The sequence below is a fragment of the Centrocercus urophasianus genome, unplaced genomic scaffold (assembly GCF_019232065.1).
Source record: "Centrocercus urophasianus isolate 14NV4802_14NV808 unplaced genomic scaffold, USGS_Curo_1.0 seq_14, whole genome shotgun sequence".
In the NCBI taxonomy this organism is placed as follows: domain Eukaryota; kingdom Metazoa; phylum Chordata; class Aves; order Galliformes; family Phasianidae; genus Centrocercus; species Centrocercus urophasianus.
Genome location: NW_024884586.1, coordinates 27,827,585 through 27,971,401, shown reverse-complemented (window position 1 = coordinate 27,971,401; position 143,817 = coordinate 27,827,585). Strand labels below are relative to the sequence as shown.

Sequence of the window (143,817 nt, the reverse complement as noted above, 5' to 3'; positions counted from 1 at the left end):
TTTTTTTGTGCAAGCCCATCAGGTTTGCAGAGGCATCTCAATTTCATCTTTGTTCTTTCCATGCAGTGTCAGCAAACTTGTTTGCTTGTACTATCCCCCACTTGTACTATCAGATAGCCAAACCTATGTGTATTTCACTGAAATACATTAACAGGTTTGGGGTACAAACTTTTAAAAGTATCCTTTACTGGATTTTGAATTTTCATTTTAAAGCAGACACTGTCTCCAAAGTAATTTAGTGCAGTATAAGAATAGCTTCTGTTTATACCAGTGGGACTATATATCTATAGAGATATTGCCCTACATCTGAGAAAATTTAACAGGGCATTTAACAAGATTATCCTCACAGAAGAACACCACACATTTTAAGTGCTTCTGTACCACATAAGAAAAATAGAAATCTTATTCATGACCTAAGCTGGAAAACAAAGGTGATTTTACAGCTGAAATTCAGGAAACAGAGATTGTCATCCTGATGGTTCACAGATTCTTCATAGGGCCTGAGGTCAGTTGTGTTTGTATGCTGGAGCTCTCACTGGGGAATCAGGGGTGGCAGTGTATCAAATCCACTTTATTTGTTCCTTCCTTAAAATGTCTTCTCTTTAAGATAGGACCACAAGCTGAGGCCTTGTTTTTTTCATAATGGAAGATGACTGATAAGGCATACATTCATAAAATGGCTGTCTATGCTCACACTAAGATATTCACTGTGCTACAGAAGAGAGAGGAAACAAAAGCATGTTAGGACCTACACAGTCCTTTTAATGGGGGAGTTTCTGATACTCTACTTTTGCCCTGATCTTTGAGAAAGTTGCTGTAAAAACTAACTGAGAAGGATGTCAAGGTAGGGCCAACATCCTCTATCCATGAAAATGCCATCTCCAGATCGTGTTGGGTCTACTCAGGAGTCTAGCCAAGCAGGGTCAGTACTGACTCCCCTTGACTGTGTTGCAAATCCATTACAACTATCAGCTTTTACACTTTCACACTGCTGGAACATAGGGCATGTAGAAATGATGAGAAGGAAGCAGTATACCTGCTGAATTCTTTTTGCTGAGATCTTGCATAGTCTTCTAAAGCGCCAGGGCTTCAGTGCTAAATACCTAGTTCCTCAAAATACAGTTCTTTTCCTCCCCCAGATGAATGAGCTGAAGGAAACTCTGTGAATAGTTCTCAGATTCCAACAAGAGGGTTTTAATTATACAGGGATAATCTCTGCAAAGTTACCTGTTATAGTTAATGGGCATCAAGGTGGTACGGGGAAAATTAAAACTAAATGGGCTTCAGTAAAATTAAGATAAGTTACTTGAGCACTACACAAAAGGAAGGCCAAGTTAAAACACCTCAGATCTGACTCAGCCATTACTGATCATGTACATGTAGCCACAGCTACCTTGTCCACTCTCTGCAGAAGGGAAGATAGCTTTACACACTCCATCTCTATTACCTAACAGCTATTATTTAGTGTCATACCTAGATAAATAGTATACAGTCCTAAGATCAATGCAGTAAAGAACCACCTTCACAGATGTTTTTTTTCTGTGCCTTCTTCACAGATGATTTATCCCAAATTAACCTGTTTAACTAAGCGTGACAGGGACAGCATGGCTACATCTTTCTTATCCTCATAAAGATTATCTGAAGTGCAATTAATTTTCAACTCTTTTTTTAAAAAAGTCCAACTCCATCACAAAATGTGACTAAAAAACCATTTATATATATATATTTTTAAATAGGAATGCATTTATAACACAGCATATTTTCTGGGAATGCTGGAAGGAAAATGAAAAAAATAATGCAAGGAGGAATTTTGCAAATTCTATAAAATCATACAGAAGAAAAATTGCTCAGCATCAAATCCTTACTCAGTTAAGCTCTAATTGCACTGTAGTTTAAGATGGAAATGCCTTACAGAGCTCATCAAATTTATGTCACTCCAAGGGCTGTCACGGAAGATGTAACAGATAGTAAGCCAAGGATACATTTGTTCTTAGCAAAAAGGCCAAGAAAATATCTATCTTCTTTCTACATCCATCAGCTGAGGCAAAAACACATAACTGGTTTAGAAGATAAGGCAATAACTAATTCAGTCATCTGGAAAGAGCTGCCATGAAATCCCTCCCACCACCCACAACATTTTTCCACCCACATTGTTTGTGCTGCAGCACAATCCCCACCTAAACTTTCAGAAACTGAAATTCATCTCTTGGCAATCCTAATGCTTTGTTATTTCAACCCACGATTCTTTACTTCGTTGGCGGCATAATACATTAGCTACAATGAAATCACTACAAGCCTAATTCAAGACCTTCAGATGTCCACAGCAGCAGTCACTTGAAAGGGAATCTATCCTTATTAGAGGAGAGAGGATTTTCAATCAATAACTGTCAGCTGCATGTTTTCTTAAACATGCTGTCAATGGGATTTCTTTCTTTCCTTATATCAGTCAAATGCTTTTCATACTCACAAATGTGAGAGCCATTTAATCGCTCCATGCATCTGTTTAGATTTCAGCTTCTCCAGTTGCGAGTACCAACAAGGAGGCAATTCTGACTGCATTTTTTCTGCTGTCTGTGTACACATGTAGTAGAAATTGTATTGAGACCACAAACTCATTTCACATTCTGTAGGTCACCGAATAGCTGCTGGTAATGATTTTTGCTCACTAATGACCTAGGTTATATTTGAATCAGTGCCCTAGAGGTGAAAAACTGTATTCCATTACTGATTCCCTGAGTCATAAAATCCCTTGATAATTTTTTTCTAGGTGGTTTTTGCAGTATTATCTTATAAAAATTACATGTTCATCAAGCTTCTGTAAAATGAATACAAACAAGCTGCATGTATAAGAGACAGAATCACATCAAATGACCCTCAAAACGCAGCAGTACAATAGGACCAACACTATTTGACAGCCAAAGGCAAAGAAAGTAAAAGACATGCTTTCTATTGAAAGGAAATATTCTGTCAGGAGAGTATAACTGTATAACCAAACATATGAAAAAAAGATATATCTGGCACAGTTAAAAAAAAAAAAAAAGGCATTAGTAAATTCATTACAACCTTGGCTTTTAGTCACATCCTTAGGCAATACTCCCATGTATTTCACTCATATATTTAAGTTAACATGTCCGTCTCTACTGGGGAAGTATACTTCTTTTATTAACATATTATACATATCACATGACCTATCATGCGCTACATATACTAAGAATTCTCCCACTCCCAGTAAGGAATTAATTAAGAGAAGTATCCAGGTTCTTAAGAGAAAGAAGTACTCTATTGTGAGTCTTAAAAAAACAGGCTTGTGTAAGAAACGTAGCAAGGAGTTAAAAAGACAGACATAAAGTGTTTTGATGTCTAGATGTACCAGAATTTTTCAAATATTACACTCTTCCTACCTGCTGTGCTTAGCTTCAAAATTTGACACTGGCACAGGAAAAATATATATCTGTTTGTTTTTCATCCATGTACCACATGGCTTTCACTTTCATCAAAACACAGCCAAAGTGCCACAGGGGAATTATTCCCTTGGCTGCCTTAGCACTTATGATCTTTGACCTCTGGTGGAAATGGATTCCAGGCACACTTGTGCCTGGCAGGTGAACCATGTAAAATCTTGATGAGGTGTGTGTTTTGTTTTGTTTGATTAGCAAGCCCTAAAATCAAGGCAAAGCTTTGTCTTAAAAAGAAAAGCTCACTTTCTTTATCCAGGCTTTGCTTTTGCAAATTTACTGATCTAGAATGGCAAACACTGTTTTCTACACAGGTAAAAAGCACCGCTGTACATGAAAGCAGCATTTTAGTGAGTCACGATGGGTAACAGCTCTGAGTGCAGACCTTGTAGCAGAAGAGGAAGGCTTAGAGCCATGACGTCATAAATCCCAGCAACTCCTGCAATGCACTGAGCACGTACCCACAGCATAATGAATCTGCTCCCTGGAGGAAAAAGCTTAGGAGCAGGAGGAAAGAAAAGATTATTTTTAGCTAAGGGAACCCTTTGTCTATAAAATTAAAAATCCTTGAGTTGGTTTCTCACAATAGCAGCCTTGTGTAGTGCTCTACTTTTAACTCACAGTGTGCTGTAAAATGTAAAAATTATAGCACAAATCATAACCTTCTGAACTTGCTTATTTGCTTTTTACTTTATGTCCTTTTGGCTTCAGTTAAAATTTTGCCCCTGTCAAAGCTTCGAATTTTAGCTGCAGAATTCTAAGATCTTGTTTTTATCCACCACCACCACCAAGTTGCACTTTTTCAAGTGTTATACAGACTTCAGCAATAGAAGCAATAAACATCATTTATTAGCTTGACAGATTTAAAATGCAATACCTAAAATTAAACTGAAGGCCCATTCCCATTTGAACATTTTATCTAGTGAGACACAGATCACCCTTTTCCTCTAATGCCAAAGAAATTTGATTCTACATCCATTAATAATCCCAGATGTCAGCCATAGACAAAATTTTCATCAATCATTGCATTAAAGCACTGACCAAAAGATATACTTATAAAAGAAGAAAATACACTTCCCACTACTTTAATGTCTTTGATGTGTTTTCAAGATTTTAAGCTATTTTGCCAAAGGCTACTTCTAATAAAAGTGAAGAGACAACTATATATCTATCTCAGCTGCAAAAATGTTGATTTTGTTTAGTAAAGAAAAAGAAGTATCAGAATCTATTTTAGCTAGATACTCCCAAGTAACACATTATGCTTTGTAATGCACCTCACTCTTTGCTAGCATTACATTTGGCTGATCTAGATCAAGTTTGACCTGAACTCTAATGCACATGGAATAGCTATAACCAGCTGTTCTTGCTCCATGTCCAGGATGGCCTGGCACAGCACTGTTAAACGGGGCATCAGGGGTATGTCTACATCATGCAAATCAAATCTAAGAGGAACTACCAAACTGCCTCCGAAAGCATTAATTCAAGTATCAAAACTAGACATCAGTGCAGTATTAGTCTGCCTATCAAGTGAGGCTGATTAGTCTATATAGCAGCTTGCAGAAATGAATTTCAATGAAAATGGGTTAAATCTAATTCCCTAACAGCTTTTCTGCATAAGAGCACATTCACAAAGTTTTACTTTGAATTTGCTGGTGCACAGAAACTGTCCAAACATTTAACCTTTCACTCTTGTATATATCAGTTTCATTCCCCAGACATATGAATTGAGTGAGCCTTATGGCTGATGCATGCAACAGAAGGAAGGCCCCCCTGGAAGGGTAAGTTATGCTTGATGATGGCCATTGCCGTACAAGGTAATGACCTGGCTTTGAACACAAACTTCTTTAGCTCCCCCTAGGTACCTGTAGAACCTATACCAAATATGATGTAGTCATTCATCACGTTTTCCACTTAATACATCAAGATTTATTTGCTTCTGATCAAGGGTGTTAACTCAGCATCTCCAGCCATGGCCAACTTATGCTACCGCTTCAATTTGTCTGCCTTTGTTACTGAAAAATTGAGTAACACTTTCTAATGTTTTGAAGTAGCCTGGCAATTGAAGACACATTTCAATATCTATAAGGCTCCTAAATCAATAGCAGAAGTAGGATTAATGGCTAATTATATTTCATATTCAGACTTGTAAAGACAGGCGCTTTAGTAGATCCAATTAAATGCACAGGTGAATGGAATACTTAAATTTCCATTGAAAAATTCTGCTAACCTTTTAAAGACATTTTTATTAATTCCAAGTCCCTATCTGTCTTATGGATGCCTGTATAAATCCATGTATAAATCTTAGGCTCCTAAATCATGTAAGTTCTTTTGAATTTCCTTCCTGTTTATTGCCTCTGTCAAACATTTCCAATGCTGTTCTCTCACCAGCTTAATTTCATAAGAAATTCAGGCTGATACTTTTCACAGGACATATCTTTATTCTATTCCAAGTTACTATATCAGAGTGGAGTTTACCTTCCGAAAGTGATTCAGCAGAAGATGAATTGAAAACACACAGGCTTCATAGTAACTAGTTCCATCCACAAGTGTCACTTCCAAGTCCCTGTTTGAGAAAAGCCTCCCAGGTTCCAGAGTGAACACAAACTGTACAGTCTTTGTGGGCATCTCTAGAAATTATTGGAACAGGTGCTGATGACTCATTGCCCCAGGAATGACAAGCACACTTTGCAGAGGCCCTCTGACTGTGTGCAAGACTCAATGCATTCCCAAGTCAGCCTTGAAATTGTGATACAAAGCGCAATGAGTAAGTGGTTCTTGCAGATGCTGTTTTGATTGTCTAAAACCCCATAACTTCAGAATATATAAATGCTGAATTCACAACGTACTGATTAAAATAATTAGCATTACTGATGTTATCACACCATTTATGTAGCTGCCTAGCAGAACAAGACTATCATAGAGAACTCGGGGTAAAGGCGCTGGAAGGAAGCCTTTTATGGTCTTGCTAAGATTAAGTTGTTGATCAAACTGTTTGGAAATGTCAGGTCCAAAGAGGTCAGAATTTTAATTTGGATACATACAGCTTACAGGGTTACATGTAATACTGCAGAAGGTGAGTGTGATAGAATGTAGTAAGTAAGAGATAAAAGCAGGGTAAAGGTAGGGAAGGAGGAAGAGAAGATGAAGGGGAACAAAGTACTGGGTTCCCAGCACAGTGCAGGTTCCTCAGCCAGTTAGAAGGGAGAGTAGAACAGGAACCCAGATAACGCAACTTGGGATACTGGAGAAGGAAAAGGGAAAAAGGCTTATTTTTGTTTAGGCAAAATCTCACTCATTTTTATGCACTTTCACCAGAGAACAGGCCACAAGTACAGGTGTCACACAGGATTTAACTATATCTCCAGAGAAGGAGACTCCACAACCTCCCTGGGCAGCCTGTTCCAGTGCCCTATCACCCTCACCGTAAACAAGTTCTTGCACACATATATGCAGAACTTCCTATGCTGCAGTTTCCGGCCGTTTCCCCTTGTCCTGTCTCCACACACTGCAGAAAAGAGTCTGGCCTTGTCACTTTGCCCCTGACACCTTAGATATTTATAGGCCTGGACCAGGTCCCCTCTCAGTCTTCTTTTCTCAAGGCTAAAATAGATTCAGTTCACTCAGCCTTTCCTCATAGGGGAGATGCTCCAGGCCCTTCACCATTTTTTTATGGCCCTCCGCTGGACTCTTTCCAAGAGATCCCTGTCTTTTTTGTACTCGGGAGCCCAGAACTGGAAACAGTACTCCAGATGAGGCCTTACCAGGGCAGAGTAGAGGGGGAGGATCACCTCCCTCGACCTGCTGGACACGCTCTTCTAATGCACCCCAGAATGCCATTGATGCTCTTGGCCACAAGGGCACACTGCCACAGGGCCAACCTGTCATCCACCAGGACACCGAGGTCCCTCCCCACAGAGCTCCTTTCCAGCAGGTCATCCCCCAGCCTGTGCTGGTGCATGCAATTATTCCTCCCTAGAGGCAAGACTCTACACTTGCTTTTGTTAAACCTCATCCAGTTTCTTGCTGCCCAGCTCTCCAGCCTGTCCAGGTCTTGCTGAATGGCAGCACAGCCTTCAGGCATGTCAGCCAATCCTCCCAACTTCGTATCATCAGCACACTTGCTGAGGGTGGCCACTATCCCCTCATCAAGGTCATTGATGAAAATATTGAACAAGACCGGACCCAGCACCGACCCCTGAGGAACACCGCTGGTTACAGGTCTCCAACCGGACTCTGCACCGCCAACGACGACCCTCTGCGCTCTGCCAGTCAGCCAGTTCTCAACCCACCTCACTGTCCACTCATCTATCCCACACTTCCTCAGCTTTGTTATAAGGATGTCGTGGGAGAGAGTATCAAATGCCTTGCTGAAATCAAGGTAGACTATATCCACTGCTCTCCCCTCATCCACCCACCCAGTGACAACATTGTAGAAGGCTACCATGTTGGTCAAGCATGACCTCCCCCTGGTGAGACCATGCTGACTGCTCCTGATAACCTTCTTCCAGTTGTCTGGAGATGGCATCAAGCACAAGCTGTTCCATCACCTTTCCAGGCACAGAGGCTGACTGGCCTAATAGGTAGGATCTAGTGTATCTAGACAGATTTTAGAGTGCAACTGAGTACAGAGAGTTAAGAAGTGACAAGTGAACTTCTCTCAACATCAAAACATTCTCAAGGAAAAACTTCAGTTTTGTAAAAATTTTAGGCAGTAAAAAACAAAACATCCTTATTATTTTAAAACATCCTGCAAAGCAAGGTAAAATAAGCTAATCTATTACTGAAGATTACAAAGGAAAATGTCCTCTAAAAAGCAGGCACACAGCAAAGCAGTAATCCTTAATGGGACAGTTATTGAAATGTTGTCCAGTCAAATAGGAAAAGATAAAGGTGTTTGACAGCCTTTAATGACGTGCTAGATATAAAAGAAAGAAGAAAATAAAGCCCCAGTATAAGCCCAGAGGTGAATAGACAGCACTGAAATTCACTGAAAAAATAATTACCAGAAGTTGTCTCATAACTGACAAGGATTGTAATTGTACTCACACCTCTGAAGATCTGTTTATCACTGGATGGCACAGTTGCCTTTACAGACTACCAAATAGTCACTTCTCTCAGTAAGAGAAAGGAGACCGATCAAAGAAAATGATTTTAAACTAAACAACCATGAGTTTATTCAAAACACTGAATATAATTCACGAACTACCAGTGTTTGAAATATTCTGATTTCACAGGGCACATATAGGACATACTTAGGTAAACTTACTGGGCAAGGAATTTTATGGGCTTAAATAAATGTGACACTTGCTATTTTTCTATATCAAAGACGAGGGTGGTTCCCACATGCTGTGTATGAGTCAAGGGAAAGAAAAATCTTCTGTGGGATTAAGCATATCAAATCCAGCTACCTGAAGTGACTATTGCTAGGTTGGGAAGGAAAGAGAGGCCTGGGAAAAATGATGGCCAGTATGTCAGTCTCCAATACTTTGTCAATATAGTTCAGAAAGCAAAATTGACAGGAACCTTGCCAGTAAATAACATGGAGGCAAATTTTCATTTTCAGGGTGCTTCAAATTGAGGTTTTGTCTGAAAAACTCCTGCCAGTAAGATTTCATGTGATGGAATTTTCTTTTCTGCTCTTCTGTTTCCACCTTTGATCCTAAATCTGTTATTGAGCCCCTCTGCCACATCCTCCATATTGTTCATCAAAATAGTTGAATCAGTTACCATTTTATTTTATTAAGATAATTCAGTTTCTCTTTTTTTTTTTTTTTTCTCCTCTCTGTAGAGAATAATGGGAAGATATTTGCTTATCTCCTCCTGATTTTCTCTTTCAGACAGCTCCAGGCAATTTATCTTTTGTGTGCCATTCTGCTTTAAAGGACCTTGGAAAATGGAGTCCAGACCTCCTTGCATTATTTGAGGTGAATAATACAATGTTTGAATTTTGGAGAATTCCGGCATCAGTATCAAGTTACACACTGGGTCTAGTACATAATTGAGGACCAGCTAAAACCTGTTTATTGGAATGATCACCCTGGATATTTAGCAGCAAGGATGAAGAATGGTACTCCATTCTACCTGGTACTCCAAATGAGCTTGCGGTGATTGTAGTTGATTCTCAGATGACTTCCAGTATGTGGTCAGTGATTACTTTGCAATTTCCCTCAACTGCAGCTCAGGGGAGGAAGACAATCTCTACTCATACAGAGAAAATGCTTTAATTTATGGATTCCTGAGGATTTCACAGGTACTGGTTCAAGACTATTGACAAACAGTGAATAATCCATACAACATTAAACATTAAAAATCTTCTCCTATTAAAAAAAAAAATCCTGTTATAACACATTATTTCCATTCAATATTTTTTCAACCCTAAAAGATCTCTATCTAAATAAATGCTAACATTGTCTAGCTAGAATTAATGAGCACTTCGACAGATCATGTAAAACTATCATAAATTTTGAAATACAAACTGATACTTTAGTTCATATTTTAAAAGTTCTGGCATCTCTGAAAAAAGAAAAAAAAGAGACAAGAAAAAAAAAAAACAAACCTGTTTAGTACTTCTATATGAAGAGAAATTCAGAAAAAGAATGAAGTACTCCTGAAAATCATATAATGAAACCATACACCAAAAAAAAAAAGTTAACATAAAGTTAAAACTTTTTCAAGAAGTAAGCAGTAACCTTCCATTAACTTCTGCTATTTTTCTTAGTTGTTACTGCTAAGAATTATTATGTGTACTCATAGACACGAGATAAATAACATTGACATTTCAGATGTCTGTTTAGATCTTATGATACAGCAAGTTGTAAAGCACAGCTACAAAAATGCAGGAAATATTAGTACTCATGTTTCAGGATAACCACTTCCATGCATCTAAAAGGTCAAAACGACATTTCCTGCACAGTACAGGATTGCTCCATTGATTAAAACAGAGATTTCCCCTTTAAAAATCCTTTGTGACAACTACATTCTTACAGTACAGAAAATCTAGATTTTCCTTTGGAAAATTAGAAGCCTCATATTTCTGAGAAATCTAGTTTAGTTTTTTTTTACTTACTTACTAAAAAGTTCTTTTAGTGAGTAAGTAAAGTAAGTAAGTAAAAAGTAAGTTTTTCTTTACTACTGCAGATTTTTTTTATTTTTTTTTCTAAGACTTACACAATCCTTTCTGGTTCAGAACAAATTTATCCAAAGATTCATTAATTTAATTAATTCAAATGTTTAAAAAAACACAAAGGTAGAAAAAAAAAAGGAGGAAAATATTGTGGCCTAGACAAGACTATACTCACTCAGCTTTCATGTGTGAAATATATCTACAGCAGGAAAAAAAAAGTTAATAAAATGGGGGCATTTCAATAGTCCCCCCCAAAAATGTTGCGAGTGTTCAGCAATGGAGATGGAAAATTAAACAGCCACACTCAGCAGTGGGCAAAAACAAAAACAAAGCAAAACATGAGGACAAAAAGATGTAAAGCTCCATTTTGTGGTTACACGAGAAGAAGAAATTTGTGAGCCTTGCATATTCAAATGACAAGGACAGCAGCAAAAGTATTCAAGCTCTTTTTCTATTTCTTTGAAATACTGTATGTGTCCCTTTCATTTAAACATCCTGGGCCCTTGTTAAAATGCACACAGAAACATAGTAACTCAGCGTGAATCTAGGAGTCTTCCTTGATTAGCATTTCTGACTGACTTCGGAAGTTCAGCTGCAACATCCTGTTCAGAAATGCAAAAATCTTATCTGTATGCTGATGGAATGAACAGACACCATATGGATGATGCTCAGAATAAAAATTCAGGCAAGGGTGAGACAGCCTTCCAGCTCATGTTTTCTGGAGAACAGGGACAGGTTACAAATGACCAGCAGATTATGCAAGGTATGTGAGCATTCAAGAGGAAAGCTGCTTTTGTGGATTGATCACAGTGGCTTCTTCTGGCCAAATTAGATCTGATCATTAAGTTTCATGCGCTTTGCTTTTGTGTTTTTTGATGTTTAACTTTCTCCTTCAATGGCAATATTAGATGTGATTGAATTTGATCACACATCAGATGTGTGATTAGGAAAGTCAGCCATCCATGTTAACTAGCAAGCTCAGAAAGGGTAGATTTAGGTTAGATATAAGGAAAAACTCTTTCACAGTGAGGGTGGTGAACCACTGGAAGAGGTTGCATAGTGATGTGGTGGATGCCCCATCCCTGGCAACTTTCAAGATGAAGTTGGATCTAGTAGCATCCCTATTAATTGCAGGGGAATTATACTAGGTCATCTTCAGAGGTTCCTTCCAACTCTAAGGATTCTATGATTCTAAAAAGTCATTCTGCCAAATTTTTCAGTATCATCATGGCAGACACTGTGAGACACTGTCCCAACGTTAGTAGTAGTGGTGGTAGTAGTAGTAGTATAAGCAACTTTTCTGCAAAAAGTCTTGCTGATTTCAGTGGATAAGTCAATTTTATTCTCACGGGCAGATCTGACTGCAATTTTTATCATAGCACAAATTGTTCTCCAGCTTCTGTTCACTATCATTACCCATCAACAAAAGATCTTTCTCTGAAAGCGGTTTCTGTTGCTGGCAATGCTATTCAGTGCTTACATCAGAAAGAAAGAGGTTCCCACAAGCACCTGTGCTATACTGTGGAACAGATCAGATCAGAAAGAATTTTAAAAGTGGTGAAAAATGGTCAGTTTCTCCAATAGTTGTTCTCTTTTGGAAACGAACATCTCCCCTGCCTTGTTACAGATGTGCAAGCAGTCTTGTAAACAAAGTAGAAACAGGATGCAGGATTGACTGTTTTGAGGTAATTTTCTAAATCTTTTTCAGGAAAAAAGCAATCTACTGGAATATTTAACTTACCGCATGTTCTTTCTAAAACGTGTTGCCAGGTTTTCAGCCTTTTAAAAAAATATATATGTACAAGTGAAGGAGGATTCACCAAGTTCTTTTGAAACTCACTTGAGTCATACCCATGTATTGAATGATGTTTCATGTGACATTTCAAGCTTAGAGGTTTTGCATTTCAATTGTAAGTGAGAAGATGCAGTAGCAAGAAAGTGAGAGTGATACCACCAGATTTGGACAGAATGAAAATAAGGCTTACAGCTGAAGTATAAGATAGGGGGCAAAGGTGGTCAAGGTTCTTATTGAGCTCAGTGCTCCTGGATCACGCTACACACAATATACCTGCAAGGCCACAGCACAGCTACCTGAAAGATTCCTTTCCTTATATTGACATAAAAGGCAAATGGAGGAATAATTACAGTTATATGGTAAGTGAGTTCAGAAGGATTACCTGAGTGTGAAGAAATTGCTCACAACATCAATTTTCATTTTTCTTCTAAACATTTGTTTCTCATTACATTAGAAGCACTTAATCACATTTCTTTCACTAAGTTTCAGTTGTTTGTTGCAGCATTTGCATTCTGCAAATCTTTATCATCCAATAGTGAAACAAATTAAGAATTCATCCTCTGACAAAGAAAAGTTTAAGCCTTCTCAGGAGCCTAAGCCTGACTTCAAGCCATAATCTTGCAAACAAAAGTCTAGCCCAAGGGCAAGGATCACGTGTTCAGAGGACATTTTCCTTATCATTTTCTTGAAACCACTCATTTACGATCTACAATCCAAAGAAAGCAGATGCACCAAGTGTCAAAGTCTTTACTCAGGCAGAAGACAAGAGGTGATTCGGCTGCAATGACAGAGCTGCCTGTGATGCACTCCTAGCATTCACTGCTTTGGGAGCACTGCACTTCTCTGTGCCCCTCCAGCCACACAACTGGAGAGCAGGGCAGACAGAAAAGCCAAGCCCCAAGAAAGAGCCTGAGAGAAGCTGCAATTAAAATGGGCCTGGCCAAATGCCAGCCCTGAATACCTCTAGATACAATGGGTCCTAAACCTAAGTTAGGCCAACTGCCAGACTTGGGGATGCATGCACAACCATAATCTCCCAAGAACAGACAGAGGAAGCAAAGTGCAATTAAGTATTCTCAGTTCAACAGTCAGCCACAGCAACACTTGACTAACATTCTGTATACAACACGAATAACAAAAATAAAAGATTTTTATCCTATCACTTTTGGGAAAAAGGAGAAAATCTGAAATCCAGGAAGGGAAATAATAAAGCAGAGCTAGGTAAAAAACTTGTATCATAAAAGGAGGATTTTAAAGCTTTTTTTTTTTTTTTTTTCTTTTTTTTTCTTTTTTTGCCATGGACACATAACCACACATGAATTGCATTGCTTTACCTTCAGTACTGAGGACAGTTGCAAAAATGTTGGCAAACAGGCAACATGAAACAAGTTGAGTAAGAAAACCATCCAGCAATATACTTTGGCTGCAATTTATGTTTGTTGCATTCTCAGCTTATACAAGACAGACTTCCAGTAATCCCCCTTCGACATTACCACCATGCTCCAACTTATTCCCCTCATTAGGCTCAGTTATTCACCATCTGTCTGTGCAAAAAAAAAAAAAAAAGTCAGTCTGAATATTTTTTCTTCATTGTGATGCAGAAGCAATAATGAAACACATTACACAAACATCAAGCTGGATTAGGATACTTAGCAGTCCAAAAGAAAAAGAGCTGGAGCCCAAACTCCAGCCACCGGAGTCCAAGTCCTGCCACAGCCTGGTGCTGGGAGCCAAGCGCAGGAGCTGCCAGCAAGAGGGAAAACACTAACACACAGCCAGACCTGGCTGGGGACTGGAGTCAGAGGAAAAGAGAGGTTTAATTATGAATAATGCCACTGCAAGAAAACAAATCCTGCAAACATACACACAGGCAAAAACCAAAGCCAGAGATTATGCAGAGCTGAGATCTTTCTCTCTTTTACATTCAGCAGAGTCAAGATGCAATCTCAAGTTTTGAGTATTTTGAGTATATTTTACAAGAAGACTTTAATAAATAAACCTAAGGATATGGAATCTTACCACTTAATAGCTGATAAATTAATCATTATGCAAAGTTGTTCAGCTACAAATCACTAATCCCCTTAGGAAGTCATAGACACTAAAGAAAGCAAAAGATACTCAAAGATTTCCATGTACTCTTTCTTCCCATCCTGCTAAAGAGAGAATCACAAGGTATTCATTGTCTGTATTTTTCTTATGTGATTGGCAGGAGTGAAGAAAGTCTCCCAAAGGAGAACATAAATAATTTAAACGACACACACGGTGGTTGCCAGTACCCAGCAAAATTGATCCCGGCTGTAATTCAGCTTCGCTCTTTAGCACTCCTTCTCCAAAGCAGATAAACCAAAAGTATATAAGAAAATAAAGAAAGAATAAAAAAATACCAGCAGACCTCTGTAGCAGCAGTTAAATATGTCTTGCCATAGGATTAAAATCTAAACCTTATTTTCAGAAAGGTCACAAAGGAAGTTATGCACCAAATTGGTCTGGGATCTTTGGATGGAAACATTGTGTATATTCAAAATCATCATTAACACAACTTGCCTGTCATTGCTTTGAACACAGCCAGCCCAAAATATGTCTAAAAGATGTTATAGGAGTATTTTAAATCAGGGCACCAATCCAGAGCATATTAAAGTATATAACTGCCTTCTTGTCTCTAGAGCTTCTAATATGATGAATGCCTGAACTCCTGTCAGCCTGAGTTATGATACAGTGATTGTTCAGCTGAGCACCACCAGCTCATTGTAAACCTGAGGCAAAAGGATACTACTCTTCAGTGCAAATTAAGCCTCAGTTTTCCTGCATTTTTACATGGAGTGTTTTTTCCTTAAAAAAACATTTGAGTTAAAGTTTTTATTTCATCACGGCAAAGTTGAACAATCTTTGTAGACACTGCACACTACAGATTACTGTAGATATGTGAGAGTAAATTATTCAAGACGGCATGGTTTTTATACTATTAGGACTTAACTATAACTATAGTTAAGGGATTCTTTTTCCTGTAAATATTTTAGACAACTAAATATCTATACAGATAACTTTGAAAACTGAAATAAATTTATTTACTCTGTGAAAAACATGGCTTGCTATTGAAGCTGAAGGAAAATCTATTTTATTTATTTTTGCCTTTGAACATCATCATTGTACTATTTGAAATATCTCTGTGCTGAGGGAGGGGAGAACACACACAGCTTTGTCAAAATCAAGGCACAGAGCACATGATTAAACTTTTCAAAACTTTTGTCAGAGGTAGATATGTTCTCTATGCAGGGGAAAAAAAAACAAACAAAACTACTCCTGCTTAAATTTCTTCTATGGCATTTTACCTTTAAAGTCTTCTAAAGCTTCTTCCTAATTTACAAAGATATAGGCATTTCAAACAACAGAAGTCAAGAACTAAATGTTTTGTGACTCATTTTACACATGGAATCAGTTATTTAACAACAAAATCACTTTTGATATTAAGAAATTTTTGTATGGTTTCTTAGCACTAAACGGGTATCAAGAAACATACACTTTTCCAATGAAAAAATACTGCAGCTCATAGTACAGTCCACTGCAGCAGGTCTTACGAAGTTAGATTTAAATGTTGTTCCTGAACTTGAATTTTCTGTCCATAAAGAAATTAATGGGGCAGTCCGTAGCCATGTTATCTACAGGAGGAGAAAACAACCTTTCAGATTACTCCAAAGTATGCAGCTGCCTCTCAGTCACCCACTGCTAATGGTCCTGCTCCCTAGGGCTATTCGGGGAAAAGTGCCTTCTCACTCTGATACACCCGCATCACTCCATTAGAAATCATCTTCACTGGTTCTGCAGCTCAGCGAGACTAAGCTTACCCACATCTCAATTGTCACATTATTATTTCTGCCATGCATACTGCCTCAGAGTTCACTTGTTGCTCAAGCTCTTCCCATAAATGCATGTGTGTGCAAAAGAAAAGGGATCAAAGGAGTGACACTCACCTTCTTTAAATGCAGTATGGAACCAAACATGGGCCTGGTATGTGCATGTGGCAGAAGCTTACAGTTATGTACCCAACACTGCAAAAAGTCAAATCTAGCACTAATAGAAATCACCAAGTACTTCAGCAGGAATTGCAACACAGAAAACTCTACAGAACGTGCATCATCTGTAAACCTTATAAAACAAATACTAGATGAAACAAAAGTGATTTTTATAGAACACATAGAACCTGCTTTACAAGTATAAAGAATGTGTGTTCTTTATCTGCATATGAATGTAATTAAAATTCAAAACATTAAAGTGAATACTAAGAATAACAAGAACTTTAATGGGTCCCCATGGAGCACAGGCTAAGATGGTTTATTTGGCTAAACTCCCCTTCATAAATATAGCTGCAGTGGAACGGTGCACACAAGAACAATAAAGCAGAGCAATTATCTTAAAAAGAGAACCACATAAAGGTGAACAAAGTAAAAAAGTATGAATAAAGGTAAACCCAACGTACCAAATATAAATGAGAAATGAAGGCCATTGTATCAGCATGGTGAGGAAGGCAGCTAACCAAGTACTGCTGTCTCTGCCTCTACCTTTATCTCATGCTTCCTCCCTGTTTCATGTCACAAAACCAAGACAAAAGCAATAAAGTAACTTTTCAAAAAACATAAGATATGTACCACAATGTTGTACTGAAATGACAGCATGTACAACTAGCTTTTTCCAGATGACAACTAACTAGACAGTAGAAAGAAGTTTCCCTAAAGTCCATCTCTCCCATCACAGTAAACAGACCAGAGCTGGCTGCTGGCTGGACAATGGGTTGGCATCAAAGCAAGCAGTCCCACCTAAGAGGAGTACCTTTTCACAATTTATTTAACAGATGGTTTTCCAAAATGTTGCAAAAGGACATAAAAGCAGTCAGTCACTGCAACCCCTGTTTTAACACAAGGATTTGATTAATCATCCAGAAAGAATTACCTTGGGAAAAGATGAGGTCTATATCTTCACATGGATTTTCAAACGTGTATGAAATATCTCCCAAAGGGTTGTACCACAAGATGTGTTTAAAGCATATGGATATGAGTGACAGCTCTCTGTAAAATGCCACATTTTAACCTAAAGCATAAGCTCCTGAATTGTAAACAGCTCAGATATGTGGATGGAGCAGGTCAGGAAACGGCGAACTTACTACAAAAGCTTTTCCACTGTCTTTCTTGGTTATTTTCAGAGACTTGAAAATACCCTTTGTTAATGAGGTTGGCTTTTGAAGAACCTATTTTTAGTCTAGTACAACACAAAGCCACTAACTGGGATTTAAACATTCATTGTAATTTGAGGAAAAATTTGATAATTAAAAGTGCATCTACAAAAATCACAATCATCGTATGAGAGACATGGAAGAGTGAGGGATTGTGTCTACCAGGAACTGGGTCTCGAGCCTGCTCTGGGACATTGGTATCTACAAAAAGCATTGCCCATAAAACACAATCAAGAGACCATGTGGTGGTTTTACTTTTCATTCTGTGGTTAAATGGTTGCAACGCTCCTTTAAGACAGAGGAGATGTGATCAGATCCAGTCCCCTCTTGAAACATTCTGAATTACTTCGTATTACCTCCAGTGAGGATGTGGGCTACTTGAATTACTATTTTCATAACAAGGCTTTGTATCTTTGTTTCTATTAATATTTATGTACATAGCAGAGGAACAGGAGGGAAGAGTGGAAGTGACTTGGTATTTTTTAAAATATTAGATATTTTAACCTGTTGCAAATCAAAACAGTCAAATCTTTTCAACATACAGCAAAAGCCACACATACAGACAGAGCAGTAATAACAATGTCAGCACCACCAAAACACAATTCAATAATATTAATATAAATTATCCCTGGTGAATTGCACTTAGGCAACACTGGAAATCTTCTAAATGGAAACAGTGTGCTCAGGCATCAGTTTGTTTTCTTTATAAACATCTTCTTACAGTATTTACTATCTTCTGCCTGTCTCCTTAAACTTCTGAATCTCAGCAGGTTCCTGAAGTGTAGGAACCTTAAGAATAAGAAAACAAAAGGCTTTTCTACTCAAGAGATTAGCCTCTAGCACACACAACCATTTCTCTCACTATAATAGAATTCACAATTGGTTAGAAGAGCTGTAATGTACAGAGATGAGGTGTGTCCATCATGCAGACTGGATGCATTAAGTCTTTATATTTCTGATTGTATAAAAATTTGCTGTGCTCCAAAGTTCAAGTGAACTTGAATGTATTTCTCACAGCACTTACTTTTTTTTTTAGCAAGAAGGTCAAGCATCACACTGTATGAACTATAGAAAATAAAACCTCTTCTAAGAGTAACTTGTGGTGAAGATCATTAGTTTTTATGCACTCTAATAAACAGCAACAGTCAGTGTTCACATGAGTCGTTACTCAACATAGCATACAAAAAAGCCAGATATTTTACTGAAGAATTTGCCTCTTATATGTACTCATTTTCTCACTGTGAACAGACTCAAGCAAAGGCTTTTTTTTTTTTTTTTTAGACTATACATTAGAGGACCTGATTTAGAGACATGAAAATAATTAATTCTCTGGTTTTCCATCCAGCTTGAATCATATATGCACACCTAAGACAAACTACAGGGTAGAACTTGGGAGAGGATAAATCTGGATGATTTTCTGTGCACAATTTCAAGAAAACAGTATAGAAATGATACCATACTGAGAACTCAATGAACAGCACTGTCTTCTTTGTCTGAGAAATTATGCTATGCCTACTTATGTTAATGGAAAGAAAATTTATTTACCCATCCATCCATAAAACTGAATGAATTAAACTCTACATTCTAGGCAGTCTAGAGTAGCTAAATGGAACCTCACAAAAGCAAGAATCTCATTAAAAATGAAAATGTAACCGGTGAAATATGAGACTCAAAGAAATGAACACTCCACCAAAATGATTCATAAATTTCCATCTAATCAGTGTTTTACTGGGTTTGTTGGTGGTAGAAGGGGAAATCAGCACAACAGGGCTCTGCACACTAGGCTGAACAAAAATTGGCCTTACTGGAAAACAGTGTTGATCAACAGCAGTTCTGAGATGATTTGACATGTAACTATCTTCTGTGAAAATGAACATAACAGATTGAGAACACCATAAATATCCCCTATTTAAATTTTCATAAACTATTCAATATAGTTATTCTGCAGCCTCTGAGGGATGGTCTAGCTGTGCAAGTTTCAAAAATGAAATCTGAACAACTATAAACAAAGATGACGGCACATTGCATAACACCAAACTGAAACTTTTATCACCACATCGTATCCCAGAGTCATATTTAGCCTCATTCTCTTTAACAGCTACACTGATTGATTAAAACAGCATGCAAAGAAGAGATCAGTGTGTTGGTCAAATTCTGAGGCGATAATACATCTGCTGAACACCACCATTAGCTGAGAGAAGAGATTCAGAAAGGTTACAGTATTGGCAGAATAGAGATGTTTAGCCTGACAAAATAGAAGCTAATCCATCTGCAAGAGGAAAAACGTCAGAACACAGCGATAAAACATGAGTGAGCATTCAGGGGAGTGATGCAGTAAGGGGCGCTGTGGTAGAAAGTGAGGGAAGGAACAGCAGAGGCCAACTCCCAGGCGTTTACCAGGGGGCTTGAGCCATGATATCAAATGTTCAAGCCAGGCATCCTGTCCTTCTTCCTGCACAACAACTATGCACTGGGGCTGCATGACCTACTGGCCTCTGGCATCTTATTATGAACATGTCTGCTGCCTTACCACTGCACATTTCTCTGCTGCAGCACTGACTCAGGTGTATCTTGTCCCCCAGCAAATACTTCGTGGCTGGAGGCCAGTAGCCAATAGAAACCATTACTTCAAAAGAGTGCTGTTTGAGTACCAGAGAGAGAAGGAATTTGCATGGCACTACTCAACAGCTTCTCTGTGCAAAAGGTTTGCAAGAGTTCTCCTTAGTTTGTTGTCTGAGCTGCAAATTAGCATTGCTGAGTGGAAGAACCACACAGCACTTATTCCCTTCCCAAAACCAGAACCCAAAAAAGGGAAACAAAGGAGGTAGGCATTCAGATACTGAAGAGGTAACATGAGAATCACTCCAATGTATACTTCAGACTGAGGAGGCTGAAGCTGTTGGTAGGAAATGCTGTGCAAAAGATTTATATAAATGAGGAGAATCTGCAAACATAACAGCCTGTTCCATGCCCACCTCCCTCCAATGCAGAATCTCTCCCCCTGCCCTGCTACTGCCACCAGAGAGCAGAGCTCAGTGCTGCCCTCTGCTCCCCGTAAGGAACTGCAGGCCTCCAAGAGGCCTCCCCTCATCTTCTTTGCTCTGTGCTCAACAAACCAAGGAGCCTTAGCTGCTCTCCATTTGTGGACTTCCTTTGGGCACTCACTAATAGCTGTGTATACTTATATATATATCTTCACATACTATGGCTCTCAAGGCTGCACACAGTGCTTGAGGTGAGGCTGCACAGCACAGAGCAGGACACTTGCAGAGCAAGACCTCGCCCACTGGCAATGCTGGGCCTGATGCACCTCTGAGTACGGTTTGGGGCCCTTTCGGTTTTGAAAAGGAACACTCTTAGGGTAGATTTTTACTTGCCCAGGTGTTTGCCTTCTTTTGTCTTCATCATTATTGCAGAGACACTCATCCACTGAGCCGTGAAGCCCAGCTGTGAAGCTCAGCTGAAGTACCAGCTTACCTGTGGCCCACAGCTCTGGCTATTGGCGGGAAGCCCCAGGCTACAGCAACCCCCTACCCTGTCATCAGAGAGCACGTGAACACACGACAGCCCAACACAGATCTGCTGCTGAGAATAAAATAACTATTTGCTGGCCAAATGAATAATATTCTATCCTGCAAAGCACTGAAACAATCATGACAGAAGGGGGAGCCATTAAGAGTTTAGTTTATCCAAACTACACAGACAGCAAGGCTTTTGCAAGTCAGAAGTCAGCTGCTGTGATAAAGCATGCTTATTTGGGTGGCTATTCAAAGTGGTGTGATAAAAGGCCAGTGATGAGTGCACCAGTGAATCTTCTTTTCCACCCTTACCTCAGAAATAGTCTTTGATACACGATCAGCAGTCTAGCAAACCCTTTCTTGTTTCATGGACATACCTTAATAATGTTTCAGATGAATACTGATGGAATAATTGAGGTGGAGAAGAAACTCATCTTGTGTTAGTATCTCAAGAATAGACATACCTGCTAGATGGGGAAAAATTATAAATTTAATATAAATATACTTTATATAAATATAAAAATTATATACAGATACTTTATTGTACTTTATATATACGCACTATACTATATATTATATACTATATATATTATCAATTTCAGCAGTGGTTTCACAAACAATAGGTCATGTGGTTACCCCAGACTTCTGTAAATAAAGTCCTCACATTCACATAATGCATTTCTAGAATGACACACAATGCATTGTACAGCATGTATGCATAACTCTGTATCACCAAGAGCATTAGAGAAATATGGTTCCTAACAGAATTGCTTTAAGAAAAGTGTTCTATCACACTATTACCTTTCACAGATGTACTGTAAGTTAATTGCTTTGTCATTTAAGAAACTGCTGCTTCTGTATTTTGGAGTGCAGTGTCAACAGTAAAGGCTGAAGGCAGGGATATTGATACTGCAACACAAAACCAGCATAACCTGATTAATGGCCTCTGTTGCTAAGAATTGCAATGAGAAGTCACATAGCAGTGCTATGGATTTAGCTTCTTATGAATGTAAAGGAAGTGAGAAAATGAGAGGACAGCTGCATTCAAAAACACAAATCATAGACTTTGCTTTCAAAATTGAAGGGGGAAGAAGAAGAGGGCTTAGTTGTTTTTTTGTTGTTGTTCTTATCTAGCCTAGGAACTGACAAAGGGAGCCATAAATTTAATAGCCAACAAACCTTATAAAAACATGGCATTAAATCTTCAATTAGCATGTACTAAATGAGATCTCTATTATGAAATTCAGTGCCAAAGATATTTGCATTATTTATGCAACAGCACATTATGTCTTCGCAAACAAAGCTAAAAATGCTGCAAGAAAATTCTTATTCTAAAATTGAAAGAAGTGAAGAGTTATAATGTATTAACTAGATATGCTGAGGCACAGGAAACACTTTCACATTTTGACTACAGCAAAGTAATACATAAGTGAAGGCATCTAGCTTACATCACCTACTATATTTCTCTCAAATGTAAGTATTCTTTAAAGAAAAATCATTAATTCTAAAAACTTCAATGAGTGATTTTAATATTTTTAAAACGAGCCAGCTGTGATGATTGAAAACAGAACAGCTGAATTAAGTATATGTGCTACATCACATCTTCTGTTCCAGACCACTTAATTCAGCAGCCCATTTGAAAGTCTGCCTTTGCTTTTATCCAAGGATGACTGTCTCTTTTATGATTTCTGTCATCCTTCTCCATGACAGTGCTGGATCACAGAGTTGCAGCATAACTGAACAGCTATCTCAGGAGTGACAAATAATGAAAACTCCTGCCTCTTGACTTCTTGGAAAGGCAGAACTTCAGCAGCCCCACGGCAACACGTTCTCCCTGACACTCAGGCACATGCTGAGAAGGCACCTGCAGCCAAACAGCTCTCAGTTCAGAGCAGACAGAAACAAACTGAACAAGGCAAGAGAAGAACCCAGGCCTCACGAGTCTCAGCTAAAGACAATCCCTCTCCCTTTGCACAATACTATTTTAAAAGCATATGCTGACAACAAAATTTAGGGTTTGTAGAAAATAAACTCGGGGCTAAATAGCTGAATACATTGTTTGCAAGATGCAAGAGATACTATACTGCTGTGCTCAGAACTATGCGCAGTTTGGACCACCAACACAAAGTTATATAGCTGTTAAGAGGCCTCAAAAAGTAGCAAAAATACTACAAGGCTTATAAATATACCCTGTAAAAAAGCTTACAGGAATGTGTTGTTTAGAAAAAGAAAAAAAAAACAAACATGGAATGCAGTGGAAGTAGCAGTCTTTCAGCATCTAAAAGTCACCACAAAGCTGACAGTGATAAATATTCACTGCGTCCACTTGAATGAAGAAGAAATGAGTTTATCCTGCAGTAAAGAATATTTAGCTTGGCTACGGGAGTTTTTGAAACTACCCAGTACAATTTTAGTAGTTTAAAAACATCTTTAGTATGCCTTTAAGTGAAATATATTTACACAATGCCATAAAAAAACCCTCAGAAAATGGGAACACCAGTAGGAAACTAAAAACAGGGGGGTATCCCTTTCAACGTGGATACTTCATTGATATTTCCGGAGGAATACTTAGCTAATTCTAAACTTTTCTTTGAATACTGAATTCTCATTATTTGTTTTCTGTTGAGGAAAAGGTAAAATGTTTGCAATTCAACAAAAATGTGCATTAGGATTTTTCTTTTTTTTTTAATTAAACTTTGTAAATCGCAGATTTGGCTAAATCAAGTATATTTCTGAGAATCTTTGTCTGGGTAGGCAACTTACTTCTCTAACATGAAAACAGAAAAGACCAGCTATTTCTTTTAAAGCTCTTGGTTCTTACACTGAAAAGGCCAGATTGGTGCAAACTGTCTTCAGCACCAACTCGCTCCTCACCAAGCTTTACTTGGTGGCAACTATGACCACTGCAGTGTTAGAAAAAGCTGAAACATCCTCATAATAAAAAAATGCATTCAGAAGATACTGCAGACACTGGGAGAGAAAATATACCCACCATAAATATTTCCTCCAATTCAGTTTAAAATTTCAGCTCTCTTGAAATTCCCACTCCTCAGCTTCCCACTGATGAGCTAAACCAGTTGCATGGCCAGTTAGGTCACACTCAGCACATCCTCTAGTAGTCCTTCACTTCATTTAATAGCCATATCAATTAACTCCAAGAAAGCACTTACTTCTCCATCCCCTGTCTCTCAGGTTAATTCAGCACAAAGAGCCATTTACCCTCTAAACGAGTTCTGAACACACTTTTTTTTTTTTTTTTTCAGCTATCATTCAGTGCAAGAACTGCACAGAACCAAATAAGTGAAAAACTAGTTAAGCTAGTTAAGTTTCTTCAACTAGTATCTCAGAAGTGGAAGGAGGCAAATTCAGGCTCCTGGAGTCTACAAGTTATTTTTTTCTTTACATTTCTGAAGATCTGCCAGCCTAGGGCTCTGGGCACCCATCCCAAAGTTAATTATGAATAACTGCATGTAGACATTCCCCTCAGCCCACTCCTTCTCAGCAAATTTAGGGAGGAAAAAAATAGGTTTTGTAGCAAGCCCAGCAGTTTGCAAACCTACGCTCTTGTAGTGCAAAGGAGGAGAAGTAAGATATAACACCAAGCACACTCAGATGAAAATGCCCTGCAGCAGAACCTCTTCACTCACATGGAGGAAACTCCAGATCCCCAGATCTGCAGCTGCCCTGTTCTCTGGGGTGGGGGGTTGGGGAATAAAGAAAAAAAAAAAAAGGAGCATCTCAGGAAACCAAACTCAATCTACTTGTAGAGTAGTAGCTTACAAACACCCAGGAAAGTGTTTAGAGTGAAATACTAGAAGTGGGGCAGTGGTCAAAATTCAAACAGAGCTGCAAGACCCTGCTCTGCAGCATATGAGAAGCACTTTGTCTCAGAGAAAAACAGAAGAAACTGGATCCTCCCCATACTTTGAATACTAGGACAGGGACTTAGGTATCTGCAGTCTCCTAGGGTGTCTCTAATGCTCGTTTCCCCTCTGGGTCAGAGCTCAGCTTTGACAAACACATCGCACGCACACCAGTTCTCCTGCCTCTTAGAGAGGAAAAAAAGCCCCACAAAACATTAGCTTCCTTGAAAGAGGAAAAACAGCCATGATTGAGAGGATAATTTGTTCTACAAATCACTTTCTATTCCTTGTACAGTCTTCCAAATGATTCCAGCAGGATTCATGTCTTCATACACTACTTCCATGTCCTCATTCAATGATCGAGGTATTTAATGCACTGTGTCAATACCAAGCTACGAAAATACATCTCTGGCAGATAACAGCACAGCCCTCCCATTTCTCTTACAAACTGCCTTCTTTGAATAGAAGAGAAAAAAAAATAACGTTTGGCAGTGTCACATACAAGCTAAAGGAGAACTGAGTTTGATTTCTACTTCTCTGGAAGCATCTCAGCCCAGGGAAGCTTTACATTGTGGCACATAAATCTGGCCAGCTCCAAACAGGTGTAAAGGTGCTTTAGAACCACAGATCATAGCGGCATTACCAATCAACATTATTTTCTATTGAAAAAATATCAACAGAAGACTCTCATGCCAGTACGGTTCAGGAACGGGGATGCCAATGAACAAAGAAAAATTGCTATTTTAGTCCCCATTTCAGTTGTTTAGATTTTTGCTGATGGTCACCTGCTAATCAGTGACTTCCCATCAGATGCCGGGAACTCGGTGCCCCAAACTCTGCAACATAAACTGGCCTTTAAGCTTAATGAGAGTATAGGCAAGAGTTTTTCCATCTACTCCTCCCTTTACAATATCATTAAAGCTTGAAAGCACCCTCAAAACAAACCTGTAGCACAAAAAAGACACCCAGTGAAGGCAAGCATCTTTACCTTCCTGATAAGCTCAGAATTTGTAACATTTATCCTTTCCTCTTTAGGGGAATAGGATAGGGTCCCTATCTGTTTAAGCACTCTTTCATTAAGGACCTTTTCTACCTCCTAGCATGCAGAACCTCCAGACACAGCCAAGAGTCACACTGCCCTAGGTCTTGCATAGCAAAAATCATTCAAAATCAGAGGAGTGCATTGAAACAAATGGTCAGAAGGGTACATAAGAGTACTGATAGACTTTTATGTGGAACAAGGATGTTTTAGAGGAAACAAATACTATGATCATGTTACTAAAAAGGACTAACTTAATTAGTCTTAAGGTAAAAAAATACACGTATGACAAGAAGAAACAAAGTCACCTGTGATAAAGCTACTTTTCAGCTCTAGCACGGTTAAATAAAGGACATAAGATCAGGCTTATTTGTGTGACCACTGAGGATGACAAAGTTAAACTAGCTAGAGAATTACAGAGGATAACAAAATTAGACATAGAGCAGCCCAGACACAGTACTCCAGATGCGGCCTCATCAGGGCAGAGTAGAGGAGGACCACCTCCCTTGACCTGCTGGCCATGCTCTCTTTAATGCAACCCAGGATACAGTTGGCCTTCTTGGCCACAAGGGCACACTGCTGGCTCATGGCCAACCTGCTGTCCCCCAGAAAACCCAGGTCTTTCTCTGCAGAGCTCCTCTTCAGCAGGTCAGCACCTCTACTGATACATGCAGTTATTTCTTCCAGGTGTAGGATCCTACGTTTGCCCTTGTTGAACACCACCAGGTTTCCCTCTGTCCAACTCATGCCTGTTTACATTTGGTTTTCAAAACTTAATAGCAGAATTGTAACCAATAACTATCTGTAACAGACTGGCCATCTGTTACTATTTTAGAACTGCTGCTATCAACATCAACTTCATTACTAAGTTTTTTTTAAAAAAAGCATGTGTATACACATACATATTTCAGTAATGAACCACAGACATTTATGTCTTGATAATCTTTTTTGTTATGTTCTGTATTTAATATCTTCATCTAAGCATTTTAAGAAGCAGCTGTTCAAAACACAGGATATTTCAAGGGACTTTTCTTGATCTCTTCATCCCCCACTGTTGCATAGGGTCAATAGGACCAAGTGGACACTGCAAAGTCAGGTCACAGTGTCTAAAATTTAATAGCAGCTTGTATGGTGAAATGGTGAGCTGGTGAAGCATCTGTGGAAAAAAAAAAAGCATCTGTAAGATCTGTAAGAACAGGCAGACTGTGATACTGTGATGCAGGGGAAAACATAAACTGCAGCTACAGTACTTGGACCGGCTGGTCACATGAGCAGCTGGAGGTACTCTCCAATTAAGCCTGTCTGCCCCTGAAGCAGTGACAAGGCCCATCTTAGCAATGCTTCCCAACCATCTTGTTCACCCTTTGCTTGTCACAAGCCACCAATAAAGACAGGTAAAACATAGGTAAGATAAACCAGAACAAGCATTAACATGACAAGATTTGCAGAGATTTACATCTCAAAGATCTATGTGGAGCATTCTAGAGATCAAATACAGACTACTTTAAAATGTCATGCAGTCATAGCTGGAAATACCACCAGGAGATTGCCTTCCCTTCTCCTAATTCAAACGGTCTGAAACAACAGCCTTTCATTATCATACTCAGAGACTGAAAAAAGCAAAAGTTACTACACTGTAGGCTTTCAGGGAAAATATTTAATTCTCTGTATTTTCTAAATCACACCAAATGAAAGAGTAAGGGACAAATTATTATTAATGTTATCAGGTATATTAAACACTACTCCATAATATAAAAGCACCAGAATGTTGGCTGTGCACCAGTAACATTCAATTTAGCAACAGAAATACCAGGTACAAGTACATACACATTGTACCTTAAAAGAAAGATGAGAAACACATGGGTTACAGCCATAACATGCACCATCTACATACTTGGGGGAAAAATAAGTCAATTAAAGAAAAAGTGGTTATTTTTCATTAGTCATGATGACAGATCAAATTAATTCCTTCTGATTCCACAGAAATTCTGTAAAATAGTTGAAGGAAAAAAAATGAAACAAATACTAACTTTACACATTGGTTCTGTAGGACAGCCACGCTTCAGAAAACCGTGGTCTGTCTCAGAGCCTGAACACAGCGTTACGCTTCAGATTCCACAGAGATGATAATCTTCGATACAGCAATCTGAGATTTTCACACTGAGGTACAGAGAAGATGCATCCAATTTCAGATTAAAACACACCTGTATCTCGAAGTGTTAAAATTAAACAAACAAACAAAAATAACAAATAAAAAAACCCAGCCCTGAGCAGTGTTCAGATAGAAAGCTATAAAGCTATCAGGAAGTTTTTGCAGTTACTTCCAAATTAGCCACATTAGTCAAGATGCTTTAAAGAAACAGAGTAAGCAAGCATATATGTTGCACACACTAAGGGCTAAAAACAGTAATAGTAACAAGTTTTCAATTAAAAGGTGGATTTATGCTATACAGCTAGGAAAATTGTGGCAAATATGAAATTCAGAGAATTTAAAGTTGACTTGACAATGCAGTTTTTTATTGGTTTACTGGTTTAAAAAAGGAAAAGAGCAATTGTAAAATAGTGTTTTCATTTTTCAACCATTCATCTAGCTTGGTAGAAATCTGAAAAACTGATTTCCATAATCACAGCCTTTCTTGCTGAGCAGATCAATCAAGAGAAAAATGTGAAAGATCACACGAGCCACAGAATAAAACATGCATTACGCAGCTAAACAGAACATCTTCCATCATGTTTCTTTTGAGGTCTGCATGTATTCAGCATGAAAGAGGGGTACATTACCTACAGAAAGAGGCACAGCACATTAATCACTGGGTAAATAACTTGCAAAATTCTGCAGTTTAAAAGAAGAGACTCATAAAGGCAAACTCCTTCCCCATCCCACCTCCCTCCCTCAAGGAATTCCTTAAACATTTGATGCATTCAGTTTTGCACAATTTAATGCTACATTTCATCTCTGTGTATGTGAAGGAGATAATTGGGTGATTTGCCTTTAAAAATTTAGTAGGCAACTAAACTGAACATTATACACAGTAAGCATCTTAGTATTTTATTCATTGCATCTTTTATACAGAATAAGCTTCACTGATATTAAATCCACTGCAGTATTCTGTAGATGTAGCAACAAAAGATTACATTATAAACAAAGAACAAAATTTGTACTTAAAAAAATTTTTTTTTTCTTTTTCAGTTGACAAACATGAACACATTACTGAGGAAAACTGAGATAAGCATGGAAGGTAAGGCCAAATTTTTCTTTTTGGTCTCCAATTGATAACTTGTCTGTATTTACCATAAATATTAGAAGCTAACTGCCAGCAACTAAAAATAAGCGTATCTATAATTTCCTAGCAACCAGTACTCAAATAATGGAGAAAACATACAATAAAAGAAGTTTCTTTTCACTCAGATTGACATCTGCAATCTATGTACACTATGTTAAAATTCCACAATATTCTGGAGGGCAAGGAATTTTAAAATAACCTGCTAAACATTACTTAGAATGGCACTTTTTAAACTCACGTGTCGTACTTCAAAACTGCTAAAATATTGAAAAACAATACACTGCAAAATGCCTATGCCAAAGTTACATAAAAAAGACAAAATACTCCATAAAGTGTCACTGAGATGCTCAACAAAAAATAATATACATTTGTATTTTTTTCCAAGATAGATATTACTGTAAAAATGCTCACATTAAAAAATATAATTATTATTGTTTGTATTTCCATTAAAACTAGAAGGGACTACACAGAGCCAAAGTATGAGGAATTTGTATATAATGACATGCTTCCTCATTTTATAGCACTAACAAAAATAACAGAGAAAGCTCTATTTAGTATATTTAATCACGATGGTATTATTTTGTAGTATCTTCTCCAAACTTTGTTAAGACAGTGTATGTGCATGCAAGTCTGTGCACATGTCCTTGTGTACATAAACACACAAGCACATCAAAAATATCAGTGTATATATTATCCAGATACACGCACATCCACATTCCTGCATATGATACTTGTATAATGCAAATAATATGCAGGAACTCTGCCATGTGATAATCCAGAGTCACATGCCGTGCTCTTTTTTTCTCTTTTTTTTTTTTTAATAATGTTTTATCAAGAAAATGTAGGAGCACTTTCATATCTGGCCAAAAGTACATGTTAATTTTCAGGAAATTATGAAATAAGTGATTTATACGTAACTTCATATACAATAAAAATGATCAAGAATTTGGTGTGAAAGTCGATGGAAAGAAATGTAGACTACTCTAAAAATTAGTATTGAAAGATTAGATAAACAGTATGGCAAATACCTTGGAATTCGTAGAAAGTTTAAAATGCAATTCACATTACAAAGCCTGGAGATATTTTTATAGATTGAACTTTTAAATATGGATATGACTGCCATTTACTTTTAAGCTTACTTCTATTAGAAATAGACTTGTTTCCTGTACAGGTGATGCATTGTCTATACCATACATAGTAGAAAAATAAATTCTTTAGCAACTTAGAAATAGTTTATAAAACACTTGAAGTTGCATTTTCTCTGCTAAACATGCCAATGTTAGACTGACAACTATAAATAAAAGCAACAGATGTAATGTAGAACAAGTTAAGAATACTACACTTTACAGGACAGACTTTATTGTACTATTAATTCCTGTGTGCTTTGCAATAGGAATAAGGTTGACTTTTTTTTTTTTCTTAAAAAAGATAATTAATTGCAAGAATATAACACAATATGAAGATAATTTATAATATACATGTACTTGAAACAGCAGCCGAGTTTATGGTATCATAGTAATCTAGAATGATAATCCAAGTCATAATTAGAAGTACAATACCTAGGACATAAGTGGGAAAGGCAATTTTTATTTTATGCAAATGGAGCAAATCAAACTCTTAAGAACCTTAATACTCAAAATCAGCTATTTACTATAATACATACAAGACGATCTTAAATCTTGTCATAAGTGAAGATTACAGCAGTGACCATCATAAAGCTTCTTTTTTAAAACTACACAAAACATTCTAGCAGCTGAATGAGCCAAAACTGGTTTTTTCTTTGCAGATCTAAAAAGGTGTATTTTGAACATGAAAGAAAAAAAGCTGCTATGAAAAGTCTCACAAATAGTGATTACTTATGGTCTCCCCTTTGCTACAACTTGTAACCTTCTGAAATTTTTACCACTAACAAAATATTTAACCAGAAATTTAAATTAAGCAGCATTCTTTTACAGCAAAATCGGTACCAATGTAATGGAAAATAGACGAGGAAAAAAAAAAGAGAACATTTTTTTTTTAAATGGTGCAAAACCAAAAAAAAATCAGTCATTCAAATTTTAAGTACAACATACCACAGGAAAAAAAAATGAATACAAGTTTATGTGATTTTATATATACATACTCCAAAGAAGTTAATTGTCAGTACCCAAAGTATTTATTGCTATTTATTAGCAATGCATTTTTGTATATCTTTGAAGGGTCACATAAAAATAGATTTAAAGAATAGATTAATTGAAGTCCTAGATTAAAACATTGTTTGGTTTAGAGAATTTTACTACAACAAAGTTCATGTTTATGTATGAAAAGTTATATAACCTTGTATGAAAATGTCATGAACTATTTTCTAAACACTAAATGTATTCCCAAGTGGGAAAAATTAAAATATCTAAAATATATTAGATTAAGTTTACAAGACCATCAATGATCTTTTAAACATGCAGCTGTTTACAGAATTAACAGTTTTACAAAATGTTTAGTTAAGGAATGGAACATAAAGAAATAAGTAGGCAACATCAAAATTTTTGTACAATATTTGAAACTCACTTTTACAACAAGCATGTCCTTGGTATTGTGCTGTAAGAAATAATAAGCAAGTTCACCCACCCTTAACAAACTGTCCACAGGTTTACTTACAAATAAAGATGGAAGGTGAGGCATTGTAAAATTCTCAACAGTGCATTTTGCATTCTTCCATAAACCATCCTAAGCCTACAGTCACGTAAGTAGCCGGAGATTATAAAATAAACTATAGCTGGGCTTTAGTCGTTTATACAGAATGCTTGAATGTGAATAAAATTGCCAAAAATAGCATGTTAAATAACAAAAACAGCCATAAAGCAGGCTGTAAGCACTGAATGTTTCATAAATGTAATTTTTTTAATCATTAAATTTCTATAGAAAAATTTTATTCACAATATATTGTGACAAACTGTCACAGGAATGATATAGTGATTGCAATAAAGTATCATGCAGCAGCAGCTTTGTACTTTATAGCTATTTTTGCTTTTAAAAATTAAACCTCTCCAGTCATGCTTACCACATAGTTTTTATCTGCAGCGTGTACAAATGAGGAACACAGTACGGGATATAACAAAAAAAATGTCCAACCAGCTGGATGAGAATTATTTTTCATAAATATGAAGTACATTACTGTATCCTGAAACATGCATGTCTATAGCTTTTCTTTACTGTCCAGTGCCAGGCTGCCTGCAATCATCTTCTATTTATATAATACCAAGAGGGTCTGCTGGTAATTGCGGCTGTATCAGCTGAGGCTGCAGTGGTGGTGGTAACTGCAGAGGTACCATTGGCTCCACCATCTGCACTGTGTTGGAAGGCGGTGGCTGACATGCCCCTGGGTTCGGTGCTTCTACAATCTCTCCATTGTAAAAGAAAAACTGACACTGCTGAATGAAAGTCTCTATAATCGACTGGTGGATTTTGGTGGTAGAAAGGAACTCTCTGTTTTCAAAATCAGGTCTCATCAGAGTAGGCCAGAAACAAATTGATAAGTTATCAGCAGTCATAAAGTTGGTTTTATACTGCTGACTAACCCTGAAATGAGAATGACAGGCATAGAATGAATTAAAAATGGTACACAATCAACCAGAAGACTTTAAACACATGCCAACATTTTTAAGTGATAATAATAAACAGCCTTTAAATTCATCAACCAGACACAGAATTTCATGTGTTAGAAAATCGATTAAAATGTCTAGACAAATGACAGAACTGGCTTCTTACTGCAGTACAGTCAGACACTGAACAACATTTATGGTACTCAAATAAAAACGGAACAGATTAGATCATATGTTAAAAACAAACGAAAAATATCAAGTGTTGATTAAAGTACATCTCTGTGGGCTTTTTCATATTAGCCAGCAAAAGCATTTGGCTCTGCTGTAAAAATGGGGTGCTTTAATGGCTGTGGATATTCAAATGTTCAGCACATAAGAACAACTACTAAATAAGAATAATTGTATAAAATTGTTTATTGTATACCACCTATACAGCAAAATTTATACTGTATTTTAATAAATCACAACCTTGAGGAAGAAAATTTATTTTATCATTTGTATGGGAACTGCTGAGTCACGGCTTGAACCTCTGATTGATCACCTGAGGTGAGCCATGAGTCAGCCAGAGGAGCACAGCTGAAGGCAATTCACCTGTGCTGCAGGAAGGGCTGGAGCCTGGCTCCACCCCTCCTGGACCTATTTAAGAGCTGGCTACCAGAGGGGAAGGATCTCTTCTGGAGATCCCCTCTTTTGGTATCTTCTGGTGAGCTCAACCCAAGGGTAAGCTCTTCCACTTATTCTCTTTTGTGATTGTTGTCTGCTTTGCCTTACTCTCTTGATTATATTGCAATTATAACATCTTGGTTATACAAAATTATAACATCTTGGTTATACAATCATTTCATACTATTTTGTTACCATGTTATTTTTTCTCATGGTAGATGTGCAGTCAGAAGCGTCCTAAGGTTGTGCAAAAGAAGCAGAAGGAACAGGTGTATATCCAGCTTTATGCTTCAACCTCTGTACTAACTTGGAAATTCTTCGCCATTAGAGACTCCGATTTTGGAAAGAGACTTTTTCCTTCTGCTTCTATAATTCTCTTTCTCCTACCCTACTTCATTTGGAATTTAACACATATAAAACTATGAATTATCATGTCACACTGCTCCAAGATCCCTATTTTCCTTGGATGATCTAAGCAGATAACACTGCAACTCCAGCAATTACTGCAGTAATCTCCCAAAGCAATGCCTAATCAATGAGCTAGCTTTTATTTCTATGTTCATTTTCTTGTTGTAGGCACTTGCTGTATTTACAAGATGCTAAATTAGTATGAGATAGGTTATCTATCTAACATGCTAGCAGCAACTGCTGCAACTGTGACAAAACTCTGATCAGGAAAATTTTATGAATACCATATTTATTAACTGTGAGCAGCAAAGCAAAACAAGTCACCTGGAAATATTTTTTACATGTTATGATTGAGACTTTTAAGTATTAATATTAGCCCGTATGAATTTTGTTCTTCATATTCACGTAAGTTTTTAAACAAGGCTGGATTTGAGTTTTTAAAAGTAAAACACTTAAATATACAAACTACTGAACTCTTAGAAAATGTAAAGCAATTAAAAGACAGTAGTCCATCTACTTAAGATTAACCAACATAATTTTAATTTTAAAAAAAAAAATCATTTCCTATTAGAATGCTGATTTGCCAATACAAGACCTGGGGAACCATTCTGAAAAAAAAAAAAAAAAAAAACAAAACAAAATTAACTCAATTCTGTGCATCACCATCAAAAGGAGACATTCTTTTCCTATTCTCTCTCACCATCACATACAGAGAAGTTCATGCTTCTCTCCTTCTATTTGCTATGTTTGGCACTTGTCACACTCTTCTGCGAGCCAATCTGTTTAGTGAAACAGCAGAACACTATCCTACCAAAACAGGTGGAGCTTTTTTCTTTGTTTTCTTGATTTTACCATTTTAATACATTAAATGCATTCAACCTCAGTTCCAGATTTCCAGAACTTAACTGGACCAACTGAATGGGAGGGGGTGGAAATCAGACAATAAAAGAACTGGCAGGTTGTTACTGTGTCTCTATGCCAATTAATCCATGGGTTTATCCACTAGACTAGTATCATAAACACTGGAATTATAAAACAAAAAAAAACAAACAAAAAATATTATTGGATGTCAAGACAGTCTATATAAACTAAAAGAGTGTAAAATAAAAAACTTTTAAATAGGGTTCTATTCAACAGTGCCAAAGAAATCAGTTCCTGAGCGCATTACTAACAAATATGTCAAGAAAAAGAATTCAGCAAATAACATTTTGAGGGCAACCTGATTCTCTAGATTCCCTGGAATCAAGTCTAATTGTTTTATATCACACACACACAAGAAAAAAAAAAAAAGCCAATCAACTAATCAAAGTGACCACATAAATAAGTACAAAACCAAATAAAAGACCCAAATCCAAAAGCCTGGTAACAGTATGTTACCCTGTTATAGGATGGAGAACAGCTAACTTCGGAAAGAACTGACACCATTTGCAGAAGAGAAAATATAAGATCCCCAAAAGAAGATGCATCAAGCTAAAAGCCACACTGAGCCATAGAAACAAAGGAATTCTCGAGTTACAACACAGGTACGAGATTACTCTCATGAGCTATAGCTCCCAAATGAACATCTTGAAGGCTTTTTCTAACCTAACTGATTCTACAAACTTTGTAAGCATTATTTTCATAGGAAGACGTTCAGGAAAAAAAATGAGCCTAGCTTTGGAAATTCTATCTTTCTGCAAGGAATGGATTTGCTAAATGCATTTCTATAGGTCAGGACTGTATGAACAACAGGAATAAAACAACATCCGGTAAGTTTCATTTTTATCATTTCTTGCACCAAAACAAACGTGCAAAATACTTCAAACATCTTAAGAAGAGAATGCTTGTTTCATTTGTGGGCTATTGGAAAGAAAGTAGACAACTCAAAACATATGTTTTTAGTATTGCCAGTGTTATTAAACACAATGAAGTTATAAAAATAATGTGATACTAATGATTAATAAGACTACCTGCCTACTAGAACACAAATCCATCCATTCTCTCTAACCCAAAGAATATTTAAGTATCATATTCTGTGCAAGGAGCACAGAAACATATTTGTAAGCATGATGGCTTGACTGCTTTCAACATGAACTTTGCTCAGGCAGAAGACAGTAGTATAACAGGAGCTATGGAAACTTTGCAAAAGCTTCAGGTAAAAACTATCTGCAAGAAAGACATACCACTCCAAATGAAAACTTTGCTGCTTCAATAAAGTCATTAAACTTGAATGATATGCTGCAGAAGATATTCTCTTCAAAATTCTGTACATTCTCTGTTAAACATGAAATCAATCCATAGGATCATGACAATGATCCAGGTGATCATTTCCTATAACTGAATCTATGAACACTGCCAACATATTTAGCATAACTTCAAAACAGAACTATGTTTTCTTCGTTCTTTTTTCTTAAGAGTCATTGTGTGTGAACTCCTATGACTGTTATTAAAAATGCTGAACTTAAAAATGCTAAACTTTTCTACATGCATTTTTCCACAAATTAGTTTTCCATCAACATTCTACTTGTACCTGTGCTTCCTTATTCTCCCTATATAGTATCACAATGTAATTAAAGACAAGTAAATTTTTGTTTTAGTTTTCAATGTATTAAAAAAAAAAAAAAAGATTCCCAATTGGGTTCTTTTTTTTTCAAGTTTTCTGATTTAAGCAGGGACTGAAACAGGTTTTTCAGTTTCACTGCAAATTCATTATTACAACAGTATTGGCAAGAAAGAAAAAACCTTTTACTCAATATATCATCTACAACCAAATGTTTCCTCAGAAAAATGCAATCTTATTCATAATAAACCAGAATCAAGATATTCTGTTTTCAAAAAATATTCTTCATTCTAAAGTAACACTACAATTTTATCTAGCAGTAATTAGTGAGAGATCCATCAAAAACTCTGTGCTGATAAATCTAACACTTAAAATACTCAAGAATATGCAATTCCTATGATATAGTAGGAAGAACAAAGGTAACTGAGATACAGTTGTGCAGAAATAGAATGCAAAAAAAACTTGTGCAACTCATCAACTACTGTTCTGATGATCAGCACGAGCAGACTGCAAGAGTTTCTGATTACACTTCATAGATTCAAAACTTGTGAAAACCATAATAAGTCCTACAATTATTGCCAGAAGAAAATATTCTCACTCATTTATGATGTACAGTGTTAACTATAAAAGATTGACTTGCATTTTAGTATGTGTATTAGTAAGGGTACATAAATACTGCCTCTCTCAACCTGAATAAATTTTGTCCATGGGGTATTTGGACACTACTCCTGAATGAAGGTGATATTCATACTTTCCTAAAAGAGTAACATTTTAATTTCATTCAAGGAGAATAAAAAAAACTAAAAGCTTTCATTTGACTCAGCACTTTTATTCAACTTTTTCTTCCTATATAAATTCTTCTGTGTACCTGTAAAAGGATGAGAATGGACTTCAGAGCAACGGCCAACAAGCACTATTTCTGTTCTCCAGTAAGCTTTGTGAATTATGTATTTCATTTGTCTGTATACATACATGCATTAGGAATCTACTTAGGATCATTAAAAATTGTATTTAGCTCTTTTACTTGCAGCAATCCAGGTACTTGACACTGCAGTTAGATTTTTGTTACTCTCCTCTGCGTTATGCAAATGGATGGCCAGCTGAAGACTTCTGACAATTCTGAGATTGATACTCTTCTACTGAATTCAAGGAATCTAGTCCATTAAGAACTGCCAAAACATTAAAAGTGATTTACATGAAGTTTGTGATGTTTCATTTTACCTCAGTACATTGTTAGCCTGCAATATAGAAATGCAAGAAATAGTTCTATCCACTCACATGATTCTATTCTAGGGCTAGAAAATTGAATTTTACTTGGCAAACTGCACTAAAAAAAAAAAGAAAACTGATGCATTTCCCTGCAAAGGAAAATGCAAACTATATTTGTGATTGAGAGGAGTGTAAAAGTAAGTGCTTAAGTTTCAAAGCTTCCCATATATTTAATGAAAATAGAATCATTTATGTTGGAAAAGACCTTCAAGATCATCAAATACACCAATCCACCTAACACTACTAGTCTACTGCTAAACCATGTCCTTAAGTACCTCATCACAGATCTCTTACAACACCTCTAGGGATGCAGACTTCATCACTTCCCTGACCAGACCATTCCAATTCCTAACCACCTTTTCTGTGAAAACATTCTTACTGACATCCAATCTAAACCTCCTCTGGCCTAACTCGAGGCCTTTGCCCTGCATTCTACCTCTTATCACCTGAGAACAGAAACCAACAACTTCCTTGGTGCAATCTCAGTCCATTCACCAGCTTCAGTGTTTTCTTCTGAACATGCTCCAGCACCTTGATGTCATTCTCACAGCAAGGGGCCCCAAACCAAACACAATACCTGAGGTACAGTCTGACCAGTGCCAAACACAGAAGGACGATCACTTCTCTGGTCCTGCTGACCAAACAATTTTCATGGCCATTGGTCGCTCTGACCACCTGGGCTCACTGATGGCTCATTTTCAGCTGATTGTTAAACTCACACCTCTAGGTCCTTTTCTGCCAGGCAAATTTTCAGCTTCTCTTCCCCATTGATATTGCTGCATGGGGTTGTTATGACCCAGAATAAGAAGACTCCTTCCACACAGCAATGGAGAATGCATAAAAGAGAAGTCTGATTTTGCTGACTAAACAGGGAGTTTAAAAAGTCTCATTTCAACTCCCTATACTAGAAGCCCCAAATTAGACTGTTAAAAACACCTGCAGAGCAATTTGAAGATCATGAAAAGCCTACAGTATATATAGAAAATTATTCAGCTGGCTGAAAAACACCACTGTAGAGGAAGTGACAGTATGTCACTTGACAGTATACAACAAGATAGAAACTGAAACACATGAGATTCTGTCTGAACATAAAAAACACATTTTAAAACAAACAAAATAAGCTCCACTTTTTAAAAATGTATTTACTGTCAGGGTGATTGCACACTAGGAAGTTGCCTAGAGAGGTTGTGGAGTCTCCATTGTTAGAGATACTCAAAATCCAACTGCACATCATCCCAGGCAATCTGTTATTGCAGATCCTACCAAAGCAAGAGGGGTGCACTAAATCTTGAGAAGCCCCTTACAATCTCAACAATTCTGCTGTTCTGTCTTTAAAAAAAAGAAGAATTAATAAAAATATTTTTTTAAAAAAATAATGAGCTTATTTTTTATAGTCCAGTACTGTGAAACAAACATTTTTCTAGGAAAACTGTTATTTTAGCTGTGACTAAACGTTTATTATGTCTTTTAATTATGTTATTAGCCATCTTACTGAGTGGATTTCAGGGAATCCACTAGAGTTTTGCTGAGTAAGAAACATGAGCAAGCTAAACTTTTTATGAGCAAATATTGTACACTTGGACAAATAAAAGGTCAATAAATTAAACTTAAGAACACAAAAAATTACATTTCTATGCAAGAGGCAAGATTTAGGAAGCAAATTCACTGCTACACACAGTTTTATTCTACATTTTAATTATTCAGCAGAGGTTCTGTGTGCTACATTTTAGAGGAATGAAGCTGATCTTCCTTTAATAGGCAGGGAATAGGCCAAATAACCTCCATGTTCCCTTAAATCTGAATTAGACTACAACATTAACAGCTGCTTCCTTAGAAAAGAGGTCTGCAACTCTTGTACATACTGGCTCTGTGAAGTTATCTTGTTCTGTACAACAATCATTTTTACATCTCTACAGTAGCTATGATGGTAGATATCTATGCATCACTTAAATCAGGTATCGTAATATATCAACATCTAATTCATAATTTTTAATTTCCATTTTCAACATTTATACTAACAGAGGAGAAATGCAGCATGACATTTTCAATTCTAATAGGTTGGGTTTTTTTATGTTAAAAATTAAACAGAATTTTAGTAGAAAAGTACTGAACCTGTTCAGATGTGTTATCACATATTTGAAGACATCATAGTTCACTGGGTGGAACTTCTTCACAATTTCTTTTAACTCATGTAGCCGTTCTGTCTTGTCCAGGATCTCTATAGAAATAAGCGACATTTTCTCATACATTTAGAAAGAAATACTGAATAAAGTGTTGCTAAGTCTTTTTCCAACCATAAGAAGCACAGATATCTACACAGAAACAGAAGGCGAGAAAATACTCCATAAAATTCCTATTTACATGTATTATTACAAAGAATTACCTTTTCATAATAAAGTGGAAACTATCTAAATACAAAAAATGTTTTCCTGTTTTAAGATAGAATTATTTATTTCTATTTAACATCTTCTTAACAGACCATCTTGATCAACTTGTTGGCTTGTATACGGCTAACAACGAGACAGGGAAATCTGTAAGATTTTTCATTGCTTGCAAAATGTTCTTAACACAAGATTTATACATATTATAGTTTCAAAGTTTTGGGGGATGAAAGACATTTTCATGAGCTTATAAAATCTTAAGCTTACTAGTCAAATAATAAAAAATTATTGTAAGCCTGGTGCAGCTACTTTAACACAAATTTTCACAGGTTCAATGGATATTATTTATATTTTAAGAGGAAGTAAGCAATAGGAAAAGGACTAAGAAAAAAAAATAACAGATTATAGAAATGTATAACAAATTAGTGCTACTTGTGACATCAAATTACATACAGCAAGCAGCTGACACTGGCTTAAAATTTGAAATAAACTTGCAGTTGGGCTCAGTTGCCTCAGGATCTGTCAATATAAACGGAATTCCAGAATACAGTTTTACAGTGGAAAAGTTGGGGACAATGACCCTCTTGCAATAAAATTGCTAACACTGGTGTGAGAATTAGATGAAATCCATACTATACAAACAATTATTCAAGCATTAAAGAACTCTAGTTTCCACTCTCAACATCATTTTTCTTAAGCTGTTGTTACACGTATTCACATTTTTGCCATATTCTACTGTGTAGAAAGGTTTGTTTCAATAGAAAGACTTGAATTCTTATTAAGCCTAGTATGCTACAGCAATACATAGTTTATTAGTAATACCTAATCAAAAGCCTGTCCCACTTGTCCCACTCAGCTTGGAAAATCATAAATTGGTAAGAAAAAAACACACTATACAAGGGATTTGCCTGAAAATTAAAGTGAAAATATCAAAAAACATGTCTATAGATGTCATCCAAAAATACAAAATTTCTAGTGTAATATACACTAACCAAGCCTAGGTTGAAGCCTTAGGCTTTCAGCAATATTGACAAATTTTCAATTAAAAAAAAAAACATAGCAAAAAATGTGTAGTACTTTCCTAAAACAGTTTGCTGCCAGTCCAATTGCCCAAATTAATCCCAAGAAAGATATTCTTTAAAAGGGGAACAATGTAGTCACATTTCCAAGTTTGAAACATTTGTAAACACAATTAACCTTTTCATCCTGCACACAGTTCAAAAATAATTTGAAAAAAAATGTCAGATTCACCATAACACTCCAGAGAGATGCAACTTCTAAAGCCTATTCTGAATGTAAGACTTTATGAAATCAAGGTATGCTTTCTTCTACCCCTGTAAACAACTATGATACATTTCCAAGTGCTAATATTGCAGTGCTAATAACAGGAAAAAAAAGAGATTCCTCCAATTAAATTTCCTACATAGAGAAGTAATAGACTACAATTTATTTACAATAACTAATGTAATCATATAATTCTGTTGTCATCATATAATTGTTAATTTTAAAGAACATTTTAAAAAATGGCACACCTCAGCAATTAAAAAAATAAGCGCAGCAAGCCTTTTTAACTTACAGCGAATTAAAAACTCCTATAACGATAAACACTGTGAAAAAATACAATCAAGACAATATTCTTTTTACTTACTTGATGCTTCTAACAAATCTTGATGCAAAGAGTAAGGAATTAATGGATCTGGCAGATCTGCAAAAAATGCTTTAAGAGCCCCAGCCACAGCATTTACTGTCACTTCCATAGACTCTAGACTGATACTATGATCTGTAGGACAAAATTAAAAGCAGTTTACAGTTATGATTCTTCAAAATATTTTAATGAAATAATTTATTTATTTAAAACACTGAAAGTGAAAACCCTGCCTAGCAAAAAACAGAGTGAACCAGTGCGTAAACTGCCATCGCTTTGACATACATGAAATAAAATCTGACAATATTAAGAAAGCAGTAGATCAAAAAATAAAACTGTCTGACTCTCCATGCAGACTTAAATGCTTTTCTATTTGACACCAACCAGGTTCTGATAATTAATTCTGCCCACAAATGAGTTTTGAAATCCACATCCCAAATTTTGTTGAAAACTGGCACAGGGTACATCAATATGCAGAATTTGTGTGAAGCTGTCTTACGTGGCCATGAGGCCTCTTAAGTAAGGACAAGACCACATGCCAGTGATTGTACATGGCCATACAACCTACTGCTAGAATCCCAAACAACAGAAGCTTTATATATTATATTTAGAGATTTTAATTTATTTAACACAGATAAAAGTCATACTAGATGATTTTAAAATTCTTCCAAAGTTCACCCACTCGAAACATCATCTTATACAATGACAGAAGAAAATCTAGCATTATATTCAGATGAAATTCAGATAAGGCATTAAAAAATGTACTTTTATTCACTTTATCATGTAGGAGGAATTTTACTATTTCACAGACTCACTTTCATTACTAATACCAACGAGGACTTTTAACATGGTTGGGTTTGTTTTTTGTTTTTTTTTTCATTTATAAAGATCAGTTGATGTAATAAATTTAATGAGAAAGCAGGAAGAAAAATAATGCTGGCCCTCTCAACAATCCAAATGAACACTTATCTGCTAATCATATTTAGATACATTCCAGCACATGATAAAGGTGGTACTACAGATTCATTACTAAGATTTAATTGTTAATTCACATTAATCAAGAGAGTTTTAATAAAATAATTGTCAAGAAGTTCTGCATTTTGGGGAGGAGAAGTGTATGCTCAGTGTTGAGGACTTCATGCGCTACTATGCTAATATAAGGAGCACTTAGTACTGCATTTAAACACACTTATTCAACTAGAAAACCACCTAAAAATTTCACAGGAAGCACTCAAAATTATTTTTAACCAGCTACAAGGTTCTATCCCACCTTTGGTTTACACACAGCTTTGTTAGTTACATATAGCCGAGACTACATCAGTACAACCTACCAACGAGTAAAGCACTCAGTGCTATGGAGATCAGTTTAAATGTAAAACTCATTTACACTGACTGTACTATCTTATAAATCAATGGAGAGATCAAGTTCTTTTGGCTTTAAATAATGAAATCTGTCATTACCTTGATCAAACTGTTTCTGAATGTTGTCTTGATCTGTTTTATTCCCACTAACACGGTACAGGCCTTCAGTACATAATCCTTAGAAGGAGGAAAAAAATACATTCAAAAATAGCTTATGTACTACAGAGCAACACAGAGTCAGCCATAAGTACTTAATGAGTAACCACATGCAATGCCTAAAAAGTAACATTAACAATAACAGCGATACAGAACTTTCAAACTGAAATACCAGTTGCATTTTTGTGTTCAGTACTCCATTAATGTTAGTCAGGAGGGGAAAGATTGTTAGGAAATAGAGGATCTCCAGGATTCTCATTATTACCTTGTCTTACTACATGTTACGGAGTCATCGTAATTGCAGCAGGCATTCCAGGTAAATAACATTACAATAAGAATTCACATTTCTATTATGAACACACAAACACACATACACACTCATACTTGCTCGCTCCACTCCATTGATAATGCATTCTATCATAATGCAATCTGTTTTATCCACAGCTACTCACTAAACGGAAGGATCTGACCTGCTAATGGTGGTTACCCATCATCTTTTTCTTTGTTAATTTGGAAACCACTAAGGAAGACAACCAGTACATAGTGCCGTAGTTCTCTACCTTTACGGATGCAAAAATCTCCATATGGTACATCTCCATAGCAGTACATGGTTTAACAAAAAAGAATCAAGTTCTAAAGCTCTATGAAATTTCCTGACTCTCTACCGTTGCAGACGAGTACATGAATGCATTTTACAATATCAGGTCAATACAGCAACATTTCTGTCACATAAACTCTGAATGTTCACATTACTGAGAAACACTAGGAATCCTGCTAACACAGTCAAAATACAGAATGCACTTAACTGCTTCAAACCACTGATTATTACTCTCCTAATTCCATTTTTCCCTCTTAATTTCCTTCACAACTCCCATATCTCCTTACTAGCTCCATCAAAGCTACCTTAGTAAGTTTTGACTATTTTTTTCTTCACTAAACCTTTAATTTAGCTTTCCAACTTCATAGCCAACAGTTTTCTCTTCTAAACATTTACCTAAACAGAAAAAACAGAAAAAAGCAGAAAATGCTCAAAAAACAATAGCATTGTTCTGTGATGTCATCAAAAAGCAAAAAGGAGATATAAATTGGTAGCAAAGGGCAGAAGGTGGGATTCAATAATTTTCACAGCTGGAGGGATTTAAAATTTGTCTTCAAAATAATGTTCTGAATGTTATCCTATGGAAATACCTTGTATTCCTCTTATGAAATTTGTAAGTAAAGATAACAAAAAAAATCACTGGTAGATAACAAGCTAGGACTGTTTAATATGGGAGCATTCTCAGTTGCAGCTCTTCCAGCCTCAGGCTATTTTGTGTCTTATCCAACTACTATTCAATTTCTTTCTGTAGAAAGGGAATTGAATCTGCTGCAATAGCATTTTCTGAGAAGTCCAATTCAGTTTAGCAGCAGTGTTTAAATCTTCAATACTTGAACTGGGCTGCTGCGGAGACAGAGATGCTCTGTCGTAGTATTTAGCAGTTATTCTTTCCATTTTGCCACACAGCAGACACCTCTTTGTTCAGACCAGTACAGCTCTGAGATGCCGAAAAAGATAATGTACAGAACTTCAGAAACATTTCAAGAGATATCTACTGAAATTAAGCATCTTCCAAGAATATTAGCTTACTGTTGCAATTCTGGAGTAAGCTAACTAAATTAGTTGTTGAAATTCCTCACATAAATACTTCCTCTTGCTAGAGAACTGAGCCCATGAGAACTTAATGAGGTCCAACAAGGCCAAGTGCAAGGTCTTGCTTTTGATCCTGGGCAATCCCAGGTATTTATACAAGCTGGGGGAAGATCTCCTTGAGGGCAGCCCTGCAGAGAAGAACCTGGAGGTCCTGGTGGACAAGAAGCTGGACATGAGCCAGGAGTGTGCGCTTGCAGCCCGGAACTATAACCTGGGCTGCATTAAAAAATGGGTGATCAGCAGGGACAGAGATGTGATTGTCTCCCTCTACTTGGCTCTCGTGAGGCCCCATCTGCAGTACTGCGTCCAGGCCTAGGGCCCCCAGTACAGGAAGGATGTGGAGCTCTTAGAGCGGGTCCAGAAAAGGGCCGCTAAGATGCTCTGGAGCACTCTGAAGACTATGAAGAAAGTTTGAAGGAATTGGAATTGTTTAGCTTGGAGAAGAGAAGGCTCCAAGGAGACCTCATCGTGGCCTTTCAGTACTTAAAGGGAGTGTATAAACAGGCGAGGGAATGACTGTTTACAAGGGTGGATAGTAACAAGACAAAGGAGAATGGCTTTAAACTAAGATAGGACAGACTTAGGTTAGATGTTCGGAGGAAGTTTTTCACTCAGAGGCTGGTGACACACTGGAACAGGTTGCCCAAGGAGGTTGTGGATGCCCCATCCATGAAGACATTCAAGGCAAGGCTGGATGTGGCTCTGGGCAACCCAGTCTAGTGATTGGTGACCCTGCACATAGCAGGAGGATTGAAACTAGATGATCTTTGAGGACCTTTTCAATCCAGGCCATTCTATGATTCTATGATATACATGCTTGTAATGTCTGATGCATGTAGGTCTTCAAGTACAACACTGTAGTTCATCAGTTTTAGATTTTAACCACCAAAACTCTCACTTCCTCTAAATAACATATTAACTTCAGAACAAGGTCTCCTAGGGCAACATCTACTTCCCATGCCATTAAGTAGTATATGGCTGAAGAGAGGTAGGAGCAAAGGGAGAAGAAAACAGCTGTTTTTCTGTGATATATCCTCCCATCTATGGTGGCCTGCACATATTTTTGCATAAGGAATTGTAATCACCATTTGAGGATTTATCCTCCATTAATTCATCTAAATCTCTTAGTCATTTACATATGGACACAACCTGTGGCAGTTTTGTAATTCAGTAATACACATTGTGAAAACACACTGGTTTTACTGCTCAGGATCTGAAGTTTTTCAGAAAATCTTTTTTTCTTTTTTACTGTGTTAAAAATCAGGGAGTTCTCTACTCTTTGTCAGCACCACTCATGTTCTTTGTTTATTTCCCTTTCTCAGAAATTTTCTAAGCTAATTAGCTTAGCTCTTCTTCATGCAAAAGTTAACATCATTGCTCTGTGGTGTCTCTTTTCCAAATTCTATTTTACTTTAAGACTGATTGATCGCAATTGCAACCAATGCAACACATGGAATTACACAATAGTATGTTTTTATTCCCCATTCACTCTCTCTCTTTTTAATTCTTTTAATTCTTCCTCCTTGTTTGATACCAAGTACTGAGAGTTGATGTTTTTAGACAGCTTCTATGACGATTTTAAAGACTTTGCTTGAGTGACAACAGCTATACCAATATTTAGCTTGCCTAAGAGTCACACAGTATCTGCCAACTTGGCAACTGTAGCCAGGTTTTCAGTATCACTGTACTGTGTACACCTCTGAACACATGCCATTTAATCACAGCAAGTCGTCTTCTCCGCAGTTTAATTCTTTCCCCTACAGTGACCAACTGAATTTTTTAGGAATCATTTGCAACTATAGCAGCCAAGATAATCACTCTTACAGTCACCTTTGTAAATTCTGTGATCTGAATCATGCCGTAATTTTATTCCACAATTGACCTAGCGTAACTATGCTCAACCCCCTATGCCATACAGACTACACAGGACTAAAGGAATCTCCACCTGACTGACCCAGAATCTGTATGTATGCCAACACCTACAAAGCAATGACTACAAATTATTTCCTAGTAAGAAAAATCTAGCAATAAACTGTTTAAAATACATTTAAAATTCATTTAAAGTATTCCTAATCTGTACACGTTAGCACTGTTATTAAAAGACTCCCGATATTCAATTCACAAATTCAAAAACAGAACCAAAAATAAATGTTTAAGTGTTTTTTGTAATAATGTACGAGACACTGAAATATTCAATAGAAAGTAAGCAGTATAAAGAAATATTCAGTACTTTGAGGAAGTCTCAAAAATAGAAAGCTCCCACCCAATGCTGAATAGTTCTGCAATTTTCATAGACCAATCATTAAACAAGTACTACATTACTTCATAAAAAGTTACTCAATCTCCCATTTCATAGTCCGACATTTCAAAAAAAAGAAGAAAATGCTTCAATTAAAATGACGAGAGACAGTAATTGACTTTTTCTATACATGTCAAATAAAGGGTAGGAACATTCTTTACTTCATTAAATATGGGTTTGATCACTGTGAGCATAGAGGAAGGTAGGGGAGTAAGAGCTGCTGCATAACTGTAGGCACTCCGCAAAAGACATCAATGTCTTGGTCTTATCTGCATTGTTTAGAAATTCTTTACACAATTCTCATGATGCTTACTTTGAAGATATACCTTAACTATCAATACAATTCAAGTGTACAACATGTGTTTATGAACATTTCGTATTTGTTTACAGTTCTCAATTATTCTCAAACATTAATAAATTGACATGTGCTCCTCTTCCATCTGTCTGGTAGTCGGTCTTCCATCAGAAGAAACAACTAATGACTGTTTTCCTCTCAAGTTGGACAGTTTCCCTGCTGCTAATTAATTCCAAAGTTGCAAAGCTTAAACTGGTGTATAACATCATAAGCACTGAAACTTCCTATGTCCATTTTGAAGTGATCACGGAATCACTCTGGTTTTAAGGGAGCTCAGGAGCTCATCTACACCAACCTCCTACTCAAACACAGGGTGATGCTAAATTCAGATTAAGTTGGCAGGTCTTTGTCTAGTCTGATTTTTAATACCTCCAAGGGCAGAGAGTGATCAACATCTTGGAACAGTGGTTCCAATGTTCAAATGATCCTCAGAGGAAAAACGTTTTCTTACCAACTTTAAACCTCCAATTTTAATTATCATTGTTTCTAGTTCTCCTGCCATGTACTGCAGTACTTAAGCTTTGTTGTATCATCTCAGGATTCTTATAGGCATGAGAAAAATACTTTTAAATAACTCCTTAGCCATTTTCTCTAAGATGAATCAACCCAGTTCCCATTGCCTCTCCTTACAGGCTATAAGCTCTAGCCCTTGACTTTCTTTCTGCTACACTCACTCAAGTTTGTCTCATTTTATTTTGGCAGTATTTCCGATAAGGCCTATCATGGGCTAAGTAAAGAGGAATAATCACTTCTATTGATTTACTGCCTATCCTTCTCTTGGGACAGTCCAATACATCCTCAGCCATCACTGTTAGCAGGATGCACTACTGACATATGACCAGGGCCCTTCAACAGCACTGCTAACCAGAAAGCCAAGCCCTCAGCATTACCACTGCAAGAATTTAGTCTCTGCATGTGTCCTCGCTGAATTCCACAAGGTTCCTGTTGTCTCATTCTTTCCTCTTGTCTACATGTCCCAGAATAGAAGCCCTGGCCTTGAACGTATTAACTCCCATTCGAGAGTGATTCCTAAACTTGAAGAGGGTTCAAGTTGCACTGCAGGGCTATTTAATTCTGTTACTGTCCAGAATCATGGCCTATAAATGTTCTTTTTAGATACATAGGTTTGTGGGTAGCTGGCCAACTTAGCTGGTCATTATGACTGAAAAACTTGCCTAGTTCCCTGCTTCATCAGTAATTCTTCCCATTCTTCCCTTGCTCTACTCATATGTGCAGAGTCCTGCTCCCTGCCTTGCACCTGTACTGGTACATATTTGAACCTTTATTTACCAGATGTACTACTAAACAGCAGCACCCAGTCCACTTTTGCCAAGTCAGTGAACTGCATTGATTCAGGGAAAGATCTAAAAAGCACCCACAACAGAATTAGCAGAAGCATGCAGCACCAGAGGATCTTCAGAACTTATAGGCTATTATGTTACTTTTCATTAAACAACACTTGAATATTGAGTCCACACACCAGGGTAAAGGGAATGGCCCTTATCCCATTTTGTTTCTCCTTTCAATAGAATACACCTCTAAAAGCCTCTAGCTCTCCAAGCCATTTGAATAAAAGAGATAAATCATCTTGAATTTATGGATTTTGTAGCCACTAGATTCCAATGATATGCCAGCTTTTTATCTCATGTGGCTCCACTGACTCATTCTTTCATACAGCTCTTTGCCTATTTATTCACTGTCCTCATTCTCAGAAGACAAATATTGCATTGTCTGCTTTCAGTATAAAATTCTGGCCTAGTGGCAAATTAAGTGCAAAAAATCTGGGTATAATTCATGGAAGAGAATATTCCTTTACTCATTCTACCTCCAAGACTCCAAGATTTAAACAAAAAAGTATAAATATAAAAAGCTGTAATTATTTTCCAAATACACAATTTCTGACTTCAACTGTAGTTCACCGAAGAGATCATTCAAGACAGCAAGAGATGTGGCTCAATCAAATCGACTCGCACTACTTTGTTCCAATCAATGTCTCACATATACTGAGTAACTTAATAAATTATTACAATATGCACTAACCTCTTTCCTTTATGGCTTCATGTATAGTTAACACCATAGCAACATTATTGGTTTTTTATTAAGTATTGAATTTAAAATTAATAACCTTGTCAATTAAGCACATACCAATATTCTACAATGATTTTTTTATAATTGAAAACCCAAAGAAAAAACACACAGTACATTGCTGTTACTATTATTAGAGCTGCATAAAGTCAAGCAGTACATGTATTAAATTGCAAATTGTGTTAGTTTTCATAATATTGATTTCATTTCTCCTTACTAGTAAACAGACTGGAATGTAACTTTTATCAAACTTTTCACTTATCATTTAACAATACATACAAAAAAAAAAATTCACAACACCTTAAAGCAATACCTAAATATTAAAAAAAAAACCCACTGATGTACTTGGTATGTTAGCATGAAATTTTAGTACAAATGATTGTAAGTCCAGGAAAGTTACAAATAATCAATTGAAGTGTATGGATAACACATAAACAGTCCTTGTAAATAAACTGGAGGCATGTAAAACAGCATAAAAACGTAAGTACACCATTATAGCAGAAGACCCAAGCTATGAGCCTGCCATAATCACAATAAACACAAAGTTTTACATTTGAATCTTAGAACAGAGCCAGCATTCAACATCATTTTATGTGCTTTTGCAATATAAAACTCAATTATACCACCAACAATGAGCCAATAAACACTATTTTTGTTGACATCACCTTCACAAACCTGTGTTCTTCTCTTTCAAATAAAACTGACTACTTCTGAATCTGGGCAGCTATGCAGAAGAGTGTGTATGTATGTATATACAGTACTATATCTACTGTACAAATATTACAGAATATCCTCCTTACTCTCTACATGACAATTGTTACAGGGAAATGCATTCACTCTATTAAAAGAATTGAGATTTAAGAATTATCTCAACTTTACCACCTATACTAAGAAAAAATACAATATACTAAAAAACAACTGTCTACATTGGACAGAATCTAAAACAATAATAACAAAGTTATTTTTTCTCCTACATCTTATCAGGTCTACAGAAAAACAGTCACAATAACTTTCTTAAAAACCTAAACAACTTAGTTTTGATATTAACTATGCTTGTTTGCTGTGTACATAAATCTAGTCTGCAGAAAACTAATATACTTTAAAATTTTATTTTAAGTGATGAAACAAAATGACTTTCTATTCACTCAAATCCGGGGAAAGCAACAAAATGAACCAGAAGTATTGTATCCTCAAAACCTTCTTTCGGAAGCCCTCAACTGAAAATAACTGCTGATGTCAGAAAGTCTATTTAAATAGCTGCCCTCAAAAGCAAGTTACATAGTGATTTAATAAGAACCTGACAGAGGTAATAGAACACAAACACTAGCAGCTTGTAAGTAATGTTATGTCACCAACAATATAAAAGTGCTTACATAGTCTGTAAAAGGTTACAGGTAACCTTTTACCTTCAGATAAAAAGGTTACAGTTAATGCTCTAGCATTAACTACTTCACTCCCTCAGTTTCTACTTTAAATGCTATAAAGGCAAGTTTCAAAAAAAATTCAAGTCCCAGAATTTATTTTATTTTATTTTTAATTTTCAGCTCTGGGATTTACTTCAGTTTTTTCCAAACTGTTCCTCTTCTATTGATGCACACTTTTTTCTTTTCTTTTCTTTTTTAAACACTGTGAGAACATTTTAGAACAGCACAATAAGACAGAAAAATTTTAACACATTTTCTGCATGCTCTCAATTCTTTAATGTCTACGCTGGGATCTTCAAGAATATTTGCTGATCTTATCTGAGCATCCAAAGTAAAACAGAGAAAGCTATGTTCTACATAGTATTTTTTGCCTCAGGGACAGTTTAGAAAAGTGTGTAGAAAGTGCCATCTTGTATCATTTCATGAGGCAGAGGGAGGGTACATTATAAATTGAAGCTGGCCATTCAATTTGAGGTTAACTCTATCTTCATTAGAAAAAAAAATACAATTCAGTCACAATGCAAATTAAATTTGATAATACAAAGAGAAGGAACTGAACACAATGAAGTATCTTAAATGGAAAAGCTAAGCAGTTATGCCCTCTGTAAAAGACACATACTGACTAGTTTCTTTCAAGTGGAGCTAGAACACAGCTCTTGATTAAAAAGAAAGATGATCATCATCAGTACAGGTGCATCTGAAGGGCTGGTTAGTACTAATAGTACTGGCTGAGAGACAGCTGAATCACTGCAGGACTCCCCAGGGCCAGGCAGCCAATACAGTAACTTTACCAATTGGAAATGGTTTCATTCCCAACTCTAGACTGAAGGCAATAGGTCTTAACCTGCCTTCTGTAGACTGATCATCTCCAAAACTGTATTTGTGGAACCTTCTATATACCAGACAGACACGCATCATCAACTCTGGGACCACATCAGCAGGGGACTTGAGCAACACAAGTGAAATTTCAATTTCCCCTTAATACCCCTTGAAGGCAAAAATAGATTCTATCCACAGAGAAGGTTGTGCAAGAACTACAACACATGGTCTGAACCTCATCAGGTACCTACTGGATATTAACCTAACACAAAAATAACATACACTAAAAATGAAATTCCAACAGCCAAGTATGAAATTTGAAAAAACAACCAAATCTAATTACAGAAAACCTGTAGAAGAAAAACTGTTAAAGATCAAAAATAGAGGTTTTGATCCATTTTCACAAAATGATTAACAGAAACATCACACTTTTGAGAAGCCCCACTTATTTTGAACCCAACAGCAGCTTAACTAAACATCTTATCCTACAAAGAAAGATCACTGGAGAAAAAAACAAGTGTTAAATTGACTGAGTGCTTGAGTCTGATGATTATGCGTAGAAAAGATAACTAATCACATTTCCATCCTACTGCAGTTCTTTCTCCTCCTACAAGCTAGTAAAAAGAATACTTCCAGAGAAATAATAGATTTTCTTTTAAAAGTCTACCACAAAATCAAGGTATCAGACAACATTACTTCAAAGAAATTTTCATTAGGCCTGGATTTACTCTGTTGTTGTTGTTGATTGACAGTATTCTTACAAAGCTAATCATGCTCAAATACTATTTCTAAATTCTACAGATTTTTTTTAAGAAGTCTTTTCTCACTGGTGAAACGTCTGTCTGAACAGCACAGTATATAGATAATATCTCTAAGAAGCCATTTTTAAATAACACAAATTTAGAACGACTCACTCATAAAATTATGCTTTTGTTGACTATACAACAGCAATCACAAAAGAAATATTAAATGATCATCTACCATTCTATTACCCCTTGCTATTCTTTCTCTTTCCCCGTTTTTTCCTGGGTGAGGTGGGCAAAGTGAAAGCAAAAGGGAGGAAATTCTGCTCTTATCTGCAGGCAAAGGATCAATCAGAGATAAATGCTAACGACAGACAAGTTCTCTGAGTCCCAAAACATCAGTGCCTGAGGTTCCAACTTTTTGTTGCCTTTTTTTGTTTGGTTGGTTTTTGTTTGTTTGTTTGTTTTATTTGTATAACATACTATACAAGACTTCAGAGGCAGCTATTTGACTTACGGCCTATAATAGATTATCTGGAAATGCTTACTACTCTTCAACATGGCAGCAAAATTGAATTTTAATTTCAAGAACACCCTTTGGTCTTATTCTTGTTAAAATAGCTACTGTCATCTGAAGAGTCAAAAAAACTGTAATTACAAAACTTAGACAACACTGACAAAGGTGCCATTTTACTCTCTACACTCAACATCAAACAACAGGCATGGCCAAAGGACAGTCCTGCTTCAACCACATAACCGCTTTCAAACATGCATTTAATGCAACTTCAGAAAAAGGAAGAGCTGCACACAAAGGAAAAACTTGTTTTCTACACCTTTAAAAGCTAAACAACAGAAAAACCACAAAATCCAACCAAAGATCACACCCAAACCTTAAAACAACTCTCCAGTCTCAAATGAAGTCTTCTTTTGGATCAGTAAAATCATTTTATTTCCCTCATGACCATGAAGTAAATAGGCTGAAAGCAAGGCAGGGCTCAAAACACACAACTAGAAAGCCGGGTAGAAAACAATACTGTGAAATTGCACCTTAGTGAAAACACAGGTTAATATTGTACAACTGGGAAATCTGGAAATTAAAAAAATCAAGTATTAAATAAATTTGGTACTTCTAAAACAGAAATATACAGTGTTCAGAAAAGAGATTTTTCTCCATAATTGTTAAAACTCAAGTCTAGGATTACTAGCAAAAAAAAAAAGTTGACTTATTAAATCATATGGAATATCTGAAAGTGGATTTCAGAGTTTCTTATTATATTACATAAAATACAGTGGCATCAATGAGAAATGCAAGACTGGAATGCCACTGGGTTAAAAGTCATTTGAAATTTAAAAATGAAGTCTTTTTTTCCAATTACAGGAAACAAAGGTTACACTTCAAGTGTTGGTATATAACAATTGAAATATTAGTGTAAATAAAGAAAAAAGAAAATTACAAGTTAAACATACAATTCAGAGAACACAACCTATTTTTATAATGTGCTTATCCCATAATAAAGTTATTTATTTCAGGCAAAAAATTCTAAAGATTGCTTTAAATGAGAGGCAGTGCTTAATCTGCACGTGGGAGAGTTTTCCTGAAATAATTTTCCTAACTTACCTGTATCTTCAATGAATTGCACACATTTTTCAACAAACAGAGGTATGGGTTTCTCAGATGTAACCAGGTCTTGTAGGGGCATTCCAAAGTAATTACTTTCCCAGTTTCTACGGATTGGAGGATTGAATGTCTTAACTTTCTTTTTTTGCTACAATAAAACAGAGTTATTTAAGTAATAATTATTTAAGTAATATTCAAGTAACATTATAACTAACTCAAGCAGAGAATCACACAGCTATCAGACGTAAAAATACCTCTACAGCAAACTAAGCACAAAAGTACTTTTAAAGTAGCATACACTACATAAGCAGCACTCCAACTATTTCTAAAATATTTAGTCATCTTTGCATCATACATAATAACTTCCAGCATGACTCACAGAAGAATCTACATGAAGTACAAGTTGGTCACAGCAGTGCAATGTTTCCTATCACCAGAGAATGTCTTCTGTATGCCTTTCAAAGGTAGTAAATAATCTTTATATTGCAACCATTCTACAGGTGTAATGTCACAGAACATGTAACAATAAATCACAGAGTAAGATTTGCAGGCACTAGCATAAACACGACAGCTGCAGTGAGGTACTACTAAAGGCAAACATTTTTTGCGAAAAGGAGGTTTGCTCTCAACCAAATGCATTACAAATATGAACAAGAGAATCAAGATTTGTTGCCTGTTTTCTCCACAGCCCCCTCCAACCTCCTGCTGAAGGAAATTTTCACAATTTAACTAATAAATCCACTTTTAATGATCCAAATTATTATACCATATCAGATACCATGTTTCATTTCTGAGTGTTAAGATATTCAGAGATGGTCATATAACAGTGGCTGTGCTATATGGGGACTGAAATATCATCATCATCTCTAGCATTCTATTTTAGAAGTTTATGCACAGTAAAAACAGCAGTAAAAGCAGCTATGCTTTCATTTAAAAGCTGTGACTTGAGTATTTCCTTTTTCTTCACTTAACATGGAATACTAACCAAGATTTAAATTTAATAAGAAAGTTTCCAGTACGTTATAACTTACAGTAAGACTGTATCTCATGTAACCAGTGACATAAAATACACCACCATTTTGCTTCTAGGTTTAAAACTTATAAAATTCTCAAATTTCCCCCATTTTGGAAAACCACTGGACTTTTATACCAACAAATGAACATGAAATTAAGATTTTGTAAGGCATCAATAAAGTTACAGTAGCAATTTTATCAGCTTGTTCCCATTACGTATCAATTTCCTCTCTACGCTGTCAAATATATGGATTAAAGTATCTTTCATCATTTCCCTGTCTTTTGATGCAGTGAACAGGCAAAAAACTCCAAATGAATTCATTCTGCAAATAGCACATTCTACATAATGTCCATAGTAATATAGCTGCAAATTAATAACACAACTTTAAAGTAATAAACATCAGTTATTTCCTGATTTGAGATGTTCATACTTCCCACAGGTTGCACATCTAGTTTCCTTAAGCGAGGAACTTCTCAATAGAAACAGGTTATTGGGCCAACGGCTTCATTTTTGTGAACTGTCCAAGTGACTTCAGAAAAAGAAGAGGTCTTATTTCCACAATTTTCTAGCTTTATTTCTATCTTCATTAAAAGCTCATTTTAATCCCTTTTCTCAACTCTGAGGAAAAAGCAGTCAGCTTTTCTGATCCATCAATCTTATCATGGAACTTTTATATCAGCCAGTCACTAGCATGTATTTTTCTGTGTAAAATCAATTTCTAAAAGCTTTCAAATGTGAGAACATTAGAACAAAAACAAAGATTAAACTACTCAGTTAGTTAAACCTTAGAAAACTTGAATCATTTCTAACATTTTTAGATTTTGGTAGTGAGATTATGATTCTGTCATTCACTTTTAGTTCAGCAGATATTTCAGCCAAATACATCCCCCACCACAGTACAGCAGTCACCTCATTCTGAATGCAGTGAGCACTATGGTAGGTATGGTCAGACTGTTTTGCACGCTTCTCCTAAATCACAATAAAAAAGAACAACCAGGTATCAAGTCAGAGAAGATGAGCACCAAGAGAAAACTGTTAAGCTAACGCTAGCAAAAAAACCTCAAAACAGTTGTTTCATATGCCATTGTTTAATGTTGATAATTAAAACACCACATAAGCCCAACACCATAAAGCTGACATCCTCTGTTTTTGTGTAAATTTGATTTTTTATAATTTGTTTATATATGAGTTTTACACCATCTCCATCATGAGTTTCTATCACTTGCTGCTTGCCAACGGCCTACCAAGAGCAAGACAGCACAGTTCACTCCCTAAAAGAGGTTAATGCCAAACCCCAAGCAAGATCCTTTTATTTCTGCAAGAAAGCATTCCAACTCCAGGAATTCCAAACTTTCCTTAGGTTGCTGACACCAAAACTGTTTAAGGACAATACTGCTTTAATTGCAGTAATTTAATTACAGAAACAAGCATGTTCCAAAAGATTACTTGAAGTCCTCCCAACAGAAGACAAGCTGAACATGAAAATATTTGTTCTAGCACTACACAGCATCCAATTCTCAATGTCCAGGTTAGAATTATTGTTATAAAAAAGCATTAAAAAAATCAAAATCATAAGTTTAAAATATAGGCAGGATTAATCCTCTTGACAGTAGGTTCCAGAGAACTAGCTCAGTATTCTCATCTTCTAGTGTAACTAGTCTGAGGTATCAGTTAATTGTGAATTTTGAAAGTATAATGAAACAATCTGCCCAAACCTATCCATCAAACTCCTTTTGTTTAAGGGCTGCATTCAGTCCTCTATGCCCAAGTGGGACTTTTTTTTTTTTTTTTTTTTTCTTCCCTTCTCACCTCCTTCCCACCAGAATCCCATCATTTGTTAATCCAAGTGGAAATTCAGCCACTTTTCCTCTACCTCCCACACACTACACTACTACTTTCAATGCAAAGGAAATTTTCTGCCTGCTTCATTTGCAGTAATGCCCTGAAGTCATAGAGGGCAGAGTCAGTATTTTCAAAACTATTAGAATAGTTCATGAAACCAGGTACCACAAGCAGCATCTTACAGGCTTAAAGTATTAACAACAGAAATAATAATAATTTATGGCAAGCTCTTCAGAAACTATACAACACATGAATAATGCAGATGACAGTCTTTTACATGCCCTTTCTCCTTCTCATGCCTTTTGCCATTTTTTGAGTTAAAGCTTGTAACACTGAGTTTTACGCTACAGAAGCTCTAAAAGACATACGGCTCCAAACATGCATTTTAACAGTGGTGCATCTGAACAGATTAAAACTGGAAGTACAGACTTGGATCTTTCTTCTCAAGGAGCAAAAAATAAAATCAATATTTCATTACTGAAGGTAGACTGTAGTTTGCTATACCAACCACTGAATTTACACAAATATAGTTGAGAAGATCACCTTAAATTTTTGCTTTGTCACAAGTTTACCACAGTCTTACTAAAACTGAGATCAAGATATATGGGCTATTTTCTGACTCTTTTCAGTAACAGTTTCAACACAAAATTCCATATAGTTTTGAAATTATTATAATGAGAACTAACAAGTTTAAACATGGTAAATAGATGTCAAACCTGTGTATCACCAGAGTAGGATATGTAAGAACTCATCTAGATGTAACTGGAATTTTCTTGTTGAAATACCACGTTTTCAGATGAATAGAATAAGGCATCTTACAATCAGCACACGGTGAAACAGAAGGTAACACACAACCCTCTTTGTTCAACACTCCTTGTAAACAAGCTTACAACACAGTGTTTTAAAGTGCTATTTTTCAAATCTGATTGATCAATATAGTTGGCAACTCCAGATACACAAAAAAATAAAAATTAAAAAAAAAAAAAAAAGGAACAAAACATTAACTAAAACATTAACATTGACCCTGGATAATAAGAATATTGACTAGTGGTCAAAGAAAACGTGGTTCATTTCCTATTGTTTACAAGATCTCTGTAGTTAGGATTTGGTTTCAGAAGAGCTTCAATTAATTTGATCCATAGGATAAAGTGAGATCTACTCATCCTAGTTTTGTTCCTACATTTACAAAATAACTATGTCGTGAAAATCAATATTTGCAAATATTAATTGCAAGGTAACAAGGCAAAAAGCCTGCAGAATCTCAAGATGAGAATTTGTCTTTCCATTCACAGAAATTTACTCAGGATATATGCTGTTCCTAATACACTGTGGAAGAGAAAAAAACAAACCCAAAGACAAAGACACCTCATGAGAGGAAAAAAGAATACAGCCTAAATTAGGCATCAAATTTCAGAGGATTCACAAAGGTAGGTGTGCTAAACAAGATGGGTGAATTTTTAAGATTCATTCACTTCACAGTAACGATAAATATAGTAAGGGCATTAACTGCAACACACACCTATAGGATTCCATACCAGAAAGGCTTCCTGCCTGAAGCTAGGAGTATTAAATTGAGACTAGAGTCCATCTAATTAATTTAAATGATTTAATTGACAAATAAATAGTCACAATATGTAGTAATTAATATTGATAATTTGATAAATTTAAAAAATATACAGAGGTTTGGGCCTTACGTATTTATGGTATCAACGTATAAACATCCTAACTACTGCAGTTTGGGATTATAGTGTGCATGAAGCTCCTTCTGTTTGAGAAGCAGGAAGTCTTCCTGTAGCATCTAGAAATGCTCACTTCACTTTCAGGTCTTGACATTTTCTACTTTTTCTCTGTGTTGTTCCATTCCTCCAAACTCATCAAGTTGAACTGAACGCAATTACATTATTATATGGCCTGCAAGACTGCTGCTTCTCAAGAGACTGGTGTGGATCAACACAATGTACCACACCTCAATATTAGAGCATGTTAATTGAGGTAAGCGTACACTTGAGCTCCTACTTGTGTTATTTGAAAGAGATGAATGAGCACAGATGCATCTCAGCTGGAGAGGTCTCACTAGGCAAGGTAAAAAACAACCAAGGCAAAGCTGCATAAAAAACTGTGTGCACTTGAAAGCTTGCTTTCAAGCACAGCATTACCTCACACATTAGGTGCAGACACAACTCCACATCAACCTGGCCAAAAGGTCCTTAGACTCTGAAAACCAGTCCATTTTCATTTTTTTCTTCTTCACCTTTCTTCATTTTATCTCTCAAGCAGAGAAAGGTTAACAGACTGCTTGTTAGTAATATATACAAGGCTACAGAACAATTATTTTCAGAATGTTTAGAGTCATGGTAATATGTAATAAAAATTACATACGTAATATAATAGGATGAAGGTGATTTTACCTTAAATTAATTTACAATAGACTGATCCAACCTTCTCCATTGAAAATACATTCACTTTTCTTGAGGCAAAAAAAACACAGTTATCGGGTAGTTTTACCAACCTGGACTCTAGTAAGGCATTCAATAGTGATATGAAATTATTGTGACAAATACAATAACGGAAACAGAACAATATTAAGTAAGATGAAGATCACAGTCTAACAGAAAAATCATGCACTGGAAAACTACTATCTGTACTATATATAGGAATACAGTAGTTGGAAATCACCAAGGACAAGAATGGGCCTACAGGTACTAAAGTAACAGTAACTGCAACGGAAAAGTGGGTGCAACTCAAAAAATACAAAAGCTGTGTTGCAATACTGAACATAGTTTGAGTCAACCTTATTCAAAAACATAAGCTCATAGGAATTACCAAAACTTCATCTTCTAAAACTCAGGTCAAGAAGTAAGAAGCAGCCACCTCTTGCTTACTTGGTTTGGAGGCAGCAGATCAGAAAATGAAAAAAAAAAAAAAAAAAAAAAAAAAAAAAAAAAAAATCAGAAAGGTTACCACAAGAAAAGGTGAAAACTAGAAATTGCAAAAGGGTTTCTTACCAGCAGAATGATAACAAAAGTTCTGGAGTTCTAGAGAAAAGTGACAATGAGGGGAAAGAAAGTCTTCAGATGGATTATTTCCACAGTAACTGAAAACAAAGCTCAGCTCCTAGAGTTCTGACTACTGGCATACAGAAATGAGACTGAGAACACAAACGCTTAACAGCATTAGGTGCAGCATCAATGGACAAAAAATTTAGACTAAAGTACACTCAGCTTTACTGGTCTCTGTCTTAAAATCTTTAATTTCCTTTGGTAGCAAGCAGTGTTAAAGGATATTGCAAGTAACATTATCTGCTTGCCACAGATTTGTCATCGTTATACTTTCCAAAGTAAAACATTCTAATTTATGTTTCCAAAGAGCAATAAGTATAGCAATATCAAATATTTATTTCTGTCCTTGATAACATCTCAGGTTCAGAATAAATGTTTTAAGTTTGGTACAAATGCAACAAGTGCCAGATTCTGCACTTGGGACACAGCAACCCTGACTGTGTAAGTCAGACTGGGACTAGTTGTACAGACTGGGGATGAGAGGCAGCCCTGCGGAAAAGGTCTGGGGACTGACTGACAGTAATTCAATCTGAACCATCAGTGTGCTGTGGCAGTGCAAAGGGCCAACCATACCCTACAATGTACCAGACCCAGCGCTGCAACCGGGTGAGGGATTGCCCCACACTGCTCCACACTGTGAGCCCTTACCTCACAGCTTGTAGTGCCACAACATAAGAAGGACATAAAACTATTAGAAAGCCCAAGGGAGGGCTACAAAGATGATCAAGGGTCTAAATGGCAAAACCGATGAGAAGCAGCTGAGGTCCCTTGGTTTGTTCAGTGCAGAGTAGAGGACGCTGAAAGGAGGCTTCATGGTGGCCTACAGCTCCTCAGAGGAAGTGGAGGGGCTGCACTGAGCTCTGCTCTCTGTGACAGTGACAGGGCCTGAGGGAACAGCGTGGAGCTCCATCAGAAGAGGGTCAAAGTGAGTGTTAGGAAAAGGCTCTGCACCAGAGGGCAGCCAGGGATGGAACAGGACCCCCAGGGCAAGTGGACACAGCCCAAAGCCGCCAGAGTTCAAGGAGCATTTGGACAATACTTTCAAACACAGCGCTTGGATTTTGGATGGTCCTAAGCAGAGTCAATACTTGGTTTCATAATCACTGCATCCCCTCACCAACTCAGGCTGTTCTGTGGTAGAAGGTTTCAGAATAGAACTAAGGCTGGAAAAACATCAGCTTTCCCTATTGTTTGCCAAAATTCCTTTCCTCCTTCCTATCCCTGCAGATGCAGATCCCTATCTCCTTGACAATGAGGACCTTAGACTTAACAGGTTGGGTTTTTGTTCTGAATTGAAACAAATTCATTTTGTTTAACAAATATTTATATTTTGGTCTAACTACAGTTACAGCAAAAATAGCTACACTTTAACTTATGTTACCATTACATACAGCTGAACAGCACAGAAAAAGTATCAGTAAGAGATTTCAGAAATATTCAGGAAGTAGAACAAAACTATAAAACATCTTTTTCACATTCATGAGGCCAATTTTTTTTCAAAAAAAAAAAAACAAGTAATCTGTAAAGAGTTGACATTAATAACCCTTTTATGATCTACAAAGCACAAGAAAGAAAGGAAAATATTATCTGAATAATTCTTCCAGTACTGCTGGCTGTTCATGTAATACAACGCACAAAAAACACCGTAAGTTGCAAAATAAATAAAACTGCACCTCTTGCAGAAAAAAAAAAAAAAGAAAAAAAGAAAAAAAAAAAAAAGAAGGGGGAAGAAACTACTCACAAAGAAAAACATAGGAGTATATCACTTACAAACTGAAGTGACTTACCCACATGAAGTGGAACTACTTTTCAACATAATGCAAATCAACACAACATACAAAAAAAACCCCACCACTACTTATTAAAAGAACTAGGCATTCAACATTCTTAGACTTTCTGAATATTTATGAGCAACTTACATTGCAAGATAAATTTGCTTTCTCCATCATTCCAATTATTTCTATTTCCGCTATTAAACATGGGAGAAACAGCCCTGGACCATAAATTTCAATTTCAGAAAACAAGCAAGAGGCAGGCTACAGAAAACTTGAAACTACTCTTGTAGTAGCCTTATCCACTGCAAAGAAAGTTACAACAATCTGAAACTTCTGACTACATGTACTCCTGAACAGGCTAAAACAACAGCAGAGGCCTTGGTAAAGACAGCAGGGGAGCTGCTGACACAATGAGAGGAAGAGAAGATTGTATGACATCCAGTCTACACAGCTTCAAGATAAATATCCACCTTGAAAGAACTTTCTCTCAACACAGCTAAGACAGGAGTATGAACGCTGTATTTCAATTTCTATGGAGTAAGATAACTTCAATCAGAAGTATATAACTGTTGTTTTTTTTTTTAATTCTGTTTCCCCCTAAAAAAAGGTATCTTCAAAGTATTTTTAACCACATGAGTTTATAATCACAAGATAACAATATTTATGCTCATTAGGAAGCCTTAAGAAAATACAGTACCCTTTATATCAGTCATGTAATTCAAATCACAGCTGCATACTAAGAGCAAATTCAGAACTTACATGATCAGCAAAATTTAACTCCACATCCTATTCGAACTAAACTTCTTTTTCTGTATGTTATTTCAGTAGTCAGATATAAGCTAACAGGAACATTTTTTAAATGTTAATATTTAAAATGTTCCTATCAAAGACAGTATTAAGAACAACTTATTCTGTGACAAGAACGAATATATTTAACTGATATGTAATGTTAAACAGAAACTACTTGCAAGGCCATAACTGCTTACCTAAAATTATAACCTAACCTATAACGAGTATAAATACAGTACCTATAATCACAACACAACCTGAAAATAAACTTTAAAAAAAAAAAGTAAAACAAAAAGTAAACAACAAAGTTCAAAATAGAATAGGCATTTTTCAAGGAGAATATCAATTATTTAGAAGCTTACACTAGGTGAGCATTTTGTTCCCTTTATTTTAATAGAAAATTATACAGGTTGATTACTTGTTTGCATACACTAGGAAACCTCAGTGATCAGTAAAACCACTATAAAAAGTCCCTTTTTTGTGCTTTTAAAAAGAGTTCCACATTCCCAGCAAGCAACTGAGAGTGAAAAAGAAACCACTCCTTTCATTCACCAGTCCTTAACTTCATTCCAACAGCCAGAACTGCAAGAACTGAAAGAACCAGTTCTACCCCTGCATTCATAAAGTAGGTTTTGTTGGGTTTTTTTGTTTGTTTTTGTTTTGTTTTAAGCAGATATTGTGATTAACAAGGAAGGATTTGTAGACTAAATTCTGCTTCCATTTACATGTATAGAAGGAAGTGAAACTGCACAGGTACATATAGATCTGAAAAGAACTAAAATTGGTCAAACAACTGATTAGGCAGACAACACATCTCATTCCTCAAGTCTGCTGGAAAAATGTTGGACAAAATGAAACAATACTAGTTAAAAATTTTTACAGCATATTTTTCAAATGAATACTCTTGCATATTTTGATTTCCCCCTCTTTATAATACACTAGATACATAAAAAAGCCAATAATGTATACATGTGGCTCACATCACAAATAATTGACTTACCTTCTTATCTTCCTTCACTTTTTGAGTTTTCTTTTTTATTTTTTTATCATCCAATTCTTGATCTGATGTAATAGCAGGGTTATCTATGCCACCCTTCCACGTTTCAACAGGTGAAAGAAGTGGGTCTTCTTCACTACCACGATGCCTGCCTTTTCTTTTAGCTTTAGAGGTGGTAAAAGCTTCATCATCACTTGCATCTGAATGCGTTCTCCTATAGTAAGACTTAGCTTTGCTGAACAATGTCTTAGACTTGTATTTGTACTTTGAAGGTCTTCTTTCCCCATGACTTTTAGACATTCTGTCAGAAAATCCATTCTCTTCATCACCCTGGGCATTTATAGGCATTGAGTTTCGAACTTTAATAATACGATTCTGACTATCATCCGGAACGGCGTAGATATCATCTGCAAAGCCTTTATGTTTGAAAATAGTGTCAATAGGTTCAGCATAATTGTCAGATTGGTCTACATCTTCCGGGGGTGCTACAGGCACTCGAGAAGGTTGTTTCCTTGGGTTTTTACCAATACCTGCCTCTATTGTTTTCAGAAGGTTAGGATCCAGTTTTTTCACATTTGTTCGTGGAACAAGGGGTTTCGGTTTTATTGGAGGAGGCACTTTATGGTTGCGTTCATGGTCGTGACAGTTGAGAGGTGTACTATGGACAGGATACTCATTTCCTTCCAAGTCCAATCGATACTTTGAACGGTCACTAGGGGTCGGGAGTAACCTTACATCATCACCAATTGGACTGTATGGGGGCGGTCCCTCAGCATCATCCTCTGAATCTGGATAATTATAGTCAAGGGAACCTCCTCTAGGAGACCTTGAAAAAACATCTTCACTTGTATGCGTTGTTTCCCTTGTGCTGTCTGACATATAGGAACTTTCAATCATGTTTTTCTTCTCTAACACATCACTGAAGAATAATGTGAAGACCTCTGTTTGACGATGATACTGAGATAACGAATATAAAGCTGTAAACTTCGCAGTAATCTCTGTTGCTATGTGTTCTCCTTCAGTCATGAGCTCCTTGATTGCTTCATTCTCAAAAAAGTCTGCCTGGCTATCCGTAACAGCCACCAATTGGACAGGAATCGTATCCTGAACTTCAGAAAGAAATGCCCGAAGCATCCCCATGGATGCCTTCCGCTTTGCAGAGTAAACCAGTATATATCCATGAACAAGTTCATCTTTCCTCACACCAATTGAAGAATGGTATGATAATATAGTTATTTGTATCCTACGCCTTTTTTCACCTATAATTTTATCAAGCATCACAGAATTGCTTTGGCCAGCCTGAGCAGCACTACAGGAGTGAGAGTCAAGGAAAGGTGAAAGAATGAGATCTACACTGAATGGATCACCACACATAGCACACATGACAATTCTTAGGTCAGCTTCTGACAGATCTTTAATGGTGGGAACGGGACTCACAACATCAAAGTGGTGTTTAACTGCTTCCAGTACTCCCCTTAGAGCTTGTTTTATTTGGGTCTCATTAAATTTGCGTGGATATGTACCAGCAGGCACATCTACAAAAGGACATTGTAATTTGTTGGCCAACTGCTGTCCCTGATGTCTCAGAATAGGCAGGTTCTTGCTAACACTGTCCCTCTGATTAGCCAGTATTAATGTAAATGGAAGATTGGCCATATATTTGTCTCTCCTTATCTGAGATGCTTCAGCTCTTATTTTTGCAATGCAATCCCCAATAAAATTCAGTGATTCAATAGAGTTAAACACACAAAAACAACCATGTGGTTTGAAGGTAGAGGTCCACAACTGAGTCAACAGATATGGGGATTTCGCATCAACTGGCCTAAGATCTAGCTCATATATTTTTCCATCTAATGCATATTCATCGTCAGTGGACTGTGTCCGAATTTCATTTGCTAACTCTTGTGCAAGGCCATCTTTGCCCAAAATGAAAAGATTAACTTTATCTATGTTGGCACTATCGTGGTATAAATTTGAACGACCATGGTCTAATTGCAAAAGACTGTTGGCAAGTAACTGTTCTACTTTAATGTCCATGCAATTTTGGCCACTGAGACAAGTTTCTTTAGTTGGATGATAAACAAATCCTATGTGTTTGAGAAGAAGAGATTCTCTATCAGGTGCAAGTTTCTGCAAAGCTTTGTATCTAGGCTCTTCACTCAAAACTGCATGAATTTCACTCATCTTATCGGAACTTGGTGTTGCATTAAGATCCAGGTCATAAAATAGCTCTGAATGTTCAAAAAGCATTTCCTGAAACTCCTCTTTGGCTTTTTCAACAATCTCCCTCTGATGCCTACCATACACTTCCTTACTATCTGCATCAGTGATGTATTTGAACGCCTCATCCTCCATAACAAAACATATAACTTCTTCCCATGGCTGTCCAGGTGAAATGAACTGGATTTTCTCAAGAGTTTTTTTGAATTTCTCCTTCATTTCAATCCTCCTCTTTTCAGATATAAGATGCTGCACATGATTTTGATAAACTTTTTCTGCCTCTAGCGTAGTGAGAAGGTCAAATGGAATCCTTCTGTCATTCACTTTATCTATATGGTCAGTTTCATCCCAGGGTGTTTTTTCAAGCACTACAAAACAGGAATGGAAGTCAGGCCTTTTCTCCATTAATTTCAATGCTTCTGACCAGCTCAAATGTTCAATCTCATCTAGATTTGACAGAAGAGTATTAAGAGCTCTCGGCAATGCATTAATGTATTCTTCTTTTCTTTTTCTAATATGTTCCTGTTTAAGCTGCTCTATGTGTTTTGAAAATGTATTTTTGGCCTTTTTTGTTCCTTCCAAATTTATGTACTCTTCATAATCAGGGTGGTTTTTCAGTTTATTACTAACTGTCTTCCAAGTAGCATGATAGTCTCTCACAGTTTGGACAAGTTTTTCAAACTTGTCTGTTGCTGTAACAACTAGTTGTCTTTGAGTTTTGTAGGCATCCAAGTAGGGGATTATTTTAGGTTTACCGCGAGTTTTATCCATCATTTGTACCAGGGCAGTAAAACAGGTTTCAACATTGACATTGAATCTTGCTGATGTTTCCACTACCACGAGGTTCTTCTTGTTAGAAGCAAATGCCTGAACCTCTCGTAGATAATGATCCACACATTCATCACATTTTGTTGCTGCTATTATTATGGGTTTCTTAGATTTTGATAACTGAATATAGAGATTATTCACAAATTTAAGTTGATCATCAAACTTCCTATTACATCCTTGGCTGACATCAATGCACAGTAAAAATCCATCAATACTCAATTTCCCTTCAGGCATTTGTTTTTGCTCAAAGTCTTGCTCCAAGCCCAGCTGATCTGTGCAAATGTACATTAATTTTTCTGCTGACTGCAGTTTGGAGGCAGCTGCACGTTTTATGTATGGTTGTAAGTTCGTACTCCGATGAGGCAAGAAAGTCTGATCGTCAATGAACTCAGTCTGTTCAATTACATGAATTCTGCAGTCAATTCCATCCTCCCCACTTTGTGTTACGTCACCCCAGTACAAAAAGTGATCATTGTTAACAACTCTTCCTCCAAAGTCAATTGTGCTAAGCACAGAGGTATGCTCAGGATAATATTCATCTGCTTTTGAACGAACGAATCTATTGCACAAACACGACTTCCCAACTCCACAATTACCTTTATCCTTTTCAGTTCCAGACAGTCCAACAACACTAACAGCATAAGACGGGGGACGTGGCTCTTTGTTTTTTGCCATCATAACTTTCCACTCATCATTTGGCAATTAGTAAGGTAACTGTATGTGGTTTTCATTCTGGAAATGTTCCTACAAGTTTAAATTGTATATCCACGGTTACACAAACGGCTTTCAACTGCTCTTGCTTCAGCTTGTCTTTGAGAGCTCAGAAACTCAGAATGAAGAAGAATCATCTTCCTAAAGGAAAAAAAAAAAAGGAAGAAAATTAGGGATTTCTATAATTCTCAAGGGAAAAAAGATTTTAAAAGCAATATTGCTTGTTTACCCTGAAATTATTTTCTCTGTACATGAATGCTTCACAACTACTGTAAATGAGATCTTGAGCTCCTAATTTATTCTTATTAATCTTATTTATACCAAAGATTTAAAAATGAACAGGTTTTAGACACAGTTCAGTAACAGTTCATCATCTATTTGAATATGCGATCAGAATACAGCTGAAAAGAACGAGTGAGCACTTTCTTGCACAACTTACAGGTACAAAGCAGCATTTTCTGCTTTATCAGAATTTTCCTTATTACTTGAGATAAGGCACAAGTCAAGTCTTATGGTGGCTGGCTCCCACTATGGACAAATACATTACAGTAACAAATCCAGAGAAATATTCACACACATATACTTTCACTTATGCTCGCGTTTTCTCTAAATGGCAGGCTTACTTGCATGAATAATACTAACATTGTGTACATTTGTGAATTTGACTTTTAGTTTTCAGTAAAGACACTTTCTGAAGCTGTAAAATTGAGAAGTTGACAATGCATCTCAGTTACCACCTATCTGCAAAAGTAAACTATTTGCATGCTAACAGTAAACTGCCTTTAAGGAGAAACTTCTAAATTCTACTGAAAAAAAAATGTGAACACTAGTATACAGACACTGACACAAAGATAAGACTTAATTCTGAGGTTTTAAAAAACATAATGTATCTCCTTCTGTCTCCTGGAAATTAAAAAAAAAAAACACCACAGAATAACTTCAAATAGAAACTCAATAAACACAAAGTTCCACAGAATTATTACAAGGATCCATCTTGTATAATGAATAACACTATCAGTTATTAATCAGCAGATGTTTCTTATGTACATACTTCAAACTGAGAGATATTTATTATTTTAGAAACAACTGCACTACACAGAAAACAGAACAAACAAAAGAAGACTGAATGGCCAGACTCAGCAGGTTGTCATCATGAACATGAAGCCTAGTTGGGCCCACAAACTGGAAGAGCACCCCAGGAGTTAATACTGTGCCTAGTACAGCTCTACATCTTCCGTAATGATTTCAACGATGGGGCACAGAGTACTCTCAGCAAGTTTGCAGACCATACAAAACTGGGAGGAAAGGCTGATTCATCACAAGTTTACATTGTCTTACAAAGGAACCCCATGCAGTTCAACAAGGAGAAGTGCAAATTCCAGCATTTAGAGAAAAACAATTGCAATTATAAATATATGCTTGAAGCCACCCGTATGGAAAGTAGCTTCACAAATGCGGACCTGAGGATCCTGGTGGGCAGCAAGTTATAAGTCATACTGTGGTCTTGCAGCAAAGAAAGCTAACGGTATTTTAGGCTGCATTAGGAAGAGATCACAAGCATATCAAAAGAGTTCGTCTTTCCCATCTATTTCAGCACTGGTGAAGCCACACCTGCAGTACAATACAATATACCACACAATAAGATGCAGACACACTGTAGAACACGGAGTGAAAGGCAACCACACTCACTGGGGGATTAAAACATCTCTCATTTTCTCACATAAGCAAAGGCTAAAGTTATTTAACCTTGAGGGATCTCATAAATATATATAGGTTTTGGAGGGAACGTATAAAGAAGGCAGAGACAGATTCTTTCCAGTAATAGTGAATGAGAGGAGAAGAGGCAACAGGCACAAACAGAAACACAGCAGATTCCATACAAACATTTAAAATTTATTTTTATTTAAAGAAAAAAAATGCAAGCGACTCAGCACTGAAATAGGTTGCCCAGAGAGACTGTGGAACTTCCCCCACTTGTGTATATTCAAAAGCCACTTGTACACAGACCTGGGCCACCCCCTCTACGTGGCCCCACTTGAGCAGCGACTGAATCAGATGGACTGAGAGGTCCCTGCTAACTTCAACCATTTTGTGAAAATATGTTCATAACATTAGTTGTGGTAGAAAAATGTTAACAATGGATTTTCTAATCAAGAGAATGGAAAAATAAAAGTAATCACATGACACTATATAGAATACACAGATTACTTATTTGCTTTTGTATTTCTAGAGTATGTTCCTTCAAACACTGTAAATTACCTAAATACATAAATAAACCATATAAGAATAGATATGACGAATCCCAGCACTAAAATCTTCATCTCAATATCTCAGTTTTATTTATTATGTTGTCATTCTTAGCAAAAAAATTGTTGAGAATGCTGCTGCAGTAACTCCCTTTGGTATGAAAAAGAAGAAATAAGTAAGCTTTTGATTTTTTTTTTTTGGGGGGGGAGGGAGGGGGCTGCATGCAGCCATGAATTTGACTCGATCCTTCTGGGTCTTTTTCAACTCATGATATTCAGTATACTGCGAATCCAAGATCTGTCACACAATATGCTCCCAAAATCTGCCTCAAAAACTAATTCACAAATGTTAGAACATATGAAGTATTATTAAAACCATTAAGAAGTTTATTAAAAAAGTATTTGTATCACATTAAAATAAAAGACAGAAGTTTCAAAACCTCTAATATACTGGCCATACAGAATTAATGCTTCATCAGAGTCTCCCACTTAGAAATAGAAATCTGAAGGTCTGATCAGAAGCACAGTATCTACAGTATCTATAATCATCTTTATAATACAGCTCATTGACCACAATATAGAATGCATTTTTAAAAAAATTAATAAGAGCTTTCAGTTATAAAAACAGTGAAGTACTTCTTTAAGGAAGAATAAACTATGACTTACATTGAAAAAGGAAAGGGAAATACAGTCAGTAATTTTTATACTTAGCTTTTAAATTGCAAGAAGTAAAACTTTTATGCAGCTTTTTAGGAATTTGTTTTGTTTTTTTTAAAAAAATGACTCAAGACATTCAGAAAGAGAATTCTTTTGCTTTTTACTTTTTCTGCTGTATTTTTATGTTCTTCAACACAAAATTTAGAGCTAGAAAAAAATGGCTCTGCAAACACAATCACTTAATGAAAGTAAATCCATCACAGAGTTTATACTAGTACACATAAACCAACCCAGTGTTTTCTTCCTAAAGCAAACCTTACCATTGTAGCATCATTCAAACCACCAGAAAAAGAAGTTTAGTCACCACTTCCACTATAAAAATGTTTTCTATTTAACACAGCACAATACACATTTGATGTGAACTAAACAGAGATCTTCCTTCGCAAGATTGTTTCATTTAATCAGGAAGACGCTGTCAATTTGCAACTAGATTACAAAACTCAATCAATACTTTCAGATTACCTGCACCTCCGCATAGCAAATGTTCTTCCTCCTCCAGCAATAAATGTTTCATCCAATCAATACATTTTTAAGAGACTAAGTACTAAGAGTAAGGTGAAACGGAACACTTACAAGGAAAAACAAAGAAACTAGTCTCTCACAAAATTTTTGACGTTGAAGACTTTCAAAACAGCGCGAGTTGGATCACTTAAGATATCTAAAAAACAGTTTTTGTTTTCACTTCCATTTTACACTGATTGTACACTGCAAATTCACAGAATGAAATTTATTTTCATTAAGCAATAAACATGGTAGAAGCTAATTTAATATGCAATCATCATTACGTTGCTGCCTAAATGGAAGATTTTTATTAGTAGTACATTAATATTTTAAATGTCCAGTATAGTTCTATGCAGTTTTAAAACTTACACAGTAAGTAAGGTACTTTCATTATCTTATTTGAATCTGCCTATTTCTAGTATAACAAACTGAAAACATTCCAAGTTCCATACTAAGTTTTGTTACAGACTCAAAGAAGGGGTTGTTTTCTGCAAGTTATTTCGTCTTTGAATTGAAAATAATAGAGCACTTCTTTGTGTAAACAGAAGATTTTGAAGAACTGATGTGTATGACATCGCTGCAGGAAGAATCTCTGACCTGACAACTGTGCCATAAGACCATCTCTCTACAGACTTTCAGATTTCGTGGCACAATTACGAAGAAAATAAGGTGTATCACCTTGTATTTACTCATCCACCTGCCCCCCTTAAATAAAGGATTACAAAGACCTAAAGCCTGAACTTACTGTAAGAAAAACAAGGTGCAAAGCAGAATGATTATTCTGCTGTGATCTTTCTGCAGTGATGTCACCACATTTAAACAGCGACCTTCAGTAAGTCCTTCCCTAAGGCATCTGAAAACAAAGGTAAGATTTATCAACAATTTCAAAATTATGAAAGAAGCAGCAGCAATCAGAAAAGGTGTAACTCTTAAGCTGTGTGTGAAAATTGTTTCCCCCATTTTAAATCTATAAACTTAATTCACAACTCAGAGCCCAAGCTGGATCTTCCCCTTAATTCAAATCCTCTAAACACAGCTATTAATACTTGGAACAGACAGAAGACATAATTCTTCCTAAGTAACTGTGATTTTAGAAGTGCAAGGTGGTATTTCAAAAACATCTGGGTTGCAAAAGCCTCTAAGTGAATACATTACCTCAGACAATATATAAAGTAGGTAATATTAAAAAAAAAAAAAATCCAAATTACTTGCAGAAGTATTTGCAACTCTGAAAGACCTGGAATATAATTTTGGAAGATGAACTTGAAACAACCCAATTAAGTAGAAAATACATAAAATGAATGCCTAGATAAATATATGAATCCTTTTACTAAAAACAGTACAATCTACATAAAAAATCCTCTCACCTGTAATAAACCCTGGTAAATGTTGATTTTATAGCAGCAACTAACTACAGTACATTTATCAAAAACTGATCTCTTCCATGGATCTTCAATTTGCAACCACACAAAACCAGACTTTAAATGCCAGGTCAGTGTTACATATATTAAGACAGAGAAAAGGAACGAACGATGTATTTCAACCAGTTCATGGTGCAAGCCACTGTTAACTAAGGCAAAGTTCTGACGAAGATGCAGCACCATGCTGTAAACGTGCTAAGCATAACACCCAAAAAGTATGTTTTTCTTCTATGTCATTTACATTCTCGGTAATTCTATTTTGGTTTGGAAATAATACAGGTAGTTGAAAAAGCTTCATCTTTACTAAGTCTTCTTTTTTATTTAAAAAAAAAAGTTTAGCAAGTGATAAGCAATGCATCAATAGCAGAGCAATACTGCAATTCTCAACTTGTGGTACCAAACCCTAAAAGATCAGCGAGAGCCACAGATGCCGTTTATTCGCAAATATACGTATCTTAAAGTCTAAACATTAGCATGGGAGACTACATTATCAGCAACTAATAAATACCAATATAGTATCACTTGTCTTTATTTAGTAATCGCAGCTGCGCAGGAAGTTGCAGGTGGGTCCACAGCCAAGAAAATCACTGGCGTACAGAGTGCTCTGGAATACCTTCTGAAATTATTTTCTGAACCTAAAAATGTTTACAGACTTAACAAGGCTGAAGCATAAATGCTGTATGAAAGATTCTCCAGAACTGCTCATGACCACAGCAAACTAAGCAGCTGGAAATGCCAACAGGTAAGGAAAGCTCTCCCGTGGTCCTTTGCTCACTCTAACACTGACTAGAGGCAACAGTTAAGGACCACTATTTTTCTAGGATTGATTTCAATTATCATAGCCTTGTGAGAATGTTCATAAATGAGCCTCTCAAGCACACTTCTAAAAAAGGGCCATCTCAGTCTAGTCTGCTTTGTAGGGTATGTGAATGCACCAAGTTACTGTGACATCTACAGTGGTCACCAATACAAACATTATCCTGCAAGCCGTTTCAGAGGCATTTACCTTTTGCATGCACACCACTTCCAAATATCAAGGCCCATGATCTCAAGGAAGCCATAGGTTTGAATTCAGAATACTGCTGACTAAGCTTTCATATAGCTTCAGTCCTCACTTCACACTTTGAGAACCAAAATTTAGCATCAGAAAATACTTGGATATCTGAATTCTAACATCTGTCAGCACATCACTAATTGGACCCAAAGTGCAACAGAACAATTCAAACACTGTCACTTAATGAAAAAGAACAAAACAACCAAACATAAACATTGCTTACAGTAGTATAGTTGCTCATTCAATTATTACCAAAAGGTATCTTCTTTACTCTAACAAGCACAAAAAAAAAAAAACTGTTCTCCTCAAATCAAGGTCCTTTTAACAAACTAAACTAGATTCAGACTCTGCCAGTATCATCTCACTAAGAATCTTGATTCACCAGTCATTCAGTGCGCCCTGTTATTCTTACTAACATGCCAATAGTCACACCCTCCCAAGTACTGACAACCTTAACTTGAAATTTTATTTATAAATAAGGGTAAATTCAATACTCTCCAGTAAAATTCTCCAAGTAGTCGCCAACATTAGGAAATAATGGTTCAGACAGAACATCAGGAAATTACTTAACCAACCAACAATGAGCAGCAAGGGATGATGCCCTGAAACACCTCCAGCAATGACAGTCAAACTCAAAAGGAATACAGTCTTAGATGCAGGGTGGTTGGTCCTGATACACAAATGGAGGACAATAAGGGACTGTCCCAATGCATTCATCTCAGATTTGGTTCCTACGATGTCCAGCTATCATCCTTAAGGAAGTGAGACACCAAAGACTTCTTTGCGTAGGAAAGTAAAGTAATCAGTTTATAGAAGGACAGAGGGAAAAACTGGCTGCCCAATAAATGAATGCAAAACTGGGCTTAAACACAGAAATTTACTAAATCTCTCCGAGAAATAAGAGTAATTTGAAAATCTCTGTTGCATTGCCCAGAATTAAAGCAAGGCCTAAATTTTATTTCTAAATTCAAAAGAGACCATCACCCCTCAGCTGGAAACCTGTACTCCAGGGGAATTATTGTCATTGCTGCTGTTGGCAAAAATCACAAAAAAAAAAAAAAAAAAAAAAAAAAAAAAAAAGAAACTACACAAATTAGATCAAGGAACAACATAGGTAAGCTGCAGAGATTCCAATTACCATCACTGTACAAGTCTGAACTCAGGCCTCTCAAACGACTTACCTACAGATTTCTGAATACTCAAGAGCATTCAATACACGTTCAAAGCTTTGATTTTAGCAGCAAAGTAAACAGTGCAAGCTTGTGGGAAAAATAAATTCATAATCCTTCCTTCGCAGGAAAAGCTCCTACTGAAGACATGCCTACTGCTCACAGGAGTTTCTTAGTGCAAGACTACCCCATCAGACTATTGACAAAGTCATTCAAGAAAACACAAAAGCACTAAGGGAGCAACCTTACAAAAGGGACCCAGGACTGAACTAACAGAAAAAGAAGAAAGAAAATGAAGCAGATGAGGGAGAGTAAGGAGAGACATAGGGGTAAAATGCATTTGCTGCAACTTAAACAAATTTCACTGATCCACCTATCTGGATCATTTCATTTTAATTGGACTGATGAGGAACTGCAGTACAGAGTCTGGGTACTGACAGGAGAAGCTTGGAGACTTGATTCAAAGAGCAATTTGTACAACCCAGATGTGCAATTTCTAGCTGTGTAATGTGAGAACACTTAAACTGTTCACAAAGTAAACAAATGAAAAGCCATGCCTAAGTGGCAAATAATTTTTTGCAGAATCATTAGCTAATTTAGCTGAGTTAATGCCACAGTGTAAAAGTATCCACATTTCTGAAACTTGCACAGAAGTTTTAGTTTCACCTTTCTAAATGCAAACATCCTTCAGTTATGCTAGCACGTCTAGTGATACAGTACTGCAAAACCAAGGAAACTGCTCTGATGTACCACAAAATGCGTATAACCACAACGAAATAACCACAGATTCTTCCAGTTTCTGATGGGTGTTAGGCAAAAAAAAAAAAAAGCACAGCTAATATTCAAAGTAACTTCACTGCAATTCCTTCAATTTCCCTACCAAAAATTCCAAACTCATTTTTCTTTAGTTTAAATATTCCATTAAAATGCACAAACATATGGAAGAGATGACAGGGCTCAAACAATCTTTGAAATTAATGCCCTTACACAAGTACCTCCTAAAAACAACGAAGAAACAACAACATTCCAACCTCAGTTACACTGACCTCTAGGCTAAGAGCTCTCAGGGAAAAAAAAAAAAAAAAAAGACGATTAAGAACATTGTGCCTCTTTTAAGTTGGTAATAACAGACACAAGGAAGAAGAAATCCTGGCAGCGCTAACAGACAGCTCTCGATATCACCGGGACCGCAGGTCACCAAGCTCTACTCTCTGCAGGTCTGGCAGCACACCTGCAGGCCAGGAAGCGGCCGGCGGCTCGCACGTCCCCGACGCAGGTGCTCCCACCCGGCGGGGCGCGGGCCCGCATCGCCGTGCCGACGAAGCCCCCTGGCGGCCACTGGGCCGCAGCCACAACCGCTCCGCCAGGGCAGAACCGTGCCCTGAACCGGGCGGTCGGAACCTTGACAAGGAACTCTCCATCGCTCCGCGCTAAGAGCGCAACACACGCCTTATCCCACAGGTACGCCACTGACGGATGCGATGCTGCCGCTCCGCCAACCACCACAGCCGTGACAGCAGCCCTGAACACCTGTCCGCACAAACTCGTGTTCCCCGAGGAAAGGTCGGCCAGCACGATGCCCGGAGCGTGTCTGATCTGAAGGACGCTTCCTGTGTCAGCCTACTGACAATAACGGCACGGAGAGCTTTGGAGTTGTATGCATAAATATTGTCATAAGATGCCAGTACGTAGGATGTGTCTGCTGTTAAGGACAGACCTACGGAAGCCTGAAGATACTGCCTGACTCATTTTAGTACCTTCAGTAAACCCAAGTGGACTTAGCTCTGTACCATCTCCTGGATAACAACTCCCAGAGTGAAAGCTCACACAGCACAACCTAGCAGTACGGTCAGTGCATTTCTTTCCTACTCACTTTGCACGTGAAAAAGTACCTACAGCTTTAGGAAAGCATATTCTAACCTCAAAAACTGCAACATTATCGTTAGCACTAAATATAGGATTTTAAAACAATTCAGCCTGAGCATAAAGTATTTAATTGGATTACATTACACATGTGATACCTTACCTAAAATACAGCCCAACACCAGAGAGCAGCGACCATTTGGTCGCAATTATTTACCTTTTTTTTTTTCTTTCTTTTAAATACACAATGCTGGCAGCCACTTCCCATGGGGATACTTTCAAAAAACACGCAGACTATTTAAGTTCAGCGTGCCCCGGATTTAAAAACATCTTGATATGAAATACACCAAGATAGTGATCATGTAACAAATGCCTAAAAAGATTTCTGCTACTTTAAGTGCTATAAACTCTTTCAAAAAAACCTCTCTCATTGTGTAGTTGCACCACACTTTCTGAGCTCTAGTAACAGAGTTCCAGTAGAGCACTATAAATAGACTATAGCACATCTTAAAAATAATTTTCAAATAAGAACAGACTGTCCTAAAAGCATACCTGGATGAACATTAGCAATATACTAGTGTTAAATACTACAAGTTTTACATAAAATGTTTTTCTCCCTGAGAAAACATCCAACTATGCTCAGTGATGTCACTGCTGACAGCAGCTGTCACACTGAAGAGCCCTCGGAAGGTATGGCAGCACAACAGGAAAACGCCAGCCTGTAATTCCTCATTAATCTATGGAGTAAGTACATGAGTACCAGTACTGTAACTGGCCTCAGTGCACAGGTTTAAAATGGACGTCCAACTGATCAGCACACACTGGTCTCTCTCCCTCTCTCTGTTTTTACACTGTAGAATAGTTTTTAAAATTTCTGTCACAGATTTTTATTAAGGAAAAAAAAAAAAAATCTTCCCATTATCCGCATGACACTAAACTAAAGAATACACACATACCCCCACAGGACTATTTTGGTCTAGATTTAAAACACTTCCCTCCTACTTATTAAGGAAATACTCCATGCTGGTAGCAGAGGCAATACAGGAGAGTGCAAAAGGAACCCACTGAGCAAAGGGTAGGCCGGATTCTGGGGGAAGGTGACCTGTATTTCTCCTCACCTCAAAGGAAGGGTCTTTATGTTTAAGTAAAAGTAGTACTGTGTACTTCTTATGTCCTGTATTCTCAACACCACAGCTCACTATCTGCGTGGCTCTGGTGCTTTCCTTGGGTGGAGAGAGTCTAAAGGTTATGCTGGTGGTTTAAGCGATTCAAAATGCTCGAGAGCTGCAACACTGCAACTCTGCAACTGGCAACCCTATTTCAAAGGCTTAAAATCCACCTGGTGGAAAAACAGAAACGCACAGACACCATCAGGAGAGTGAAGTTTGCTTCAATTTAGTATCACGCAACACTTGAAGGTGAAAGGAAAGAGGAGAATTGACAACTGTTCAAATTTTTGGTGGAGGACCGAAAGAACAGGAGGATGAGTATAAGGGGGCGGTGAGGAGGGAAAGAAGTGTGGAGAAAAGGTAACATAAAAGAGAAGGGAAAAAAAAGACCAGTGGGAATGGAAGGAAGGGAGGAAGCCGGAGGAGTTGGGGGGAGGGGGGGCGAGGAGGGGAGAGACGGGAACGAGGAAGGAAAGCAGAGGAGCAGGGGAGCTCCCCTTCCTGCCGCCCTCCCTCTCTCCCTCCCTCCCCGGAGAGCCGTGACCAGCTGGCAGCTCGCACGGCAGCCTCAGACCCTCCCATCGCTCGGGCCTTCATCACCTGCCTGGGACCGGGCTCCCTGCCCTTCCCGCCTCCCCTCCCCACCGCGGTGCAGAGGGGCCGCCAGGGGCCGGGGGCCGCCCGCCCTCTCCCGGCTTCGGCCCCAACCCTCCGGACCGGCTGCGGCCGGCGGCAACCGCACCGCCCGCCCGAGCTGCGGCCACCTCCCCCGCTCCGTCCCGCCCGCCCCGCTGCGGGCCGCCGGGGATCCCGGGGGAGCGGATTCCTGCCCTCACCTCGCGCTGCCGGGATCCGGCTCCTCCGCGGCGGCGGGAGCGGCTGCATTCCCGGGACGCTCGCTCCGCGCCGGCGCCCCCGGCGGCTTCTTCTCCCCGCGGGGCTCTCTCCTCTCTCCGGCCCGCGGCTCCCGAGCGCTGCCGGCCGCCGCAGTCCCGTCCCGCCTCTCCGCTCCCTCCTCAGCGCTCTCGGCTCAGTAATGGCGGCCGCCGAGCTTCCCCGGCTCTCGCTTGGCTGACGGAGTCTCTCTCTCCCCCTAACTTTACCTCAGCAGCTTCCCTCCCCTCCCCCCTCCCTCCCGCCCGCCGCCGCGGCTCAGCGCGCGCCCGCCGGGCCAGCTGCGCGTGCGCGGGGAAGCGCCTCTTCCTGCTGCCGCTGGATTCCCTGGGAAGCCTGGGAGAGCGCGCGCCGCCCGCCGGCTTCGCGAACTCGCGCGCTCCCGTGCTCCGCCCCGCCTCCCCCTTCCCCTGCCCCTTTCCCCGGCTCGAGCGGGTGCGCGCGCCTGGAGCCGCGCTCGTGCCCCGGTGGCCGCATGGGTAGCGCGGAGAGTAGAGAGGGGTTGGGGGCCCGGGTTCTAGTCCCGCTGCAGACAGCGGTGCAGGCCGAGGCGCCGCGGCGGGCACGTACGTGTGAGCCGCTTCGAGGTGTGTCCGTGCACGCCGCTGCCTGAATGTGACGGGGCTTGTTCCTAAACGTGGGAAGAAGAGGAGAACGCCGGAGTTTGAAACTGCTTAAGAGGCGGAGGTCCGTCCCCCCCACCCAACCATCGTGCTCACTGCGGCCCCGCCGGGTGCTTGCTCGCCCTCATTGTCCCGTGTGTCCCAGGGTGCAGTTGTACTCTCTGAGCTGCTTTCTGCTCCGCAGGAGCGTGTGGATCCTCATGCTGCTTTCTCTGCCGGCAACTGGGGAAAGCCAGTCCCCAGAGAAAGGCACTGACAGACGGCCGGGGCTGATGCGCTGCAGGGCTGGAGCGGCCAGCATTGGGTCTCATTTCGAACACACCACTTCTGTCTTTCTTCTTTCTTTTTTCTTCTTTCTTTTTTCTTCTTTCTTCTTTCACCCTGAAAGCTCTGGAGGCACGAGCAGGCTCTGGCCTGTGGCTAGTGTTCCTGTACGCGAGGCAGACATCCTCACAAATCCCACACTCGGATTAAGCACCCAAACTTAGTGCTCGTTTTTCACCATTATCTCCACACACCACCATTTGCTGATGGCTAACGGGTGGTCAAATCACCCTCGGATGGCTCTCCCAGACAGTTTGAGAAGCACTCGCGGGGTGGTGTGAAGTAGCCCAGGTGGGCATTTGTACCTCTGCTCCTGCCCCGTGACTGCAGGGAGTGGTGAGTGAGGTATGGGACATGAGATGAAAACTGCTAAGTGGGTGCTGATCTGTTGTATCCAGTGCGTGGGGCAGGGAACCGATGGGCATCACTGTGTATGCATCATTTCTGCATATGCACGAGTGTATATAGATGCATCATTATCATGTCTACATACAAAGGAACAAATGTGTACCCGTAATATTTAATAACTGTGTGATTTGTTCCATGCTTTTATAATGCTGCATGCACATTTTAGAGTTTTACATTCTGATATCTTCTCAAGACAAATATTCTCTAAACTTGATTTTTTGAGAAAATTCTAACTGGCAGGAAGTTGAGCAGTCTCATGTAGACACTGCTTTATGAGAGAGTATTTCTAGCAATACTCTTCTTACATAAGTCCTCCTAGAGAAATTGAAAACTCTTCAATACTGTATTCAGAATGGATGAGAGTTTTATTGCAGTCACAACCTCACTCTTAAAAAAAAAAAAAAGAAAGAAAGAAAAAAAAAAGCCTAAAAACAGAAGAAACAGAAGTTAATTTGAATTTGAATTGTCTGATTTTGATAGTCTGTGTTTTGTCTTGTTCAAAATATTGTGTAGATACAACTTGGAAATACAATCTCCATTTAAAGCTTGATGTTGTTAGTTACGTGTTTTTAAAAATTGGAGAGTTTTTTTATCTCAGTAAAATATAAGTGTTAAGGAATGAGATCTGTAATTTCATATAGGAATTGACTGTATCACCTCAAATCTGTTGTGCCAACTAAAGTTTGTTAAAAAGAAAAAAAAAAAAACTCAGGCAAAGCAAACAGGCTTACATAGGTATATATGTTAAAAAAAAAAAAAAAGTTTAATAAAGTGGGACGTGAGCTTCGGAATAGCAGGAAGCCTTTCCCAACAAGCTCAAACCTGAAATAAAAATGGATGATGCAGAATGCTTCAGTTAGGAGCAGATGGAAATACCCTTTGTTACAAGGAGGGTGGAGGTACTATTCGCAAGAATGCACAGTCACAGAGTGGAAGACAGCAGGCGCAAGTTGCATCTTACTGTCCCTGTCGTTCTGCTAGTCCCTAGCAGAAACAACACCAGCTCCAAAAGCAGTCTTTGGTGAAAGAAAGGAACAGTTTTCCAGGCAGAATTAGATTGGTCAATTCTTCTTCCTGTAAATATTGCCTTGAAAGTTAAAATAATTGAGGAAAACTGTAGAGACAGAAAGAGATTTTCATATAGATTTCCTCACTTCAGATTGCTGCATTAAGAGAAAACTGATGTGCAGAAACTCCATTTGCTAGTTGCCTTCCAGGAACCATGCAAAGTTCTGGCTGGCTACAGCAGGCAGCTTGCTATGATTTTGCAGAGCTTATTAAAACCTTTGATTTTGGATAAAGCTACCAATAGCAAAGAATTATGACTAGTGAACCAGCAAGCAGTATTACAAGCATATTTATGACACAGTATTTTTCTTAGATTCTATAAGTTTAATGTTAACTGTTAGATGGAAATATAGCCCTTTTCAGAACCATATTAAGAAGGCATGTGAGGTTTATAAAATTTTGCAGGAAAACTAGTCAGAATATTGAAAACCAATAAAAAAAATAGTAGACATACAGTGTTATACACAGACATACATAGTGTTATATCTTTACCAGAGTGTAATAATCAGAGCTATAGAGCTGCTTAAAGATTCATGTCACTAATGAAACAGTAAGCTATGTGAAAACAACTTGATCAAAGTATTTTCAAATATGAAATTCTATAAAAAATATATTTGTGAATATTTGTCAGAAAAATATTTCCAAAAATCTTTTCTATGACTGACAGTAATGTAGGGCATATTACAACTTAGAGAAGAGGTAAAAATAAAGTGTAATGATGAAATCTGATTAATAATGAATTTTTTTTTTTTTTTTGTTAGTTACACAGAAAGACATTTCAGATAAATGTTTTAGTAAAGCTTGAGAAACTCAGAAGAGAGTCATTAATGATATACACAACTATTGTTATTTGAGCCTTTTACTGTAATGGACTTGTCCTTAGAAACCCTAATGTTTCAAGGACTGATTATAAATACAAATGTAGTGAACATCTAGAAGCCTGTGCAAGGTGAGCAAAGAAGGCATCGTTTGTTTCTGTCTTTCCTTTAGGGCAGCAAGACCTTAGGAATGAAAGAACTACTGTAGCAGCAACAATCTATTTCCCAAACTGCTTCTGTCTCCTTCATTAAGCAGGGCCAAACGAGAAACGAGTTTGTATCTGATTCCCCGTGCTTCTAAAATTTGGGGATTTCAAACCACAGATAGGGTCAGCAGTGCTCACACTTCACAAGGGTATGACATTTCCTTAATTGCCTTTCCTCTCCCATCCTCTCTTGCTTTGTTTACTTTGCACATCAAAGTTGTGTAATCTCACCAGTGTACAGAACAAAAAATCAATGTACCACTGTTGGTTGTAGAAAATGAAATCTGCACAAAATATTTTACCATGAGCTGCTTTTCAGCTCTCTTCCCCAATATCTTTCATTAAACAGCAGAACTGCCAGGTCTTTCTTACATCAACAAAAAGCCACTGTTTCTTCTAACGAATCTTTGTCACAGTACCTTCTCTGTGAGAAAATCTTCACACGCTTTTAAATTGTTCTACTTACACTTATGTTTATTCATTGCATTGCAAGTAAATGTATTTGTGTATGAGAAGAGAGGGCAAAATAGAAGTGTAAATACCCTTTCATCTCGAATTATTAAGGAAAAAATGTTTAATTTCAAATAGGGGTCATTTAGATAAATGCATTCACTTAATAAGAGACCCACATCACTGCATACTTCCAGAATATTAAGGGGAGAGATTCTCATCAACGTTACTGATTTCCTGATCGCCAGTGCACCTGCCAAAAAAAAGAGCAGGCAGAACTTTCTGTTCTTTTCTCCTCATATCTGTCTTTGATTTTGTTTAGTTTTTGGATATGTTCTTTGCTGTTGTTTTAAACAAATATTTTACTCATTTTCAAAATTAATACTACATTGATCACCACTTTTGATTCGTTTTGATTACTTGCAATTTCAAAAGGAATGTAAGGAGCATGATCAGACATCACACTAAATCCATCTTATGCAAAATCAAGCCATTTTTTCCTGAAGTACTCTCCCTCTAAAGGATCCTTCACAGAAGTACAACAAAGCTATTAATAAAAATTCAGTTCACCAGGGACCACTGTTTGGGTTTCTACTGCTCAGTTATTTCGGAAAGAAATTATGGAAGAATCTCTTCCCTTCTTATTGACTTTGTCTTCAGCAGAATGCTATTTATCCACAGAAAAATGAAATGTTAATTAAGGTTTGAATACAGCAATGCACGAATTTATACAAGTTAGCTACATGCAACAGTGTTTACTAAAACATCATTTAATTTAATGATTTCTGTGTCAAGATTACTACATATAGTCACAAAATGATGCACTTTTTTCTCACTGCATGACTGCACTACGGTTTGAGTAAGTGTGAGTGACAGGACCATAATTTTTTCCACATCTATGAGAAAATTATGTAGTATGCAAAAAAAAAAAAAAAAAAAAAAAAAAAAAAAAAATCCCTAGAAAATCCACAATTTTGTATTGCATTGGCTAATAATGGGCAATGTGTAGGCCCGCCATAGGAAAAGGCACTGAGGGACTCAGCTGAGGGTCTCAGCTACTACTTAACAGAGTTTTTTGTTTTCATCTCATAAATGCCCACAGATGTCACATTCTTGCTATCCTCTTCACTCCTGTGTACCAACATAGTGTTACATAATCATATCTGTATGTTCTGCTGGGAAAATATTCACTTTGTAGAGGTAAAAAAAAGTACTTTACCAGGACTCCAGGTAGATTATATTAGACAAGAAATCCCTTTCTGTCCACCTCTGCTGCTAAGCAAGGCACAAAAAGTCATTCTTGTGAAAGAATGAACTGGAACCTAACATACAAAAAAAGCTGTCCCAAGATTTAAGCTGGTTCAGGGTTCAAAACATTTCTGTCACAGCCCAGTCCTGGAAAGACAGCCACCAGATTCACATAATCTGCTGTTTGTGCCATGACCCCTTGCCTTTCTCTAAGCCAAGCTAATTTCCACACTGCCTGTATAAAGCCCACAGCTCCTAAGGACCAGGAAGTCCCAGGAGAATGCAGAAAGATGCAGCAGAACATGGAAAACAGCAGACAAAAGATATTGTATCCAGTTCTAAATATTATGAGGAAAAAAAAAAAATGAGCCAGACTTCATGTTTTAGCTTAGGAAAAAGAAAAAAGAAAAAAAAAACAAACACCTTTCAGGATATGTTCAGCTCTGTGGTATTTGCAAATGAAACCTAAACACTCAGGAGAGAGCTCAACATTGGGAAGGAAATAGCCAATTACTCCTATTTGGTATTTTACTTGAAAGAAGGCAATTTTAATTCCAAACCGCAGGCTCTTCTTGCCTGACCTCAGGGAAACGTTGGCACCAGCAGGAGATGGGACCACCCGCTGCACCACACAGTCCATACCAAAAGCTTGTGTGGGCCTGCCTGTGGCATCTGCACTGCCCAACAGTGGCTACCACCGTCATGCAGCATTAGACACCAGCTTCTATGGACTTGCCTGATGATAACTCATTTCAGTACAGACATCAGCCTGACGAAGGGAAAAGGAGATAGAGCTCTGTGAACAACAGCTCTTCTGTTGCTTGCTTGTTGAAGAAATCAGCGAGTGAAGCGTAGGGAGCTGCTGAGAAGAGATTACGCTTATCACAGGTGAACAAGAAGAGGGCTGTGAGGAGAAGATACTAGAAAAGACTCCTGGGGACAAGGGCATAAAGGAAGTTTGCTTGTGCTATCACTGTGTCTCCCTGCGTGCTTTCTGACAACTGAGGCTTTTCTGTTTAGAAGCACGCTGGTTGAAGAAGTAAGGGAAGAAGAGAGAGTTGGGAATAAGGTGATTTTCTTGGTTGCTTTCTCCAAGGTAATTAGACTGAGTATGTTTTTGTTTCAGGTGCCTCAGGGATAATGCAGCTTTAGGAAATGGGTGGATTTCAGTTGCTTGTTTGCTTTAATGCTGTGATTGAGAATTTCTTTTTGTAAAAGGAGGAAGAAAAAAAAAAAAAGGTGCTAAATATGCCTTTGGAGAGGTGATGGAAAATATTATGACACTAGTCAAGATGATTGCAAACACAGCAAAGCTGAAACGTGTTCAGCTGACCTAACTAAGCATGAATAATATATCTCCTCATTTGACTACAATATTACTGGTCAAATTTCAAACATACCAAGGTGATATAACATAACCAAGTTGCAATTCTATCAGATATTAACAGTTTAGATGTTACAAAAAAAAAAAAGCTAAAATATCAAGTTTCTAAAGAAACAGTACTAAACATGTTTTAAGGCAGCCTTCTTTGTAAGGCCAGCACCTTCTCTAATAAAATGTTGTCAGACTGCAATTTTTTGGTATCACAAGAGGAGCTGTTTCACCCAAATTACACACGTCTGATGAAATTTAAAGGCAGTATATACTGTGAATAAGAGGAAGGAGGTTCATTTTGCTAACAGCCTTTTCAGTTAGGAATTGATCACACCAATGATTATATTGACACCTATTACTGAGACTATCCATATAAGGATATTTTACTTATCTTTTATTTAGAAGTTGTCTTGAGCAGCAAATCTAGTAGAAGTAAAGAATGCCCAATTGCCAAGAAGTTGATTGTAGGCTGCAATACTTTCAAGACAGAATACAATTACAGGGCTACATCTCCTTTTTTCCAGCTCTTGAAGAAAGAAATACACAGTAAAGGGATTGCCAGATCTTGTGTTAAAGATTAGAGAGTCTGAGCAGCCTGTTGCTTGGTTTACACATCAAGAATCCTGGGCAAAGGCAAACAAATGAAATACATTGTCTGGAAATCTATTGTTTGTGCTTTTGTTATATATTAAGTGTATGTAACTCTTTTTTTTCTGTGTGAACAACACAAAACAGCTGTCTATTGGGGAACTAGTAGATGTTAATTGCCCTCAATAGATAACGCGTTTCTCTCCCTTTTGTCCAGTAGCATGAATTCAGTACATAGTCAGATCAGACTATATTAAGAAAATTCAGGTCATTTGAGCTCATGGTAATTTAGCAAAGCAGTATGAAGGAAACACGTGTTCCTAAAATGTGAGTTTTGAGCTGTGATTCTGAAGTGGGATCTACATTTCTAGTCAGATCATTTATAACCAAATCACACCTTAAAACACATAAGCATGAAAACAGCCAGTTGAGCAGACATGTCTTAAAAGGTGTTGCCAAATAAAACCCCAAGTTATACATTTACAATAAACAGAAAAAAAGATCTTCTGTTGTCATTGTAAAGTGATTTACTGGGTTTTGCCTGAGCACATTTAACTGCAAAACTGAATTTATTAATGTAATTAAATATTTTATAATATGTTTTGCTTTTTTAAAAAAAGAAAGATCATTTCTGCCATGAAACAATTTTTTTTGGGGGGAGGGGAGTGGGGAGAGGCGGTAAGACAACAAAACAACAGCAACAACAAAAAAAATCTTGGAATCTTTAAATCCTTGGTGTGAAGAATGTGTTTTGGAGTCCTGGACAACTGCAAACAAATACAGCTACGAAATATAGACTCTTTAAACTTACTATTCCTGCACGTGTTCTGCTTTTTACACCAAATGTGTATATGGCTCCTCAGCCTGTGTAAAGAATGCAGAACAGGCATGTTTTCATAATAGATGGTAACTGTCTTGAATAGATACGCAGTTCTCTCCTTTTGCCCGCTGGTATGAATTTGGGATAACAGCCCTTTTCTTCCCATTCTCTATATATAGATTTTATAGACTGCAGTTGAGAGACATACACTCTACTGAGTAGGAACAACTTACATGCATATATTTTTATGGAAACTGTTCCATTAAGCAACAGCACAGACATTTTTCTCATTTGGTTTCTAAAAGTTACTCTTTGCCATCTTTCTCAGGCGCATATATTTTTTGGTGTATTTTTGGTATTTTTAGTTCCCATTCTTTTTTCTTTGGTAATTTTTACACTGTCAATTTAAATTTCAAACTACATTGAGTAAAATTTTTATCCAGTTGGTATGATTACCAAAATTCCCATTGACTGACCTGAAGCCACGATTTACCTGTCAGGGCATTCCAGAAGCAGCAGTAGTGGCACAATCCTTTATGTAGTTACTTTGTGCTGACAAAAAGAAGTTTAAAAAGAACCATGGGGGAGGTTCCTTTCAGGTGGTTCTTTCCTTTCATAATTAAAACCTTAAATTACTTTCCTCTTACCAAAAAAATTGCACGTTTACTTGGTTAATATGGTAATCAGTGCTTGCACTCTAATTTTTTTCCTACGTTCTTGTCTTTCCAGTTACAAGCGCACACGCACGCACATGCTCTGTGAGTACCACGTCAAATGGTACAGCAAGTGGCTGAAAGGCGCTACTGAGGCTGTTTTGTTACCAAACAGCTGCTCTCCTCCTTTAGCATTATTCATGAATCTGCCAACTTCTTCCTTTTTGACAGTGAATCTCTTGTGCACATGAAAGAGGTGTGGTACTCCTCTCTGTCTTTGAGCACATGAATAAGAGAAAATGTGGTGTTTAATAAACAGTAGCTATCATTTTGTTATCTTATAATCTAGTCATTTTTACCAAGTTTCATCTGCAATAAGACTGAAAGGAAAACAGAAAATAATCTTGTTAAGTAATAGAAGTATTTATGGCCTGTTACATCTAGCAACTAATATGGCACCAAATTAGTTTTGCAATTAGGGGAATTTTTCATTTCAGTAAATCAGAATTCTGGGTATTGTGCATTCTGGGTATTTTGAGATAAATCAGGCATTTGAGCTGCATTCCCTTCATAACTTTCATATAGATTTGCCTATATGAACCATTTAAATTAGAGAAACTATAGTGATGCTATCTGGCTGTTAAAAAAGCAGAAATTGAAACAAAAGTACTAAATCTTTAACACTCACATATGTGAAATTTTGTACATAACAGCTGTAAGCAAAAATAAGCACATTCCACAGATTCCTGTTCACAGAAGTCATCTCTGCTCCCAGGAGGCTGCTTGGTTTTCTATTGTGCCTAGAATACAAGTCAGTTTTTTACGAAAAAATAGTATAATTACACAGGAAGTGGTTTCCATGATCAAAAAATTGAAGAAATATTATTCACTCATAGAAAGATATAGAAGGAATTTCAACACTGCTGAGTGTAATTTAATACAGTCCAAAAGTGATTAATATTTTATAGAAATGTCTGTCTTTTGAGACACATTAATCACATAGATCGTATTCAGAAAGCTGACCAGCTTTTTGCTTTAAAAACAAAGCGTATCTCTTTTCACCTTTTTAGTCATTTTAGCTTCATCTAAAAAATAAAAGTAACTTCATTTCTATTTCCAGTTAAATGCACTACCTGGAATACTAAAAGAATCAGTGAGGTAGCTAATGGCTAATGGCTGTCTTGTTTCAGGGGCCTATCAACACCAGGATGGTTCATTTTTGCTGAGAAACACTTCACAAGAATCCCATCTGTATTCTTGCTTTGCACTGGGTTCAACTACATCTGTTAAATCAGTGGGGTATTTGCCAATAACTCCAATGAATCCAGACTTCTCTTATCATTATGTATATGATTCATTAACATACAGAATCACAGAATTGTAGGGGTTGGAATGGACCTCTACAGATCATCAAGTTCAATGCTCTGGCTAAAGCAGGTTCCCTTACAGCTGGTTGCACAGGTAGGCATCCAAGAGGGTCCTGAATATCTCCAGAGAAGGAGAGTCCACCTCTCTGAGCAACCTGTTCCAGTGCTCAGTCACTCTGATGAGCAGTGCTTGGCAAATAATCTCCAGCAGAGCTGAGCCAGACCTATGTCAAGAATATGGATACAGAAGGAACTCTTGCCCATATGCTTACATTATTACCCCACCTTAGATTGGGATATGCAACCCATTATGGGCAAACAATGAACAAAATCAAATCTTCTGTTGGCTGTCAGAGAAATCCCTTTTTCCCTCAGGAGAAATAACCAGACTCTCGGTCATTTGCCAAATCTTTGTATGTCACATCAGTTGCTGAAATCTGCCTCAGGCTTTCAAAATGTCTTTCAGGAGTGCTCTGCGAGAGTTGCAGTTGCTGGTCATGATACAGAAACCTGCATTTGTTCTGCCATTGCTATGTGGAATCAACAAATTGCTTAGGGCTAAATTTAAAAAATAATTATGCATATATATCCAAAATGGGACACAAACAGTCTGGAAGATCACTATCAACCTACTGATCATTCCTTATCATATTGCCCAGTGCAGTGCTTTAGGAGTAAGTAATCTTCCAGCTCTACAGATCCATAGAAATAAAAGATGAAAGTCTGAATACTTTCCATTTAAAAAGAAAAGCTGAAGGTAATGCTGAAAATATACTTTTTTTTTTTTTTTTTTTTTTTTTTTTTTTTTTCTGTGTTCCTAGGTGACTTTTCACTATATTTTGGAAGATCTTTGATCTAAGAGGGAGAGTCACCTGTTTGTCTTCTGAAGTGTCTTCTCTGAGATCTTTGGGTGTCTTTATATCACTCTCCACCTGCCAGATGGTTTTATGAATAGTAACTCTGCCTACATTACTAAGGGGACACTGACTCTGTGTTTGAATCCCATTCTTATCACCACATGCCTTAAAGTTACATGTTGTGGCACCAAATTTATAGGTGCTTCTGCCTTTACTGTAACTCTTCATATCTATAGTTCAGATTTATAACTGAGATCCACAAATTACAATATCATCTCTCTTAGGTTAATGATCATTTTCATGCATTTCAGATCTGTAAAATGCTTGGGAACCATCTGAAGTATGCAAAGTAATACTTCTGCTATCATTTCTTCGCTTTAAGATGATAGTCTGAACATCCTGGTACGTGTTAACTTTAATTACACCAATAGTTCTCTTGAACCAAGTTCAATGTGAAGTTTATAAAGTTAAGGTATACTTCAGTGGTGGCAGGGTCACAGTTTCTCACAGTATAATACAAAGAAGGATATGACATTAAAAGAAATAATGCTCATCATTATTTTCCCCGCTTTTAGTTTCTGGCAGGCACTTAAAATACAGGTAGGCACTTGCTGACTAGATAGGTAGATAACAATATACAGTGGCTTATAGCAGAATGGTTTTAGTTTCCATTTGGATATTAAGCCTACAGTAAAAGTGCACGTAGGCCCATAAAATCCCCAAAGCTTTATTTTCTACTTAAGGAAGGTGCCTACTGTATCTGGTTTAATTTCAATTTGATAGCTGTAAACTATAGACTGTGTTGTTAATTTCTCGAACAGTTTAGTCCTGTTTAGTCCTGACTAAACAGTCTGAATGAAGAAAAGCTGGTAACGATCACCCTTTAAAATAATTTGCAATAATTGATAAGTGTATGTATCTCATTATCTGTGAGATTATTGTAAATCGATTCCTTTGCATATAGGTTTACTCTATTGTAGTGTTTTTTTTGTTTGTGAGGGGTTTGAATTTCTTTTTTGTTCGCTAGCTTGTTTGTTGCATTTTTCACCATATGGTTGTTAAATTCCCTTTCATTTGCTCTTAATAGCTGAAGTAGGATTATTCTGAAAATAAGGTGCTCTAAGTTTCTGTAAATTACAGAAAAATGTATGCTTAATGTAATATTCTTCTAAGTAACTGAGCAAGAAAATTAGTATCAGTTGTTTTCATTTCTAGAATTACAAGATTCAGTTGTAACTAGAGAATTTAAGTTCAAACATTCTAGTTTATTATCTTATTGAAATGTAATCTGTCAAATGATTGCTAAATGTTGTCCTATGCCAGGTAAGGATTCCCCTTACTTCTTGATAATTTAAAAAATGCAGTCCTATTATTTCTTCTTATAAAAGAAGATTTTCACTAAATCTTCCAGAAGGATTTTTTTTTTTTTTTTCCCGTATGATGATATTAACACATTTCAGAAGCATATATACTGTTCTTATGGCCTTTTACATTTTAATGTAAATGTCACTGGTTTAATTCCATTCAGACTGTCTGTTTATTTTAATGCTGTAATCTAATTGAGCATTTTCACTCACATTTTCTCTCATTCGGACTCCTTGAGTGTTCAAAGCATGACTAAAGTGCTACCTTGATACAGATATTCAATTTTCAGTTTATTTCTTTGACACATGAACTGCTTAACTCTCTTCTCTGTTTTCTAATTTAAATCCTCCAATGCCTTTTTCTTAAGGCTGAAGAATTAGATCTAGGTCTAGCATCAGAAGAAGTAAATCCATATCAGTGAGCAGCCTGCCTGGGAAGGAAGTACTGCAAGAACTAGGTAGGGCTTCCCCAGCACCCAAACAGATAAATAATTCTGATATGCGACATGTAATATCAAAAATTGCCCAAAGATAGAGCACAGTGTTCATTTATAGGAATATTTCCAATAGCTGAATTTATAAGCATAGAGATTTTAGAGTAAGGGTGGTTCTGCTGTTTAAGATGTCTTATCTCCAGAATTAAGGATTTTAAGTGAGTTGATTTCACTTTCAAAAGACTCTGAAAACAGTACTTTTTTTTTTTATATGGTACATTTTTTAGATAAATTGATGGATCAGATAGCATAATGCAGTCCCAAAGAACTACTCATTCCTAAACGTTTCCTCAGTCCCTCCACATACAGGAAAGGCATGGTGACTGTTTATTGCTCTTGTGTGCTCTTTTCCCTTGAGTATGATGGCAGTCAGCAGGATGTACAGAAGTGATACTAAGGAAACTCATTTTCCTGAAAATAAAAACTTGCCATATTATAGATTATAACCCTCTGTCTGTCCAATCGAGAGCTTAGGACCAGGACTCTTAACAAGTTCCTAAACTGATCCATGTATTGCAGAGAAATAATTACTTAATGTTCCACTTTTTTTTTTACTTTTTTTTTTTTTTAAGGGTATCATCAGCCATCTGCTGGCACCTGACTGTTGCTGTCACAACGTTTATTCAATTTCAGTAAAATTCTCTTCTCATTTAAAATGGTCAGATAACACTATGGATGAGTAGAATAAAGCTATGTCCCAAAGTTATCCAAACAACTTTTCAAGATTTTTTTCCATAATTGTTTCCTTTAAAATGCTAATAAAATCAAGTTTGTATCAGGATTACTTAAGGCCTTCAAGGATCTATGCAGAACAAAGAAAACCTATTTTTTAGAAGAATTAATATATCAGGAAAATAATTTCTATTCTTGATTTTAATCACTTTCAGAAACAATACAATCCTGTGAAAGCACATTCCAAAACCATCACCTCTATCAGTTTTTACCCAGTATTTGACATTGACACAGTTTTCACAACTTTATTTTCAAAAATAGAAATACTGAATGTCTGAAAGAGAAAAAAAAAACGAAACTGGCTCAAGTATAATGTGCTGAGGATGGAAGCACAGAAGTATGCTAACAAAAAAGAACAGAACACTTGACTAAAACCTTATTTGAACTCTTAAGTAGGACAGTGTTCTTTTAAATGTCAAAAAAGTGGTTAGCCAGAAACTTAACATCCCCTTCTAATAATCAGCAAGATACATGGTAAGAACCATTTTTTTCTATTTCCAGATTCCTAGAAGAATGTGCACATGAAGGCTCTTAAGCCATGATGTAGAAAATTGTGATTTTTTTTTTTTTTACCTTACTTAAAGATTTTAGCTAAGAACTCTGAAAACCTTCAGGCAGTATAAAATACTCAATAGGTGCTTTTGAAAGCATTTCTCATGAGACGTAGACAACTTACATTAATTCCCTTTGGGTTTTTTTCTGTTCAAATAATTTTTCTGAAGCTCCTATAGCCTGGTAGTAGGACTCCATCCCTGACCTCATGTCTCAGCAGTATTTCCCAGGTTAGATGTTGCAGTTTACTAAGCCTGTACTAAGGGGGATGCAAAGGTTTTCAAGGAGACTTCCTGACCTCATTCTGGGCACTCCTGGATGGCAGCAACCACTGGCCTGCTCTTCTTCCAGAAGTTACCTGAGGTCAAAGCAAGCCCCAGTACAACCTAGAATTCTTCCATAAAAGTGGAAAAAATACCTATCTCACAGCCAGTCACCAATGATGGAGTGAATGACACCCCTGGTTTAGTCTCCCTGTGGCAGGAAAACCAAGAGACACAAAGCTGACTTTGAGGCATCTCAGGATTTCTTCATGCCTAAAAACATTCAAGAGCACATTTAGAAATGCACATAAGTTACTTTACACCGTTTCAACATGAAGTGGGGATCTGACAGGAAGATGTGGAGATCACATCTGAAAGATCAACAGCCCTATACTTTATTTTTCAGTTATCACTTGCTTGCCAGGCTCGAGGTGATTCAGAAGAGGTCTTGAAGTTCATGGCAGATAGCATCTGAATATAAGTTCCAATGCAACGATTTAAGGTAATCTGCCCTCAATTATCTGTTGTTCCAGACAAGGTCTGGAGATCCCTTCCATGCTACATCACTCTACAATTTTATGAACACCAATCAGTAAATATTGCTCCTACTCTTGAACTCATTTTTTTTTTTGTAATAAAAGTACTGGAAAATGTATGCCTTCTCAGAATTTGCATTTTAAATCTGAACAACTTTGGAAAAGACTTGCAAGCTGGTGCAAAAGTTTGGAAATTGTTTCTCCACTGTACTTCTATAGTGTACTGCAGAATTGACTTCTTTATGCTCTTTGTACTTGCAGTGGAGAAGGTTTGGACAATAAAGGACTCAGTTTAGCAGTCAAGCGAATAATGATTATTGGTTGCTGATTTTTTATTTCAGTCATCAATTCATTTGATGTCAAGAAAGAACCAGGAAAATTACAAATTTCAGTACAAGGTGTCAGATATATCTGAAAAGAAATAAAGAATATCAATAGGAATATGAGATTTTTAAGAATAAGAATAATTAAAACATTTACTAATTGTCTTAAAGAATTGCTTTAATGTTCTCATTAAGGCATTTTTTAAATAAAGGTTTTAACATATTCTTTTCAGGTCATACTTCCAATTGGAAACTGAAAACTGTTTTAAAAGAAAAAAGCTTAAAAGAGCTGATATAATCAGTTGAAGATTTTTTTTTTTAAGAAATGATATTATGAAATAATTCAAAATATCCTTACTTTTTAAACATATTTGAAAATAACAAGAAAAGATATTAAATGAACATCTACTTCCCTTCCAATGTTACAAAGACTTACTGACACGTTCATGTGGTTTGGGATGGTTTATCCTACATCTACTGAAACAAACTCAACAACTTGCCCAGCTAAAGTCTGCTGAAAATGATCAGAATGGATAATTGGGAAGAGAAACAAAGTGCAGATATTTAAATATTATTTTATCTTCAGAGTATTTTACCAAATCATGTGGAGTTTTCTATGTGATCAAGATTTTATATTTCTTGAAAGAATACATTTTAATTCAGTTGAGGTTATGTGTGCTATGAAGGGCCCAAGGCCAAATGATACTTTTCTCCCCTGACCTTAAAAATCAATGAATTCAAGCAATAAAATTCAGCATCAAAGAATTCTCAATGCTAGGCCACAAGCGCTGAATCACTTGTGAGAGACTAGAGCACTTATGGATCAGAAGTGCTTCTCTGTTGATTTTTAGATCCAAAATTGATTCTTTCGGAATTAAATCTCAATCTTTTATTTCCAAAGAAGAATGAAAATTGAAGAAAGTGGAGATAAGAATCACCTAGAAGTATAAAAGGATTTGTTCTGTGACTTAGTATTAAAGTAGTAGCAATAAATATTATTTAATACAGACTAGTCCTGCAGAGACTAAACACTCCATTCAGGATGGAGACTTTAGTTCATAGCAGAGTTATTAAATTTCACACTGTACCATCATTTATTCATACAAAAATGACTAACATTACCACTGCACTGCAGGACTTCACTTATTTTACTGCAGATATTTATATTCATTTAGCTCTGTTCATTATTGTGGCACCATAATGTATACTTTTGAATATATTAATTACGCATCTATAATGGGACATAAAGGAAACAGAATATGCTCCTGTAATAATATATTAGAAGTTTAATTTCAATTTAATGCATTCTAAAATTAGACAAATTACAGATACAAAGCATTTAATTACACGGACTGCTCTGGCTGTGCCTATTCTGCCTCTTTAACTGCTTCCAGGTGTGTATATCATGTCCAGCTCCAGCCCCATGCCTAGACCTGCCAGGTATAGTCCAAGCTTCTAGTGTAGTCCAAAACTCTCCCTTTTGTAGAGTGCCAGGCATGCAGAAGAGAAGTTAAGATCAACCAGACAGCACTACCAACTTACCATGGCAGGACACCTACTCAGACATGACACATATGTATGCACAACATTAATCTAGTGTTAAATACATTTTGCTCTGTAGATGGCAAGTTATCCATCCACCCTGCACACAGTACAGTCCTTGGGCCATGGATCATCTGGTCCCAACTCGTCTGACAGTGACCACATGGGGAGTTACAAGCAACATTCCCTTCCGAAACTTCCTTATTATCAACAAATCCACATTTGTGAGTCATTCTAATGAAGTGCTTCACTAGGAACCTGATGGTATGGAGAAGTGGGAGACAAAAGCATGGGATATGGTCCTTATACAAACCTGGCACATAACCCTGCTATTGACTCTTTGGCTACAATCACTTCCACTGGAAGAAATCAGTTACCAACTTTTCCTACTCTTCCCAGTGAGTGGTCAGGAATCCCTTTTTCTTCCTAGTGTGTTTGATATTGTGCAGAGCCATCCTCTGTTTCACTAGTGAGCTATTGGTGAGGAAAGGAAGTAACTATGACTAGAGCCATGTGCAGAAACTTCCCAGGGGAAGGGTGCTGACTTGTGCCTCAACAAGCCCATGACTCAAGCAGGGGTCAGAAGAAAGAAGCAGCTGAGACGATGCCTGGCTAGGGTGGGGAGTGCCTGATCACAACCAGATCATGCTGGGTAATCGCAACAGTCCTGCCAAGTAATTGTTTACCAAACTGAATGGTGTGTTTGCATTCAGCAATTGTGTGGAACAAATTGAAAATACTACCATGGCAGCTAATCCAAGCTAGCCTAGAATGGTTTTTTGCACAAATTAACTGTGGGCCTGGAAGGTCTTTGTCTTTCAGGAACAAAACACCTGTCACTGCAGACCTGCCCATGGTGCAGCTCACTACCAGATGGAGCTGCCAGCCCACCTGCTACACCTACAACAGCTTCTCCCAGAAAAAAGAATCACTCTATCCATGAACAGTTCAGAATTCATCTTTATCTAGGAGCAGGGGCAAGCAGATGGATAGGGAAGGAGTGAGTTGCTTCTGAAAGGTTCCCTTCTTCCCCAGGAGTGCTACACCCTGTCTTTGTACAGCTAGAACTTGCCCATCATTATCAGATGACCTAAATCTAAGCAGAGAAGTGTTCCTTCACCTAAACAACCCTTGTTCCATCCCCCTAAAGCCTTAATATCTGTATAGACATACTGCCATTCAACCCCTCTCAAATTGTCTAGTGCACAGGCTCAATTTTCAGCTCCTTAGGGAGGGGAGAAGAGGAGACACCAGCCACAGATGAGCTTACTGGATTTTGAAGACTTTCTGTCTGCAAAGGTTAATGTTATAGACGTGGATATACCTTCTTTGAACTTTAAAGTATAACACTTACTTGCTTTGTACTCACAAAGCAGCCTAGGGCAGCTCTGTCATGTTCAGCGCATACTTCTGTCAGACAGCCTCCTCGCCAGAGGAGTGATGAATCTTTGCTCATCGCTGTTAATTCTGATGAGTGTCTGAGTCTTTTCTGAGCTCAGGTTGCTCCTCAGTGCTCTGCAGTTGCTGTGGTGCCAAACAGGGGAACTGAGTGCCCTTTTACATTGTGTACCTGAGGAAGGTGTGTGTGCATGTGAGGTGTGAGGGCACCGTATGGTCTGAGGAGCCATGAAGTCTTGACAGCTTGCCAGCAAGCTGCACCTACCAACATATTTCCTGGTTTGTAGGGAACACTGGGATGCATCTGTGTGTGACATGCAGCACTTCTATGGGCACATGTGACCTTACAGAGAGAGCCCAGGGCATACACCAGTGCACATCAGCACTGGACAGTGTAGGTTACTGGGGGCCTGACACTCTCAAACACAATCCAGAATGCTCCAGTTTAACAGAACTCTGGAAAAAAAAGAACATTGCCTCTAAAAAAGCTGGTTTAGCATCACTGGAACAAATAACTTTGACCACAAACTTTATGACTTCTTTGTCTATCATTGCCATGTGCCTCTTGACCCCAATGATCACTCATTGGATGCTGGTTGGGAATGTGGAGCTAGTAAGCTAGCAGCCTCACAGGGGCAGGACAGCTTGTTATGCATTTTCCCTCCCCATTCTTCACCATGCAAATCACTCATGTTTGCCAGAAAGAGCTATCAAGGAGAAAGAAATGATAGAATGAATTGAAATAACACAGAAACTTATTGCAGAACGCTGCTCAATCACAGAAAAACTTAGAGAATAAGTGCATTGAGTTTGAAGAGAGCCATGCTAATATCATATTTAGGTAATAGGCAGAGCTGTAGCAGAGCTTCAGACGAAACAAATTTGTAAACCATGCAAAGCTATATATAAAAGCTATCAAAAATGTAACATCAAGAAAAACACGCTATTTTGTGAAACCAATCTGTGTAAATCTTTCATAGTGTATATATGCTCCCTGGGAAGAATGCAAAGGATATGTGATGTCTAATGTGTTGATGAACTGAATATTCTTTTATATTTATTGCTAGCAGGAGGTACAGGTTACTTAATTTATAAACTGAACTTGGATTCTCTGGATCATCAGTTCATTATATGTTTAAGGTATTTTCACTGTAAAGATACTGAAAACAAACTTGTAACTTGTGTTACAAATAGGTCTGAAATTAAGAAAAATATTGAATAAAATTGTATACCTTTAGGTTAATCTATATTAGTTTTCACTAATACTACAGCTCACCATTAAAAAAGAAAGGATTTTTCCAAGTATTCAAATTAATAGATTTAGTTCAGCTTTATCACATTTTATTTAGTAACAAAAAGCCTTACTTTTTCCTAAAAATATAGTCTTTTTGTATTTTTGTAGCTCTAAATAGCTGGAAGTTGACACAGCAAATTCTTGAAGATGATCTTGAAATTTCCTTGAAGTTGGCTCCAGTGAAGGGGAAAAAATTAATTGAGAGGGGAGATGAATACAAAAGGAAGGAAAAGGGAAGGGGAGAGGCAAGGGGAGGGGAGGGGAGAGAAAAAAGAAAAAAGAAAAAAGAAAAAAGAAAGACGGGAAAAAGCTGATTCTGGAATCCTCCAGAAACATAAAATGCTGGAGCATAACCTTCTCCCATGTTCCCTACCCCTTTCCTGATCAGCTCATGAGTTTTCCTGTTTTCTTTTGTGAACTGGGAAACTCTCTCAGCTTCTGCTTACAGAATCTTCATCACAGACATTGCTCTAACTGCATTTGCAGCCTCACAATGCAGTACTTTTTGTTGTATTAGAAAATGGCATGAAAATGAAACACAGAAGAGACCAATCCTTTTGGACAGAGTGTTCATTTTCTTTCTTCTAGGGCAATCATTTTATTGTCAAATGTTGCATTTGATTCATTTCCTACTGAAATAAATTCTCAGAAGTTTTAGCACTACACAGCTTTGAACTTATAACCGTATTTTCTATACAGGATTTTTTTTCCTCTACCAAATGATTCACTGTCACCAGTATGTTTTGAACCTACTGTCAGATTAGGAAGTTTGATACATAGTATTTTCAATTCAAATGGATTTCTTTGACATTAAAAAAATATATTTCCTCTGACTAAGTATTGACTGTAAAAGGCATAGAGCTCTAGATCATTTCCCCTGAGAATTTTTCAGTATCCTTCCAATTAGTCAGTCAATAGGATGTTCTTATATATATATATGATTGATAGTCTATTATTCTCTAGGGATTTCCTTTACTCTCTTTATCCAAGATGCTTCCAGAAGATGAAGAAAGCTTTTAAAGAATCTGCTCCCCGGCACAGCATTTCTTATTGCTAATATGCACCCCATGCTATGAATGATAAGGAAGCAACTGCACAGTTATTTATTTTCTTTTAAATATGTATATATTAAATATATTTGCTGTATTTTATTACTAGTGAACTCTCCATGTAATAATACTCAGGCAGTGACCCTAGTAACCAACTACCTCAACTGATTTACACCAAGTATTTTTCAACTGATGGTAAAAATTACACATATTTCCAGATACTTAATATAAATTCTTATTCTCTCCCCTGCATAAACACAAAGGTTGTACTATACCTCTTATTAAATTATAATGTCCCCCACATAAAGTAGGTTGTCATTGCATGCACGTTCCAAATTATACATAAATTTACAGCAGAGGATACATGGGATATATTTAAATGCAATGTATTTATGTAGGATGAAATTCCTTAGTTTCAATAAAGATGCTTGAAAGACTGTACATACTACTTCAGGTCTCCATTATGCATTTTCTTTACCCTGTGAAAGTCTCTGTACTAAGCCAGTACACTCTGTGTACAGTTGGTACACATGTAGCAAATACCTTGAGCTTGGAACCTGTGTTACAAGCCCACTCCACTTCTCATGTGATGCTACAGATTTGCAATCCCGGCCTTACAAAATTCTCTGTAATTTCTGGTATTCAGATGAGTGTGACAGTATTGTCAATTAGCCTAGCTTGACCCCGGACTCCCTTTGTCACCCCCATGCTGATTTGTCAAGAGAGACAAGTCCAGAAGATGTAGGGAAGATTCAGAGTTCAAACTCAATTAAGCTCAAATCTTGCTGCTCTGGGCAGAGGTGATGCAGCTGGTTCAAGCTGAAGGAAGATTTTGGCCCACATGGGGATGTAGCTAATATCAAGAATAAAGAACAGGCACTGAACTGCTATTTCGTATCATACTTAAACTGATCAGACTGCAGTCTTCTGCATTTCGCTTCCATTCTGTCTATTCAGTCAGTCTGAAGCAAGACAAAGTTTTCAGTCAGACCAGCAAAGTGAATCAAGATTTTATGCAAGAGACAGTGGAGATATGCAGCACAGAGACACAAAGAGGGACTGCCATTCTTAGCATCTGACTGTAAGCAAAATCAATTTGTGTATAAAACAAACCAGCACCCTCCACTGAAGGGGCAGTTACATGACAGATTTACAGCATGTTTTCAAAACATAGTTCTACAAAATCTCATCATCACAAAATGAAATCATGCGAGTTCAAAATGACAAGGAATTAAACGGCGCAGTTTTAGTAAAGTTATTCAACAGAGAAATAACAGAAACATTCACACAGCTGTAAAACCAGAATCGGAATTATTCAACAGAGGTTTTTATTAACAAAATCAAGTATATTTAAAGCCAAATTCTCACCCTTGGACAAAGCCCAAGTAAACCTGCCTTTTGCAGGCAAAGCCTAATTAATAAGCTGGTAAACAGAATTTTCCAGCTAAGCTGAAGTTTTCACAGTTCACAGTTCATTGCAACCTAGAGAATGAATCAGTGAATTTGATTGTAACATATACTTATACAAAACATATTTTTATCTCATTCTAAGTCCTGTGAATCCCTTTAAAAAGCAATGCCAGCAAATAGTAAAAAATGTTGTATACGAGTCATATGCAAGAAAAAAAGTAAAATTTACCAGGATATGGCATCACCTATGCTTAGCACTCATGAACATTACTGCTGTCTGGGAGGCATTAATTACATAAGTGAGCATTCAGTCCTCAATATACACTTGTGAGTCTAACACACTACATTCAAATCTTGGACAAAACACCTCAATTTAGCAATAAAAGTCTCAACTGGTCATAGCCATAGAGAACAAAGTAAAATCCAAATTAAATAATATACCTTGTAGAAGACAGTATTTTCATTGTTATTTTTGCATCATCTTATTCTGAATCTTATTCTCAGGGAATCTCATTCTATAAGTATTTTTTTTTTTTTTTTCCTAAATTTTGGTTATTCAATTATATTCAGTATTTGGTTATCCAGTTCCTGTAGTAGCAAAGAGCTGCTACAGAAATGAGCCGATAATAAATCAGAAAATTTCAAAAAAAGAGGAAAAAGCTCTTCTTATAAAATGAACAATTTTAGATAATTTAGCAGCATTTTAGTATTTTATTTTCTCCTTCAGAAAAATCTTTGATCCAAAGAAAATATCCAGTGAACACTGAGCATTTTAAATATACTTTTAAAACAAGAAAAATAAGTAACAGTAAGAAAAAATTATTTGAATTCACGTTTGCATCCCCTCAGTGGCAGGAGAAAAAGAACTCTTCTAAATATGTGGTTTGCCTTTTATTTCTAAACAAAAAACTTCAGATCGGTAAAATTGCACAATTACAACCCTTCAAAGATAAGTGTGTACATTTTCATCATAGAAGCTGCACACAATGTTTTTCAAGTCTCCAGACAAGGGAAAGCAGTCCTGCCAAAAGGCCCTTGATCTCTCTCCTGCAGAAAGTCAGCAGTGACCTTAGCCCATGAGGTCCTCTGCAGATGACTGCTGTTTGGGACCATTTCATCAACTTCTGCCGGGGCAAAACTCTTGCAGCCTACCAATGGATGCTGCTTTACCTGCACTTCAGTATATCTGCAGACAGTGCAAAACTGGGGGTAATGGCTGATTCATCAGAGGGTCACACAGGCACCCAGAGGAACCTTGATAGGCTGGAGAGGTGGGCCAAGAAAAATCTCATAAAGTTCAACAAAGGGAGACTGCATCTGCAGAGGAACAGCCCCAGGCACCAACACATGCTAGGAGAATCCAGCTGGAAAGCAGCTCTGCAGAAAAGAACCTAGGTGTCCCAGGGGATGCCAAGTTGAACATGCGTCAGCAATGCGTTCTTGCCACTAAGAAGGCTATTTGTATTCTTGGCTGGGGATTGGGCAGAGTATTGCTAGCAGGTCAAGAAAAGCGATCCATCTCCTCTACTCAGTTTTGGTGAGGCCACACCTGGAATGTTGTATCGGTTTTGAGCCCTTTAGTACAAGAGATACCTAGACATACTGGAAAGAGTCCCATGGAAAGACAACAGGATGTTCATGGGACTGAAGCGCTTCTCTTGAGAGGGGAGATTGAAAGAGCTGGGACTTTTCATTCTGGAGAAGAGAATGCTCAAGAAAGAACTCATCAGTGACTATAAACACCTGAAGGGACTCTGCACAGAGGATGGGGACAGGTTCTTCTCAGTGGTGGCCAGTGCCAGGACAAGAGGCAATGGGCCCTAACTAGGGTGCAGGAGATCAAATTGAAACATCAGGAAGTGCTTCATTATTGCACGGGTCACGGAACATTGGTACAAGCTTCCCAGAGAGGCTGTGGAGTTTCCTTCACTGGTGATATTTTCTTCCTGATCACAGTCCTGGGCTCCCTGCTGTGGCTGTTCCTACTTCAGCAGAGTTTGGACCAGGTGGACTCAGAGGTTCCCTGCAGCCTCAGCCATTCTGTAGTTCTGTTACATCCAGCAAAGATTCATGGCTTTGGGAAAGATTTTGTTCCAGAAGTCTGTGAGACTGCTTGTATTTACAGTACTTATGGAGTTACGGGAATTACAGTCCAAAATGACTCATCTAGCTTTATTCTACAAGACTAAGTTATGTAAATGGGAATGCTACCGCTTTCAGAGCTACAAAGTGAGAGCTGAAATCTCTAGAAGAGCACTACAAACTCTTTCTGTGGTGGCAATCCATTGTGCATACTCAGTGTTGGACTGCCACAGTGTCCGTACTGCTCTGTGCTGCCAGCAATAGAGTGCTGGATGTCAGCTCATTGATATTTTCAGCCCCTCATCTTGCTGCCTCCCTTTTGTTCTCTATTCTGTTTGAGCCATGAACTTTGAATTTCTATGTTCATGAATACACTAAACATATAAAAGACTGCAAATAATCTGAGTTTTTAAAGCCCAAATACAATAAAGTAGTGAAGGAATAGCCTAAGTTTATTGGTGCAGACTAACTGCCAAGGGCGGAGTGGAGAGAACAGCACAATGTTGTGCATTCTTTCAATCATTGTTAAATGAACTACATTTCTAATGGTGGCTATGCATACTCATATTTGCTACAACCATTTATAATTAGAAAATCTCTAATATTTATTATTAATTCTTTGATGATTAGAACAATTGAAAAATGGAACAAGGAGACTGTAATAAATCCCAATGGAGTTCTCCTTGCTCTTCAGGAAAAGATCTGGAGACTGCTGAGAAGTGTAACATCACCCTCTGTGAGCCCCTTCAACAGGAATTCCATATACTTTGCAGTATCAGGCATGCAATAACACAAGAAAGACAAATCACTATGAATTCTCAAATTGCCTGTATGTCTTCTTACCAGAAAAGCAGCAGTGCCGGCAATACTGATGCTTTCAAAAAATGTAATAACAGAAACCACACTCAACTATTTAGGGTTAAATACCTGTAAAGTCTGCCCTTTGATTTCCAGTAATTTCTACAACACATTTTTATCTAGAGACATAGGTTTCATTCTAGTGAGTTTGCTGACAGAACAGAGCTCACAGTCTGGCCATCTTGCAGCAAATTTGCCTTTGTGTGAGTCCTTATGCTGACGCTGATAAACTAGAACTCCAGCTCTGATGAGAAAAAGCATGATAGTAATCTCTGGCAAACATTCTGAAGTTAAAAAAGAGAAGTGAGGACAGCAGTGTAATGTATTGCTTCCCAGCATTAGAAACACTTCCTTCTGGAAACATTGAGCAATATATTCAATACTCAGTCTCCCCCTTTAAGAATCTTTCTCTCTCTCCTACCACTGTCTCTCCTTCTGAAGCACACTTTTAATTTTGGGAATCAGAAATGTAATGAAATCCAACCCATAATTTAAGGTTAATTTAGCATTAAGTTAAAACAGAAGGTCTGAAACCAATCACATAATTCCTTTTTTAGCATAAATCAGGGATAAAGAGCTGGCAAATCAAACCCTATGATCATGTCAAACCACAAATGCTGAGCATGATCAAATCAAAGCTTAGTTTAAATATGTGTGAATTAATTTTTCAGTGATCCATTTGATTTATCTCTTATAATGATACTCCTTATCAAATCAACTTTATTTACTTTATTTAAGTAGGATTTGGGAGGACATTAGGCCTGACCAAATACACAGAACACAGGTCTGTATCTAAAGTTCTCTTTCTTTGGTTAGTCTTAGGCATTTTAATTTAAAAGGACTTGCAAATTCTTTAGCTGTCCTTTCCTTGATGCAATCAAGCTTCCCAGATTGCTGATAGCTCACAGTGTTCTGCTAATTACTGCAATTGGTGACAGACACCCTCCCAAGCACCCTTCTCTCTAATGAGACACACAGTTGATATCCTCTGTCATTGGCTATTTCAAGTACACCTCAAAATAATAATAATAATAATAATAATAATAATAATTTTTTAAAAGCTGAAATAAAAGCAGAAGATAGCATGTTCATTTATTCTGGTGACCCTAATGGTTAATTATTACTGCGAGATCAATCAATAGCCACTGGCCACAGTTAGATACAGGCTGAAGAGTTGAGCATTTTGTGCGCTTGTATTTTTTCCTCTTAATTTCCTGTAGGTCCGTAGAAAGCTAGCTGGAATACTTTTAGCCCTTAATAAAGTTGACATGCAGTCTGCACCAAAATAGCCAAATACACAAATTACAAACAAGTGGGACAAGCATGCTATATTAGTTGTCATTTGTCCACATGCTGATAAATCATCCAGTCTTTATGTTTTGAAACAGTACTGAAAACACTCCAGATTATGAAAAGAGCTGATTATGAAAAGGGTACTGTTCCCCTCAAATGTTTACAATTCAAACTTACATTTCTTTAAATCCATTTTCCAACAAATCTTCTCTTACTTTTAATGCTATTCACGCCTTTCGGATGGCACTGATTATTTTTGGATGTGCTCTGAAGCTAAGATTCTGTGAGGGAGCAATGTAAAAATTATAAACAATTTATGTCCATGTCTGTGCTGTGAGAGCATCTTCAATCATTAAAGTAGAAAGAAAACTTTCCCAGCCTCATGGAGTAGTGCAAATAAATTGTCCTTGTATTTCTAACACTGCGGAGATACTGCTTATTAAAAGATTATCAGCTTTGGGGTTACGAGAATATAACAAAATCATTTTTATAATTTTTATGGTTAACAAAGTCCTCTTAGCAGTCTATATATTCACCTAAGTCTAATAACTTCAGATACATTCTTAAACTATTTCTTCATTTGTCTTTACTTTCCACAGGGTAGAGCTGAGGGTAGTGGAATAAATTTTTCATATGCTGAGTCCACTTTCACCACAGGGAGCAATCCTACCTCACAGTGCACCAGCTCAAGGAGCACTGCATGCTTGAGCAGCATCTTGCTGCAGTGTGTTGCAGGTGATCAGCCCCTCACTGTCACGCCTGCTAATACACTAGCCAGGGAGAGACTGAAAAAAATACCAGGAGAACAGCACCTTTTCAGGAGTGTGTGTCCTAAGCTTTCTTTGAGTAATTTGTCACCTCTGAAAAGAACATGCTTCTTAACTCTCTAAGCAAGGCAAAAAGCTGTGCTGTGTTACTCGGAGGGAGCCATGGATGGCTGCTTCTGAGTGCAAGTGGCTTGCCTTCAGAAGGTCCAGGGCTAGGTACCTCAGAACTACACCCACCCTGAATTTATGTGTGCTCTAAAAATTGTGGAGGCAAGCAGCATCTTCCTGAGCAGGCATCAGACAGAGACAATTTCGTGCTGGAGTCTGAGCAGTGTGCAGGAGATGGGATCTACCTGGAACTGTCAGCTCAAGCACTGACCATGCACAGACGCAGCTTTGATCACTGAGCCTTGCTCCAAAAGGATGCATCCAGTGGAGGGACTATATATGAATTTTCTGCAAGTTTTTCAGAGGCCCAAATTCTTTTCTATGCTGTCAAGTGACCTGCAGATGTGTCATAAGTGCATGTGTGTGTGGTGGGGGGAATTGGCTGGATCTCCCCATAGCCAGGAACCAGCAGAAGGAATGGTACTGCATCAATTAGTTTTACATAGAAAGCAATTATCATTTAGGTATCACACTACTGTCCCATTAACTGCTGTTGTATTTTAGAAGTGTGAAAGAATCAGACTGGATAAAGGATAATTTCAGTTCCTATTGAAAAATTACTTAATCTGTTTAAATTAATCTTGATGAAGTGCTGTGATGTGAAAGCCACAAAATGAAGCAACCAAATATATCCTTATATTGTAGGAATTGTTTGGAGCAAAATTTTAATAATCCTTATGCCTTTCATCATCACACCAGTTATTCATTATTTCCCTGCTCAAAAGGATTTTAATGCTACTCACAGAAGGGACCTTCACTTCAATCAGAGTCATATTCACTAAATCCACACATTATTTTCTCAAATTTAATTTCATAACTTGTAGTTTTTCTCCCAGTTTCAGAGCTCTATTTCTACACGTACTGTACACTGATATAAAACAGGAAAATAATGGCTGACAGGCAGTATAGGATTGCAGTAATTATTTTAAAATAAGGCTGATTTGTTCTACTGCTTCTTTCCCCAAGGCTAATAACTGGAGGCTAGTTATACTGCAATACAACAAGCCAGAGGAAAAACACCTGTTGCATATGATTATTTTCTATTAAAATGTAATGAATAATTCAACATGAGTACTTTAAAAAGCAGTGTTGCTATCATGCCCCTCAATACTCAAGAAAGTGTCTGTAGCTGAAGAGAGGGAGGGTCAGGTCAACCTAAAATATTGGCTGTGTCATATCAGGTATGTTAGTTCACTCCCTCTGTAACCCCAAATATAAGATTGTGCTTTTCCCTCTGTTTGATGTGAAAGAAAAAAAGGATAAAAGAGTAGTGATACTGCTTCATTAACCTGAGTTCCACTGCTTTTCTACATTATATTATTATTTGCATAGATGTGAGCTGAAAATACACAACCGAGCAAAAAGATGAATGTGTGCAGTGGTCATTCAAAATAAGTAAATTCAAAGTTAAGGCAAAGTAATTAAGGTAAGTTTTATAGTGCTATCACTTGTGCTTCGCTTAAATATTTTGGCATTTTACTGGTCTATTGGATGCAATGAAGTAGAGCCTAGATAGATCACTCCTCAGTGATTTAGGCTATTTTCCAATAATTACTTTATTGCTGAAATTTCATGAAAGACAGGTGAGTTTTGTGCCTTGGGTTTTTTTTCAGCAAGACCCTCATTAAGATTACAAAGAGCTCAAAATGCATAAAGTTCTCAAATATTCCAACTGTCTTATAGAAAAAGCTGAGCATCCTCCTTTACTTACATCAAGAATGCCCAGCAGTTTGCAGTACTGGGCTCTCATGAGAGGAAAAATTTCTCACCAGTCCAAGCAGATACAAATTTAATATACAAATTTATTATTACCCAGATGTGATAATCAGAGAAATCAAGATCATCGGGGCAAAAGAGATCCAGTAGACAGAATCAGCTACAGATCTAAATCTTTCTAAATCATGATCACAGGGTCTCAGACGTGCGCTTTTTGTGTTTAAGAGCAAATGTGAAAGACAGAAAATCAATGGAACTGTTTCAAGACCCAGCTATAAACAAGAAGAAAATTTTATCTCAGTTACAGCAGAAAAATTGGAATGTTGAGAAAGATTGATAAGGGACGGTTTCTAAGGTTCAGAGAGTATTTTCCTATGACTCTTGCATCTTTCAAGATACAGAAGTTGCGTGCTTTCAGTGTAAAGGAAGGATGTGCTGAAAGAGAAGCAGAGGAGCTCTATTCTTTATTAGTAGTGACTGTGAGAATAGTTCTGCATCCAATAATTTCTAGAGCAGTAGCTAGGCCATACAAACTGTTCCATGGTTAAATTTTAACAAGCATCTTCCTGAAATTCAGACTGAGTTGCTGTAAATGTAAATTACTAAAACTTCCACCGTTACAGGCTCATTCACACAGAATGTGATCTGCCAAATTATTTTCCTTTTTTCTATTACTTTACACAGTAACTAAAAAGACAATTAGGAGCACACAATTCACAAAATGAAATAATGCTTCTGGTAAGACACAGCCTACTGGCAGATCAGACAATGAATTCAATGGTATTTTCAGTGATTTTCAATATCTTCCCATGAACCAATTGCTGAAGTCATAGATTCAGAATTTCCTGATCCTGATCCTGATTAGGCCTGAAGAGAAATGCTTGTATTCATGGGAAATATAAATATTTTGGCATTGACAGTGATAGTTCTAATAGTTCCCATGTTTTGCAGAAAGAAATAAAAACAATTTTTAAAATAGATTATAATTCCTCGATTTCTCTAAATCAACATTTCTTCTCAACACTGTACAAAAATCTTTCCTTTTTTAAGATTAGGTAGAAACGTTATCTAAATTCTCACCACTGAACATTAAGGAAGTTCCTCTCCCCACAGCTTCCTTAAGATTCTGCTTAATCTGCAGGCTCTGTCACAGAACTGCTAAAGCACTGTTGCTGGCCTTGCAATCATAAGTAACTTTAAACCAGCTACAGATGTAGCTGAAAATATCTGGAAATAGGCAGCATTGCTATTTTCAAGTTTAGGACTTGGAATGTATTCATAAATTTTGATTGGGTTGGGGAGAAAGATTGCAGAGGGTCTCTTAATTTTCTCAAATCAAGTTTGTGCTATATTTTCTGTTTGTTAAAATTGTTAGTATGGTTCCTTCAGCAACTACACTTTCCATGTTGCCAGTCTCTCAATCTCAGAAATACATCCCAGGTCAAAAAAAAAAGCAAGCTGAACGAACCTTCTCTAGCTCAGGAAAAGAAAGACTTCCTAAGTTACATATTGGATCAACATTGCAATATTAAGAATATTGCTTAATTTCTATAAATTATTCCAGTCCTTTTTTGAATTAGGTGACATCTTCAGTTCCACAGCTGAAGTCACACAATTGGAGAATTTACTTCTTTTAAAATCTAATCTCACCAGATTCCTCTTTTTACTGTGAGTTATACTCATTATTTCCCATTTTCTTTATCTACATCACTCATGACATTATGAACTTCCATCCCCCCTGAAGTTGTCTTAACTTAGTCTCATATGGAAATTATGCTAAATCTTTGATTGTTTTTATTGTTCTTTTCTGTTCTTCATTCCTAATTCTTCTTTACTCATTTAGAGATTAAACCATTGAATTGAACTTGGCATTGTAGGCCATGCAATGGGGACATTGCAGGCCTACAAAATTTTATAATTGTCTATTTTGTTTTGCATTCAAGCCTTTTTCTAAAATAAATTGAATTCCCTTTGCATTGTTGTGATGTTTTCACAAAAAGCCCTACAAGCGTTTCAAGGGTTAGAGAGGATTTTCCAGTGGCACTGCAGTTGTATCCTACAGATCTCACAGCGGTCCATTTTTGCATCCAGCAGCCAAGTTTTCATCATGCCTGTACTGTCTTCATTTCTGATGCTATATGAACTCTTAATACCCAGATGTAACAACACCCCCTGTAGCAATCTCCTTCATGCCTGACAAGTTGGTTTCACTGTATGAGTTGATAGGTATATCAACATAATTACATGTGGAATTATCAGTAAGCTAGCTTTTTCCATAACCTCATGCTCCATGTGTATTTGAGTGTTCATCCAGAACTTCTAATTCTATACTCTGCCACGTTTCTAAGCTGAAGATGCAAATCGGTCCATAGAATAATTGTTCTTACATAGAGTTATGTAGAGATTACTAGCTAAAAAAAGTACTATGTTTTAAACAGTAAGAAACTGTATTGATAAAAAAATATCCCTAGAGTTTTAATGTTGGGTTTCAATAGGCATCTGATTCACAAAGTATTTCTATGACATATGGATGAGAGCACCATGTTTCTGGTATTATTACTTAATGTAGCATTTAAGTGGCAAACTATTGCTTCAGGCTACAAACACATGATAACACCACACTCTGTGTTTCTTGTACTGCTTTGTAATTTTATTGCACCTTTGCCGGTAAATTAGTTTATGACAAAAAGGAAAATATGACACCACACCATCCAGTCAGCACTTCTGACAATAATATCATAATACTAAAAATCAGCTTGCCCTGAACTAGTTTCTTTGGCAAAAAATATTACTGGATAATATCAAATAGTGTCTTACATTAAAAGTTAAAAACTGCATGTTGAAGAGAAATTTACATTTCTATTATCTGTGAAGCTTAAGTTAGCTTCCTAGTCAGTGTTCAGCTACCTTATATGTTTTTTTCCCCTTAGATCAGTGAAATACTAACTCATTTTTCCACTCCACTTCAGCTCTCCCTTTTTCTCCCAATCCCACACACTGGAAACATTATTTGATTTTCCTAAGTAGAAGAAGGGAAGGGAAAAAACCTGAATCTTTTATGGTACCTCAATGCCCTAGTTCAGGGGTGTCCAAACTTTTGGCTTGCCTAGGACACACTGAGTGAAAAGGAATTATCTTGGGCTGCCTAATTTACCCTGAAAGTAATGCCTCCTATTTATTTCCATGGAAGCTACAACAGCTACAAAGAGTACAATAACACTATTTGATAGAGAAAATTTTCAGCTAGAGAACACTATTTTTCTACATAGTCACACTATTAACTATGTATTTTCACCAGCAAGAGCCTGTGTGCCACACTCATAAAAATCTGCACCTCTGCTGAAAAGCAATATCCATTGCCTCGGTGTGCTCACATTCCCTGTTTGGTCTCCATTAATGTTCATCCAACACTGACGAATGTCTATGAGTGCCCTTAATTCCACATGGAGGAACTAAATTCCACACCTTTGCTTCATATGCATTTCGCTGTCAGACACCATTTTGTCAGAGTGCCCCTCTGCTACCATCCGTCACACAGCAACAACATGTAATAGAATATTTTTGGGAAGGTTCAACCTCTACTGCCATACCACCAACATCCACCTCATATATCTTGGGCTAGCATAATAAAACAGAAGGCATTACTTTCAGAATAGCCCTCCTAAAATATACAATATTGTTAATATATGAGTAGTACAACATTTTAATAATATTTTTCTTAAAATATTCTTAAAAAGAAAACTAGTGAGATATTTGACCTTGTTTTTGTGAAACTAAAGAGTCAATCTGTTTCAGTAGCTGTGGGTGCCATTCTTAGTGAGTTCACAAGGTATTCATCAGAGATTTTTGATGAAATGTTACTTCATCCATGAAAACAGATGTTTAAAAATGTACATATTGCCAAAAAGTGATGACATCAATAAGGTGTGATCATGAAGTGAGGAATATTTCTGTCTGGTAAGACAGGGTTAATGACATGAGATTTTTGAGTTGAATATCTGTTTGTAACTCCATGCATTCCATTTGAAAATTTGCAGGTAATGTATTTATATCAACTGAAAATTATGTTACAAACATAAATTGATGTTTTTGGTTGTTTGTTTTTTTGGTTTTCAATCTTTAAACCTATTCTCAAATTCCTTTATCAAAACAGAAAGCACAGCTGCATAATCTTGGCTGTTCAGAGCATACAATTATTTGCTGTCACTTGAGCCATCACTTGCCATCATTTGAAATTAGATATGCCTGACATAGGCAGTCTGCTAACATAGAGGAGATGTGACACGATTCTTCCTGTGTAGTAAAGAAGGAGGTGACTACAACTAATTTCTTTTTAGAGAGGATAGGAATATTAAAACGCATTCCAGAAATTCGCACAGCCTAAAGATCCTCCTCAGAAGACAAAGATCTACTCTCTAGTTTGTGATTTTTATTAGATATTATGAACACAGGGCCGAAATATTTTAATGCTAACACAAACACACACACACAAGAACAACAACAACAACAAAAAAAAAGCCTAGTAAAACTTAAATGGAAAGATAAGAATTCTGGTATCCTCAAGATCAGTTGGCAATTGCACTGGAGGTTTTTCAGTGCTAGAAGGTTAAAATAGGAATCTAAATTCCACCTAAGGTATCCAACTTCTTTGCTGGGTCTGGCTTTAAATTCCATTAGTTATATGAACTGAAAGGAAGAAAATCAATACTTCAAGTCCAAATGTGTCTGGAAATAGAGTTAATCCATTATATACACATTGTGTCATACTGAAACAATATAAGAATTCTTCTCGTGCTTTGGATAACTCATAGCTGCAATATTTCAACACTACTTTGCAAGCTTTTATCACAGTTTTAATGAAGTATAGTTGGTTCTGAAGAAAAAGACTGTCAGTTTTCACAAAAAGAATTAGATTTTTGTCTTGCACTGCCTGATCAGCTTTAAAATTGGATTCAGTTCTCATTATCTTCTGAACAATATCTTAAAGAAATTAATTGTAGTGATACATTTTAACTTGATGTCAGGAGAGGCTCATTATCAGGAGTAGCATGCCAACAGGTAAAGATGGATCATCTAAAAAAAGGGCTCATAGGAAGGAAGTTTAAAAGATTAGACTAAAAGATTAGACTGGGCAAAGAGTTTTTAACTAAAGTCGGGAACCTTTGAGAATGCTCTACATAAGATGCATTTTGATGTACTTTTATTTCTACAAAAGACGTAAATATCGCAAGCGTGATTTCTTAGACCATTATTTACTGTTGGTAGGTAAGCAAAGATCAAGGTAAAAGGTAACTCAGAATTTAATAGCCTGCCTTCAGTGGCCCAGTGGTCAGCAAACACCATGCTCCCAATACGAAGGGGCTAATATTTCCCTTTAAAAAATTACTGAGAAATATACAAGATGTAAGAAAAAGGGAAGACAAAACAGGTAGACTTTTATTGCCACTGTTAAACCTCTAATAACTTCAGTTTTTAACAGTCAAATGTGCTTTCTGCCTCTGGTATTCAACCCATCAAACTCCTAACCATTCAACTTGCACCAAGTCCTGCATTGCTAGATTTGGCAACTCTATTGATTCTAGCATTAGTATCATACTTCCTGCCTATGTGATTTGTGGAAAGCTCACATAGGACTTCAGGAAAAGAAGGGATTCCTTGGTGATCTGATCCTATACCTGGTCCTGTATCTAAGAGTGCCTGCCTTTCGTGTTCCTGTAAGTTCTGTTTGACTGCAGAAGCAGACAAAGCCAGTTCAGAAATGGTCATTCCTTAAAAAGGAAGGCCAAACTACCCAGCGTCTCCAGTGTCTATGAACAGAAATAACCATGTATTACACATTTCCTCCACTCTCAACCAATCTTCATCCTAGCTCTCATACTCAAATTGAAGGCTGTGATCAGTCACATTCAAGAGTGGTGACGGCTAAGCTGGCACCTCCTATTGCTATACAGCCAGCCAGTCCTGCAGTCACATATAGTTGTGCTTCTCTAGTGGGAAGTAGGAACGTATTTCATAAGAAAATATAGCATTTGGTTTAAACAACTGTAATGAAAAAAGGTTAGAGAGGCAGGCTGGCGACTTGCCAAAATGAAACAGTCTGGAGAAGAATGTCTCAGGCAGTTTTGGGAAAGAGAAGAGTGTCAATATTTTTGAAAGGTGAAAGGGCAAGGAAGATTAAGAAATACAAGCTAATAACAGAGATAATAAAATTCCAAGAAAATTAAGGCCTTGGAGGAGATAAAAAAGAAGGGGGGGGAGAGGATTTAAACTTTTTAAAATATTATTGAAATACTGTAGTTTTCAAAGGGAAGAAAAAAAGAAGGAAAACAAAGAAGTCACAGGGAAAGAAAGACCTTTTCAGAAAGAATCTAGAGAATTCAAAATATCTTACAAGAGAGAGACATTAAATGTCTCCTCTAAAGAAAATTTATATGGAGGGGGAAGTTCCCAGCAGGAGACCACCTCTGTGATTAGAAACAGAAAAACTACTATCAACAAATTCCACTGGTTACCAAATGTTTTTCATTGCTTCCGCAGTGAAGGCTTCTGCCTTGAACTTTGAAAAATGTTTTGACAAATAGCTTCCAAAAACCAGCTTGAGGAAGCTACAAAGTTGTTTCATTCATAAACAGAGGCTACAAATTACTGGCACAAACTCTCTCTTGCCAGCTGCAAGACAAAACACCCCAAAATAGTGCACTCAATTAGGTGGGGTTTTAGAAGGATTGGTTGCTGCCTAGGAAAAATAAGGAAACTGATTACTGTCATACATCAGGCAAAGCACACTGAAGAGTCAGCTGCAGATTTTGCAACAAAAATAGGAAAAGAAATTGAAAGAGGCCCTCTCTTTGAGATTATAAACCACTGAAATATTTTATTGACTCTGGAGATTAAGTTTCTCTACATCCTTTTTTGAACACCAGTGACTTCCCTAGAAAATTATATCAGCAAGTTACAACACAGAGGATTTTCAACTTTCTGTATCTCCTTTCTATGGCACTCCTGTTTCCATAAATGGAGAGGAAAAATGAATCAGAAATGGATACAGAGATGACACCCAACCTGCATGTCAATGGTTTGTATTAACTTTGAAAAACACTGCTCAAAAATAAACAGTTTCATGCATATTTTGACTTTCTAATTGGACAATTATTTTCCTATCAGGATCAGTAAAATCTTCATTTTTAAATGAAAATGCATTAAGATGAAGTTTGCACTGCAATTTGAGTGGAGCAGTTGAGGCCTTGCATTTCAATAAAGTGAAAAAGATGCACAAAAACTCTTCCTCTCCTCCTTACCAAAACCTACACAGGAAGTTTGTAACCAGTGGATTTTATTTTCCCTATGAAGTTTTTTTTTTTAAAGACATTTCAGAAAGAGAGATACAGATAGTAAAATAAAATGAATATGAACCCAAATCCTTGTGTTGTACAGTTAATGCTCTCAGCTCAGATTGTTCAGTCTGGAGAAGAGGAGGCTCAGGGGAGACCTCATTGCACTCTACAACTTCCTGAAGGGAGGTTGTGGTGAAGAGGGATCTGGCCTCTTCTCCCAGGCAACGAGCAGGACACGGGGAAATGGCTGCAAATTGTACCAGAGGAGGTTTAGGTTGGACATAAGGAAGAACTTTTTCTCTCAGAGAGTGGTCAGGCACTGGAATGGCTGCCCAGGGAGGTGGTGGAGTCGCCGTCCCTGGCAGTGTTCAAGAGGCATCTGGATGAGGAGCTGCGAGATATGGTTTAGTGCTTGTGGTGGCAACAGTGATGAGGAGACGGTTGGACTAGATCTTATAGGCCGTTTCCAACCCTGTGATTCTATGATTCTATGAATAACATGGTGACATTTATTTGAACACAGCAGATGATGGGTCCACTACATTTTCTAAAACTAACTCACAGACTATCTGTGAATTCAGGCAGAAAACATCCTGAACACACAGTGACAAGATGTGGAATATTTATTCCACATGAATATGCAAGGAAAATGTCTAAATTTGTACTTTGAATTTTCTCCAACCTTGCTTCTTCCAGAAATCAATTTTCTCCTTTCAGCAAAATGTTGAGAATACAAAATAAATAAACAAACAAACCAAATTCCATAAATACAGTATGACTTGCTGAAGAATCCCCTCTTTTCTTTCAGTTTTCATCAAAGGGTCATCAGTGGTCAAACACTGCATTGGAACAAAGACAGTAGTTGTCCTTGTTTACTCTGTAACCTTGAGAGAATTTCCTGGCTTTCTTTGCCACACTTCAGCTTACACCTTACACCTAAGAGCACATCCCCGAACTGCCTCTCAACAAGTCAGTGATAACTATTTTTCAACTACTGGCAGCCACTGTAACAGCTGGCATCTCTGCCAGATATGTAGAGATGTGTTGCTAATACTTGTTAGAAGGAATACAAAAGGAAATTAGCTCATCAGGGTCAGAGTTGATGCTATACAAACAGATAATGCTAGGGTACTGCAGTGGAGCAGAAAGTTCACCAAAGACATAGCCATCTATTGTTTCCTCTTGGATCAGAAATAAGTGATGTAACTTTTCCATCACAGAGAAAAGAAGATATTTAAGAGCAAACTCAGCCAAGTATTCAGATGGTAGAGCAAGACGCAGCCAAGTCAGAGGCTATTGCCTGGAAACAAGTGACAAAGTGAAGTCTAGTCAAAGCCAGTCTCCCTTTGACCAAAAACTATTTAGAGGAGATTCTGCATACATAAAGAAAAAAACTCGTGGCTTTGGAAAGACAAATTGTAAGCAACATTAGCTTTCTAAGTATAAGAACAGAGAAAAATGCCACTAATAATTCAGAGGCCAGCCATACCCTGATACAATAGCTAACAGATATTTTCATCAAATAGCTGTTGAAAACCTGAGACAGAATTCTATTTTAAGCTTGGTTTTGTTAGTAATGGGAACATTTATAAAAGAACTGATCATAGGAAATAACCTTGAATTAAATGATCTGAAGCTGATGCCATTTAAATTGAATGGAAGAGAAAACAAGAAACATAGGCTGTAATTCAGCAGACTGTAAATAGCTTAGACACTAGCTGGAGATGAAGGAAAGCAGCCTGGAGCTCAGGGCAGTCTGTAAAACCCACCTAAAGAAGTAGAGTAAGTGAGCCTAGGCAAATCAAACTGGTACAATAAGAGCAGAGCATGAATAACCTAACTGAAAGCTGTTGTGGATGACTGTACTGTGCTATTATAACTGTGAGAGCTATAGTACACATAACAGTGGAAGTTTCTGACTCAGAATGAGAAATTTTAGGGAAGTAAGGGGACTAGTCGAGCCAGACAGACAAAATAGCTCAAAGATGTGTTTCCTCAGAAAGGCTGCAATGTCATTAGTTGAAAGGTGTCAATTGTATCTGGAACTGATACACTAAGACAGAAGGTGGTAGGAAGTCTCAAAAACATTGTGAAAACAAGACAGTAGGAAAAAAAAAGCAGTCAACAATGTACTTTAGTCAATAAAACTGAAAAGCATGGAAAAACAAAATTACTTTCAGTATACAGGGAGGAATTGTTAGATATTAAAGATCATATAGATACTTTCAAAAAATAAAGAGGGACAGATTAGAAAAGTGTATGGAAATGAAACTTCCTGAGCTTGTTTTGATGTCAAAACAAATCTCCAAGTCTGAAAGGTCATCTCCCTGGCTGAATTTGAAGAGTATGAAAAGTTCTAGATCTGAGAGCAAGTACCATCAAATGGGATGGTACTGAGCAACCAAGACTAACAAAGCCTTATCTTCTTTATTAAGTTGACCAACACTCTAGCCACAGAAAATCCAGTATACCTACACTAATGGGAGTTCAATAAAGCACTTGACTCGAAATTAAGTGACAAATGGTTGGCAAATTGTTGCAAATCCTTCCAGTACTTGAAGGGAGCATATAAAAAGGAAGGGGAATGGCTGTTTAGGAGGGTGGATAGTGATAAGGCAAGGGGGGACGGTCTTAAACTGAGACAGGGGAGGTTTGTGTTAGATATTAGGAGGAAGTTTTTCATACAGAAAGTGGTGACACACTGGAACAGTTTGGCCAAGGAAGCTGCGGATGCCCCATCCATGGAGGCATTCAAGGCCGGTTGGATGTGGCTCTGGGCAGCCTGGTCTTGTGGCTGGTGATCCTGCACATAGCAGGGGGGTTGAAACTAGATGATCTTTGAGGTCCTTTTCAACCCAGGCCATTCTATGATTCTATGATATCTGTAGAAAATATTTCTTTTAATGAAAATAACACCACTGATATTTACATATTTCAATACCACTGATAATTACATGCTGATATCTTATATGTCATAGTTATGGATCATGCCTTTGCAAGCACTAAGAAAAGGGTGACACAGCATAATTTCTCTGCCCAAGTACAATAAGAATTTCACTGATGTTGTTTCATGATTTCAGAGTGCTTACAGATCCTGGAGCAACTGTTTGTCAGTTGAAACATACACCAGAAAAATGGAAGACCAGTTGATGATATTCCCATGGCAAAATAGAAAATGTTTTTGAAAGCAGTGCTCTGTCTGAATTTTTGCTATCTTGATCCTAAATACCCACAGAGCAACTGCCCTCTGTAATGGTAACACTTATTGCTATCCTATAATGAGAGGATAACCTAACTAGACGGTTATATCAACCATAGCAGGCATGCACTGCTTGTTTTTTTCCTTCCTCTTCTCATTGTTACCAGTATGTTATTGAGGAAATAGGAATTTACTGACAAGTTACTCTAGCTGTTTACTTCCTACCAAGCATTTCAGGAGGTATACTCTTTTGTCGATAGTTTTCTGATATTATACTCAGATGTACATTCTGTCACAGCTTAGCAAAGGTGACTAAGACTGGCAGAGGTTTCTCCAGCACAGACAAAACTATGCGAGGCTGGCTCTTTGCTTACCTGGTGTTACTAGTCAATGACAGCAGCTAAAGTTAACTCAAGCTGCTACTTTAACAGAACACAGACCTATCACTTACTGAGCTCCCCTTCTTAGCACTATTAATCTAGTTAGTGTTTTGCAGGAGTAACAAAGTGAATCAGGATAAATCAACTCTAGGGATAAACAAAATCTTTCACCCCTGTGAATTATTCCTACATAATGTCTGCGTGAGAACCACATATAATGACTGCTTCAGCGGTTTGGGCATTCTAACAGGTTACCACATAGAGGATAAGGTATGCAGCTACAGAACAGCACATCGTTTTCACATTGCTTTATCACATCACACAATTCCCTGAAAGATTTTACATGGAAAATCAATTGGGATTTTTTATTTCTCAAGAAGGAAATAATCACTCTGCAATGGAAAGCATTTATAAATATTTTGCTAGGTCTTATTCATGGTGCTTAACCATTATGATATGAGTACATACTTCCACAGTTACAGCTAACTTACAGTAGCATTCACAACAGGGACATATATGGCGACTTTAAGGTAATGCAGCTATTGCTTACAAGCATAAACCAAATAGGAAGAAATTGCAGACACTGAACTTTTTTTTTTTTTTTTTTTTTTTTTTTTTTTTTACACACACACACACAAAAAAAAAACAAACACAGAAAATAAAATAACAGTATGAAAAGTTGAAAGCACATTTCTAAGTTATCCTCTAAATACAAATAAAATTATCCTGAGAGACAACTTTTTATTGGAGCTAACCCCAAATTCACAAATAACATCCAAAAAGCAGAGGAACTGAAACAAAAACCAGTGTAAGACAGGAACCCTCTAGGATATATTGTCAAAGTGACTCATGAGGTTTAAAGTCAATAGAAGTTGATGGGTGAGACTGAAATTCTGTGTAGTGCTTTAAAAATATACCCTAAGGTACGAAGTAAAGAAACCAAGAGCTAATCCCTGCATACAAATATCTTCTACTGCAAACTTTACTTCCGAATTTTTTAAAAAAGGTCATAAGGAATAGATTTTTTTGTCTGCTCTGGAGGGCACAAAACATTTGGAAAGAAGCTTGCCCTGCAGAGAGCAACAGCCCAAATCTGAAGGTTTAAGTGAAGTTCCAGTGGTGTCCAGCTTTCCTCTTATTCCTCTGCACTTAGAATATCACAATCAGCACTACTGGTGTGGTTATCTCTAAAGCACATGCACACCTGCTGTGTATGCACTTCTGACCTCTAGATCCATGCACAAATCCACTTGCTCCACTTCTTCCTCTCACTTCTCTCCTTCTTATCTTGTCCTCATTTTCTACAATCCCATCGAAACAGGGCAATCAGTTTACTAAAATAATCTATGTCAGATTTTTCAGAACTCAGAACGCTTGATTATTAAACATATGCAAAAGGTTACTGCTTTTGGAATTGCATTTTTAAGAATTTATTTTGTTGTTTATGGTACAAAGATGGAACTGAAAGAAATTTCAAGCAGTAAAAAGCCCAAGCATATCTGCTGGCGTCTCACAAAGCCTATTCAATTGTTTATTCTTCTGAGTCATGCTGCAGTTGGGAGGGAGGGAGAGGCAGAAAGATGACCTTTCTATTTACTGAACTCATTGCTGTTGATGCTTAATGGAATCAGTATTCTTTTAATAACAATTCTACTTTAGTACCATTTTCTCCACTTGATTTCTCACACATTTTATTTAACATGGACACTGGCTTGAAAATTGCACACTTCACCTGTTTCAGTTTGAGTTTCTCATGCGAACTTCGTAGATGATGTCATTTGACACAGGAATGAGGCTTTCTAAGGCCCCGTTTAACAGAGGCATAGATTCCCCGCATGATAACAGAGCACAGCCAGAACAATGGCTGGCCACATTTGCTGGGTGGGACAGAGAAGTGGGTTCCCTCCCCCCTGCTGAGAGATACTGCTTTGTTTCCCTCCAAGAATGTGCTTCATTTTTACAGAATGATTGTTGCAGTGTATAAATAAGCAACCATATGCTCTAGACTTTTGGACAGCAGTATAAATGGTCACTTCCTCAGTTACTTCCTATGAGCATTTTCATGTTATCCTAATCATACTGACTGCTGGCAATAACAAACTGTACTGCTGATCACAGCAGAACGATGTCATTCCTCTCTGTAAAATTCAGGCATAAAACTTTAAACTTTGCTTGATAATTTTAGCTTTGTATTATTTCTTAAGCAGTGAGTCCAGCATGAGGAATCTCTTGCGTGCTGTTGTACTGTTAGCTTGATTTTGAAAGGAAACATCTGAAGATCCAAGCCAACTAAATTCCAGAAAGACAATACTCTGCAGATGGCAAAATTTCCATAAGTATCTGTCTACCTGCACTCCTTGAAAATGGATGAGCACTGAGAGTTTTTTCCAAAGGAATATTTCTTTACAATATTTCTAGCAGCATTTCAAGGACAATGTTCCCACAACTCTTCTTTATTTCCAAATTCAACTCAACTGAGCAGCAAATTAATCTATTGAGAAGACAAGATCAGTGATTTAGGTTGATAAAGGACCTACTCTAACATACAGTACTGGCATAAAAGCTCTTATGAGTGGCAAGTCAGTGAAGCATAATAGAGTATGTGATTCTGCCCCAGCTCCCATTGGATGTATCAGCACACAAACACCCAGCCTGTCTGCCCTGCTATATCTCAGGGGTGCCTGGCACAGGTGCTGCCTCCACTGAGAAAATAGCCACCTGCCAACCTCTTTGACCACGCTCCATCCACTTGATCTCTCTGGAGAGGCCCTAGGAGCTAAGCTGAGCAAACTTTGCAGCACTAAGCACTTTCCTGGGAGTCTCAAGGACCAACCAGAGGCATAAGCGTGGATCAGCCGGGGCTCAGCCACACAGCCCATCTCCCAGAGGATGGTCTAATGGAGGACCAGCAGATGGCAAGTAACACGAAACAGAAGTTGCTGCAGTTGATGAGTTCAAGCAGGCATTAAGAAACAAGTACTCATGACTATTTCTATGTACAGACATGACTTTCATTGTTTTCCTCACAAGCAATGCAAAGATTAGCAGAGGTGATTCGTAAAACTGTCCCCAAAATATCTATTAGGTAAACTGGAATATTTTGCTACTGCTAACCTAGTGCACAAAATATTCTCACAAAAAAAGGTGGTACTTTGACAGCAAAAGCTATGCCCTAGCAGACAGAGCAAAGCCATGGAGATTGGGTCTGGGTGTGAACTTTACGAGGGCCTGCAGGCAGCAGGTTCATGGGAGCCAGAGTTCAGCCACACTGGAATCCAGCTGGAATCCAGCAGCTGCTCTCAGCATAAGCCAAAGCCTGGTGACCAACACGGAGAAAATCATTATAAGATATCACTAGAAGGTAAATGCCACAGATATCATTAGAAGGTAAATGCCACAGATGTAAACTTGTAGGAAACCTGGAACTAAGACATCAAACATTGTTTGGAACTAATGGTTAGATCCATGGTAGAAAAAACATATATATATGTATATTAATCACTACGTAATCTGATGTATTATTCAGTCTCAAGAAATGTATCCTTCTACACCACTGCCTATTATTAGTAAAATGATTTTCTTTCTGTTTTTCAAAATGAAAAGTGTTTACATTGATTAAATTCTAACAGAAAAACATTTACATATAGAAATTATTTGAGGTCAGCTTCCACTTTTCACTTAATGGTATCTTTTCTCCAGCACTCAAAAGATGCTCATTCTCATTATACTACAATCCTGAATACCACAGTCATAAATATGCATGAGTGCCCACTTGCCTTTATATATGTGTATTGCCTTTGTTTTACACGGAAAACAACATAATGGAATTTTATTTTTAAATGACACATTTGGACTTAAACCTGAAAGAGTCTAACATCTACCGTGCCTGGTACGGGGGAAGGAAAAGGAGATTTCTTAGAACATCGTGCTATAGATATAAACCTACATTGCCTGTTGGTGGACATTGCAAGAATACAGTGTGTATAAAGAGCACTATAGACAGATAGATTTATATATACACAAAATATATATGTATTATATTAGAATATATAAATATATTAGCATAAAGACGTTTATGAATACAAAATAATCTATGTGTTTACTTAGATATTCATGATTATGATTAGACTCTTTAAATAAGACAATTAACTGCCACGTTATACTAATTAATGTCTCTTCTTTCTCCTCTGCAGGTGAAAAGCATTTTAAGCTTCTTTACTCTTAAGTTATGCATTTCAAATGTAATTTTGTATATATTTGTATTTATTTAATGCATTTAAGAGCAGACAATAGTTCTTCTCCTGCATTTGAAATGCAAAAAAAAAATTAGTGAGAGTCAAATATTATTGTGATGTTGTAATTAAAAATTGACATTAATTTTCCTATAGACTGTTCACGTCTAGGGGAGAAGTTCATACAGTTGATTTGCTCTTTGCTGCACAATGATGCTCTTATTTTATCTGACATTCACTAAAAATAAATGTGTGTGAATGAAGGAATTAGGTCACCTAGTGACATTACAGGCAGCAAAAGAATATTCAAGAAAAAAAGTTTATAACTGCACACACCAAGTAGTATAGTTTCATACAATAAAGTGACAGGATGGCCACAGTAATTGGTTCCAGTCCTGGAGCAGAGAGAGGGATGCCATGGTTACTGCAGGCAGCGGTCCATCCTGCTGGCAGTAAGCTCACTGCACAGTGCACACTATCCTGGCGTGTCTGCTGCCCTGAGGCTGTGATGGCTTTCAGCATAATCAAGGAAGGGCATCACATTTACAGCCAGCCTTTTGCTGCCAGCTGCCCAGGGTCTCTGCTATGGGGTTGTAACACACATATTAATGGCAGGGAAGTGGTACACAAGACCTCACTTCATCCCCCATGCAAGGAATTTGCACCTTTCTGGGGCCTGAAAACCCCTCTGTGCTGCTCCAGGCATTTACACGGTGCGGAGAGCAAGACTCTCCAACTACAAGCCTTTGCTGAAGACTGCAGGAGTAATATACTTGCTCTTGCCAAGTCTCAACACTTCTTAGTTTCTCAGCCAGCTCTGTGTTTGCGCAGTACTGTGGAAGGCCTCCGTTTCTCATGGGTTTTGTGTCAGTGCATGATAGTACACGCCAGCTTACAACCTAGTGCGCCACCAGCCTTGTTTCCTGAATCAGGCCTGTCAGAGCACATGAGCCTGCTAGAGAGGTTTTATCTGATGAGTAGAATATCCACTCTATATGCAGTTAATTGACTTCATTATTTACCCATTTGGGCCTGCCCCACTGCAATGTCTGCTTTGGAACAGGATTAGATAAAAAGGTAACTCTGCTCTAACAAGAAAGGAGCTAACACAAAATAACAATCCTGAAAGCCAAGGTGAGGTTTCTCCTTCATCCCCAAGTATGAGGAAGGGCATTCCACTGTGGTCTTCCTAGAAGAAAGATTTAATAAGAGAAAGTATGCCTACAGTTTCATAGTATTAACAGTGGAATTTCTGCCCCAAATTATGAGAACTAGCACTATCTAATTCCATTTTATTAAGTCTTTCACTCAGCAAGTATGACATTGAAAAAAATTTTAAGAAGCCTTTGGATCTTCCTATGGGGTCATGATCTAAACTAATGTAAATCTATGCACGTTCTTTTTCAGTAGACAAAGCTAATACAGATGGTTTTATTTGTTTGGGGAAGTAAAGAATTCATCAAGTAAAACAACTTTTAGCTACAGCACTTTCAGCTTCAGCATTCAGGCAGAATACTGAAGAGCTGTGACCTTTACACCTACAATGACTGAGCAGTATGTAAAGAGGAAGGGGGGGCCTGCTCCCCAGGAGCAATTTATTCATTTTAATTATCTTTGCCTCCTTTCTCAGCTGGCCTTTTATCATGAAAGTTCTTGTGTCTGAGAAGCATCATTATATGTGGCTTCATTGCCTTACATTTCTGCCTCTAAGACACATCACAGTGCCTTCCTTCCAATACAATCATGTCCTCCATATAAAACTCACACAAACTCTTTTGGCTCAGGAAACAAGCAGTAAAGTTCAGTATCTAAACTTAGTTTCTCACATATACTCCAACTCCAGTATTTTGGAGAATATCCTTCCTTGTCATAGTATTTGCAAGTGCTCTTATAGGCATCTCAAAATTCCTACAATCATGCTCATCAGAGCCACCTTACACTGAGTTTGTAGGTGCATCATAAAGCAGTATATACTAATGTATTGCTAGAGCTGTAATCTTAGCCATGATAGGTGCGGCTCATTGCCAGGAGATAATCAGAGCAACCCAGAAAATCTGTGCAGTAATCTTTATGTATCTGTTTCCACCACAGCTGATTTTACTCCTTTGCTCATTGGATAAGCGATAAGATTTAGAAGTATTATAGTGCTTGATTCACTGAGAGGAGACTGATGTGCTGAAGAATTCTGTAAGTCAAGAATCTTTCAGCTTAGTCAAGAAAGACATCACTAATGAAAGAGCAAGGACAAGTCACTGCTACCAGCAATATAGGACATCACAAACTGCAGTCAGTGTACAACACTTCTGCTATAGTAATGGGCAAGGATTGTGAGCGTATTGCTTCATAGTACCATAGTACTGGTCCCTGTCTTTTTGTACAGTAAAAGAGCCTTTCTTGAGGCATGACACTAAAATACCTTGTGAGGAACTGAAAATAGCTGACATCAAGCAAGGAATTTTCTCTTGTTTATCTCCTATCTGTATTGTGTCAAAATTCAACAAGGATTAATTTCACTTGGTGTGGGAAAAAAAACAGCTTTACACCAGCAAAATTTCTGCAGGAGACCTGGAGGCTCTGAGTAAGCAAGACAAGAAAAAGCTACATATATAGCTCTGCTTACCCAGACCTATCGCACATGCAAAACAGCAGAAGCCTTCTCATTCCATGGCATTACAGATCCTTTCCTATTGAAAACATTTTACCAAATACACAGCCAAAAGGCTTCCAACCCCCTCCTCAGGATTTTGCCATGTTCCACAAAAGCAGCCTCAGGGAGTGCCTAAAGGGCAACTAAGTCATCCTAGGACTTTCCCTCTTCTTTCTGGCTGTGCGCTCCCAGTCTTGCTCATCCAGGAAGCTGACCCAGCCAAGATGTGATGACTTTTCTTGGAAGATGAGGTTTCATCACTTCTCTGAACCAACTCGTTATGCAGTCACAGGAGCACCAGGGCCCACGCAGAGTGGGAGGACAGGACAGTCTACAGCCTGAGCTGTTCTGGATGTGTATATTCAGTATCTTAAGCTACTGCAAAGCAAACTCAAGTCATAATTTATACCAAAGAAGATTTTATCCGTTGCTGCAATACACAATAACTGGCCACTGCTCATATACATTAAGACATTGAGACTGTTTTGTAGAAAAAAAAAAAAAGACATACATTTATAGGCTAATTATCTACATAATGAAGTTTGCGTGAAATCTCTACAACTGCAGAATGCATGCTCAACTGAAAGCTGGCTGACTCATGAAGGACAGCTTCATTTTCTCAGGCCATAGAGAAATTCCAGACCAGTTTTATTTATGCCTCTGCTCTATGCACAGTGATCCTTTCATAGCACAACAGCTGCCACACTGACACGTGCAACATCCTTACACCAAAATGACTATCAATCCCACTAAAATGCTCTATTGGCTCTGATTTCCCGTGCATTGTACACTGAGATTTTGCTGACACAAGCTTTCATTGTGATCCTGATCTTGTTTTCAGTGTTTTGGGTTGTTTTGTTTTGTTATTTCCTTTTTTTGTTTGTTTGTTTGTTTGTTGTTTTTTTTTTTTAATAGAGATGAAATCTCAAACTGAGAAACTATTCTGAAGCTCAGATAAATAACAGTAGACAAAGAAGATCTGTATTGAGATGTTGCATATGAAAACTGAAAGCTGGACAAATGTGGCTTTAGAACAGGTTTGGGGAAGACATATTCAACACTTCCATTGGTGTATCATTAAACTCAGAGGAAGCCTACTAACGTAATGCATTTTTTACAGTAGTATAGCTCTCAGAAATATCAATTACTGCCTGTACATTTTTGTGTTTTGGGTTTGTTTTTGTTTATTTTAGTGACCCAAGCAGTTTCCAGAAGTAATGAAGAAGCTGAAAACATGGACATTTTTTAATGAAGCTGCTAAAACAATAGCAAATACCATCCTTATACACCAAAATAAAGTTTCTGGACCTAACACTGCTTCAACTATAAATGCTTTAACCATTAATATTTGTGGTAGCAAGTGGAGAAAGGAGAACACCAGGGTAGCAGGAGCAAAGAGAGAGCAAGAGGCCTTGCAGGGACTAGGCTTCATGCATTTTAATGTAACCTGGCTAAGGGGAAGGAAATCTTTACTGAATGACGAAAAGAATTTTCAAAAACGTTCAGCATTTTGGAAATAAACTACTACTGTGCTTCATTTTAAACAGCTGAATAACGTTTACAAGGACATTTTAATGTACTTTGCTGTTTATTTCCTATGACCGTTAATGTCATTCCAAGAACTAGAAGGTAAAAGGAATATATAATTGCTGATTTTGTCTAAAGAAGCACTGCTTTTTATCCAGCACTCCATTAGATTTAATAATAGTATCTTCCACTGTATTTTAGTAATACAGAGATAGAAGTACAGTCATGGGAGTTTCTTTTACGGTTTGTACAACTAAGACTACATTTACTAAAAATCTTCAAATGCAGATACCTCAATGAAAGCATCTAATACCAGATACAGATATCCCTACAAAGTTGGAGATCTTCAACAGGTCCAGATAAAAGAACGTTGCCTTCTCACTGTACAGCAATACTTTGGCAGAAACAGAACCTAATGAAGCACCTACCCTGCAGCTAAGGAAACATGGCACAGCACCCTCAGCCCCTCTGCCTGGTACAGCTCTGCCCCTTGCTGGGACCACCAAGCAGAAATCTGTTATTCACAGCCCAAAGGCCAAGCTCTGAAATTCTTAACACTTTCCTGAAACCCCTTTGCTGATATAGTCCACTCTTTTCTCTTTCCAGGATTAGAATTGTTACTGCATGTAACCTGCTTTATTCTCTTTTTCTGCACACACATCTGAAAGCAAGGCCAGTGGAGTGGAAAGAAAAAGCGTGCTTACTCTAGCTAAATCAATTGACAGCATTGGAAGAAGCAGACCAGCATTTCAGCATCTGAGCTATTTTCCAAGCCTTGAAGTAGCCTTGTGTGCTAGAGGCCCTGTTTGCATTTATATATATAGACTTTTTAAAATGTACTTAGGCTGTCATAGCTACAACAGCAATATTAATGCAGAATAGTAGGTATATCATGTATCTCTCCCAGCATAAACACACCACGTTCATATAGAATACAAGATTTTCATCAACAATTTTTTTTTTTTTTTTTAACTAGGCAGAGAACATTTTTCTGCCTTCTCTCATGCTTTGACACTTGCATTCATGTGACATTAAAGGGGCATGGTTCAGACCTGCTAGACTTGGATAGATTGCTTATTAATACACTTCTTCAAGGCTTATGTGTAGGAAAAATATTTATTATAATTAATGCGTCTGAGAAGCATTATTATATACTTAATCAGCCAGCATCTAAACATGGACACTCAAAGTAAGAGATCCGTGGTTATAATTCCTTAAATATTTCTAAGAATTCTAGCAAGTATGGAAGTCCTGAAAAGACAAAGCAACAGCTTTAAAAAGGTTACTAAGCAGATTCAAAAGTCTTGGCTCGGAGCAGAGGAGGCAAGAGTCCTTCTCATGCAGAGAAAACCACTCAAGAGTTGCTAGGTGCTTCCCCTGACCCATGAATCAGGCGAAAAATTCAATTCCAGGCATAGGGAAGGAACAGTTTCACAGAAGCAGAGGAGTCTGGCAGCTCCCCAGCATAATGGACCACAAGGCTCTGATGAATTGGCAGTACCTCTCAGGTGCAGAACGTCACACCTGAGTTTCTGCCTCCATCCCTCAGATACAAATGCACAGATTTTATATCTTTTATCCAATTTGTCTTTTATCTGATGAATCTAGGCTGTATTTTGGGCTTGGTTTGAGGCTAGCATATTTTTCAGCTTCTAAAAAGTCAAGATGAGTATAGAGAGACTTAATCTGTATCTCTGTTTTTCACACATACATACAGATATGATATACTATGCTGACATGAAACATTGACTTTTAGCTATTTCATTTATAAGGAAAAGTAAACTTTCAAAAATGCACATCTACACAAAAAGCTTTTTCACAAAAAGAGTATGATTCAATTAAAAACAATATACAGCATTTCAGTATCACTACCAAAAATGATCAGATATTTTCTTTCCTTACTCTCTTCCTTCTCAGTTAATGTTATTATCAGAGTTTCTTTTCATCAGAACAGACATGAGGGAAGCACTGTGAATAAACAGAAGGGAATTTGGACGTCAGGACGCACTACCCCAGGCTTTTAGCATGCAGGGTAGTTTTCTAGAAGGCAGCTTTGATGCCACTGTTCTTTCCCCAAAGACATTCCTCATTACTGAGTGCTACATGTTGCCCTGTTGGTCTGGAAGAAACATTTCATTAACTACAATATCACTATAGATTGCATCTAGTTGCCATAGAAACTTTAGAGAAGAAGCTTGAGTTTAACCCTTGGAATGGACTGAATTTTTCATCCTGATTGCGTTATAACTTTAAAAGATACCATAGCTTTTATTGTCCTTTATCTTTCAGTATAAAAATTGGCAGCTGCTGATAATTCATACAGAGTTGATGGCTGTGAAATATTTTTACTATCAATATTTGCTACTTAACTGGGACACTGCGGTGAGGGACAAAATTGCTGTTGACTTCACTGCAGCTGTGATTTCCACCTCATCAGTTCAAAGTCAAAGGCTACTGTAAAATCAGCACAGAAAATTCCTTTTAATGTTATGTTCTGTGGGAAGAGAGAAGGAATGAGCAAATGTGGGTGCAAGTCATGGATTTGCCACAGCTCCCTTCTGTCTCAATTTGCCAAATGGGCATAAAGGCACCGAATATTTCTGAGGTGCTTAGAGTTCTTCACGATCCAGGAAGTGACTGCTTATAGATGGATCCTTGATTGCTTCCTTTGTGCATTAGAGGATGCCTAAGAATTTTTCCTTTGTAAATAAAGATAACCCTTAAGCCCCAAACTATAGACTACTCCATACAACAGGCTCTGCAGCTCCCTAAGCAGCAGCATTACTACCAAAATGGCATGTTCTGTTAACAAGACTCCTTTCTAGTGTAAAACAGAATGACCAAGCTTTGGTGTTTTCACAGTGGAATAATACACTGCTGTACTCCAGATCACAACACTTTGTTAGCTAAACAGCTCACTCAGTGAAGGAACACCAGCTCTCTCAGTAAACATAGCCACAATTCCATACCTGTCTGCATTCTGACCTTGACTAACAGAACATTTTTTGCTTATGTAAAGCAAAAAGCCTGCGGATTATGGCACTTCCCATTCATATAAGCACAAGAGTAAATTGTGCAGTGTATGCTATTATCGCTCAATAAAGAGATCCTTCTACCTTTCCAGGCTACATAAAAATGTGAAAAGTCTCATCTCCAAAAGGTCTTAAGTTTTCCATCTCCCTTTTTCTTGAGCTCTCAATTCCTTACTTTTTTTAAATACTTCAACAAATGATAGTGTAAGGTTACGGTAGTGGAAGGGTCCTGGCATCATCTCCTGCCAACATTCTTTGCAGGGTGGCTTCTGCACACTAGCACTTTTGTTCCTCTTGCTACAAGCTCTTTTCAGTTTGTAAAACTCAGCCTCTAGTTACAGACAGTTTTGTTCTGAAAGAAAAACTGGAGAGGGATGATGGGGGGGGGGGGGGGGAGGGAGGGGGGGGGAAAAGGGGGGGGAGGGAGGGTGTGAGTAGCGGTGTGCCTGCACAGTTCACTGTCCATGGCAGGATTGTGTTGGGGGTTATATTTAACTTGGTAACAGAGGTTTTGTTATTAAGATCTCTTAGCTACATTTCACAGCCCTTACTCATGCTGGTGGACCAAGCAAGTGTCACTGAAGTCAATGAGGCTGTGGTGCTTTATTATTTCAAAACACATAATGATCACTGTAATAGGAATGATCATAATGAAACACTTTCATTGGAAAGTCAATGGGTCTATTTGTGCAAATGTTCACAAGCATGAATGAGAATTGCACAACTGAGCCCAATACATACTATTTTCTGAGAAGTTCAGTATCTTTTCTTGATAAAATCTCCATGAATAATAGTGTCTTACATGTGCAAATTACACAATGAACCTGGTTCTGCTTGGAATCTCTAATTTGTCTCAGTGGCATTGCTCCAGAAGAATGTATTTAACTCTTTGGAGCCACCACTAGGCTAGAAAAAAACTGAGGCTTTCAGCTGATTGAACAGGCATGATTTGAAAAGGGACTTTCTGTCCTTAAGAATCACTGATTTTAAATGGTACTGTTTCATTTGAAATGCCTCATTCCTAAAATTGTGCCCTAAAATGGTGCACCCATGGAAATTCACCATAAAGAAACAAGATTTACTATAATTCCTATTAGAGGACAACCAAATGACTTGAAATAATGAGACGCTGCAGTGAAAACTGTCCAGTGAACGGAAAACTCGTTAGTGAGTAGTCTCATCTTTTATTAACATTTAGCACTTTGAAATAGGAAGACAGCCTGCTACCCAGTTCTACACTCAAATTTAAAATCACAAACACCAGTAAACTCAGTAAGCATCGGAATTCTGCATGGAGCTATCCTGACATAACTTATCCTTGTAGCATGCAGAAGTAAAGGGTTTAATTTTGCTCTCATGAGGAAACTGTAAATACAGAACTGCTTATCGAACATCCTGTTCTTGCACCAAAGCTAGGCAAACTCTTATGTTACAAACACACATCTTATTTTTCTGACAGCATTAGCCATTACACACCGAGTAATTCAACACTGTATTCCTTTGTCCTATTCTCCTGGTAGCCAAGGTTCATTTCCATTCCTGTAATTTGCTCCTAAAATGACAAAACTTGAATAGAAACTCATAATCAACAAAGGGAAAGATGACTGCAACAGACTCATACCTCATGTAGACAGCCTTATGAGGGGACCGAGGCAGCTTTACACCTGACTGAGGTGTAACTGGACTGCAGGATCCAAGGGTCCGAGACCACAGAGAAGCAAGCCCTTCCATACCACTATCACTAAATAATATATCACTATATTATTTATTTATTTATATTTATTTATACTATATTATATCACTAAATAATATAATCACTAAATAACATAAATAACATAATCACTGAAGTGATTTCTTCTCATACTGGAATGTGAGATCCCTGAGAGTCAGTAGTCTTGTTTGCTATGGAGGGACAATAGTGTAAGTCTTTACAGAAAAGACTCAGTGTAGTTTCTCTTCTCTGACTGCAGGCAGTCCTTGTAAGAATAGATTTGTAAAGCAGGAGGAACCACACTGATCTTTCCCAGAATAAGTGACAATGGAATTCTTTGGCTGCTCTGTGCTCTGCATTACTCTGGACCCGTCTGTCCAGTCCTTCTGGAGGTAAGAGGAGGGCTTTGGCTATTTTTCTGGATGTCTGGTGTTGTGGTTGGAGAAGATGAATCTAAACATGCTCAGGCTGATTCTACACGCAAGCTCAGTGAGCCTCACACAACCAGAGGATAGATTTATGGCACAGGAATGGAATGACATACAGCCTGCACCCAAAAGTTTTACTTGTGGATATTCTGAATAGAATCATGGAAATTCCGCATTTTGGAAATATATAACTGCAGTAGTATAAAGCTCTGAATATCTGAAGAAATGAAAACAGTGTACTGGTCAGTAGATACCAAAGATAATCATCTCAGTATTTGTTGATACCAACTGATGTGAAACAAAAGTGTTCTTTGAACTGATGGACGTCTGTCCCTTTCTCCCACTGTGTCATCCTAATGGAACAGTTACCAAGTATGAGTTCTGCTGAGACCTCTCTCATGCTCATCCATCCCCACAAAGTGAGCGACCAGACATGGAGAGAGCAGTCTCTCTGATACTGCTCCTCCTCATTTAGGAATTCTCCACATAGTCTGTAACTTAAGTCTCTCAGAGAAAAATTGCTGTGTAATCATTCAGAATCTCAGAAGCGCACTGTTAACAATCAGATTAATCTATCCAAGATGTAGCAGAAACATCTAAGAGAAAATCTGATCTTAAAAGTTCCTAAATTCTCATGCTCACTAGGAGAGACATTTAATACAGGTCAGAATATGTGCTTTTATAAATGCATTGTTTGCCACAAATATAAAACTCTGTGTACTTAAATTACTTAACAGATGCATTTCCACAGCAATTCTACCTGCAGACATCCTGCCACAGTGAGACCAGATGTCAATTCAACTTCAGAAGGAATATCTCTGAGCCTCAAAAGAGCAAACAGTTCCTGTACAAAAAAGGAAGAACATCTGTCTAAACAATCATAAAAAAAACACTACACTGTTCTAGAAAAATAACATAAAAGCATGTAGCAATGTTTACTACATTTACAGAATCTCACTGAACAATACTACAGGCTATTATTTTCAGTTTACTACTCAGGAGCTTTTTTTAGCCTAAACTTTTTTTTGGAAAGTGCTCAGGGGCATGTTCTCACAGAGACAATTCTTATAGCTATTAATACTTGATAGTCGAATAGGTATAGAACAAAATCAAGATACTTTTGATAAACAATGGCTTCTAGTATTAAATCCCTTCAGGATAAGATGATATTTATGTACATTTGACTAAATTCTAAAAATAACTTCATAGTTCCAAAATATCATGGAAGAACATATATATGAATGGCAATTTAACCTAATTTAACTGAAGTTTATACACCCTGCTGATATCAAACAGTGTAGTCCTATGTCTGTATTAAATGACCAGAGTCTTCACTTTGGAAAGATACACAGGTAGGGACTATATGAGAGAAGGCATTCAAATCTATGCTTCAAGTTGCCTTGAGAATAGTTAGGCCTTAACTATGCATTGCCCACTGAGTTGTACAAATGAAAGCTTACAAATGAAAATCATCTATACAAACTTTTTGCTTTCAAACTAAAAGCACATTAGTGATGTTAAATTACATTTATGAGATTTTTTTTCTTTCAAGACATCCCCAAATATGGAACTGATGGTTTTGTGTCACCCCAGTCTCTCTGACTTGGACTCTGGCAGCTTCAAGTCTCTCTGGAACGAATGCTAAAGATTTGGCAACAAATACTAAAGCATGCAAATTTCAGAAAAATGCGGATTTCTGATTATTCTCTTAGAAACTGAAAAATAAAGAGTTAAAATTGAATACTCTTTCATGCGCCTTTTGTTAATTTCTCCTATTAGTGACTAATTTGCACAGCATAGACACCCAACTGTTGTTTGTAAACAAATAGTTAAAGGATTAGAAACATACAGCAGTCATCTTGCTAGCCTTATTGATGAATTCTCAAACAGGCAAGTCCTTGTACAGGGATTTAAATAAATGAAAAGCATTATTTAACTATAGATGCTGAGACATGAGTTAACTGCACTTGGAGGATTGTAAATATTACAGTATAGAAGAAATACCTAAGGGTTTAATTCCTAAAGGCAAAGTAGGTGCAATATTGTAAGGCATAACATAGGCATAGAGACCTGGCTCCCTAGTGAGTCCTGGTCCTGAGCCTAGTTTCCTGCTTCACAGAGAGAAACAGATGCTTAAGGATGGCATTCAAAGACACTGGTTGACAGAGCATGGAACAACCTAATATTTCTAGCAGAAAACGCAACCACAAAGGCTCATAGACTGCGTTGCTGTCTTCTAGACTCTCATGAACATCCACAGTTATCTGCTCTTCTAAACATCAGTGCCTATGTCACATCGCTCCTGTGCTGAAAAAACAGGTATAATACCACTCAGAGTGTGGCAGGCCCTCAATCTTAAGGCCTGGCTGCATTTAGGTGAGCAGTCAATAATTTAGGGCAGCAAGGGCTTTCCCTTTCTTTTCCTTGTTCCTTCCACTACACACCCCACATATCAAATTCTGCCAAAGCAGTAGATTGAGGAGAGAACAGAAAGCAGAGGGAGAAAAAAACTTTATCCTGTGAAAGTAGGAGTAGCTTCTGTACATTAGTATGTTGCTACTACCCACACTACCTTCTTCTTCCTCAAGCCTTCTCTGGCCATTTAGTACCACAATTTCCTGCTGCTAGAGGAGATTGAATCACACAGAATATTGACAACATATTGAAATATTCATTAGACCAAAGAGCTTAAACGAACAGTATAATATCTTCAGTAAGAACACATCCAGGGAAGACCTGGCCTGCAGTTTTTGCTCCCTTAGGGATATCAGTACTCATACATAGCAAAGCAAAGTTCAAAGCAGAAATAAAGAGATCTTAGACTATACACTTTCTTAGACTACACACTTACAGACACTTTACAGTCACTCCATAACTTCTTCACAAGCCAGAAGAAACACTGCATTGCAACCTCAACAAAAATGAGCAATAGCCACAGGCACTTTCTTCGGCTTTTCACTTCAGTGAACACAGACCTTCCCTACTGCACCTTCAGGCTGACATGTCAGGACAGAAATTCTTTACCAAATATATCCTACCTCTTTCCTGTCCTTGCTTCAAGCAGTGCACCTCCTGGGTCAGATAACTAGCAGGTGGCAATCTTTTCAACGGTTGGCTAGCAGCACTCTGCAGGAGAGTTCAGTGAGTCCCCACAAGCGCTCATCAGATGAGCGACCATCTGTATGGGGATAGGGAAGAGGCTTCTTTGTTTCTCTTTCTTTACTCAGTAAAATATCTACAAACCTGAGTCTGGATTCACTGCAGGGAGAGATTTATTCACAGCATTAACTTTGTTCTGTGCTTCTCCCTTCATTGTAGGGCAAACAGCAGTAACTGGCCATTACCAATCCTGTTAAATGATGGCATTTCCTGTTCTGGTTAGTACTACACTTTAAGTTTTAAATTATCCCCCAGCTGAATGTTTTCCTGGTTTAATTGCCAGGCTTTGGAGAGAGGCCTAGCACCCAGGCCCTAAAAGGAGTTCAGCTGGCTGCTGTCACAAAGCTGTTAGAGCAGACATTGACAAGAGGGAGATTTACACCCCTGTGGGCTCAAATACTTGCAGCTTCTCCTGAAAAGCTCTGCCTTCACTGCTACTGTAACCCACACTTTCCAAGTGACTACACAGAACTACAAACTATTTGCTGGTTGGTTTTTTGGTGTTTTTTTTTTTGTTTTGTTTTGTATTGTTTTTTGCATTGCATTGCATTGACCCTGGAAGTCTTGCCAAGCCTTGGGAGAGCTGGATGGGCAACAAGCTGCTGTGTCAGTCTGTGAATGCTGCTGGAGGGCTGGATGATGCTGCAATCTGCCCAGCATGCAGACTTGATCCACACTGGCTGAAAAATCCTTTGCTGCTGAGCTCCTTCATGAGGATGGGTGGCAGAGAGCTAGAATTTCTGATTGCTTTGGCGTAAACAAAGTGCTTCCACTATTAGTATTGCATGCGATTTACTTGTTAGTTAATATACATTCAGAAGAAAAGATTTCACTTCTTATTAACATCAGTGTGAGAGCTAATGTGCACTCATTCAACTTTATTATGATGATGATATAATCCCCGTTATTCTTTCCATATTGTCCTTTTAGAGGCACAGGGCTCAATTCTATCCCCATTTCATTTGATCACTGCTATTTACTCCTAAGCTGAGCTTGAAGTAATTACTGGCTTCACTCTTATTTCCAATAAATGCTTAGTAATTCAGTCTCCTCTGGATTGTTTTGCTTCTCTTGGGTTAGAAGAGGTGACAGAGAGAATCAATCATTCAGGTGAAAAGATAGTAACAAATATAGGATATTTCACTGCTGTGCATACAGAGATGTGCCAGTGTTACCAGTGTCCTGCCTACTTGTCACCATGCTGTCCCATTTCCCACTCCCTGTGCAGTTCTCAGGGATCTACAGGCATCTCAGTGCAGCAAATCTCCTGTGCAATCTATACTGAGCACAGATTTTAAGACTAAGACTTCCATATTAAAAATGCAAACCAGCTCATGATTACTGCATTGGTTTATGAGCAGACCTCTGCGACACTACAACAGCCATTGTTCCTTTGTGGTGATGGCTGCAATTATTCTAGAGGCCAGCTCCATAATTTTCCTGGTATTTGCACAGAGTGCAAATGTGCTCATTGCCCAGAGATGGTTTGAACAAAAAACTGTTCAGTCTTTATTGTTGAGATAGGTAGGGCAAGAAGAATTAATGTCAAGTGACTTAAGCCAGAAGCAATTCTGGCCTGCACATTGGTATTTAAGACCTGGGACTGAGAACAGAGCCTAACACTACACCTGTTGTTCATCCACACAGCACATCCATTTGCTTAGACCAGGATGATTTTTCTGTAATGGGCACGGAAGTCCTTCTCAAAGGTCTAGAGGCTGCTTAGAGGAAGGTCTGACCTTCCTCTTCAAAGACCGTATGAATGGAAAAGCACAGGGGTGTCAGTGCCAAGCTCCTCAGTTTCACTGCAAAACAGCTGTAGCAGTTTAAGAAATAAATATGTCACAGCTGCTCCCAACAGCAAATTCCTGCTGCTTTAATGTGATGAGAAGCAGAATATGAAAGCATGAAACTCTTAATATATTTTACAATGAAGTTAATCCACTCCCAGTATAGTTTAACCTAACCTGTTTGACTTTGCACTGAAAAGGGCTAGGAGCACTAACCCAATAAACCTGCTTTGCTCTTCAGCCCAAAGCTGGGACTAGTAGCTGAGGTTTTAAGGATACAAGAGAGCTCTGATGTACTCGTAGTCTTTACAGTGTACCCCTAAGGTTTTGAAACAGAAGCATGGCTCTGGGCTTGGGTTGTTGTTTTAACTATGTGTTGCTCAGACAATGTTTTTCAAAAGACAACAAGGATGGATAGAGGCTTTAAAAGGTTCTGTCACAGCCCTAATCCCAGATATACAGACAGAGCTTCTTAGGTTTCCCACAGCAGTGACTTTAAAAGGCCTTTGTCCAGGTGATTAATTAGCATAAAAGATTACAATATATCACAAGTGAAGGTTAGGATTTTAATGGAAACATAATGAGTTTAGGCATTCAAATTGTATTGAATTTCACATCTCAGACTTTACTGAGCTAACTCTCTAAGCTGGAGGCAAGGAATGTACACTACTGAAGTAGGCTTACAGCTACCTGCTGTTTGCTGAATAAGTTTTCCCTTATGAAAAGAGATACTCTGGGATTTCTTCAAAGAATGCAGAGTGTGAGTACAACAAGGGAGATCTCATCCACCTCAACCTGTCCTAACAGCCAAGAGACCGCTGCTGAGTGTTGCTGAAGAAAATGGCAGGAAAGATGATGTGGAGACATAAGGTGTCCCAGAGAAACACTAACAGATGAGTACTCATGGTTTTGGAAATGGAGCAGAAGCTAGATGGAGAAGTGTGAGCAGCTATTTGTGCACTACTGATTTTGCAAAGCAATTTATAGGCTTTTTTTGTAGGCCACATTGTTGCAGGCTGTTACCCTTGACTGGTGGAGAGCAGGATATATCCATTAAACGCCACTGCCAATTACATTTCTGTCTGCTCCCAAGAACATTACATTCTTAGAAAAGGAGCTGGCAGCTCTTGGCACGCTGTTACTGTGGGGAGGGCAGAAGCAATGTCCAGAAGTGAAAGGTCTTCAAGCAAAAGGTTCCAGGAAAGCGTGATAGTGTATAAGAATAGAAAGCAAAACAAAGTGCACCAGAAAAGTAAACCTGTAGGCAATGTATGCAAGGGATGGACTCCTAGTCCTGAAAAACAAGCTTTTTGCATCAGTGAACGAGAATGAGCCTCAGCATGCACTTCATTTTATCTCTGGCTGATCTCTTAGATGAATATTAATAGATAAAACAATGTAAGTGTACCTGAAGGAGAAACTTGGATTCTGCCTTTGAATACTCTCCTTCAGTTTGGTGCAAAGCATTATTTAGGTGGCAACATAACTGCAGTGCAACATATAAATTCTTTGAGAAAATGAAAACATCAGAACAAAGTCTGTCCTTTCCTAGAGAACCCTGGCCCATTTGCCCAGCTCCCCATTCCTCACCAATATATGAGCATAAGAGGAAAGAATACTAGCCTACATTTTGCCTACATGCATTTTAAAAATATACAGAGTAAATATACCCTTCTATATGCTCATATTTCATTACTGTCAAAGCATACAGCAGTGAGTCTAATAAACTCTACTTTGTATTTCAAAGTGTATTAGGGTGTATTGGGAAAATGAAGCCCAGAGAAAGAAGACAATGCCTGAGAAAGTAGGGTGACCCAAGTCCAAATGTGTACAGAAAATACATTCAGAAAAAATTTAAGAATATACAGCTTTGGGAAGGGATAGGAGGGAAGAAATGTGATAATATGACTGAAGAAGGGGAATGTGGATCTTTTTCTGTTAGAGTATGGCTTTTGTGGAGAACACTGAACAAAGATATATGATCAGGGCAATCACGTTTGTCCCCGCTAAAAAGCATGATTAAGTGTAATTAATACACTTGTTAAGAACAAATGAGACTGACTATACTGAGAAGTTATGAAAAGCAGGTTCACATCAGGCAGCAACTAAAAGACCCTTGCACAAGCCAGAACACATGACAAATGAGCCTTTATGAAAGGGAAGCAGCTGAGCAGTATGTAGTGCAATACAGGCTACAGTGTTCAGTGATAAGAAAGCACAAGCATGCGGATATACACAACTCATGGGGAATGTCTGTGATGCGATAAAAAGTTTGGCAGCTGTGCACACCACTAAAAAAAGAAATTTCTCTTGCTTCTATTATAGCTTGTGCAGTTAACACATTCCAGTGCTGATTCTGGGACTGGAACAATTCATTAAGAAATAGACATTTTTTGCATATAGTCTTTGCTGCTCCTCACTTTTGTTACATATTTAATTCCGACCCTTTCTGAGCTAGATGGCCAAAGTTCCAGGAGAGCAGAGTTCCCAGAGATCCTACTGAGTTATATGGTGATACGTTCATTTCCTCATATGGAAAATGGTTTTTAGCATCAAATTTTGCTATCCATTGTATCTTACGCAGTTGAGGTAGCGACACAATGATTGCTAATGTAACTCATCAGTTCAGACTTACCAAGTTAACACAACTTTGCTTTAATGTTCACATTCAATACTATGGCACCAGAGCTGTTGCATTCCTGAGGTAATGGAAATGCAACTTGACAGATATCATGCATACATAGTTACTAACAAAAGACTGACATGTTCCTCATCACTCTTTCCCTCGCCTACTGTACATAGAAAGAGAATGGAAAGAGAAAAATGGACAGGTAAAGTAATCTGGAATAGAGTTTTGGATCTACCTTCCTTATCTTTGCTCTTAACTGAAAGACAAGCTTTTGTCTAGGAGAACAGCAAAAGTCTCTATTGGATTTGTGAGTGCTACATCATTGTGTATATTATTATTTCATTAAACATGCCTTCATGGCTATTTTAAATATAAAGAATTTAAAGCAGAATATAAATACTTATCTAAACAGAATAATGTTCATAAAGGAAAAAAAAAAAAAGAAATGCAAGTCTGACCTACTCAGTGCTGTATAAGAGTGCTGTCCCTAGGAAAATAGTCTTGTTTTCAGCTCACAAATCATATCATATTTGTACAACAAAGTACACCTGATCCAAGTCAATAAAAAATGATGAGTATATATATTGGGCAAATGTGTACACAATTTTGAAAAGTGCTTATACTACATGTTTTTAATCTTTAGCCAAAATGCATTTGTGAGTTTTTCTTCTAATTAAATAATTTGAAGAAAATTTTGGGTTTTTTTGGATAACTTAAGAAAAAACAACTTTTACTGCTTTTTACTATTATTTACAGCAGTGGAGAACATGGTATTTCCCTGTTCAGCTTTCTCAGATGTTAGATTGTTGACATTTACATTCTAGCAATGAAGGCAGAGTCTGCCAGTTTTTACGCTGACTTAACTGTGGGCAGGATAACATGTTTCATCCTGTTTCCATGAAACAGTAGGGAAAACTCTCCTGAATTTTCATGGCACAGGATGAAGACTCTTAAGGATAATCCACGTAGAGTGGGCGTTATTCAGATCATTGTCTAGAAGTGTCCTAAAGTTTGAAATGAACTGATTCATAGTATCATATCATAGAATCTTTAACCGATTTATTAGTGTGGTTACTAATTAGAAACTTAGGAAATAGTTAATGTGATCTGTTGAAGGATGTCAGTCTTTTCTAATGACCTACTAATAGTTAACACTGAAAATATAATACTCTAAAAATCACACAATACGAGTGCTTATAGAGAACACACCACGTGTAGCAGCTTTCTGGTTTAGATCATCAAATGGCAGCATATTATGGAGTACTGTTTGTTTTGTTTTTTGTTTGTTTTTGTTTGCTTTTTTTGAGCTTTGTCTTTTTTTTCTTTTTCTTTTTCTTTTTCCTAAATATTGATGTAAGTACTAAGTCCTCCTGTTGGGTCAGTAGTTGAACTGGTATGTCAAAGAGGGAAAAAGCTGTAACTGAGAGCATAATAGATACAGGGTCCTTGGATCCCCTTAATGTTATTTGAGTGAATTCCAGCCTTACTACACAGGTGATAGCATTCAATAATTGGAGCTCAAAAGCAGATGGGGGTGTTAAATTAAATTACTGCAGGTAACAACTGTAAAAGTACAAACACTATGGTCATTGGTGGAATTCAACCAAACCTCTCCTCACCTGTTATCAACACTTATTCCACTTATTAACACTTATATATGACAACACAGAAGTCATATCAATATAACAAAAGCAAAATAGAAGATTGGCATTGCCCACACACCCATTAACATGGTCAGACTTTCAAAGGTGCTTTTACTGCTAGTTTAGCAATGGAGAAATCAAAAGTATTTTTACTGATAAGCATGAAGATGGCAAAATGGAAATAAGCAACTATGCTACAGAATCTCTCCACTGTTCCAGTTGCACAATGGTTTCTAGATTATAGCGGGTGAGGGGGGGCAGAATGAAAAGGAAAAAGAAATGTAAGTGGTATGTTTATAGGCTCTTTATAATGTGCTCATTAATCTACTAATTAAGCAAAGAGATCTTAAACAATTGCAGAAAACACCCTAAATAAAGAAGAGACAGAAAGGAAACAATAACAGGCATTTACAGTAAGTCAGATGGGAGTCTAAATAAAGTGTATAAAATCAGCTGTTTACAGCAACTCATTATAAGGTAAAGAAAGCATCCTTTCAATTAAGCAAGAAAATCTCAGTATTCCCTAATAGTTGTCAGCCCCACTGGTTACCAGCTGGCAGATCCAAATGGGCAGGCCAGTAGAAGCAAGTACTGAAGAAAATTGGGAGTAGCAGTTTCTTAGCCTTTTCTTTGGTGTATGCCCCTTGAAATATAATCTGGTGTTTATTTTCATAGGGTCAACTCACTTTAACTGTTCATATCTTGTCATAAGAGTGACATAATTAACACTAAGAGTGTTGTCATAAGTAAACACAGGAAACCTATATTAATCCTTATCCTTCTTCATTCCTAAAATCTCAGTTTATGCAATTTTCTAGTAAATCAATAGGACTTTCCTCTAGGTAAAGGCTGAAAGCACAAAAAGATGATAAATCTGCTTATTATCAAGGTATTCTTCTTCTGTTTTTATTTTAGCACCTATTTACCTTCAGAAGTTACATAGAAAAATGTCCTTGGCAGGCCAAAGGCACGAGCTATGAAACTCCTGTGCTATTTCCTAGAGCTCAGCTTTCTGCAGCCAAAAGGCTGCCAGCATACACCCCACAACTCCCCAGGTTGCAGCTGGAACTTAGCTTGGAGGACTATTCTCCTGTATTGCTTTACCATCTCAGCAGCTATTGCTGCAGCAATAGATTCACGGATTTTACCTTTGGGCCTCTCCTCTAGCTCCAATGAAAAGTCTTCCTCTCTTTGCCATTGCTTGTCTCCATCTTCTCTATGGAGAGGAGACTGAGGACACTTCCTCCACAGACCTGCCCCATTTTTGAGGTAAAAAGATAGCATCTGTGGAAACATGGTATTTTAGCATAACCATAAGCTGAGCGTTAGCCATTCTACACCAACAGCAATTTCTCAGGAAAACAAGAAGTCTGGCTCCCTCCACAAGCTGCGCATAAAATAGAAATGAATCTCTTTGTACTTTCTTGTATCACCTCTCATTTACTACAAAAGTGGCGTGGCTTTTTTGTTTTGTTTTTATGCTTACCTCGCATTACTGAATTCCTGGAGTTTTCATTAAGGGCTTTGGTTTTTTTTCCCCATTCACATAACAGATTTTCTTTTCACAACTCCTAGAGTTTCTTCTGAGTTGTCTTATCTGTGATCCTTACTTACAGACCTGAGTCATGGCCTCTTCTGGCAGAACAGAGCCATATGAGAGCTCCCTTAGGAGTCTCAGATCTAAGCATCAGCCACTGAGGACGGTTACTCCAGAGCAAAGAAGAGCTGCACAGAAGGGATATACAGTATTTTCATAGCTCTCGCAAACCTCCCAAGTTAGTGGTTTTGCATAATATCATGCAGAACATTTTGATTTGCTGACAGCCAGGTGCAAATTTGGGTGAATTGATGAACATGCTGTCCTTTCTACTCTGAAAATGAATGAATATAGTCTCTTGTTAGCCTGAAACCCTCATGTTTCCACTGGTATTTACAAAAAACATGAGAATTAGGTCTCCGGGCATGTCTAATAGAAATAGCAACTAAGGAAAACAAAGATAACGAAGATAAAGTTAAACAGACCAGGGAGGTTTGCTCAAATTATCTTTAATGCAGAAGCCTAGAGACATGAGAAAGCATTGTATTACCTCCTTCCTCTCTCGGTTTGTTCTTGGTTTGTTATATTTCCTGACTGCTGCTGCTGCATCAAAGCACTCACACACAGAAAAGGGCCTGGCACAACATGCCAGGAACAAGATTGTGCTCAGTCATGAGGCTTTGATCTTGAAGACTGTTCAGCTACGTACAGCACATAAAGGCACAAGCTCGGTACAAGCTAAAAAAGGGGAAAAACTCTAGCGGTTATTTTTGCCTGGTGACTGAAGAGTTAGTGCACACCAGTAATAAATGCTGCGTGTGTGGTTTTCATTGCTGATGCAGTTTTAAAACATTGAGCATATGCAGAGGAAGTCCCAGCATGGTGGTAAATTGCAGCATCTAGATTTCTTTTTTAATCGTTCTGTGTATTTTTAGAGATGTACAAGAAATGAAATCTTCAACCAGAAGGAAGTGTGGAAAGAACTTTCTATGCAAAATGAAACCTTCAGTGTTTGTAAACTCAATATATAAAGAGAAATAAATAGGTAGAGCAAACTGTCTGTGCCTTTTCAGGTTCCTCCATGTGTACAAGGTATCCAAACCGCCTCTAGAAAATTCTCTTTGTTACTCACCTTTCTAGTCTGGTAGATTTTCAATATTTCTTTGACTACCTGATTTACAACCATGGGGATGAAAACCAAACAAATACCTTTTCTTGTTGTTGTCTTCTAGAGCTGCGTGCTTTGTTCTATTATAATAACCAGCCTGACAGACTTTATATCACATAGATTAGAAAGGAGATACAGAATGTGCTGTGA

At 37.6% G+C, this 143,817-nt stretch overlaps 1 protein-coding gene and 1 long non-coding RNA gene across 2 annotated transcripts; one reads left to right on the top strand and one right to left on the bottom strand.

Moving 5' to 3' along the window:
* Positions 1–29,045: 29,045 nt before the first annotated feature.
* Positions 29,046–78,645, bottom strand: ARHGAP5 (Rho GTPase activating protein 5). Its single transcript, XM_042813451.1, has 7 exons — positions 78,548–78,645; positions 63,816–67,712; positions 54,336–54,483; positions 43,246–43,323; positions 41,788–41,919; positions 39,871–39,976; positions 29,046–32,856 (listed from the first exon to the last, which is right to left on the bottom strand). Exons 2-7 carry the CDS (start codon positions 67,536–67,538, stop codon positions 32,526–32,528), a joined length of 4,518 nt encoding a protein of 1,505 aa, XP_042669385.1. The 5' UTR covers positions 67,539–67,712; positions 78,548–78,645; the 3' UTR covers positions 29,046–32,525.
* Positions 33,559–37,689, top strand: LOC122157609. Its single transcript, XR_006167970.1, has 2 exons — positions 33,559–33,599; positions 35,338–37,689. It is a non-coding gene; the product is annotated as an uncharacterized LOC122157609 (long non-coding RNA).
* Positions 78,646–143,817: the final 65,172 nt, after the last annotated feature.

Bases quoted from the DNA above. Each gene is read 5' to 3' on its own strand.
- ARHGAP5 (XM_042813451.1), bottom strand. From the start codon at position 67,538: ATGATGGCAAAAAACAAAGAGCCACGTCCCCCGTCTTATGCTGTTAGT. The intron at 54,484-63,815 runs GTAAGTCAATTA...GTTTTATTGTAG, and splicing joins AAGTGAAGGAAGATAAGAAG to CAAAAAAAGAAAGTTAAGAC. The intron at 41,920-43,245 runs GTAATGACAGAT...TTTGTCCTACAG, and splicing joins TCAGAAACAGTTTGATCAAG to ATCATAGTATCAGTCTAGAG.